We start from the raw sequence: 123,916 nt of genomic DNA, 5'->3' as shown, positions 1-123,916 counted from the left end.
TTGCCAATTTACATCAAGTTGTGTAAGGGGACTGAAACGTATGGACAGGGGGTATATTCACTTGGCTAACACAGACTGTCCCGAACTCGTAATAGAACTAATTTTGTTTGCCAATTTTACATCAAGTTGTGTAGAGGGACTGAAACGTATGGACAAGGGGTATATTCAGTATGCTATGCAACGTTACCAACGGAAACGCAACATCGTGTGAAATGTGCCACCCACCGTCGGTCCCGAAGGAACCCAATTAAGATTACCGCCATGAATTTATTCCTGATCATGATAATCGAAATCTAATATAAAATGTAATTTTTGGGATGGATGGTAGTTAGTGATGCTGTATCTGTGAAGTTTCGGTATCTGTAATCTGTATCACGCAATATCAACATGAGCAAAGCCCATCCACTAGAATTAAAGAAGTTTATGGATAAAAGATTGGATTTAAAGTTAAATGGTGGACGATTTGTTACGGGTATATTGCGAGGTTTCGATCCTTTTATGAATCTAGTCGTGTATGATGGAACAGAGCGTAGAAAAGATGGGATCACTGCACCTGTTGGAATGGCTGAATTGTGGTTGTTCGTGGAAATTCGATATTAATGTTGGAAGCATTGGAACGGATACAATGATTTTAAAGTGAACTAACCGTAAACGACAAAAGAACCCAATACCCCAATCCATGATTTGTGCATAGACTGCTATGGAACATCCAATCCATTTACCAAGCTTGTTTTTTAGTAAAAAAAAATTTGTCACTGTGTTATTTTTGCAATATAATTGAAGTAGGCCCACAACATCACCACTTTTCGTCAGCGAGTGTTCTTTAATCCATATATCTGATAGATATTGCCCGACGTCACATCGTGTTTTTGTTTTATTCTGTTTTTGGGGGACGGGCACGTACTTGTACGTATTTAACTTTTTTATTAAGTTATGCCCGTCCTCCAGGTCCTCTGTATTTTGTTTGTCCCTTTGTTGTTGTTTTGTGTTTTGTTTGTATCAGAGTGACCGAATAAAATTGATTGATTGATTGATCAATTAATCAAGTCGCGCGTCGAGCGATACGTTGAATCGTCTGTGTTCAGGGGTGGCTTACTTAATAGTAACGTCAACCATCCTCGTCTTTATGGGCTATTCCAAGTGACACTACAGGACAATTCCAGAAATTTTGCAAGTTGTTGGATGCAATATATTTTCAGCTACATGTTTTGTTTCATTGTCCAATCAGTTGCTTTATTGAATATGTAAAAAATTGCACAAAAGTTACACCCAAGACTTACTTAGTAGATAAAAAAAATATAGTAAAATATAGCGTGACACTACAGGACGGCAAATCCACCATGCACTAACAAGTACGTTGTGTTGTGCTGTAAATTTTTGCGATGGTACAGTAGGAGCCCATAATATTTTCTGGTGCAGTAGCTGAACTACCCCTCTATGTGTTGCTCAAGTTACTTAATGTAACACTATAAATCCATGCCAATAATGTGCATATTGTATGTGACACTACAGGACGTGACACTACATGACATTTTTCCACTTCGAAATAGCGGCCTCTATCATCTCTTAAAATTCTGGTAATAAATCGTTAAATAGGTGAAGAAATGTCCTACACCACTGCAAACATTTAAACTTTATTAACTTAAATCCAGTGCGTCAATTCCATATGAAATAACTGTACCACACAATCAAACACTTTGTGTCAGGAATCATCACGAAATATGTCAATTATACCAAAATTTCTACATTTCAGGCCATTTTTTATAAATCATCAAAAACCTGGGTGAAATTTTAAATTGTTCGATGAAATGGATTCAGTCCAATGAAATTCTAATGTCTTTTGATATCAGAAATAAGAAAAAATTACTTTCATTACACTTTTTAAAAAATTGATGGAATTCAACTTTTGCTTGGAATGGCCCTTATTCATTTAACGGTATACGGCAGCTTGCGGCAGTAGAGACACGAGTTAAATATCCTTTCGTCATAAATCGTGTACAGCTTAGTAGAACTGCATACATTCCAAAGGATCGGGGTCAAATAAAGTTAGTTGCATCAGCAGATTTCTCCAATTAAACTTTCATTTTCCAAAGAAAAGTGCGGCTGGCCGGATCCGTGGTTGGGTGGCCCTTTGGTATACAAATAAATCAGTTCATTCAACTTTAATATATGACTTAATTTTATATGACAAAATGATATTTTTTATTATAGTGTTCTTTGTGTATGATTCAAAACAGCAATACTACGAAGAACATTTTGTATGTGTCTTTATGTTTGCAGTATATATAGGCTTACCATACGTCCCGCTTTAGGCGGGACAGTCTCGCTTTTTAGCGTCTTATCCCGCCGTCCCGACAAGTCAGCCAAAAGTCCCGCTTTGGCGTTCAACCATCTATCATAATACACGAACAAGTTCTCGTTACTGTTGTTGCTGTGTAGCGCAACTCTAGCCTACTTACTGAAGGTGAATGAGTTATTTTGTTTGTTTCGTTGTTTTCCGCTAGCATTGTTAGCGAACGTATCACATGTAAGATCAATTCTAATTGGTCCTGTTCGGACGTTCACGTGAATGTGACATTGAACAACGTCATTTTGACGTTGTTATCTACAGAAAAGCATGCTTGGGCCAATAAGTAAATTCTCATTGCTTGAAAACGGCTGACTAATTCATTATTCTTTATTCCGTTTGCTGAACTTAGAAAAATAAAATCTAAATTCGGATCTTTGTATCATTAGCGTATATTACTTTCTATTTTTCGAACTGAACCCGATATTTAGACAGAGAATATGCGCATGAACTCTCGAAGACAATATGGTCAATGATGGCTGCCGGGATGGCTTTAAATGTAGGCCTACGTAGTAAAATCTGAAACTGTAAAGTTACAGGATCACAGCTAAGGGGTCGTGTCTTTGGAGGCGTCAAAAAAAATATGGTAACCCTAAGTATATATGATCTCTACTAACCATATAGCTTCACTAACAAGATTTTATAGATATACCAATGTAATCCATTAGTCCTGATATTTCAGCTTTTGTTTCCCGTGAAAAGCAACCATCTCTTTGTGGAATTTCCTTCCACCCAGCTGTTTCCTTGACAATGTTCAAAGACTGAATTTGAATTGTGTTGGGCCCCTGGTCAATCGCTATTAACGGACATATCAGTCATAAATATGTATATATACTGTATATATATTATATAGCTTTTAAAAATGACTCTCAACCTCAAGTATTTAATAGCTTTATATTACGAGGAGATTGTGACATAGATCTCTGCGACTTTTTACGAATAAAAATCTCGAGAACCACTGGTCTGCGCTAATGTTTCTTAATCAGTCAAGGTGGCGATAAATTTGATTATCACGTCGTGTGACGTTTCGTACTTCGTAAATATCTCGTTCACGAAAACATCGAAATAAGAATTGAGAAATGTGACAAGAGGCAAACAACAGATAATCTGCACCCCTGCCGTGTTTCCCTGAAAATAAGACAGGGTCTTATTTCTATTTTCTTTCGAAAAATAACACTAGGGCTTTTTTTCGTGGGATGTCATATATTTTCAATTATCAAAAAAAAATTTAAGAGTAGAGAAATACGAGATTTTCAAATATACAAAATATGAAAACCGATATTTATTTACTTATAAATAACACGTTTTTATTCAAAATAACTGCAAAACATAGACTATTATCAATCATTTAAAACGTGTAGGTGTGAGTTCTTGCTATCGTCTAGGTCAAAAAAATCACGTTATTGGACTAGGTCTTATTTTAAGGGGAGGGCTTATATTAATATCATTCTAAAAATTCAGGCTAGGTCTTATTTTCGGGGAAACACGGTATTACACTAAATTGACATACCTGTATTGTTATTTTAAACTAGACATTTCTCATTGGGTTATATTTCGCATTGTCTTTACATGTTAAAAACATTAAAATAATTCGAGAAACTATCCTTGTGAAATATTGTAACTACCGTACTACTAAGTGTTTTGCGTTGTTACAGAATTCTTTGTAGTTGCTGTCTACTTTTCAATTTTTCAGTTATTTGCTATCGTGACTTTTGCTTACTTAATAAAGAGCGGCGTGGGTGGAATTTGCAGAATACACTGTACTAGGTTGAAAGAAAGGGATTGTTATATTCTATCCTCGTTTTGAAAATTGCATAAAATGATATTAATATTCTCAGATAATGTGTATATATGTAAGTTTCAAATGTAGAACTATAAATCGAATATTTTCCTGCAAAATAAAACAAACACTTGGTTTTTCGATAAAACCACACGATTTTTTTAACTGCATCATAAAATTTACATAACCTTGACAACGAATGACACGCATTAATAATCGTAGTGCAAATTAGAATGACACTATAAGGTCAATTTGCCTAGACCGCGATGTCATATTATGTAAGCGGTAATGAGGCATATTTAGTTATATCGAATTAATCAAGCATAATTAGGTTTAGGTAGCGCGAAAGAAGAATTGGGACAATGAAGGCGATAACGAATTGATACTGAATAATAGCGCAAAATGCAGCGACGTTTTGGTCCACTCTTTGTCGAGAAGGTTTATCTTTATCTATGAGGTTTTTATTCGCTTGACCAGTCTTGTAGTGCGCAATAGATATGGTATCTAAACTAAAGACGTCATTCGCGCGCCATATATGGTTTATAGACTTCTTTTCAACAAGTTAGAGTAAACTAAGGGAATACCTCAGATGCAATCAAAATTCCGTTACGTCTCGCATAGTTCGTTGAAGTCTGAATGGTATGTCGTTCGAAGGAATGTGCAAAAAGGAGAGAGCGTCAACTTCAATGTTTTTGCATCCGTCGTAGTTATTAGGACCTTTGCGTATCAATGGGCAATTTGGATATAAATCATTTATCATTCTATACACATCAAATGTGGAATATTGCGTAGATTGTTTGAATACAGAAATATGACATATTGTAATCTTGTAGCGACAAGTAGTTATTCAATTGAGATCTTGTCCGCGTTTATGTGTGGGTAAGCGTGATGATGTGGTTGTTTGCATTGTCGCTGGGAAGGAAAGGTAAATACCCCGTGGTATAATAGAATGGATTATTACGTAGGAAAGTAACAATTACGTGATATGAGACTTTAATTTTTATTCGGAATTATGTGCCTCGGGGAAAGGTCGACTATTGTTTCCAGCAAAATTTATCTCGAGTATCATATTTGTTCAATTTAGATGTGCTATAGTGGTATATCCGTATTTTAATACAAACTGAAAGGTAGTGGATTACGTATATGTGACATTTAAAGTGGAGAAATTCAATTTGACCGTTCAGAAGCTACAAAGTTATAAGGTAATATTATCTGAACGTAGGTACTTTATAGATTTTTACAGCTATTTTATACATAAACTCATCAGTTTATGTTTGTATGTAGTATGTGATTGTATGATAGTCATAATATTGAGTTGGTATAACTCAATTATTTTTGAATTACAAGTATTGCTATTAACTGCTTCGTGCAGTCATGATTTGAGTTGAAGATGCTTCTGATAAAACTGCAAAAGTGAATCCAAATTGATAATTTGGTCACTTTTTTGATAGACTACAGTGAAAGCTTAAAGTTGTTATGAACTACCTATTGATTAAGCAATGTTAGTGCTCCAATGCTCCACTATGTGAAAATTTCAATTCGCATTCGACAAAATTGAAGTACTCAATCTGCACACGATAATCATTTCAAACTTTTGTAGTCAGGTAGAAAAATATTTATATATATATATACCATGTTGTGGGGTTATGGGATACAAATATTTATATATGCACCAAACTTTCATATTCTTACTTTGAATAATTAGTTTTGTAGTTTTGTATCACCAGGTAGTTCTACGGTCATAAAAATATCTAAACGCAATCAACAAAAGAAATTTTTGGAGTAGGGGATGTACGAATGGAACTATTTATATTATGAAAATATAAAAGTTACAATAGACAAAGTATGAATCTGTTATGTATAATACGATTCCCATTATGACCAACTGATCATTTTCTTGTGGGTATCTTTCAGACAAGCAAATGTTATTTGATTTACCAAATTGACATTAGATTGTGAATTGAAGTTGGACCCAAATTATTGGTAAATTCCCAATTGTCATTGTAGGTACAAGGTAAATGTGTGAATGGAACTGCATTTAAAACAAATAGAACAAGTAATTGATATGTAAGGTGAAACTTGTATCTCATATTTAATTATTCATCCAAAGACGGTAGTAATTTTGTCTATTTATTATGAACAAAGCTCTTGTCAAGCACATTCAACATATCATTCTTTTCTTGATGATCACACCAAGTATTTTATTACTGGTGATGCATTACTAGATGCATTATGGTCGAAACATTAATTTTAGCTTTTCTCATTGGAATAGACAGTACCCAAACTTGAGTTATCTATAACTTTTTTGCAACATGAATGACTAGATAATGGCGAGTAGGACACAGAATTGTTGGAAACATTTTTACCTAAAACAGTTCTATAATCAAACTAGGATTTAGTCCACTTATAGTATGTACTTAAGATAAGTAAACTTACACTTCAGCTATGTGCTCGAATATAATGAATTCTTTATTTTATTTGACAGTATGTTTCAAGGTGATATGGAACCACCACCTCCAGCAACGTTTGGTAAGTTAATAAAATAAACACTCTTCTGTTTGTGAAAGAATAATCCATCGCACCTCCTCTTACATTAATTGTATAACAATGACTTTTGAAAATATAAGTTGACATAGAGCATGTGTGTAATTATTAGGCTGATTCAATATGCTGTCACAGCAGGAACGTGTTGTAGATTAACACCATTTATAGAAGATATTTATATTTACCGAGTAAAGATAAAAGATGTATACAATGCATGCCTGTTAATCGCTAACTAGATGAGGTGGGCCTTAATTGGACACACAAGATATACGTAGTTCTCTGCTTATGTAGCAATTTTGTTAAAATGCTTGCACTGAAGTGTTTTAAACTGTTGAATAATTTATGCTGCATGCCTGAGTGCTGTATGTGCTTGTATTAAACCTACATTTCAGATGCCCTCTCATGCTGAAGTGGCGATGCTTGTTAATCTTGTGTGCTGACTAACAGGAGTACCCTGGACAGAAGCAGGGTGTGTGAATAGTCAGTTATGGTACAATATTCTTATCTTTTTGGTAATATTTTAAGAACTGTGCATGCTCAGTGTGTATTGTCAGACAATTATTGTCTTGTTTTGCTGTTATATTTTACCTATAGCAGTATTCATTGATGTTTGAAGTAAACTTCACCTTGTGCATCATTACCTTTCCTTTATCAGTGAAATTCTTAGAAGTTGAGACAGGAAAATACTATTTTTAGTCCAGAAATATGATGGATAAATTAACTTCTACTGTAACTTCTCAATTAGAGATAAAGTGTTTAATGTTAGAGCAGAACATAGACAATCATTGTATTGGGCATTGTATCACAGTTTGACTTATAATATTATTCGATTTGTGCAATGTGCATGTCACTAACATTTACCTTCATATATGTGGATAGATATGAATCAGTAGATATTATCATCTTCATATTTTGCTAATTATCATCAAGTTTAGTGTTGGTTTGGTATAGTTATATAAATCTTTGAATAAAATTTAAGACGATGTATACAATAAAAGTTGAATTGTAAGCATTCAAAATAAAAAAAAAACTACATAGAAGATGGATGCAAGAGAGTATCAGGAATTCATCCAACAACAGCGAGATGAACATCTGAACATATTAGAGTTTGTAAGTGTCATACAAGAAAAAGAAATACAAAACGCAGGGGTATATTTCAAACAAAAACCTGTCATTAATAAAGAAAAGCAAGTCTGTAGTGGTCCTGGCATTCTTCACCAACTTAACTCTCCGATTGAATCAGAAGATCCCTTCTCAGCAAGCTTTGATGAGATATTGGATATTGAAGAGAAGTCTATTTTATCTTCACCTGGCTTTTTGAATTCTGTATCTTCAACTGATATGCTACATGATGATATATTTGAAGATTTTTTATCTGCCAACAACAGTTATTTAGATGAGTCACAACTGGAGCGAGGGAAGAACGACCGGAATGAGTTAACTGCAGATTTATCACCCGAAGAAAAAAATGAAAAACTCGATAAAATAGAACTCAAGAACTCAACATCCGTTTCAGAACCTGGTGGAAGTATACCCGACTCCGGTTCTCAGCAGTTATATGAGTCAAGTAGTGATAACTTAAGTGCTAATGAGGGAGACTACACATTAGAGTCTTCTTCTTCCTTTATAGATGATAAAAATCTTGATGTATTCAATGCTGAGAATTCTGCTGCTGGAGTCGTAACATGCAATGAAGAAACTGATGATAGATTTCTAAATGAAGTTTCCAGTGAATATAAAACAGTTGTGAAAAGTGATAATTCAGTGTTTGTGCCAGCAAACCAAACAGGTCTGCAATCTAAATTATGGGATGAAGAAAAAAAGAATCAAATTTGTGACGACTCGAAGGATCAAGCAGTTGATTCTTCTGAAAATATATCTAATATTCAACTGGTTCCGCAGAGTCAAGACGGAAAAACAAAATCTTCAGATATTTTAAGAGAAAATGGGCTTCACAAAGTTTCAGATTGTCTTACTGATGAGAGAGTGCCTCCAGAAGACATTACAACATCGATTTCAGACTTGCTAAGTAGTTCAAATGACAACAATGCATGTGACAACGAAGAGAATATTTCATCTAATCAAGTTAAAGAACACCCAAACACTGGCCCAATTAAATCAAATGACAGCACAGCATTTGTACAGTCAACATCTACCATCAATGGTCAACAAGAACTTGTGCAATCTGGATCAGAGGTTATGGACAGAACTATCAATAGTCTAGAAAATCGTGATAAATTTCCTGAGATTGATGAAGATGTTATGTACAATTCAAAAGACAATGAAGAAATAAATAATGAAGTAATATCGAATTCAATTGTTCTAACAACAGATTGCTTTGAACTAGCCAGTCTAAAAGATGATGTAAAAACAAGCAACGATTCAAAAAAGATGGACAAAAACATTTCTGATACTATTAATGAGTCAGTTGAAGAAGACTATGATTTAGAGATAACGGAAAGGCAAGCTACAACAACTGAACATGCGCTGGCAAAGAATGTTAGAAAAGAGTCAAGTACATCTATGAAAAGTGCAAGAGAAATTTTTTTTCAGTCAATGAACTTGAACAGTGCCAATTCTGATACCAAATCTCATGTACCTGCAGATAATTGCCTGCCACAAAGTGAAATTTTAACTAAAAATGATATAAAAATTAAAACGGGGAAATTCGTTGCAACAGACGACTCTAGTGTTGTCACTGATCTGCATGAGAGCACTGGAGTAACTGAAGGAGTTCAGTCAATGAACTTGAACAGTGGCCATTCTGATACCAAATCGCATGTACCTGCAGATAATTGCCTGGCACAAAGTGAAATTTTAATTGAAAATGATATAAAAATTGAAACGGTGAAATCTGTCGCAACAGACGACTCTAGTGTTGTCACTGATCTGCATGAGAGCACTGGAGTAACTGAAGTGCCTACTTCACAAAGCCATTACAAGTATGACCAAGAGTTACCCTCGAGCCCTGATATTCTACATACTGTAAGCTCAAGAATAGACTCAAAAATTGAGTCTGCATCAACTGTAAATTCTGAAATTTTAAAAAATAAAGATGAGTCCAGATCTGAAGATAGATTAGAAAATAAAAATCCATCAAAGGTGTCTCATCACTCTACATCAACTTCTTTAAAATATCAATCAGTTACAGATGAAAAATTACATCAATTAACGAAATGGTCTATTGAGAAAAAAAAGTTCAGTGTACAAGACAATTTTAAACAAAAGCGAGCCCTATTTGAAGAGGGCATTGAGAAACAACAACCTGAAAGAGGAAAATTGAGTCAACCTTCTGGGAAGGCTTCCAATTCTAAATACATGAGCACTATTTCCAATTTCAAATTGACCGGAGGTCATCGAAGTGTTAGATCACCAACTACAAGACAAGGATATGGTCTATCTGGTGATAGACAAATTACAGAAAGAAAGATACAATCAACAGCCAGCAAAGAAAATATTCAAAGTAAATCGATATCTAGTCATGAATTGCCTCCCCCTGTTCCGTCAATGCCAATTAACTATGATGCAGATCAATCCATGTCATATAAAGAAACAGGTCAGTAAATATTATAATGTGGACATGTCATTTGTTTTATAATACCCCTGTATTTTTATTTGCTGTATCACTGTCCTCTGACAAAATGAAAACATTTTCCATTCAATTTAGAAGCCATCATAAAAATTTTATAGTACCATTATGGACAATGCCTTTAATGGCAGATAAAATATTTAAATAAAGAAAACATGGTCTATTCATGTCCACCCAAACAGAACACATATATAAGTTGTGTAGGATTTTAAATGCCACTAGACTTTGGTAGGGCAATTGAATTGGTGTGTTCAATTACATTTTTGCTGATTTATAAGAAAGTTAATTATCTTGCTGAAATAGTGCATTAATTGTACCGTAGCTCTATTCGACTCAGACAAAAAGTTTCAATGCAGCAGTGTAATTTTCAATATTATGGAAAAAAAAACAATGCAAACGTCGACTTTTGAAATGAGAAGGGAAAAAGAGTTAGACGATATTTTGCATGATTTACAAGATACAGTAAATAAAATGGAAAGAGATTGTTTTGATGACAATTCGAATATGAAGACTGATCTTCAATATAAAAACTACAAGGAATCTAATAACAATTACATATTGCAGACAAATAATTCTGGTAATTTTGAATGTAATTGTTTTCATGGAATCATGTATGACTAGTGCATAGTAAAATCTTAGGTGTAAAACTTGTAATGCATCAAAACCACACAATCTGGTGTATACTGTGTTGTTGCATGTCATCATCACCATAGTAACCATTATGATGTAGTATAAAAATCGTTACCAGTTGTATCAAATAGATAGTATTAACTATGCTTGTTGATACCTCAAGTAATTTTTGTAGTGCTCGGAAATTGGTTGTCATCCTCCAATTTATATTCTAAGGCAAATCTTTATTGGCGGATGATGCCATAGTCAAAAGTTCTGTAAAGAGGATGTTCATGTTATCACACATGATATTGTAATATAATTTATATTAATACGCTTCACAAATTTGTCAAGTTTTATTCATGATTAGTATTCATGACAATCTGTAATTCTGAATAAATTGTCATTATGCTGCATTGAGTGTTGCAATGAGTGAGCAATAATTGTCGTAAAAGGAAATCATGAACGTTATCATGAGCTAATTACATCCTGTGTCGTGCATGTTTTATGAAATAGCTGATTTGTGAGTATACAAAATAAACAGATACACAGCCATATGTCAGTAGAATCAGTTTAAATTGCACAGTTTTGGAGACATGTGAGTGACAAGTGATATTCAATACCCAGGCTGCAATTTCTGCGCCGTTTGACAGAGAGCAAAGTATGAAAGCTAAGTAAAGAGCGGGCTAATTAGTTTGAAGTATAATTGCCAACCATATTTACCATTTCTTGATGTATAATGGAACTTATGAGTTAATTAACGGTTATGGTATAGAAAAAAAGTAGAATATGAACACTGAGGAAAAGAAAAGTCGACGAACCTTTGCTGGTGAGTTTTGATCTGTTTGATAAAACCAGATATAATAGATGGGAGGAATAACAGTTTCATCTATTTTTATATTGGAACAGTTCTTAATTCACCAAAGCCGTTTTCACTCACTCCGCATAAACCAAGGATCAAATCTGTTCATTTCTCTGCGAATATTAATAGAAATAAACACAAAAATACAACGAGAAAAGACCAAAATGTTGCAGTTCAGAGTATATCACCAAAGGATTCATTTCTCAGCATCCGAGGTAATTCTGTGCGTGATATGCTAGTGCAGAAGCTTGAACCAAAACGAGTTGCTTTAGTTCATGAACCCATAATTCAAAAATTCGTGAGACATGGTCTAGCGAAGTCAGATGAAAGGATACTACATGACTCTAGTGATGAAGGATATGAAAGCCTGGCAGAACTAGCAAACTTTTTAAGTAGCATAAATATTGGAACAAACCCCAACAAAGTCAGTGATAATGATGAGGAACGTCCATATACTGATGATGATATTGAACAAGTGTTGGAATCCTCAGAACTGTGTTTTGAGAATTGTCACATAACATCAAATAAAAACGTGGATATCCAAGCAGTTTCAGATAAACCAAGTAAAGATAACCAAATTCATTAAATGATGTTATATTTGATAAATAATGGTGTGTTTTTAAAATGGTTCAATGTTGAGTTCAAGCTCACATATTTGAAATTTGCATGAAAGTATCATCTGAAAGGTGTTGCTTGATATTAATCATGAGTAATATCATTGCATGTGCATGCTTTATTTATAATTGTGGTCACTTATATCCATGCAGCTAGTTCGTGATTTATATCGTGCTTGTTTGGAACAACATCTTATTTTATAGTAGATAAACCTGGAGAAGAAGATTTTGTTTGCCCTCCTTTGCCACCTCCACCATCTGAAGAAGACTTAGCATCCTATTCAGTCGAATCTCCTCCACCTGACAATGTAAGTCACTTTTATATTTTTTGATACACTTACTTATGGGTAGTTAGTTGTTAGCTTGATGCATATGAAAAAACATAGGGAGTTAACAGTACATTTTAGTCAATTTCAAGTGTCAGGCTATAATTGCCCCATCTGAATTTCTAATATTTAAAGCCCATGATAATTATTAAACCCTTTTAGAATGTTTATGTTAAAATATTATTATATGTCCTTAATTGTGCAACACATCACTTCTTAGCATCACACTCCATGGCATTCAAAATACCTCTCTTTTAAATTCAAATGTTGACCAATATTATTTTAATTTCAGAGTGATTCTCCCACATCATTGATATCTCCGGCCTACAAAGCATCATCTAATTTTCGTAAGTAATGTATGATAATCATCGGAAATCCTCCAGTTCATTAAGTCACGTCACATATTAAGACATCGTCTTTTACCAGACCGAAAATTCTAATATATCATTGTATTAGAGATAATAAATCCAACATATTTTTGATTGTTTGCTCCTTAAAAATAGGCATACACACATAAATACATGAACATAATAATGTTGTAGGATCATATTTTCATAATATGTTTCGTAATTGAATTATGGCGTTTAGTTACTATCGACTGATACTTCAATTCGCACCTCTGGTACTATGGGACATATGACATTTAATCATTTAGCGGTGGCATATCTGACTGGTTATTGTCAATTCCCAGACGACTGTTTGAGTTGCTAATATGTTTGACGTCATGAATTCATTACTTCACACAATCTATCCAGTTGAACGCGTTAAGATAATGAAATTTTTTGAACATTGTATGTTACTTTGCATAAATTGGCTATGATTCAACAGCTATTACTATACATTTCCCTTGAGAATTTCGTAGGCAAAGAGTTTCAGCTAATGTTTTTATTTTCTCCTCAACTCAGTAAAGGTATGCCACTATCAAGTTTCATTCGTATTTATTAATGCAGGTGACAGTAGCCCACTTAACATATTTGCTTTTAGATTAGTTGAGGTATCTTCATATCAAATTTTATGTTTGTGTAGGTGTTTGGACTTCAGGTAACAATAGTAAGACAAATGGTGTCACAAAAGAAGACAAGTCAGATTTATTAAAGAACTCTGCACTGACTGGTTTTAGAAGTGTTGCAAGACCAGTATCAAAAGTAATAAAAAATTTTACATCTATATTAGGTATCATCAAAAATGTATGGTATTTTTCTCTGTTGAGGGTTATTGAAAATAAATTTAAGAAAAAGTCGATTTTAGTCATCGCAATGAAGAGTTCATTTTAAATCATTGATTAGTTATAATTCGTAGCTGAGCATATTTGATATATACAATGATGTCAGACAATAATGATGATTGATATTATGATTTAAGTTTTTTCTGTCTTATTATGTCATTTTACAAGTGAATTCCATTTCTTGGTTGGTATTTAACTATCTACAACAGTATAGCATGATGAAATTACTTTTTACTGTGGCCTAGTATGCTCTGTGAATTTTTAAAGTTATCAGAAGCATTTGAATAAACCTATTATGGTATAGTGATAGTTGCCTGTAACCTTATACAGTTTTATATATTCCCATTTCATACTTCTTTTAAATGTACTGTACAAAAATTGTCCATGGGTAAGAATAACTTTTCCAACTATGTATTCTATACTGACTCATGAATTTCAATTTCCTTCTCCCAAGTTCTTCATGAGTTATCACTTGCTAAAAGATACCTTTTGCTTTCTTTGTTCCTTTCTAGAATTCTATTTCAAACACGTATTCTACTCCTTGTTTATCTTCTTCTTTACTTCTTCTGAATGCTAACTGTAATAACAACAATATTCACAACATCAACGGATTAATTCCTACATGCTTGGATTCATCTTACGAAAGTTTGAAAAACATGCCACGGAATGACAACAACAGTGGGTTGGTCCACAAAACAACTGTGAATATAACTCTAGCAAATCACAATGATGGTTCTGTAAATAAAACGACCTCAGATTCAAAGAAATTGAATACCATTCCGAACACTATGAAGTCTGATTTGAATCACAAAACAAAACAGCATTGTAGGATGCAAAATGAGTTATTGAACACTTCACAATCAAGGACAATATCTCCTATCAATGGTCGTCAAGTTACACTTCTACGGGATACTCGGCACATCTTGATTGTATATTATTTTTCTTCTTTTTTCCATTTCTTCTATTTTCTATATATAGCAGATCGTTTTGTCCATTTTCATAAAATGAGTAAAAGTATAAAAGTTGGTTGTTATCAGCATTAAATTATTTTAAACTAGTGGCAACATCAGACAGAATAGTTTTTTACTCAAATGTTTATCTTTTTATATGATTCTTACAGAAATCTGGACAAGGCCCAGGAAAATCTACAACCACAACTCAATACACTTTACCAAATAAAGAATTTCCACAGACATCAGGTTGGTCCATATTTCAAAGTTTTAAGATAAAAGGGCAAATGCAAAAATTTAAAATCAATTTCACTTGAAAATTTCACTTGCTCCCGTTTTGTAATCACAAACTGACTGTTTGTAGATTGATAATTTAAGGAGAATCTTCCTCATTTTCCATGTTTCCACATAGTTCTTTGTTTGCCAGTAGTTTCAAGCCGGTTTTCCTGGAAGTTAGTTGCCAGCATCGACTAAGGATTCAATGTTTATAAGGCCAACTTTATGCTATTGTACATAACTAAATTTTTTAGAAAATGTCAGAGTTACATCAGAAAAAGATTTACCAGAAGGTGCTGTGTATGAAACCCGAACCATCGAAGGTAATTTTTATCCTGTTTTAATTTCTTAGTTTGGGAAATCTAGTTATGTCCAACTGGCAGCTAGTATTTGGAATGAATGGCAATTATAAGACAGCAACTATCTGTTGGTTGTTTTGCTCATAAACCACAGTGCAGTATCTTTTGTGTCAAATTAACTTTTTTGCTGGTTGGAAACAATAAACTTGACTTGACTAATTTAATATTTTTGGGTGAGCGAACACGTACCACTTCTTTTGACAACACCTTTCAATCAAAATCTGTATATTTCAAAACTTACTTTTAAGTTTTTTTTTTATTCTCCTGATTCTGTAATCAGTTTCATTTATTTTGTTTTTATCAACTTTTTTCATCTTTTATGCGGATTATGGATTCCAATTGAACTTATATGGTAAGCAAATTCCACTACTGCTAATTGGTAGAATTCACACTAAACAGTAACAAATACCTAATCCAAATTCTATTTTGCTACATTCAGGAAATATGCTTCACACTGACACTTACTATCCTGCACCAGGAGGAGAAAAAGTATTAGAGAGAACTAAAAAAACAACAATAATAAGGGCTGAGCATCACGGTGGAATAGGGCCCACTGATGAGCAAGGATTGCCTGTAGCATTGAGAAGTGTATGTTCTGTTTATGAGTTATCCATTCTTTTCCATTTTCACACATTCACTCCAAACAAAGCTCCGAACAATCAGCCATTGATATGCAAGAAGCTATTATATTTTGGAAGTACAATGGGTGAACAATGCCAAAACAAAAGAATTATTGTACTTCTAAAATATAGGATGTGAATGTTATTTTCGCCTTTTGAACGGAGGGACATTCTATTAGGTTTTGAAAAATGTTAATTTCAACCCTTTTTCAATATATCTAATTTTAACATAAGAGCATATTGACTGTGAGAATACCCCAATTTATAAAATTTTGAATGCTGAGGTTCGAGTTGTATGAAAAAACTTAAGATAACCCTCTTTATTATTAATTAACTAAACATGTGCCTCTTGCACAGAGGACATGCTATTAGGTTTTGAAAAATGGCAATTTTACAACTTTTTGACATTATTGTACTTCTAAAATATAGGATAGAATGTATAGGAGGACACATATTTACCATAATTCCTAGTATAGAGAAAACACTACCTAAATAATTTATTCTATTTAAAAAAAAAATATCACACATTTTATATTTGATTTCGTTTATTTTTTGAATTCTAGTTCATTTGGTTTTGAAATAGAATATATTGATCTTTTGTATTCTCTTGTATTGTATTTTTTTCTTTTAGCCATGCAATAAATAATATGATGATTAATATTAAAGATTATTAATATTAATATTTATTTTTAGACTGTAGAAAATCAAAAAGCATGGTATAAAAATATGTTCAAGCAGATTCATAAGTTTGAAAATGAAGGTTAGTATAACAAAATTATTCTTTATACAATGTATTCATATGCCTTTTGCTCTTAACAAGGCTCTGCACAAGCACAACTGCTAGGTAAGGAGATACTTTAGTTCTGAAAAACCAGAATCCTTCCAGTTCGACACTACCTACCCAATTTATTACACCATGGGTGAGGTGCTGGGCACGGTATTTAAACCCAAGATTTCAACTTGCAATGCAATCACAGTTAAGTTTAATACTTTAACTACTAGGCCACCAACTCATTACAAAAGTACAATTCAATAACTAACTTCAATGTCTCTATGAGAGGTAGCCACGATGTCCATCACTAGTAGTTAATACTTAAGAATTAATACAAATCAATTGCCGGTACTAGCAGAGCTGGATGCGGAGCCTGGAGCCGCTTCCATGAAACTGCCTTTGTACCGGGACCGAGAGTGATTTGTACGAAAGGTACAATGAAAGAATATTGGTCTTTTAAAATTTTTCATCATCAATGACTTATATTTTGTTTTTAACTATGAGATCATTTTTAATCTTTAGATAGTGAACAACGACATAATGATGCGGATCCACATGATGTCCAAGATGAAAGGTAGGCTTGTGTTGTTTTGATCTTTGCTTTATGTGTAGATTTCAATCTATTTGATTGACAGTACATTAAACAATTAACTGCACGGCCTGAAATTCTATTTCAAAACTAAAGTCTTATCCTTGCTATGCATATATTAAATTTATTTGATTGACAACGTATAAAGAATTAACGACCCACAGCCCGAACGTTTTTTTGAAAATTGGGTTTCACTCACTCAGTATTGCCAAAAGTACATTAATTTGTAGATGGTTCTTATCCTTGCTGTGCATACATTCTTAATTTTAAATTGTTCGATCCCCTGTACGTATTTATAGGATATATGCTGTTTCCAGTGTTTTAATATTCAGTATGATATACATTAATATTTTCAGTGGTATAATTGTATGCTGATCAATTTCTATTCTCATTTCAGGCCTGTTGTCTCCCAAGCTCCTACTTATAAACCAAAAAAGTTGGGTCGCATAACGGATTATGCACCCTCAGATCCATATATTGTAGAAAACAAGCCTGTGAGTAGTAATTACTTATATTGTAACTCAATTAGGTAATTATAATCAATTAATTATAAATAAATTATAATAATATTGACATTACTTGACAGAAAAAGAGCAATAGTGATTTTTCAATATGGCGTAAGACAGAATTAAAATCTTCAAATAAAACACCCTCATTAGTTCAAAAAAATGGCAATGAAAATACACTCAGCTTTGTAAGTACAAGCATTTTGTCACTGAATAGAGTTGCATGTTGCTGTTTGTCATGTTCGCATAGTTCAGTATAAGCAATTGACGAGCATATAATGAAACTTATTTGTTGAAAGTTTACAACAATCTTGCTTATGCTTATGGAATTGTAATAGAGTATCATTGTGATTATTCTCATGAAGGATTTGTAGTATCCCTTCAAAAGGATCACATAATTGATTAGTTTTTAACATTATTTTAATCAGCAACATGTTTTAGGAAACGCAATCTTTATCATAAGCTATATTTGGGTTTGAACGCAAGAAACATGCTATGGTGTGATGTCCTGAAAGTTGCATAATGATATGGCATATGCAGGACTCAGGAATGCCTTGCCTTAAACTAACCAAATATTGAATATACTCGAAATTTTTGAATACTCCAGAATGATGTAAATAAGTCTACAAAATTCATAAAGCTTGTTATAGCTAGGGCTGGGAATGGTTAACCGTTTAATCGGTTAACCGATTTTAGATGGTTAACGGTTGCGATTTATTTTAACCGTTAACTGACATCTCAGGTACAAATCATTTTTATAATGTACAATTTCTTCACAAATGATTACGTCATCGCAAATTTATCTCCTGTGGCGTTAAATTCAAAAGAATATCACTAACTGTATTGGTAAGGACTCAATAAATGTGAAAAATAATTGAAGTACCAAGATTGCTGATTATGAAAATTTGACAATGATAAATTCAGAATCAGTTTTCGGTCGAAATATATCTTTCACGATTTTATTGCAAAATCATATATTCAATGTCATCCAACAAGTGCACAGTTGATGCTGTTTTTCTTTATGATATGTTAGAGTGGGATTTACTCGTCGAAAACTGAAAATTTGTCATATAAATGACATTCAATAACGGATTCGGGTTTCACTAAAATACTTCCATATGCCCGAAGCACGCTGCATATCTCTTGCAGCAGAGAGATCATAAAACTATCTTCATTCGTGAATAATTTTGAGCGATATCGGGTAGAGATCACTCGAAATTGCTTTGTAACCATTGTGACGTAACAAGCTAAAATTATTACGTTAACTGTTTAATTTTACTTGGTTAACGATTAAAGTGTTTTCCCTGAAATTCCCAGCCCTAGTCATAGCTTTTGGCTAGTTATTTTTCTGACATTATGGATTTAATATGCTCTAAAACTCACAGGAATTCGTATTGACCGTTATCATTTCCAAAAATATTTATTTATATGTGAGTTTTAGCTCAAATTGGGAGATATGACACTAAATTGAACAATTCCAATCTGAGAATGAAAGCTCTCTACTACCATCTGACTGTGAAACTTATTTAACAAAAATCGGCTGGGGATACAGGAACACACTCCATGTTACCCTTTACTTAATTGTATTTAGGTCACATTATTCTTTTTAACACCTATGATTAAAGCATGATACGACACATAATGCACTGATGCCATGAAGCCATTAATAAACATATATATGCTAGCTTGTACTTGAAATATAAATAATATCAAATTTATTACAAAGTTCAAGTTGTATAAAAACACTTCAATAGTTTTGTTGTGTTATTGTTTTGATAGCATTTTAAATGTAAAAATGAACTCGAATTATGTAAAGTGGTTATTTGACGTAATTGTATAGTTTGTATATGTTTATTTCATCCAGTTGCTCTTGTATTAAGTGTTGTAAATGGGCTCTCAAATCTTTATTACTTCCTGAACTTGCTTTGCATTTGAATGCACCATATATCTGTTTTTCTCTTTCTCTTATATTTATTCAAAAGTTGTGTTCTGGTTGTTGTTCAATAGTTATACAGTTGATATTTTATTGTTAGATGGTATCTTGTCTGGAGTTGTTACATCTGTGAGATATTAGCCAGATAAGATAGTTTAATATTTATGTTTTGAATCATGAACTCTTGCAGAGAAATAATTGTCACCCCTTTTGTTAGTCTTCAGTAGATCATAAGATGTTTGCAGTGAAATGCATTGCATGGTATTCATAATGTTTTGCATTTTTTAACTAGTTTTGGAATTGTCATGAAATGGTGTTGTCGAATAAAATACTTCTGTATGTTCTGATAAATATGTATTAATAAAATAAACATAACGAAACCAATGAAATTGTCTTCAAATTTTTTTAAATATATTTTATTTACTTAATTTTGACGTTCCAAATTACAAAATAAAAACGTAAGTTTCCAAACTTCAAAACAAAAAATTCAAATTTATCTTGGAGATACGATTTCTTATTGATATTATTGAGAGATGTGACATTGTTTCAACTTATCCACGTTACACAAATGTTTCATTTATTCCAATAGAAGCGAAGTCCGAGTTTGGAGGATTTTATTCAGCAAGAATGGGATAATTATTTTGATGATATCTTCAAACCTAGTGCGGTGAGATTGAAGATGCGTTGATGTTGTAATAATCAGTTTGTTTGTATTTGTCAGTAGCAAATTATTTTAGAATCTCATGCAGAGTTGACAGTAATGCCCAAAATAAATAATATTCAGTGCCCAAATATTCAGTGAGTTAATTGTAACAATTCAGTTATTCGTATTATTGGAATGTTGTATATATTGACATGGTGAAAAAATCGTCAATTTTTTCTAGAATACCATTTTCATACTTGCTTCTGTTGTTGATGTCAGTTATATACGAAACAGTGAAAGTGTAAAATTTATTTGGTGAGGGTATCATTGAGTTAGCAAGTTTTTCTTTCATTTCTCTCACTTTCTCTTGTGTTGTCTTCTCTGTCAATCCTTTTTTCTTCTTCTTATCAATTATTCTCTCTCACTTTCCTCCTTCAAGCCCAAGCAATTCTGGCACACTGAAAACATGCAGGTAAGAAATTCAGCATAATCCAATAATCATTCGATTTTTTGGTTTTATGAATAATCAATGAAAGCGTTGTTCAAATTTATTTTATTAATATCTTTTAGATTGCATATATAGATTTTATGTTTTCAGGTTGAATAATTTTGTGTTTTTCTAATGGCCACTTAACAATAACATAATTACTGAAATGTTATGATGTTATGACTTTCACATTGTCTTAAAATCAAACATGAAAGATTTTCTGAAGTAAAGGCAATGGGAACTATCCCGTCATAATACATAATATGAGTTCCCCAGAGATCAGCATTGAGCTTACCCAATCAAATTGAGAGCTACTCACTAGAAAAACGAATAATAATAGCATATTTGATATTTCTTTTTTTAAAACATGTCATTATTTCAATTTTTCATTATTTTGTTATCAGGCAGAAAAGATTCCACCAGCGTCAACAAGGTATGATAATAGCAATATTGAAAATAGCAATTAAAACCTTAAACTAGGTAATTTTCGTATTTGCAACTTGAGATTTTGAAAATAAGCAATATATGCAATGAAGGTCACTGATGCAGTTCTTTGGTTTATACTTGATCTTGATTGATTGAACATGTTAAGTGATTCATCAATTTGGGCATGTTATTGATTAGCAAGTGTAAAATATAACACTTGTGCTTTGTGGCTCAGTTGCTATGAACTAGAAAAGATGGCTGGAAGAATTAAGTATGTTGATTTGTATGATTGGGTTAAAATATGAAGTCCAATAAACATGTTATATCCATGACATCATTTTGTTTCTTCTCTTAATTACGTTATAATGCTTTATGTTCCCCTGGGTATAGCTTACTGTGGTATACATAAAAATGCATTGTGTTATATATACCATATGTCAGAGTTGTGTTGTGGTGTAGAAAGAAAAATGAATGATGATAGCTATTCGTAAATTTAAAATTTAATTTCTTTTGAATTGGTATTTTTTTATACTTGGGAACACTCGATAAAATTCAGAATGAGGTATTTCCTGGACGCAGTATATAAAGCATGCGGTGATTTTAATAGCGACCAAATTGCAGCCAATATTGATCTGCATTTGGTATGAGAAATACACAGCATTGCATTGGTTATTCTAGCAGAGATAAGCAAGTGAAGAGAGTATTTCAAGATTTATTATCAATGTAGAGAATTTTTTTTTATATATTTTTATTGCAGTCACAAGCCTCATTGGCAAGATAAATCAGAAAAGAAATCGCAAAGTGTGGAATTGGTTCATGGAACAGGTTCGTTTTTATTTTTATTTATTTGAACTGATTCACAGCAGGATTTGCATTTGTAGGATTTTGTGAAATAATTTTTTTGATTGAAGTTAATAACTTGCTTTAAATTATGTCCTTGAAATCTGAATGCTAATAAAATATTTCATATATTTCTAAATTAGTAATGACATCATGGGTTAGCTGTTGCGTATATCGTGATTTAACTGTAAATGGATTAGTTTAAAAGGTTTCAAGATATCAAATAAAAGAGTGTAAATATTATAAATTAATATAGACTGAATTGTCAGAACTTAAAAATTATGAGGTCACATAATCGGACATAAATCCCTTCACCAAAAGTCCTATTTTGATCAGTAATATATTTCACTTTCCACAGACTACAGTTTGAAAGACAACTTCACTATGGCTGATCATGTTGTAATGGAACCAAAGCATGTTGTGACAATGCACCCTGTAAAGCAACAAAAGGTAATATTTTATAAATCAGGGATGACGGTTATTTCACTATTGCTGATCAAATGTGTCCAAATTCTGATCGAATGTAAATCTACAGAGAATTATGTGTAGCCTACATGTAAAAAATCAATTTTTAGGTGTGTGAACAATGAATATTATTCATTGAATATCATGCACTTGAACTTGATGTATATTTTGTAACTTCTGCAGCATAAATGTATGTTCATTTTTATAAGTAACATACAAGTTTTTTTTTTTGAAATGGGGCAATCTCTTTAATAACAGTATATGGTCTACAAATTGATTTTTGACAAAATTTAGGTTTGCCCACTTATCCGTGTAGCGCACCCCGTTCAAAATTCACTACCTATTTGTATGGAAGGATGGTTGTATTTTAAACATAGATCTTTTTGTTTTAGAAAGGTTTAAAAAATGGAAAATTTGAAAAGGGGACTAGCCAATGTATATATTACATGCTTACTTTTGAAATGAGCAATATTTACTGATTGATATGTAACAAAAGTATCGAATTATGATGTTATTTTTGTCTTTTCTTTACTCTGAATTCTCAGTCTATATCAAATATTTATCTTTAGTTTATAATTCTGTAATTTATTATAAATTTTGAATCATTCATTGCAGGAAGAAGAAATGTCACAGAAAAAGCGTCAACCGGCAAAAGCCAAGTTCAACTTTGTTGCACAAACAAATAAACAAATGACGTTAACAAAAGATCAAATTGTAATCATTACTCGTGATGTGAATAAAGATTGGTACGAGGGTCAAACTCCTGATGGAAAACATTCTGGGATGTTTCCAGTTTCGTATGTTGAGGTATTGATTCATTTATCTTTCACTCATTCAACCCGCATTGTATAAATAATTACTAGAAAAGGAGTTTTATATTAATCTCCATTGAGGGAAAGTGATATGTAATAAGAGAGTGTATGATTTACACAAACAATGTCTAACTGATCTAAAACATAAACAAGGAACCTGCTTGCTACCTGTAATAAACAACAGGATGTTGGGTGTGAAATATATAACTGGTTGAATGTTTTCAAAAACATTAAAATGGAATGTAACTATCAAGTAATACATGAACTATTTTACAAGGGCGAGGATTCCAGCAATCCTTATGCATAGAATCGTTACACAGCATATGAAAACCACACAACCTAATGATCAGCATATCAAGTGTTCTTTTTACACTGGACACATTGTATATTTGAACAATTTTTCTCTTTTTATTAATAAATATATTCAAATATTAACGTGAACATCAGTCAATCATAAAATTATATTGCCTTATATTGTGCTCATGGAATGATATTTGGTTCAGTTATTGGAAACTAAATATCCATTTGAAGGTGTAATTACATCAACCAATTTATCAAAATAAACATTTTTCATCAGATATTGAATCCTGCTGCTGCAAAACCACTTCGACGAGGTCGTGCCCGAGCAAAATTTGATTTTAAAGCAATGGACCCAAAACAATTGCCATTGAAAAAGGGAGATATTGTTGAGTTAATAGAGAAGGTTGATGCAAACTGGTAAGTAATTATTGCGTATCTCATTCTCACGCAATCTTTTATATATCCATATAATGAAAAGTCTTCATAATGTACAAAAAGTTGAAATGGTGAAAATTTATAAACTACAATACGATCAAAATTATTTTATCAATATTTGCATGAATACTTTAAACTTTGTTAATCTTCAACTAGAATACTCCAACATCCATAAGTAAATTTGTATTCAAAAATATAATTATACATTATATCCCTTTCAATGTTCAACTTTTAAATTAAAATAGACATATGTCAGTTATTAACGTGTTTTTTGAACTTTTTAAAATTGAATGCTTTTTCATGTTGTCTGATTATTGTTTTCATGAATTTTCATATTTCATGAGAATACTTCAATTACTCATTATATTGCATACCATGTTTATCTTATCGCGAGTAAATAACACAGATTAGTTGTTTCTGACAGTTGAATTGTAAAAACTATATGTTATGGCATCTCATTAGAATATATAGACTATTATTTGACTAAAATATTACAGTGGTACCACCGCACTACTAATTTTAGGTAGACTCCCAATATTGAACAAATTGAAAAATAGTTTTAGCAAAACGATGCGAAATAAGTTGCATTTATTTTCAACACTGTGTAGGTGGATGTTGTTAAATCACCACATATTCTTGTTACATGTTTCTAAAACTTTATAGGAAGTTTGTGGTTAATTATCTCATATTTAAAACACCAGGTACAAAGGTTGCATTGGTCAAAAATCTGGAATACTTCCATCAAATTATCTAGAGGTTGAGCGAGAACCAGAACAAAAACCGAAAGCTGCTGGCAGCAATAAAACTAATCAGTCATCAATAAGCACTAAACCCCAGAAATCAGCAACATACAATCATAGTGCAACTATGTCAAGTAGTAGTTCCAATAGTGGTGAGCCAGATGGTAAGTAGATTGTTTATACTAACTGGTATTGAATTATGAATATTATTTTGATATACTTTAGGAAGGCATCACACAGATAAAAAGTTGTTGCTCGGTTTCCTTTTTAGGATGGAATTATTTATATTTGAAACCTGCTTTATAAGTTAAATAATGTATATTTTTTGAATGCCTGATTCCTCTTATTTCCAATCATGTATTGTAATTTATTTCATCTACGATTTCTTAGAATTCTACTACAAAATTTTGCTTTCATTCAAAATGGAAACATTGATTCATATTTTTAAATATTGTGAGTGAATGAATGCTTGCAACGCTGCAAGTAAGAGAAAGGGTCGTTGAGTTGTTTTTCATTGGAAAGAATCAATAATTCAACTAGAAGAGATAGAAAGTCTAATGCTTTGACCACTAGGCCACCTAGCCCAGGAAAATAATATTTGTTACTGTCTTCCAAGGACACTTTTTAACACTTTATTGTGCCGTTTTCCAAGCATCACTGTAGTACATATTTTGTGTTCCAGACAAAGAAAAAATGTCAAAGGCATCCTTCCTTGCTAATGCTGTTGTAAAAAGTAGAGTTGGCTTGAATAAACCGCATGAAAGAAGAGGAGAATTTGATATTCCTGAACTTGATGATGAAGCCATGGGAATATCACACGGTGTAAATGGCAAGCATACATCGCAAGATTCATATGATACAACAATATCGACAACATCAAGTAGTTTGCATAGTGACTTAGGTCAGAATCTTCAAATAAGTAGCAAACCAGCTGATGTGACTTCGAGCATATCATCATCAACATCATCTCACAACGAATCAGCGAAAATTGAAGAATCATCCGCACAGAAAGATGTAAATGAAATTCTCGATGATGGTTTTCCAACTCAAGAGAAGCATGTTGCGTTGTATCCTTATATTCCACAGAATGAGGACGAACTTGAACTCAAGGGAGGAGATATTGTGCAAGTTGTTGAGAAGTGTGATGATGGATGGTTCGTCGGAACATGCGAGCGCACTGGTGCGTTTGGAACATTTCCTGGAAATTATGTTTATGCTGTAGAGTAAAAATAGCAGTGATTCTTTGATTTATTTTCTTTATTCGTCCTCATTCTGCCTACATATCTTGCAATGTAAATTACAATAACAGTTTGTGATGCCGCCAGTACTAAATACCAAAGTCGGACATATCTATTTAAATAAAGTAAGCAAGTAAATACATTTCACAGTTTTCGTTATGACTAACAATTAGAAAAATTTACTACAAAGTTAATACTGTAGCCCTCTAACATGATCGATTGCTGAAGATGCTATATACCAAATGTTCTGCAGCCTGTCCTTCTTTCCATTATTTTTGCATCAGAAAGGACTTTATTTTATAAGTAAATTAATATAATTTTGCATCCAACTAGTTTTGTACATAATAATTGTTTAAAGTCTAATAATATAAAGCACAACAAGTTTTGGAAATCGTCATTTGAATATCCTAAACAGAATTAAAACACTCAACCTCGTTCTAAATATTCATACATGTGATGGAAACCATGGAAATGTTGTTTTAGGTCTCTGCAAATTTTTATGAAAACATTCATGTGGGTTTAATCTGTCTCTGCTCATTTTCAACATGCAACAGTCGGAGTTGAAAACAAAAAAAAATATCAAAATAATATATTGAAAATATTTTTTATGTACGTTTTCCAATGAACAATTAATATTTGATACTAATTAAATGATTGAGTTTAGTGTTGGAATAAAAATTCCCTACCTAATCATAATCTGTAGTTTTTACACAATTATTTGCTATCTGTAATTAATTCTGATGGTATTCGTATTTTGATTTGTTCACATATGTCCCCGTGTCACTAAACTGAGAAATGTAACCTGAAGTTTTGCATTTTTGCTGCTTGTTTTGATTTGTGGGTAGTCAAGTATAAGACTTTGATGAAAGACTTCATTCATACAAAATTTTTCATATAATTGATTATGGAATCAGCAATATCATTTTTTCTAGCGTAGTGATGTGTTGGTATTTTTTAATAGAATGGTATTGTCTTACGGAGTAAATTTGACTTTTAATGAAGGATCAGTCGATGTATATGGTTGATGTATGCGTATTTGGAACTTGTTTCTACTAGTAAAAATTGTACAGGCGTTGAATGTGTCAGCTTGTTCACTGCTGTTGTTTTATGATTTTTTTCTTAATTTGCACTTTCTATAAATATATAAACAATCGTGATTTTCTGGTATTCTTTTTCTTCTTCTAACTTTCACTCAATGTATCATAAAATTAATTTGTATTGTTTAATTAATTGTCATTAGTAAATCATTGGTGAGATATTTACTGCATGCAATTCACTACTATATTATTATTAAACATTGTTGCTTTTGTCTTCTATCTATTTTTCGAATCTTATGAATGTCCAGGAATGGTTTTCGGGTCATTATTGTAAGGAAAAGAAAGAATTTCTCTGAAAGATTTTGAGTTAAAAATGACCATAGCTGTCCATTGTTAGGTATACTGGACTGTTTTGATGTTTAAAAAAAATGTGGTTCCTTGCGTTATAGAGAGTTTCAGATCATGTTACAGAATTTAATGATTTTCACTCATACTTTGTTGAATTTCGTTAAACATAAAATTAAACTGGAATAAGTAATAAATCTCAGCGTCGACAATGTATATGGCGTTATACTTATCTTGTATATTTCACCAGATAACATCTGTCGATTGTCACTAAGCAAACTCGGATGTATGTTTCGTTTCTTCACGATAAGAATAAATTTAATTTGCTTTGTGTAATTCTTATATAAACAACACCTAGTTTATGCGTGTCATCAAGAGCCCATACTTGATTGAATATAATAAACGCTCGCGGGTATTTCCGGATTCTCGTTATTCTAAATTGTAAGACGATATTTATTTGTCTACGTCTGAATAATCCAAGCATTTAGTTCAGGGCTTTCAAGAAGCAATTTCGTCAATAGGCCCGCAATTCAGTCAGCCAGTGAACACGATATCTGCGGAGTAGATGTTTAAATTCCTTTTAAGATCACACTTATGCTGAAAAAATCTAGGAATACTTGGTGGTACTGGTAACTTCTGAAGATGCTCCAACCACGATGATACATAAACTTCCCCGCGTTGTTTCGAGTAAGCAAATACTTGTGAACACTCTAAATAAAGTATTTAAATGTGTATTTTTCATCAAATATTTTTCTCGCGTGTCACCTGACGGTAATTCTCAGTGAAAGTCTGGCGAAACATGATAGGCATGACTTTGTTTAAAATATCAGTTGCGTTTTCACTTTGAAGCAATTCGATTGTGTAAACCTAACAATAACCCCTCAGTATCAAGGAACTTATTGAAATCTGATCGAAGGTATAACGGATAATATTATTGGCTTCATTTAAATATGCTTCGAAGTACAGATTTGCAACGAAACTTGTTGCCTGGTACGACCTAGGTAGGTCCTAGGGTGTTCTAGAGTTGCACCAACGCCGATGTTTTCTCGTCGCCTGATTTTTATAATTTTGTATTGCCCGGAAATGTTTGCGCAACCATGTCGGCAGGCCTAATCACTGAGGGGATTTAGGATTTTAGATTTTTGCAGTTACTATGTTTACAAGGTTGTGTATATACATATATATTAAATTTCGGAAGAAATTCATAGCTTAATGTGTTTTGGAGTATTAGGATTACACGAGCGTTGCTAAAATGTGTTATATCGTTGATAATCATTCAGACAGGACATTAAATCCCGCTTTTCGTCGCCCACATGAGTATTAAAAAACTGAGCACCCACACTTGGAACGTTTTTCTCGCAAGGTTACTTCCCCCCTGTGACTGTGGTAGCAATAAATTAATTGCTGATATAAGGTAAATCTGGCGACCGTACATTTGATCCCATGCATATATACGCGGGTTCAATCTTTATGCGGGTGCTAAAACCCACGGGTTAGGGTGAGTATGGGTTCAAATATCCGTAAAACGAAAAATTTTTCTTAGGTGCAATAGTATGCAGGTGCAATAGTCATGGGTTCAAATGTACGTGGGTTCAAATGTAATTGAACCGGTAAATCTAGGAATTTCTTTGGGCACAATGAAGTCAAGATACCTCGCCAAAAATGTAATGAGTATTTTCTTGTCTTGGTCATAGTAGCAACCAAACAACTAGTCATATCAGGCGTTTCGCTCAAGCAGGCGCATCACAATGTGTCACACACGGAAGTAGTTAAATTGTGACTTCATTGCTTTCAATGAGAATAAACAGGGCTAGGTTGTCTGTTCCCAAACAGCAAGTTCTGTGTGTATTCGAGTAGCTGCCGAAGGCGTTAAGCGCAGAGGACGGACACTCATAACTCATAAGTGTCAAATATTTACAACACTGAACTGGAATAATGGAGCTGCTCAAAGATGTAATAAAGAATTTTAACGGTAAATATCCTTTACGTTATAAATAATTTTATTAAAGATTATTTCAACGATGGATTTGAGGCAGATTCCAAAAACTTGAATGCAACTAAATGAGCGAGCAGATTACTGGACGTAGAATTCTTGAAACGTAATTCGAACCGAAAGTACATGAGAAAAGACCAAATTATCCCACCATATTAAAACACATAATTTGGTATAGCCTATATATTTATATAAATTGCTGTCATACGCAGTCAACTTTCTCGCATGGTTGCTTTGAAAATAAATATTTACCGTCTGATATGACTGATAAGTCATTTCAACCTGAAGAGGGGTTAGTGAGTAAATGTAGTGTAAATAGTATCAGATGTACCAGTATTCTGAATAATATGGATAAGGAACCTTCGTTCATTGAAATTAACAAATGATTTCCAACAATACCAACTGCATATATTTGTCTTGCCAAGTGTTATAGATCCCGAGTCTCGGCCCCATACAATATACACGGTGTTATTACAGTTAACAAAAATATGATCAAAGCCAAAATTGCTGAGAGACTTTATGGAATCTTGCTGCACACGTACACAAATATATTTCTGTAACGTTTCGTTTGACCGAGGTCAGACTTCTTCAGACAAGCATTTGAAGAAGTCTGACCTCGGTCAGACGAAACGTTACAGAAATATATCTGTGTTCGTGTGCAGCAAGACTCTTGAATTAAATAGAATAGCCATTTACACTCTTGCTACACCATCCTTGCGTAATACGCATACGGATCCACCTGCGCAAAGGCATATAGAGCAAGAAAATGTAGTTAGTTTTACGCAACCTCAACTGTTAGACTTTATGGATACCGTGTATGTCTCAGCACTGTTTGGTTGGTTCATATTTTGGGCAAAACATGTCAACGACTTCGGAGGAACGAGTCACAGCATGACTCGAAACTAAGTAACTAATAGGATTGTAAAGACTAAAGCTTAATAGCGTATCAAATTTTCATATTTCTGTTTTGTTGCATCGCTGTTGTTTGTGTGGGTGTTTGGTATTACATTTCTTATGTAGGGACGCCGTTGTCAAAACTTAAGGTATGGATCACATCACAGATAAACCACATGCTTAGGAAATTGCATTGACAGCCGATAAAAAGTTGGGACTGTGCTTTGACTGAATTCCGTTTTCTATTTACTAATTGACTATTTCGTTTTAGAGGCAATCACGTTTCTAGAAAAGCTGACAAAAATCGACAAGAAACAGAAAGCAGAAAAAGAAGCATTGGTTAATAAACTAAAACAAATAACTTTACGGTAAGCCAAGTTTATGAAGGAAAGGTATTTAAAATGAAAATGAAGTCTGAATCTGGAGGGCTGAAGTCGGCATTGAAGTTGGACCAAGGGATGATCCGTTAAGGCGAATTCCCAAGCTATCTGAGGTTGAAATTCTGAGTCGTAATTTCGGATTGCCTAGGCAGGGTGTTGAAGCCAAAGTTTTCTTATTACGAATTATAGACAGCTGAAGTCGATTTTTTGAATCCAGATCCAGAGATGATTTCATAAACGTCAGTTAAAACCTTCCGCCGACAACAAAGTTTCTGTTTAATCTGGTTACACTCGTGCAGCCAAATTTGTTCAATGACTACCCGATCTATTGGGTGCTGTTATAAAAAGTTCAATTGTAACAGAATTGTCAAATAATATAGCTGATTCAATTTCCTCAATTATGACTGTTCGAGAGTTTAAACTATCGTCTTCAATAAAAAATTTAATAACGGCTGAACACCCTGTTCGGGTCCAACAAAATTTGCCAAAGACACAATATGCACACATACATATAATACAAAAATATATATATACCTCAAAGGGAGATAAATATTTTTTTATTTAGGTGCGAGAAGAATATCAGAGGTGAGGAGGAAGAGGTATATGCTTATAATATTTTGGTCTTAATTAAACTATTCTTTTTCGAACTCTTTAAGACGTCAATTATTAATGAGATTTGGTAATGGTCTTGGCGATTGGGACTCCATTTCCCCCTCAAAATATAAATTAATTAAATATCCAACTAACATTCTAACATGCTTGGGCGTTGGATAAACTTGTCAATTGCTGTACAAATCGCAACGTACAGGTTTAAACGTTTTTCCATATGTCGTAGAATATCAACAGACCATACACACCAATATATTCTAAATCAAGTAATAATATTAATTGAAAATTATAGAATTATGACGATGTTGGAAGTAAAGCAGTTGTCGATGACGTATATGACGATGTACAAGCAAGTTATGACGATTTGGGAAACGTGCCGGGTAAGAAATATAAAGCGTAATATTGGTTACTTGTTTCTTACTACTTCTTCCAATATATTGTTCAGTCTTATCAATATATATGCAGTATTATGCTTCTGTTCAAATGTTGTATTCGGTTAATTTGGACGTTCTCGGTTAAGCATTGGAACAGATTTACGACCACACTTATAAGTTGATTCGGAATAATCAGTTTAGGTATTTCTCATCTTTACGTCTAAAGACTTTTTCGTTTTGAGATTTTGGAAGTAATGGTGAGAAAATTTCGAATATTGGCATTGCCAAGAAACAGTTGGAAAAATAGGTGAATTAAAAAATGCTATGTTTTGATTCACGAGAAAATATAATATGAAACATTTGAGTATGGACAAGTATAAAGTTTATCGAACACGGAGTGAACCTATGCATCCTTTGTTAAATTGTTGTTCGTATTCTTCTTGGCATTCCTTTCTTTTTGTGGTTATTGTTATTGTGAAACTACTGGACCAATTGCTTTGAAATTCTCAGTGGTTGAAGATTGCTGTCGCTAGAAGGCTGTTACTTTTATTTGTCACTACTTCGTTTTTGCCTTCGTGTCCTTATATTTGAGCACTGCTTTCTCGTTTAATAGGAAAAGGTGGAGCGCCTAGTGAAGGAGATGATGGCATTTACGACGATGCGGCAGGTGGTGACAAAATGTTTTAGCATATAAATACTAGGAATACCAGTAGATTCGAGAACAATCAACTTTCAATTGAGATAGAGCAGTATATCAAGGCCATAACGTTTTTATCTAGTATCCGAGGCAACATAATTTTTGCTTTTTAGTTGATAACTAGGTCCAGGTGATTGTTCTTTGTAGATGTTTTTTCTAAATCAAACTTGAATCTAATATATATTGCTTGCTATTCGATTGTTATGATCATGATATATACACACCAAGATTGAAATAGGATGACAAAAATGTATTCTTAATTATTCACAGGAGAAACGTATGACGATGTAGGACAGCAAAGGCAGATAGGTAAGCATGATTTGAAATTCCATTAATTATCTAACATATGGTCAGTTCAACGTTGGAATTGAAATTTTATTACATTAATTAGGAAATTAATATATATTTTCAGAACCTATTGCCTGCGAAAAAATAAGTAATCCAAAAGTTTCTGAATTACTGGAGCTCAAGAAAGACGGTGCATTGAAAAACATTTTGAAGAGCGCATGGCAAAAAAGATGGTGTGTTTTGAAAGGGAATATATTTTATCTGTATGAAAGTGCAACAGGTGAGAAGAAATAAAGTTAAGGTTTATCGAATGAGATGAATTCAATATATTTTAATGTTTTAATTCAAAGTTGAATTGTATGTTGTTGTACATCAATCGGCGCTCAACTTGGCTATGAAACACAATTTTCATCTTTAGTTCAGTCCGACTACAGAAGTATGTATGTACGACAGTAAGGGAAGTAATGATGTAAATTGTAGTCACCGATTAACGTCAGTATATTCAAATGTCCTAGTGGAATAATGATATTCGTTAAATTCCATTTTGGTTTGCTAGCATATATTGGTTTTGATGATAATAATTATTAATTAACAGATAAACAGCAAAAAGATGCCTTTGATGTAACTGGATACGTATTTCAAATCCGTGATGATATCACAAAGGAAGGAAAAAGAAAAGAACGTTGTTTTGAATTGAAGAATGATGAGAAATCATATGAGGTATGGCATGCGGATATTTCTAAAATTTGTGTACATTTTTGAAATTTTCATATTTATATAAGAATAGTCCACGAAGCGAACAATCGTGAGCAATGTCGAACATCTTGCTACAAAACTCTGCTGTTCTAATTGTTATTATCTGCACGTCAATGATTTTATTGGACACGTAGTGGACATAACAGTCGTTTCAAAATTTTGTTGTTATTGTTATTATTTGTCTCCGTCAACACGTTTTGAAGAAATTGCTTTTTTCTTCGAATACTGGACCAATTGCTTTGAAATATTCAGTGGTTGAAGATAAAAATTTTCCTTTCTTTCCCGCTATGACGTCATCGAAATTATGTGACTCTACGTGTCCATATATTTGAGCATAGCTCTCTTGTATTATTCAAAGTTTCTTCGTCCAATCTATTTAAACCAAGAGCGTATTATAGACATGGTTTCCTTTATGATTGTGTAAAGTTGTCAATATTATTACAACTGGAGTCTAGACATGGGCACACTACACCCGCGGGCCAAATAAGTATTTTTTTGTGTTGTACGGGCTGTTCACGTCATCTATATGACACGCCAATAATGATTACCCGTGAAACCTCTATTTGAGCGCCACCTCTAAAAGAAACCACTATAAGGGAAGAGTTGAAAAATAGAGCGCCCCCCTCTAAATGAACGCCACCGGTAAACGTGAACTTATTCAGCAACTTGATATTAATGCGAAAAGTATTGAAAATGACGAGCACCTCTTCAACAGCGACGCGTCACTTGATTTTTACCAGTGAATTTGTGATTACTTACCAGTAATCACCCTGTATTGGTATATTTTGCAAATTATCTGTATATATATATATATAAATGTGTTTAATGTTTTTTCCTTTCGTTAATAAATTTCATTTCAATTCTGACCAGCTAGTCAAAAAATAGAGCGCCAGCCTCTAATTGAACGTCACCTCTAATAGAACACCACTATAGAGGAAGAGTTGAAAAATAGAGCGCTATGGCGATGAAATTGAGGTTTTACGGTATGTTATTCTAATCGTTCATGAGCAATATCAATCAAAGAGTATTCATTTTACAGTTTTGCGCATCCGACAAAGAAAACATGATGAAGTGGCAAGCAATTTTGAAAGATAAAACAAAACGTGGATCAGGTCATTTATTTTTCGTAAATTATTTCGTCTCAATCACGCATAAAAATACTCACAGATGATCCGACCTCATACTTGTTAATTCCATTCCATTGGCAGCTTGATTGGGTTTTGGTTCCAAACGCAATCTCATAGTTAAAACAGTTTCCTCCTTTAAAGCAAGAATATATATACTATTAATGAATGAATGGTCTGGTTTGTACTGATGTACTCACAGATGATCCGACCTCATACTTGTTAATTCCATTCCATTGGCAGCTTGATTGGGTTTTGGTTCCAAACGCAATCTCATAGTTAAAACAGTTTCCTCCTTTAAAGCAAGAATATACTATTAATGAATGAATGGTCTGGTTTGTACTGATGTTTTCACCTATGCTGAGATATTGAAACGGTAAAATAGGTCTGTCACAACTAATTACACTTGAAGCTATTTTCAAGTTCTCCAATGTGTTTCTAAGAACTCACTCAAAACAAATACGCTCAAACTTATTTGTGCGCATAAACGTCTGCGAAAAACAATTTTTTTCTTCAAATATCAGCTTATATTGATCGACATTATCTTGAATTCTTGCTTAGAATATATACGCACTATGAACTAGTATTGATATTTATTTGGGATTATATTTGTCTTTAGTTTCGAACAGTTTGTCTGGGTCTGCCGGCGAGACATACGATGACGTGGGTACAGCTATGATCGGTTCAGCGGAAAACAATGAGTCATTGAAAAATAAAAAGAAGGGAATATCGTTCCCAAGTAAGATTGAAGTATCAATAAATCGCGACTTGCAGTTTGTATTGCTCCCGTTTATCAGTGGTCACGCTTCCATTTGATTTCTTATCTATGGCGTGCACTAGTTCGGATTTACTATATTGAAAAAATATCAGTCAACGATTTAGCGTTTAATTTAAGTTTTTCGTTCATAAATAACTTGAAAAGTTCGAAGTAGGTTCATCTCTTGTATGCACTAGTTCGTGTACTTGATATATTTGACACTTTTTAATGCCTTTTTAACGTATTTTCAATGAAATAGAATGGCCCAAGAAGTCTTCTAAATCTCCTTCAAAAGCAGCTGAAACTGCTGAAGAAGAAAATACATACGACGATACTGCCGCTCAAGATGCAGGAGATATTTATGAAGAAACTGGAGATGGTCACTACGATGACACTGGCAGAACGGGCGGCCAAAGCTATGACGACGTCGGTAGAATGGGCGGGGGAGAAAGCTATGATGATGTAGGCAGACTTCCTGGCGGCAAGACATACGACGACACAGGAATGGGTCTTCCAGCACCACCAATAATTGAGGAAGGCGGTGATTTTTACGAAGAATATGAAGGGGGTATGAGTTTGATTGACATAGTTTAATTGACTTTCTATAAAAATTTGAATTTTATATTGTTCTTGCAGAACCTGTCCGCTGTGTTGCTATATATTTTGTCTTCATACGACATTAATTTGTTATGGAGTCAAAGATGTAGTGATTTCTAGTGTAATAGCCACCATTTGAGAGGCTAAAAGTTTAAAAAAAAACGAAATAAAATGCGGCAGTTTTAAAATATTTGTCATGTAAACTTATACGAGTGCCCTTATGTTTGACAAAAGAATTTGAAATTAGTGATCGAGACATTCCCAATAGACGCCTGGTATTGTTCAAAAACTTATTTCTGCCAGTTGATCGTTGTAACATAACTGTATTGCCTATCTAACCAAAGTAGTAGGAACTGTTTTAGTTTTGAAATCAAAGTTTTCAGTCGACTACTGAAGAAATTGACATCCTGAATTACCTTGTAATCGGCTGAATAATACTCACCACCCACCTTTTTAGTAATAAATGTGAAACCGCCTCTTCATTCATATAGACGACTGAGGGCGACTCAACTGTATACACCAATTCCGCCAACACAGTTGCTGCGTGTGTTTGGCTGGCTGCTTGTGTTTCCGAGAAAATGGGCGCATCTGAAATTAGAACACTGAAAATGCAAAATGCCCGCCGAGGCTTAAAATATGCAAGTGGCCATCCATTTTAAAATATCCAATTGCGACGTTCTATTACCAGGCTTGTCCATGAGAAACGTCCCATGGGATGGGATAACACACATTTGTATAGTATATCCCATGAGACACGTGGGACACAAAAACGGTATGATTTTCGGGGAAATGATGGTGAAACATTTCGTTATGGACTTCTATTCCATATATTTGAGCATATCTCTCTTGTTAGTTATAAGGAACCAAATATATTCAGCATTAACAATATACTTCGTGAAGGGGCTGATGGACACATTTATAATAGTTATGAATATAAAGTTAACAAAGTCCTTAAATTTTGTTGTTTTGTATGTCTATTCGTACATGTAGTCCTGTTTAGTAGACGCTAAACCCAAATTTACCCTTTTTTTTATTGGATTTTATTCCAATGGGAATCCCATGGGATGGGATGGGACAAAAATATGTCCCATGGACATGCCTGCCTTTTACACTGTAGTTGAGATTTGGAATCTTTTATTGCTCAATGAAACATATTCGAATTTTTAGATAAGCAACAGCGATTGCCGCCTCCATCGCCATCACCTACCAACAAACGTCGTGTCAGCACAAAAGCTGATTTACCGCCTGTCCCAGCATCTCCGAAACCAGTGAGTTTTCTACAGCGATTTACTGTATATTATATAACCGATTAATTAATTATTTAATCTCTATGTTGCAAATTTTCCAATAATTTTCAGCCTGCTGGTTTTCCTACTCTTCCACCGAAGGACGAAACCGGTTCTGCAAGCGGCACGTTCATGCATCATAAACGCCCTGCGATGCCACTTCCTGGAGAACCAGTATCTTTTAATAGGGTATATCTTATTTCTACTTTTTCGTTATTAATTTCGTTATAAATTTCGTATCCAATGCATTATTTTTTTTATTTTTCCGTAATAGAGAGACTTACCGCCACCTCCAGTCGGCTTGTTTGATAATACCGGTGGATCTGTTTCATCGTTACCACCGCCTATTTCGGATGACGAATTTTCCGTTGATTCGCTTGATCCCTTTGGCGAAGATCAAGGTATGGTACAAATATAATTCAAGCACAAGAAGAAAGTAATGGTGGCTAAGAGACATTCCATCTCCAAGATAGATTAATCGCACAGGCATTATTTTTTTCAACAGAGGATTACGAGAACATGTATCAAGGAATGTGGGATTGCGATGCAGAAGAAAACAATGAATTAAAATTTAAGAGAGAAGAAATCGTTCATATTATATCACGGGTATGGTCGAACAATGAATTCGTGAACAAGTTTTTTTTATTGTCTTATTTCTTCTGTGTTGCGAGCTACAAGAATTGACAAAAACTTTCGTAGGTCATCGTTATACCACGTAGGCCTACATCCCTGATATATTTTGAATTCACTATGTTTTTGTCTCATACTGAAAATCAGTCGACTTCTGAGTTTCAAGACACAGTGTCGCACAAATCAAATTCAGCAACTGCTATAACCGCATTCATGTTTATTTCTTAACAACCAGTTTGATTTTGCATTCTACAGGAATATGAAGACTATGGATGGTGGACAGCAGAATCCGCTGATGGTGACATTGGTTTAGTGCCAGTATCGTACTTGATGAAGGCCTATGACATATAATAGTTTTATGAAAACTACGAAAACTTCAGCATATTTTAGTTTATAGTATTACTCGACATAAACATACTTTGTACAGATATGTTCCAAAATATGTTTCTAAAATTTCATTAGACAATAACTTTTTTATCTGGTTCCTGTTTTGATAAATTTGACTAAATTTAGTGTACTTTTAAATATTTTCCTTAAGTTTTCGAGAAGTGAATTCACGTTATTATGGAAACAGTGCAAAGGCTTCCCTTTTCATTCAGTTTATAGAATTTCATTATATCCACGATATATGTGGCTAAATTAACAGCAAACTATCTCTTCAATCCTATGCAAATTTCCCAGTAAGATATATATATATATCTTAATGTTATTTTTTAATTGTAGTTTTACTATGATGCAGGTTTTCTGAATGTCGAATTAATTATAATTATATATAATATACTGTAAATATAAAGGCTACAGTCGCCGTGGAGCTAGTGAAAATCAGGGGCCCTCGAAGTCCGCTCGTTCCACTCATATCGTCTATGATTATAATGAGCCACAAATATTAGTTGAAAATCAACATGGTACATGTTCTGACAATTCGCGGAATACTTCGACACATCTTCATATGACTTTCGGTAAATTTCTTCATATGGCTAGAATTTCGCCGACATTGCAGTAACCATTTTGGCCATTTGACCTTGGTATCCATATATTTAAGCGTGACTCTCCTGTTAGGTATAAATTCATTTACTCTGTTTGTACATACCTTTCAGCATACCGTTCGCACGGGTACATATATATATATACTGTATATATATTTCATGACGAAAATTATCTGCGAATGCTCTGAAAGTGGACCAAATCCCTCATATTTGTAAAATCCAACAATCTCTATTTCACATAAAATCATTTCAGTGTTGTTCATGAAATAAATTATTATACGGATTCGACATGTGATTTGAAACAGAAGCGGCTCAAACTTTAAAATTTAATCCGGGTCCAAATTGACACGGCTTAGGGTTCATGTTATTGTCAATGGTGGTAATATGCTCTTTGCTAGGGGTTTGTTCAAAAAATTGTTTTAAAATAATTGTTTTAAATCAAGTTTTTTTTGCCTGTTTTGTTCAAAATGACTGTACTATTTGATTTTTTTGTATTAAATAGGTTGAAGAAAAATGGATGTAAAAACTTGCCAAGCGCTTCTTATTTGCAATAAACCTTTCAAAACGCCACAAATATCGATAAAGGCTCATGCACACCTTATCAAGCTGTAGTTCAGTGGTTGGCGCAGTAAGACGCAACCGAGTAGCCATTACGTGAACGACCCTGCTGCGATGAAACCACGTTGCAAAAATTGAAATGCGATCGAATAAATGAGTTTGTATAACCTTGAAAAACCCACTTCAACCTTAAAAAACAAAGTATGCTAAGCATAAATTAACCGAACAGTATTAATCGTAACTTCATTTTATGAGAACAATGTCAATAAATGACCTCGAAATCCATATTATGGCGTCATAACATGTTAGTTGTGGCGTCTTTGCATCAGAGGACTCTTACAAATAACATAGGCTAGGTTAAGGTGTCTCATTGTTCATATCAGTAGATTACCGCCGATATAAGCATATTCTTCATTATCGCAACCCACTCGTTTTGCCGAAGGGCTGCACTTGATCGAATTGCTTTTGTACGAAGGAGGCTCGTGAGCTAATTTTCATGATTTTTCTTACTCAAAACGTCTCTCTGATGTCTCGGCTAAACATTCCGGGTAAAATCTTATGACTTTGGTGGAGATATAAGGTGGCGATAAATGTACGCAATAGTGGTAAAAGTCAAAATAAAAAGTTTTACTTTCATTTTTGAAATTATAATTCCGGCTGCGTGTGCAACTGCCAGAATGCAACGTTTTGGCGTAGTTTCGCGGCGATGCAAGGGGTATTTTAATAAAATTATACAGAAAAATGTTGATTTAAAACAAGCCCTTGTTTTAAAACACGATGTTTTTTTTTTAGAATCGATTAAAAACAAAACCCTACTCTTTGCAAACTAGGAAGAGCTTAAAAAAATAACTTCTTCTATTACGTTCTACTCTTTCTGAAATGTATAGTAACTCAGCGATTCATTTGATTTTGTAAACGATAAACTAGTGCGTATGCTTAGATTTTTGAGTAGTGCCCTCAACTCATATAATTTCGGACAACTCAGTTTTGTTACTAACTTTATTTAATTACAGCAAATGATACATTGTATCATAATACAATGTATCATGAACAGGAAGCAATGTGGATGATGTGTTTAAAGTCTGGTGAAGGTAGAACAAAAAATATGCGATAGAGTTATATCCACAGCCTTTCAAGGAAATACCAAATTTCGACCTGTTGATATATATATAGTTTTTAATAAGGTTGAATAAATCGAATATTCGACTATTTGAAAGCGAGACCGGCTTTGTCGTATTATTTGCCCTATAGCAAAATTGCGAACCGTTTCGAAAACGCAATGTCATTGTGTTATAGCTGTAAACGTGATATTGGTTATCAATTTATTTCTCACCGTGAGTTTCTTCAAACATTCTTGCAATGAAAATGCACTTTTTGAAATTTTACTTTGTACAAGTAAAGAAAAAGGAAACTAGTTTTGTGGAGTAGTATATTCTGTTCTACAGATCACGCGATGAATTAGCACGATATAAATAAAACTCATGACGTATTGGCAAACAATAATACCAAAACCATTTTTCGTAAAATCTATTTTTCTATATCATAAAATTGATCGCGCAGGACAATAACATTTCCGTGTGATATAAGACTATCGAAAAACAACTACGGATTTTAAAGCCGAAATTAGATTAAATGTTACAGAGCATATAGTCAACTTTGGTGATCGGTTTATATTCAATTTTAAGAAATGAACAAAATATATGTTTTTTTTTACCAAATACAAAAACCATGGAAAACAGGTTACATCTCTGAAATATTATTAATAAAACAAAAGGTATCCATACATATTAATAATATTTTCACCACTGGACACTGTATATTGGAATTTCAAACACAGTTGTTTACAAGAAAGGTCTTTTACGGAATGAGCTATGTTAATTATACAGAGATTTTTGTGTATACAATCATTTGAACCAAACCCAGACGCGTAACCAATGCTTCGCATTGCGTTTTCTCTGTCGATGACGACCGTCACCATGACTTGACATTCAAAGCAAGAAGGCGATTCTTTATGACGTCACTTTGTTGACTAGTGCGGAAAAACGTGAGGAGATACCAGGTAACATGCGGCTTTTAGGAATGTAATTTTATTTTAAATTGTTCGATTCAGCCTCAAGCAAGATCTTTTTCAATATATATATTCTGAAACTACTACTGCGACAACTATCGCATCAGAGATCACTGAAATTACTGGTACCGCGATTTTCAATTCTAATCCGTCAATTCGATTTTATTGTAAGAAAAATATCTCATGGGATCTTCGCTCTCTTCAGTTGGACTTTTCAGTATGAAAACGACGGTAGAACAACTCGTTGACAAGGAGATACAGGATAACCCAGCTATTGTGTTTTCCAAAACATGGTGTGGTTTCTCCAATATGGCGAAGAAAGCGTTTGAAGGTGAGTAGTATTTTTACGGAATTTGCCAAGACTTTCCGTAACTTCGATTTCTCAGCCTGAAATGGGACTTTGTTGTGCGAGGTGTTATCAGTGATTTCCCTACACCCCCCCTATAGGGGGTGAACACCCCCCCTAAAATTTCAAATACCCCCCCCTAATTTTGAGGTGCGATTCTACACTGAGGGGTTCTAAACCGCAGTCTGCGGGCCAATTACGGCCCGCGTGACGATTCAAAATGGCCCGCCGAACTTGAGTGAAATAGTTGAACCCTTCATGTGGTACCTTTTGAGTTTAGATACCGTCTATTGTTACATCATTATCACAGTTTAAGCATGTTTATTTCGTAACAATTGGATTATTCCGGTATCTTATGTATACGTATGGGTATTAGGATTACACACTGCAGTATTTTAGATATCAGTCGTATATTAAGAAAGCTTAAAGATGTCACAAAACGAAAACTAGGCACTGAAAACAGACGTTTTTTAGATGAATGACAGCGTGTTTATTTCTTTATTGAAAAGAATCAAACTTCAGCGATTTTTCAGCGAAAATTAGAAATGTGTAACAAAACAAGCCATAAGTAGCCATTCATACAATGCCAGCCAGATGAGCAAGTAACTTCATTAGTCACTATCAGTTGCAAATTACTTGTTGAAACGTAGTAGTATATATTTACGGTTGAAAGCCGTGCTTGTTATCTATTCCCCGGCAATTCTATCAGCTAAATATTATAATTATTGATTTCATTACATAACAAACTGCGATGCTAGGTGTATCTAAAATCAAGCTTAGAGCCTATTTTGGTGCCTATTTCTCAAAATTTTTTCAGGGCGCTTGAGCGCGCCCTGAACCCCAGTCGTGTCGTCCCGCACTTTTCCTCGCTCCCCTTTTCTGGCACTACAATTTCATTCTGCTGTGGATTTTGGCTCGCGTCAATCAACTTGGGGGGCCCGTTTCCATACCATTTTTAACAATACAAATAGCCCAGTTTTATCTCTAATAGCAAATTAATTACCACCCCCTAAATTTTGAAACACCCCCCCTAAAAAGAAAAGCTGGGGAACATACTGGGTGTTATAGTAATAAAGTCAACATAATCGACAGTTTGGCATATTTGTTTACATGATTCTTCATTTGGTATTGTTTTTATCCCAAAGGCATTTTGTATTGTATACATTTAGGTGTTTACGTGCTATGGCCGAAAATACGCGCGAGCAAATCCGTTTCCGCCACCAACTATCGTCGATTATGAAGAATGTAACAATTCTCAGACCATGATAATTTACTTACTTTCCGAAAGTCTTTCTCAAAAAAATGACTGATCAGTTAGACGCATTATAGTCACACATAACCATTTTTAATGGTAGAATCTGGCGGAATTGAGTCATAGAACGAATTCCACGTGAAAGCTGAAAATCCGGTGCTTGCGAGCTGGATTATTTTAATAATAGGGCAAACTGAACAACAAGGATATGATTCGACTTCGAACAGACGTCGGGCAGAGCGTTGCTTACCTTTTCAAGCAAATTATATGCAGACATGGTTATTTCAGTTTAAAAATAACTTCCAGGGTAGATCATAACTACTTTGTTAGTTATTCTTGTTCGCTTATACCGTAGCTGTTAAACACGGCAATTGTTCGGTTCAGGACATCCGTTACTGAAAAACAATTCGCGAATGCTGAAAATGCACAGCACATTTAATTATTACTTAAAATCCAATGTACCGCTATGGTAGTAATCAAAGTTGTATTCGAAATTTTAATATTACAGACATTGGCACCAAACCGAAAGTGATAGAATTGGACAAAAGAGACGACGGCCTAGAGATACAACGGTATTTGTCAACACTAACTGGAGCGAACACTGTGCCACGAGTTTTCGTCAAAGGAAAATGCATTGGAGGTGGTTCAGAAACGAAGTCAATGAAACTGTCTGGAAAGTTATCAAAGGTCCTTCAAGGAGAGGCATAGAATATTTTAATTTGAAAGAGTATCATTATTGCAATATTTTTCTATTTTTTTTTCAATATACCGGTATACAACATATTAATATTATTGAACTCGGCAGAACTGTCAATTTGTTTCCAAAGGCTTGTGTGATCGGATAGGATTGAGATAAGATTTCAATATTTATCCTGTGGGAGAGGAAAGGCAATATAACGGCTTTATCGTATGACGAACAACGACCTCACGTCTGGTTACCAGTACCGGTACATTTCGGGTACGAGAATGAGTTAGTCAGTTGACTATTATCGCAATCATCTAAGAATAACGTTAAAAACTTGACTTATATTTTTCCTCACAATATCATTCAGTTTTGAACAATTTTGTCTTGATAAACAGAAATCACATGATTGGTAGGTCACCCTGATGCACATACTGGAGCAATTTCCGTCGTTGTATTCATCCAATAGTTCTACTGATGACAGAGACTGATCAGCAGTCTGGACAATAATAGATTTTAAACGGTCCATGGTTAATGGGTGCTTCGGATGATCTTTACCTGTCGTATAATAAATTCATTTTAATTTTGAAGATAAGTATACCGACATTTATTGTCCATAACAGTGGCTCCCAACCGCTGATCTGCGAACCGGCGCAGCTTATTTGCAGGTCCATGAGAAATTCTGTTGTTTTGTTATTTTTTTCTGCCAGCGTAATCCCTTGGTTACCGAAAAGTTACGTTGCTTTAATAGGCGATTCGTCCTTCCGTCGTTAAATTGGGCGTTTGTCAAATACCTTGGCTGACAAGTAATCACACTTTCAAAGTTCTGATCAGTATAAGTATAACTTTTTTTCGACTCCATCTCTACGTTTCGAAAACGTTTTGTTACTTCTCGAAAGCGTCTAAAATTTAAGTCCATGCACATACATGTTTTGGACGACATCAATTAGGATAAAAATGAACATTGTTACACGAGTATTATCATATTTAGACAACGAGGTCATTTATTTATTAAATTGATGTTATCAGTCCACCGAGGTGAAACGGTTGGGAACCACTGGTCTATACCATATTTTAGGCTTCAAAGATGCAGTTCACACCAGTCAATAAAATTTTCAGAAAACTTAACAAGCTTGAGCAACTCTTGGTTATGAGATAAGGCCAGGTGACCAAGTACAAGAATTGATCACATTAATACCAAATTCTTTCACACTGAATGAAGACCAATATTTCATTTTTGTGAATAAACAAGTGTACATCAGGACATTTCAATTTTTGCTTGTGGTGAAATAAATGTTTTTTTTTTGAAAAAATTATAGAATAGACTCCCACAAATGAATGACTTACATCCAGATCTAATCTGTGGGACATGAATTTGCTGTTGTCAACAAAACTATGGTGGGGGAATATATAATAGTTGTCAAATAAACAACTTAAGGGAACATGTGAAATCTAAGAAATAGGTAATAAATGATTCTAATATCAAAGTAGAATAATAAAGAAAGAGAATTTTTACAACAGGAATCACCCACACATGCTAAACTGTTGAATCTGTAGGAATAAAATGTTGAAAAGTACGAGAAAACAATACTATCTTATCAACACTTTGTGATATTTTTATTGCAATTTGTCCCATTTTACTCAATTACAGTTGAAACTTTCGTTTAATGTTGACCGTACACACATATTATCTGTATAGAAACTCAGAATGTTGGCCAGAAAAACTCACAAAAAATACACTTACCTCCACTTCTGACCCAAAAACTTATGTCATGAACATATTTTGGTGGAAAGAGAGACTGCGGAACATAAACATCCCTTTGACTAAATGCATGCCAAAGTAATTTCCTAGTCTTCTCATCCAGTGACCACATTGCATTACTTGAGATACTGGGATTCAGTGATAACATGACTTTATCTATTTCAAGCAATATTATTGACAAACAGGTACTGTTCCTGTTGCAATGATCTAGTTTCAGTAAACAGTGTTGACCTATTATAGCTTGTTTTCCAGACGAAATATTGACACAAAGGGAGTTTTGTTCAAGAATTTCCAGACTTGATGTATCTGACAAACACTTGAACGGGATGGCTGAGGGCTTTATATTCAGTTCAATCTGATAATTGCTGTAAGATTCAAAAATGGCTTGGAAATTAGCAAGTAGCTCATCACAGTTGTTGGTTGCAACCAACATATCATATTGAATGCTCGATATTGAATCTATATCAGACATTTTCATCAGCGGAAATGACAGTGCATGGCAAACCGCACTAGCAAAACTGTCTTGCGTTATCTCTTTAAGAAGCGAAGGCAGTTGTAAGCCTATCACATTAGATTTTGCATTTTGTAAAGAGACACAGAGTTCTTTGTGATCTGAACCTGGGAGAACTATTTCTGAAATATTTTGCTTCTGCTGTAAATTTTGTACTATTTGCATTGCGAATTGGTACGGAGGTATAGTATCTGGTATGCGGTCCATAATCACCAAACGAGCTTTCAAGTTTGAGGAAAGATCGACATTCGAGTCTCCATTGCTGATGGATATCCAACCTGAAGAATAACGCTGCTTATCAATCTATTGCATCAATGTGAATAAAATAGTTGTAGTTTGAAGGGATTAATGGTCGATCTGAGTTTGAAACCATGAACAAAGTATGGATTTCAATACTGTGAGTGTGGAGACATTAATACTGCACAGGATAACACTAATTTCAACTACAATTAGTTATTACAAGTCTTAATTCCTCATAGCCAAGTACATAACAATTAAATTAGCAATTAATACAAATGAGAACCCATGACTGACGGTTGGTGAGGTTGGAACAAGATCTACCACTAAATGGATGCAAAAATAGAGTATATTTTTGTCTAAAAGTTGTTTGAAGAGATCGAAAGGTTTTTCACATTTAAAAAGAACTATGAAAAAATCTAGATAGTTTATTACCAGGCGACAAGGTGGGTGGGTCTTCCGCAAATCTAAACACATGAGACATTGCTCTTGCAGTATGGAATTCATTTCCAGCATTCCGTTTTCCTGTTGGCAAATATCCAGAAAAGGCATCACTGCCGAATGGTTGAACTTTCGTCAATATCAAATTTGCATATGCAGCCATCTCAACGATCTGTGATAGACCAAGTATTATGTTAAGTTTGAAAACTCAAAACTTATGCTGACCAAGTAACTTCAAAAATTACTGTAAATAGAGATGAAAAATATAACTAATATCTGAATAAATAGCAACAATTATGCATGAAGTAAGCATATATTAAAGAAATATATGTGGTACATACAATACTCAAAGATGGACTAAACTGAACAGTTTAAAATTCTGGATGTATCCTGGAATAATACTGAGTTTGAAATATATTCTGGATCAAGTGTCATGTTCAATTAGGAAATTTACACACATCATTGTATATTCATAGAGATTGGTGATTGTAGTGCAATCAGAACAAATTTTTATACTTTCCATGTGTTGCAATATTCCCGCTTCACAGAATCAGCTGGTGTACCACCTTGCCCAGCGCAGAGTGTCACCACAACAAATCCATTCGTGCCATTTAAAAGTGATTGAGCACTGATGAAAAAGTTTCTCAAGAGATCCCTGAATGTGAGGTTATGTCAATAACTAACATTAAAAATGCAATAAGATTTGCCCTGCAGATAATAATTCGAGGGAATTAACCTGAAATACAGTAAAACTGAAACAAGAGGACAAAAGCGTATATTTTCAATTTTACTATTCTGTGGCAGTGTAACGTTTTATTGCAATACTTTTGCTTCAAACAATGATTATATACCAGATTAAAAAGCAACAATTTTTTGTAATATTCAAAAAAAAATTCAAACATTCTACTTTTTGTCTTGAAACCCTGTAAATGTGGATTCATATCACAGAACATGTTGAATTGGTTTGCTTACATAACTGCTTAAAACATAATTTCACAGTTTTTCAAAATACGTTTCATTTATTTTTAGCTGCAATGAATACTTCTGATAAATAGTTGATGCTTGCTGTTTGACATAACAAGCAGGACATGAATATTCGAAATAAATAGAGAATACCTGTTATTTTTTATGCTAGCTTTTCTTCCTGTGTGTGGAAATTGAAAAATGATCAGTTCAAACTTTCTCAGACCAAGGTCTGCTAACTTCGTTGCATCAATGCAATCTAAAACGGTTGCTCCCATATCTTGAATGAATTGAATATTTTTTGATGTTTCAGTTTCACCATATTTCACGATACATTGCTGAAGAGACTCGTAACATGTTGCATAGAAATTTTTTGGATGAAGACATACATTTTGTTTCAATAAAGCAAAGCTAAATGAGAAATTTCCCTCCCCTACCAATAATACAGAATTGAATGTTTTACTTAAGATGAACATCGGATATTCTATAGGAAAACAAAAGTGGTATTTTAAATATGATGAAAATCTTAAACTTTACTATGCAAGCTTACAAAGTTACACAAAAATGAGAATGCGTATGAAATCAAAGTATAATTTGTGTATGTATTACAAATCAACTGTTAGGTGCTTATTACCAGCTTTGCAAATAATTTCAGTTATTTGAAAAAAGTCATCGTATTCTAAATTTGAAAAATAGTGATTTAACTGTCCCACATCATTGTTAATTAATTCTAATGACTTCACATTTTCATTGCAAATCCATGCAAAACTTATATGAAATGATGGATTTTTATAATACTCTTGAAGACGAAATCTAGTAAAAACAGTGTCAATTCTTTTTGATAATGCAATCAGAATTTCATTATAGTCGGAATGAATGGGAAAACTTAAAAAAGTTCTTGTGTTTTCATCATTCGTATAAACTTGTATTGAAGATAATATTCTTAGAGAGATTGATTTAAAATCCTTCAATCCAATTTTCAATTCTGAAAAAAATGGATCAATACAGTGATGAGGTAATGAAACTGTTCTTGACAAACTAATATGGAAATCATCGCATATTGTCCAGTCCGTTTTTAAGAAATTCAATGATTGTAAAACATGTGTTCTCAGTTTATCTTCGAGTGTAATAGGGATCTTGGCAAAAACGAAGGTTGCCCAATTTCCACGCTGATGTGGAAATGTTCGTTTACGGCCTTGGTGTAATTCTGGTGAGTCAACATGACTATGTTTCTCTGAAAACATCCTGCTAACACTAGACGGGAGTGGCAATAATTCACGCTTGTTTTCAGTAACCTTGTCAGTCTGATGTTGAAATTTCATATCATCTGACAGTTCTTCATGTTCACCATCACTATCCGAGCTTGTATCATAGGCAGAGAGAAGTTTTAAGGATCCCATTTTAGGTTTAAGTTATTTCTGAAAAATCATATTTTATATATATATATATTTAGCATATAGCTGTATAGTGGTGTCTGATAGTGGTGTAAGATATTATGTTAACATTAGTTAGGCTCAAGAATACATTACGGTGGTACCAGTACTAGCAGACTAGGGGTGACAAGTAATCTGGTGAAATGAAAACTTTCAAGTTTTAGCTCTGGCAGTCGACTTACAGACCTACCGTACTTAACATTCAAATTTTGATGACAGTTCTACAGCACTGTGATCAATTGGCAAAAATGAAACTGGTACGGTTCTGCAGCTTTGTCATTTGTTGTCTTATTTATCAGTCAGTCAGTGAGCAGTACAATATCATTATTACAGGGAGTCCTCGGGTTACAACGGTCGCGACTTACGATGTTTGGAGGTTACAAACGCGCACTCCATAACGCTGTTTCGAGGTTACGAACGCACTTTACGAACATATACAGATATAAAAGATAATACTGTACTGTAATATCTAAGCCTATAAACTGAATCATTGTGATCAGGAAAATCAGTGCTCTGGGCTCATTGGTTTTTGTTATTTACATCGTAAATGACGTGACCAATTGCGAACCATTACGATTATGAACGAATTATCACTAAGCTTCAGTCACATGGTACAGTACAGTTTTTTTTTACTTCTGACCTTTGTTATGGACTCAAAGCAAAAAAAGATGTTAAGATACTGTACAGTGTTTGCTTGTATTCATGTGATGTGGAATTGTTTTCTGTTTTTCCAATAAAGTTCTTATTTGCATTATTTGAACATTTTATTAGTGTACAGTGCCATACTTTATAATACAGTACGATGTGTATAGGGTAATTCATGCACTGTACCACTGTACAGTATAATGTTCAGACTTACACTGAAATTCGGATTACATCCAGTCTCAGGAACGGAACTACGTCGTAGGTCGAGGACTCCCTGTATTAAGAAGGATACAGTACTGCAGTATGCTAGTTCCGGTAGTGTTACTGAGCTATTTACGGACTACGGTACATCTTTAACCTTAAATTCATTTTTTTATGGTTCCAACAAAGTGAAATTTTCAATAATTAAATAATAAATAAGATAATAAATAAGGGACACATGTATGTACAGATAGGAAAATAAGTATATACATTACCGACAGCATCATCAATCACATGTATTCTCATTAAATTCTTTTTCACAGGCGCATCGGTTGAGAAGTCTTGTCAAGAATATTTTACGAAGCTAGACGCGTCTGGAGGGGTTTCCCCTCGAAGGCTAAGAAGCAGAAATTTTTTTTATGATAGAAAGTTTAAAGGTTAAGATAATGTGCCATGGTTGATAGTAAATTTATGATAGTAAATTGAACAAAGTGAAAATCAAAATCATTTTCAATTAAATCTCGTGTCTTTTTTTTAATTCCTCCTATATTACTTTCCCGTAATTTTCAATGCTGTGGTCATTATAGCTCCATATCTTTAAGAACACCTATAGAGGACTTGCACGGGTCACGTGACTTTGTTACTGGACGCAATGACATTAAACAACATGATGCGCAACTCCGGCATTTTTGTCCGAAGATCGTATTCGATAGCACGCTCCAATGCACATACTTGACGAGACGAAAACGAACGGATGTGTGCTGCTTTCAAGGCGTAGCACGAATGGTGTTCGTGCCTGCTTTGACAGTTGTTGTCGATTTTAATGATATTTTTGAAAGTTGGGGTAAAAAGAAATCGGTAAAAGGTAAGGTGAATACTATTGTTGTATATCACACCCGGGCATCGCACTGTTAAGTACATGTGGGAAAGCCAGCCTTTGTCAAATACTACGAAGTTATTAATTCAGTACGGTACGTAGTTGCCCATTTGCCGAAATTACATATTTACTTACTCCTTATGGTTTCAAATAGTTCATGCACCTCCAGTTAGATTTTTTTAATCAGTGAGGATATATACTCATTGTTGATTGCTGCTCATTGTAACATACTATTACGCATTCACTTTTATTTGCGTATTGAATCAAAGTGTTAACAAGTTCACCTAACATTTCACTCATACCGGTCTATATTGTATAGTCTGATTTCTCAAGTATTTGGAGCCACGAATGCTTGTAATTTTCTGACTAAACCCTTTTATTAGTTGGTTTATTTTCCAAAATTCAGTAAAATATTTTTTAAATAAAACATGAGTTATTGGATTTATTAGCTTTTCCATTCTGAATCATATAGACTGCTTTATTTATTCTTAACGAAAATTAATAAATCTCCTCTCTTTCTTCAGATGTGAAAGTTGTGGACAAACCTGTCTAAGCATTGTGAGACTCTTGCAGCACAAGAGGCAATAGCAGAAATAGTAAGTATATCAATCAAGAAATTAAGCCGACATAAAGCAAAACTTTCAACTATTCGTCTAATCTCAATTTCTTATTATTTATTCACAGGACAACTATAGCAGACGGGGAGATATCAGAAGTCTGGCGACATATCAGTGACAGTGTGATTCCAAGAAATATAATGCAATTGAAAATTGCAATAGAAAAACAACCTATGGAGGCATGCAAAGACATTTGACCCTCCGGTAGAGTTGTGTATGGCCCCCACATCCTGCAGGGCTTGAGGAAAATAACTAAAAATTCCAAAGCGTAAGATTGCATAAGCGGTCTTATTTGTAAAAAGGCACAAAACACGCCAGACATACTTAAAACAGCTTTGGAAATGAGGATTACGGGTACCTCACTGCACCTGTGTTATATTTGGTTCATCAACTTTTGGTAGTACTATAGAAGGAATTCCGGAAGGGGTATAATCATCATTCATGATAAAATACTATCATATATTTTTTGAACAACTTCAATCTAGACCAGGGATCTCAAACTCGCGGCCCCAGAGAACTTCCAGTGCGGCCCTCGAACGCTTAACAATAATTGTAATAGTATTTTGGAAGTTTTTTTTTTATCTAAATGTAATAGATTTTTCAAACCTTCTAAAGTGAAATTGATTATTCACACAGAAAACAATTTACTGAAAGTAGTTTTGGAATATTAATTTTTTTTGTCCACATTTTGACCCAATTAAGAATACACATCAAGCTAGCAAAAGAATACTTGAATAAAACACTTGAGTAATTAAATTAAACGCAAAGTACACGAAGAAGGTGGCATTTTCGAAGAAAATGGGAGTTGTAACATTTCTGCTCTTCACAAAATTCTGAAGCACATTGTTTAATTTGTCATATTTCCATCAATACAATCAAAAAACACAATAAGCTCAGCAGTCAATATGACAAATTCGAAGACCAACTTCGAACAGAAAATTTCCATGTGTTTGTATATTAATATAATTATACAACGACTTAGTTACTAAAAATCAATATCAATAATAATTCAAGCAATCCTATGCCACGCAATGTAGTGCGAAATGTCTTGTCTAAAAAATCTGTCATTTGTTTTTTTACTGATCTATACATGAAATGATAAAAGTAACTTTTTTGCATTACTGGAATTAATTAAACATTCGTAAAGATCCAGATAAACCCATGATCATGTGGCCTCGTTAGTTAGAGTTGGTACTATAAAATCATTTCAGACTGGCCTTAGTATGCTGGTGACACAAAAAAGATGCCAAACGCCAGGACGAATGTAATTATTAAAACATTGAGTTTATACTGTAGTATTTTTGTTAATTTTAGGTTCATATATTTGGATTAAGTTATTTTTAGTGTATGTATTATTCTTTCCTTATTCAAAGCTTGTTCAAAAATGATTTTGATGGTTGTACATAGAATTTTACGATTTTTTATAATAAATACTGTAACTTGCAAATGTTGCAATAATAGTGGAATGCAAATATTAATATGTAATTGCATTTGAAATTGAAGAAAATAATAAAACTTAATCCAACTGTTTAGTTGCATCACAATATATGTCACAAACTAAAACTATCTTAAAAATATCTTTTAAGTATACATTATCAAAAACTGTTTGCGGCTCTTTTTACAATTTTCAAAATGCAATGCGGCTCTCGAAAACCCATGAGTTTGACACCACTGATCTATTCTAGACGATTCAAGCATTGCTTTGGGAAATTATATCACTTCAATTAAATTGAAATAATCTCGCTATATTAAATACAAAATCGTTGCTATCATAAAGGTAAACCAATTCAGCCACTCGAAATATATTGGCCTTCACAAAGCAATGAGGCAAAATTGAGAGTTCATGAGCTATGAACATTTGTTCTTTTCTTTGTCTTGAACTTTCCATACTCCACAGCCCCTATTAATTTTTTTTAATTTTAATTACCATGTGATAGTCATACATATCTTTAACTTGTATTTTCTGTCATGATGTATTATCTCAATGTGCCAAACTATTAATTTGTGTGCATATTTTGCTTCCAGATGACATAAATGTATTGTCATGTTTATTACCTCAGCTTGGAGTATTGACAAGAAAAAGGTGCCAGTAAATTAGGTAAAAAAATTTTCAACTCATTGTTATAATCAGAATTCACAATCAATAGGAATTATAAACAGCCAACAATCAGTGAGAATTATATGCGAAATCCCTCAGAATAAATTTGTCTAAAATCGGAGGAAGGCAAAAAATATAGGTAGTTTCCATTCACACAAGCATTTCAAGAAGACTTGCTCGAGCCAAACTAAATGAGCATCGTCAGGTGATCGGTAAGGCTGCAAGTTGAATTCAGCCCTGCAACCTCCTGCATAGAAGATAATATTAATTAGTGGGCTATGAGCTAAATTCCTAAATTTAAACAAACCTATCTACGATGCATTATGTACCAGCAATGTTACCTACGATTAACTGAATATGTAATATGTCTAATAAATTCACCTACAAAAGCAAGTTCGATAGGTGCAAACTTTGTGTTATGGAATTGTATCGCAGCACAGTTTTGTATGACACCCTCTTTAAATGAAATTTCAATGATTAAGCGCAAACATTAAAATTACTAACTTTGAACTTTGTCATTATCTGCAAAATGTTCCACACAAATCTTTCCGCTATCGCGTTTGTAATCTTCTCTGATAAAAAAAAAACGTCTATGATGTCCAGAATTGCTCTTTACAGCTTGCCTGTTATTCCAGCTTTCCAAGTAAGCAAAACTTCTTAGATATAGAGATTATTTTGTTTCGTTACAGGCGCAAAAAGGCAGGTACTACACGTAAAAAAGACGCCGAGTAGCAAAAGCGAGCGGAAAACGGACGCGAAAGGCGACGAGAAATATGTGCATTGGAGCGTATCATGAAATACAATGTTTTGCCTGTAGTCTTATGGAGTGACGTCAGAGTTGCCTATCATGTTGTTTAATGTCATTGCTGGACGGCAATAAATCAAAAACGTCCATTTGGCTCCTGTCAGTTGCAAGACGAATTATACGTTACCGTTTTGTTTGGCTGTTGAAAATGGTTATTTCGTATTGTTCCGTATTCGTAAATGGATCTCAAGTTATATTCCATTGATTCCAAAAGATCCGGAACGTCGCGCAATGTGGATATCATCTATTGCCTATTGGCAGAACTGCTAATTGGTGTTGGTGTCAAGTCCAGAAGCCATCTCACTTGTGTTTCACTGTTTGCGGACAGCACTTCGTTGATGGTGAGTGATAATGTGGTTATAGTGTGCCGTTATCAATTTCTTCAAATATTAACAAGCTCCCTCATTTCAATGGAAAGCAGATGACAAACTACTGTTATCAGTGGGCCTACCTGCAGTTGCAGACTTGACTTGTGTAAGACAGTAAGGAATTAATGATCAATTGCTATAAGGTATTGTTTCCCTAATTAGCAGGTAATCTATTATTAAGTGTGAAAGATTGAATAGATAACTAAAGTTTAACACCATGGGGCCTGGAAAAAATACCCAGAATTCAATTGAATTTGCCATCTAGGAATACGCTCGCCAACGCATCTCTGATCACCCTGGTAGTTTCACAGGTTTCAATCCCATGCGGGGATAGTTATGTGCGAGAGGATTGCAGCTCTACTCCCACCGAGGTTCACATGACCGCTGATCGATTACGACCATTCCCCACCATCCAAGTCCATGCTTCTGAAAACAAATAACTGGCTCCGTGCTCCGTGCTCAAATAACGTGCTCAGATTCGACTGTTTTCAAGGTCTGAAGGCTCCAACAGCCTAATTTTATCGGTACACAAGAGAATTTTCAGTGTGGCATGCATGGGTCAGTTGGAGTCACTGACCTCAAGATATCTATAAGCAAGGATAAGATAACCTGGAAGTAACATTCCATAATTTAGAGTAAAAAATGTATCTGCCTCCACATCCCTTTCAAATGGAAGATATGATGCCTCGGGGGTAATTTCTATCAAATATTTTACAGTATTATGGTTCTAGTGAAAAGGGGTGTAGGCGGCTTCTTTTAAAGTGTGGTAGGTCTAGTCGAAAGACACATTAAATGTTTATGCCCTTTTTCCTGAAAATAAATTAAACGCTAATCATCATTTGACAGTGCCAAGTTTGTATATCAGATCAGTAATAAATTACCTGCTAACTAACAAAACAATCAGACAACACCTTCTGACCATTAATGAAGATTTCTTTCAATTTGAAACGCAACTATGCCTACCAATGTGAGTAGTTTTTAGGATAGAATTTATCTGTGGTTGGGGACAGATTGCAAGGTGCAACATCGTACGATTACCATTCTATGTCGGGATTAGTTAGCCAGTTATTTGTTTTGGAAGCATGGACTTGATGGTGGGGGATGTCGTAATCGACCAGCGGTCGTGTGAACCCCCCTCAGTGGGAGGAGAGCTGCAATCCCCTCGCACATAACTATCCCCGCATGGGATTGAAACCTGTGAAACTCCCAGGGGGATCAGAGATGCGGTGGCGAGCGTATTCTTAGATGGAGAATTCAAACTTTAGTTATCTATTCAACTTTTCACACTTACTAATAGATTACCTGCTAACTAGGGAAACAATACCTTATGGCAATTATTGATTAATACCTTACACGAGTCAAGTCTGCAGGTAGGCCTACGCCTAGGCCTACCAATAACAGTAGTTTGTCATCTGCTTTCCATTGAAATGAGGGAGCTTATGAATATTTAAAAAAATTGATAACGGCACATTATGACTCACCATCAACGAAGAGCTGTCGGCAAACAGTGAAACACAAGTGAGATGGCTTCTGGACTTGACACCAAGCAGTCTTGCCAATAGATGATATCCACATTGCGCGACGTTCCGGATCTTTTGAAAACAGTGGAATATAACTGAAGATCCGTTTCGTTGTCTATACTATACGCACAGCCAGCGGAACAATACGAAATAACCATTTTCAACAGCCAAACAAAACGGAAACGTATAATCCGACTTGCAACTGACAGGAGCCAAATGGACGTTTTTGTTTTATTGCCGTCCAGTAAACAAGGTCACGTGACCCGTACAAGTCCTCTATTCTATACAGTAACCTGAAAAGTTATGGATTTTAGTTCAATAACCACTCATAGCATGCTGTGTTGGTTTATTAGGTTTAATAACATTCAAACCCCATCTCAACTGCTGACTAATGATATTGAATGGGACTAGTTCTTGACCATCAAGTAGCAGTACACTATCCAGTAACACAGTACTGTAGTCTTGAGTTGTGTGACGCACTTCATTATACAATTATTAGGTAACTAGTTTTAACTATTAATATCGATTTTTTTTTAAATCATAAAAAAAGTTTTGCTCGGCTCCGAGAAAAGCTGCATCTGCTCGAAATATTGAGGTCTGTCTCTGCGTCTGATAACCTTTGCCTATTGGGACCGTACTTGGCTCTCATGTCATCATGGAAAATATCACCTGTAACTGTTTGTCTGTAGTTTTTAAATTTTTGACTTATGCTAGAAGTTCATGATTCCTTTGCAAAAAGAAAAAGAAGATTGAAATTCCTATTCATAATACTACGGCACACGCCTTACACTTTCTAATGAAATACAAGAGAGCTATGCTCAAATATATGGAGTCACATAATTTTGATGACGTCATAGCGAAAAAAAAAGTAATAGCCTTCTGGAGAAAATTTTTATCTTTAACCACTGGAAATTTCAAAGCAATTGGTCCAGTATTCGAAGAGAAAAGCGACTTTTTAAAAACGTGTCAAAGAACAACAACAACAACATAATATTGAAACGATCGTTATGTCCACTACGTGTCCAAAAAGCAGCCTCTACTGGCAAATCGGCCACGTGGCACTGGATATGTTCTAACAATGGTGCTTCCAACCTCATGGTATTTGCTTGGAGCTGGATACCTGTGACACAGAAATATCACATAGGAAATTGATTTATTGCGATGTGAATATATTTAGAGTAGCGGTTGTTTAAATAACTTTGCCACTCAACTCCCACAATTGATTGAATATTGTTAACATATTGAATTGATAAAATGAGCTGACACTGACTAAATGACCGGTGTGAACACGGAACTTGACTTAAACCAGGGGTCGGCAAACTCCGGCCCGCGACGCTTCACTGAATTAGATTGACAAAACAGCTGCATTGACGAATATTATTCTTCACGCGAAAGAAGTTGTTTCGAGACACTAAATTATATTATAACCTAACAAGTATATAACTCGTTTAATGAGCCTATAATTGATTATAATTAAACAAATGGCAACAAAACGTGAAAAAGTTGATGCTGAGTGCAAATGGTTTAACGACGCAGAAAATATTCAAATGATCACTCTTTGCGCACTGCTTGAAATTTAACTGAAATCTGTGTGAAAAAATGTGATTCATTGACCATTCCTTCAGTTTTTACCTTTTTAAAAATATGTGCGGCCCGCCAATAACTTGCAACCTTTAATTTTGGCCCGCGAGCAACAAAAGTTTGCCGACCCCTGACTTAAACGAATTTAAACAAAATTCCTATAATCGTAAGAATATATACGAGATGCTGCAAAGGTAAACGCCGAGACCAAGCTTATATGTTTGGGTGAGTCCGGTTCTGTTGCTGTGTTGCTTCAGTAAGTCGTATGATGATCCGGAACAAACCAGTATCTCAACAAGATAGCTATGCCCAAATATATGGACACGTAGAGTCACATGATTTTGATGACGTCATAGCAAAAAAAAAAGTAACAGCCTTCTGGAGAAAATTTTTTATCTTTAATCACTGAAAATTTCAAAGCAATTGGTCCAGTATTCAAAGAGAAAGGCAATTTCTTCAAAACGTGTTGACGGAGACAAATAATAACAATAACAACAAAATTTCGAAACGATCGAGATGTTCACTACGTGTCCATTAATGTTCATTGTCATGAACAAGTGTTATCATATAAATAGTGCAAATTAGCTTTGCACAATAAACTCAGCGTAAAGGCGGCGCTTGGCTTATACTATATTATTTTATTTATTTATTTAATAATCATGGTTGTGTCTTGGAGATTTTTTTACCTAGACAGCTGTAACAAATTTTCCCAGTTTCTCGGTTAGATTGTGATCCTAATGCAATTAGGGCAATCCATGACATGGAAACAATGCTTCTTTTTATAAAATATTAGCCTTAATAAAATAGTACTTTTATACATTATTTTCTTTTGGCAAAAAATGCAATCATGACAGGTTTTGTTGAAATGCTTTTTCATTAAGTTTATTTTTCCCTTAATTCTTACCACATTCGGCTTCAATTTTATAAATAAAACCTAAGAATACCTAAGAATTTGACACACGAACTGAAGTATTTCACCAAAATCTGTATGGTTCACAATTTTGCTGATATAGATATATTCTATCAAAGACTCTACTAGCACCTTTGAGTGACGCATACCATATAGCAGGGTGGTCCAAGGTTGTGGGCTCAGTTCAGTGCCTATCACATCATTCAACTTCGCTAGTTGCTTCAGCTAGCCATCATACTAGTCAATTCAGTCACAGTGGTGATATATACCAACAATATGTCAAACGATTTTTCTGATTCATTTTATGAGAAGCAATTTAAAATACGATATTTTGATTACTCTTCGAATGCGGCGCGGGCCACAGATGATGAAGCGGCGGGCCACATGTGGCCCGCGGGCCTGGGTTTGGACCACTCTGCCATATATAGCACAAGAACCGCAAATTTATCTCTTATACTTCGCCCATTCATACTATATGGTCTCACCACTCAATAACGCTGTATTTGCGCCTAAATTTTGATTTCATTGTTATGTATATGTTTATTTGGTGTTGTGTTGTCTCTATTTATATATATTGTCTTGTCTTATAAACTCCCCTGTATAAACAGTTTTGTATACATTGTATACATTGTATACATTGTTTGCTGTCCAAGTTTGCAGATATAGTTGACTAGTGTTAAATAATATCATAGCCTATAATGGACCCTCTAAAAATGGAATGTTGAATTATCTGGTGTTGAATTCGTCAAATGAACTATAACATCTGTTCACAACATCAATCTGACTGTCTGTGGATTCAAGGAAGGACAATATGCCATATTCAAGATCAAGCGATGCCCCTCCTGAACCCCCGAAACGTAAAAGTCCAACTGAACGTCAAGCAGCATGTACTTCTTCAGCATCCAACTTAACAGAACACAATATATCCAATTTAGTCTCCATACTTGAGAGCACAATTCTAAAGACACTGCGCCTGGAAATACCGGCTATAATTGAACAGCACATTGAAAAATTAGCTCTGGATCTCTCTTCAACCACCCCGACCAGCATTGGAATCCAGGAATCTCTATCATCTCTGGATGAATCTATAAAACAAATGAAAACTCAGTTATCCTCGATCAATGTCATTAAAGATGAGGTTGGAGAAATAAAGACAAGCCAAGAATTCATTGCCAGAAAGTTTGACGAACTCAATGCCAATTATGACAAACTGAGCACCATCACAGTTAAAAACACCCGAAGAATTCGTCAACTTGAAAGTATTGTGGAAGAACTAGAAGAAGAAATAGATATCCTTACTGAACGCCAATACGACCAGGAGCGTAGGTCAAGGCTGGATAATTTAGAATTTCACAATATACCCTACTCGCGTGATGAAGATTGTGAAAAATTAATTATGAAGGTAGCAGCACGAATAAATGTACCGCTGCAATCATCTGACATATCAAACTGTCACCGGATGTCAAAAGAAAACAACAAAAAGCCTTCACCAATTATTGTTAAATTTGTACGCAGAAAAACAAGGCATCAAATTCTAAAAAATCGTCGCCAACTGAGATCGGCCAATTTTCATGAAGATTTTCAGCATTTTACAAGATCTACTAGAATATTCATCATAGAAAACCTTAATGACAATAACAAGGACTTATTTTTTAAAGCAAGAGATCTTAAAAAAGAATGTGGATATAAATATCTATGGACACATAATGGAAAAGTTTTAATAAAAAAGAACGAAATGACAACTACCATCCCCATCAATAACGAAGATGACCTTTCTCTCATCAAGTAGGTCTATTGATTATAAATATTCATACATTGTATAGTCAAAATAATTTTATGTATTACCCAAACATATATCAAAAATACCGGCCATTTATTTCCAGCCTGGAGAAAATATCTCTTACATTTCATACATGGCTTTAGCAAACGACCCTCAATTAGCTTATTCCTGTGACATTGAAACGTGCAATAATGTAGGAGTTGTTGATTTAAATTCTTCTCAATCAGTGTCAGACTTTTGTATTTTCCATGTGAACATTCGATCCCTGCAAAAAAATATTGATAAATTAACAACCCTATTATCTAATTTCTCATCCCCTCCACAAATAATTGCGATAAGCGAATCAAAGTTATCGTGTAACCCTGTTTCCAACACTAATATTGATGGGTATAGCTTTATACACATGCCATCCATCACAAAAGCAGGTGGTGTTGGTGCTTATATTCGAAACGATCTCATCTATAATGAAATTTCAGATTACAATCTCAATCACTCCAACTGTGAAAATATATGGTTTGAAATAAGTTTGGCCAACGCAGTCAATAAGATAATTGTTGGTGTTATATATAGGCATCCTCGTAATAATATTCCAAGCTTTACTAATGCATTTGAAGCATCTCTTGCTAAATTGGCAAAGAAACAGTTTTTGATACTAGGAGATTTTAACATTAACTTACTTACATTGTCAACTAATGCCCAAATTGCAAATTATGCCGATATGTTAATTTCTCACAATGCCAAGTCATTAATCACTAAGCCTACTAGAGTGAGCAGTACATCATCAACACTTATAGATCACATTTATACTAATATTTCAAATTTTAGAATCAAATCTCATGTAGTTCTCTCAGACATAACAGACCATTTTCCTGTTATGTGTTGCCTCAGTGGCATAAAACCAGCCCATACAAATTATGTCAAAATAGCAAGGGACATGTCAAAATTCTCGATCGATTGCTTTCGCACAGATACACAAGTAATTTTTCATAATTATATTGCTAGAAACAATTTGAGTTCCCAAAACTTTGATGGTGTTTTCAGCGAATTTGTAAAATCTTTTGTTCACCTGATTGATCGCCACGCCCCGCTTCGACCACTCTCACGTCGTCAAAAAAGGCTACGATCAAAACCATGGCTAACCAAAGGTCTGCTTGCTTCTATTCGCCACAAAAATAAGATGTTTGAATCCCACTTTTTGAAAGGGAACACTTCCGAACGCTCCTATTTCAAAAAGTATAGAAATGTTTTGATTAGAGCCATAGATGATTCAAAACAAACCTATTATCAAAACCTTATTGCTAAAAACAAAGGTAATCCTAGGTCAACATGGCAAACAGTTAACGAAATCACTCATGTAAAAAATAAATCTAATCAAAAAGTTAACGAGATCGATATTGAAAATGGCTCTATAATTAGAGATGAACTTTTGATTGCTACAGAATTTAATAAGTATTTTTCTACAATTGGGTCTAGCCTTTCAGGCAAGTTTTCCACTGAACAGGATAGCTTTAAACAATTTCTTCACAATTGTATAAACCAGTCCATCTTCATGAGCCCAGCGACTACAAATGAATTGATAATAGAAATACATAATTTGAAAGACAGGAAGGCAGTTGGTCCAGACAACATACCAGCACGTTTCCTTAAATTAGTTGCTGATCTCATTGCACCATGTTTGGCTGAATTCTTCAATTGCTCACTTTTGTTTGGAATCTTCCCTGCATGTCTCAAAATTGCCCGAGTGATCCCTCTTTTCAAATCTGGCAATAAAAAATGTATGTCAAATTACAGACCAATTTCAATTCTTTCATCAATAAGTAAAATATTTGAGCGTTTGATTCATAAGCGACTCAATGCTTTTTTTACGAAACATGATGTAATAAATAAATCACAGTTTGGCTTCCAAAATAATCTATCTACATCACATGCTATCTTAGACACAATATCATATATCTACGATAAACTAGAGAGGAAGGAGTTTGTCAGTGCAACATTCCTAGATCTAAGGAAGGCCTTCGATACCGTAAATCATAACATCCTGATTTACAAGTTGAGACATTTCGGTATCAGGGGTACAGCAAACAAACTCATTTCTAGTTATTTAAGTAATAGATCACAATATGTTCAAGTTGGGTCGTGTCGTTCCTCTCCCTTACCAGTGACTCACGGAGTTCCTCAAGGTAGTTGCTTGGGTCCTCTTCTATTTCTAGTCTATGTAAATGACATAACTTGTTGTTCCTCCTTCTTTACCAAATTGTTTGCTGATGATACCAATCTTCTCGACAGCGACAAATCTTGTGCAGTTCTTCAGTTGAGAGTAAATTCTGAAATTGCGAAAGTATCAAATTGGATGCGGTCTAATAAACTAACACTGAACATTGGCAAATCAAAAACTATGTTAATATCTCCACACCAGTGCAAATCTAAAAATGAAACAGTAATACAAATTGATGACAAAGAACTTGAAAATGTCCATTCTTATAAATATCTTGGCATATATTTAGATAGTAAAATGAATATTTTCCGCCCAACCTATATGCCACGAATACTGCAGAACCCATAATTATTCTGCACTACTCTAATAGCCACTAACAATCGCTTTCAACATAAAAATCCGTTAAATACGGTATTGATTCTCGCAGCCAGAAGCCCGTTGCTGGGCACGCCATATTGGTTTACTGTGTATGCTTAGTCAGCATTATTTCGCAATTCTTTGTTGTCATTGAGGCATATCCTTCTTACAGATGTCGCTGTTAAGTCATATAATACGATGTGATCATTGTAGTTTTTCGGTGTTTATTTCGATTTTATTTTGTTCTTACTCTGTATGATCGAGTTTAATTAGGTAAATATCTAATACTCCATAGTTATTATGACATCCTGTATTTTATTTTTCAAACTTTGTTGTTCCTTTTTGTGATTGAGGCTAATTAAGTGAATGTTTAGGTAACTTTTCGTGGTCATTGTGGCATTCTTTTTGTTGTCCCTTTTATATATATGATTGTGTCGAATTTAGTGACTATTTAATATTGAGTTGTTCGGTTGCTATATTTGCTGCTTCAATGCAGCTACAAGGTGTCGCTGACTGGATGACTCTTTGAGTCTTTCGCGATCCCTCGTCTATTGCAACAAGCCGATATCTGTCTTCGTAATTTGTTATATGTCTTTTTTTATTTTTTCATATCGTATATTGGTTTTGCATGACGAAAATAAAATCTGAATCTGAATCTATACTCCACACTTACCACTTTCACCACACCAAACGACCCATTGCCCCACCTTGCACAACTGTCTATATAAGGGACCATATTATACATATTTAATCTAATGTTTTTTGTTTTATATTTGTCAAAAAGGGTGCGTGCCGCACATTTGTGTGCCCAGCACGGTCTTGTGCATGCATCCTATCTTAAATAATAATATTTGTTCATTTATTTATTTATCACTATTACGAGACGAATAAACATACATACATTGTCTTGCTGAATTATCTACTGATGCATTAGGCCTGTTGTCTGATTTCACTTCTCTCTGTCCTTGCATCTTCATGTTGGAAGTATGACAAAATCACTCTTTTTCCGTTTTTTTTTTGTTCTCATATAATTTCCTAAAGTTGTTTCAACCTCAGGCTATCATTTTTCGATTATTCTCGCTGGTTCCCATGTAACATCTCTTGTTCTCAGACGTATAAACTAGTTATTATTATACCCTTATTGCATATATGGCATTGCCCTTCGATCATAGGAATTTTTATGCGTGTTTAGAAGACCCTAATATTTATTCGATGGCCTTCCTGATTTCAATATTTCATAAGAAACCGGCACGCTAGATCTCAATCTTTTCGATAACAAAAATCTTGCAGGTGTGCTGGTGTGCATTTAATCCTCCAACCTGAGTAATTCGATATGCTGCCAGTGTCAAATATGGGTCTTCGACTTTCTTCGAAATATTTTTCATGCATTTGCAAATTGCTTGAAATATTAGTTCTCAAGAAGAAGTAGGCTATTTGCGAAATATAGGAATTTTCCTGGTACATAACTCACATTATTATCTCATTACAAATCTTTGTAATCTTATGAATTGGGTTCTTTAGCATACTCTTCAAATGTTTTTGATATATATGATTCAACATCAATTGAATTCATTCACACACATATATAAATATCCATGGAATCCCTCAGATCCAAATATAATAGCCAGTGTTGATATTTCAATGCATACGTTTGAATACAATATATACCATTTTGCTAAGGTGGAGTTCTCGATGCAAGTGCTATTAGTCGATCTTTCAAAAAATCAAATCGCATTTGGTTTTGCTTGTTATAAAAAATACCCAGAAGAATCTTTTGACATATTGTTACATCACTAATGTCAACAAATTGACTAGTGATACGGCTAGCTGAGGCAACTACGTCAGCAATATTAAATAATTTGCTAGACTAGTCTAAAATACCAACGACTAACATAACACGACTAAGGGCCAAACAATATGATTTGTGCCGTTTTTTTTTGCAACCAGCCTAAACAGTATTACAAAAAAATGCTGCGTATATGTCAATAAATTTAGTAATTACCCTTATGTATCTAAAATTTGGTAAAATTCAGTAATCAATCAATCTGCAGTAATTTGTGAGGTATTTTGTAAACATGAGTTTGAAAAGAAGACTGGTCATGGGAGGGAAAATACCACAATGCTTGCTTGATATGTCTGCAAGTTGTGTCGGTGACAATCTAAAACTCTTTATGGCAATTTCTCCGTTATGAAGAGTTTGAAATCTTACACTAAATGTAGATATAGTAAGATTTTGGCACGTTTTAGTGAGTTTTTTGGTGGTTTATTGCATGTTTTAGCTTGATAAGTGACAAATAATTGTCATTGTGTTTCGACAATAAAAGTGTTTGTTTTTAATTGCACTGTTTACCTATTCCTGGAACTATTGTGGCCCTCGAACAATACAAAAATAATAGTGTGGCACCCGAGAACGACAACCTTGAACCATTCTAGTCTATACCAGGGCTACTCGACTGGCAGACCGCGGTCCGAATCCGGACCTTTCGACCATTTGAATAGACCTTTGACCCCCGAAAAATTTGACCCTCTTCCTACTTTCCCATTGCAAAATTTCCGTGGGTATTTTAAAAGTGCTTTTGCGAGTTGGCGCCTGTAAAATGGGATATGTGTTTCAAACCATCATCATGTTTCATCGCTTACAACAATCTGATTTTCAAAAGAACCGGTAAAGAATTTTAGCCTAGTCTATCACAGCTATTTCTACACTAATTTTTTATTACTGCGATTAAATTAAAACTTCTAGGAAGACAGAGTAATCATTGAATTATCTGATTTACATTTTAGTTTCCGAAACACAACGGAAAACTAACGAATATAGTTCGAAAACGCGAAAACGGGGTAATGTTTACGACCGCGCTTGAAAATCTGTCTGAGGGAGAAAAGTGTCTGTGCGGATGCGAAAAGGGAGCATTGTTACGTCACTTTTTGCATCTTTCTGATTGGCCAATGTCACGAAGTAAAGAAGTCGATGTTCGGGGAAAGGTTTCTTTGGACCGCGTATGCTTGTTTATTTTGGCAGCATAAGCATCGTTTGGTAGTTTTACATGATTTTAATACAATTTAAATACACAGCTATACAGTTTGTCGTACTGGTATTAACATGCGACATTTGTGTCGATATTTGCGAGCCATCATTTGACGTTTCGTTTATTTGATGAAAAAAATATTCTGTACCGTAATGTCCGGACCCCAGTAATTTTGAAGTTTTCTAAACGGACCTTTAGTGACATCACCACATAGGGCTCACGCAGTGGTACTTCAGTACGGCATTGGCACCTGTGCGGTATCGGTACTGCAGTATGGGCGCTGTCATTTTTATGTGACGGCAAGTTTCAGCATTCTGTCATTAAATATTCTTTCACTGCAGCGACCTGTTGCGGTTGACAATTATGCAGTTACTGAGTTACAAGCGACGACAGCCTGCTGGGCTAATGTCAGTACCGGTACCGGTACGGTACCCGGTACCGGTACGGTATGTTGGCGATGTACCGTATGCCTGGGCGAACCGGTACGGTACCGGTACCGTTGTCTGGTTGTGGACTTGAATAGCCAGCTCTCTGTCTGTGCCGGTACGGTACAAGGGATGTTCTATAAATTATGTAGATTGGAAGTTATAACAAAATTATAGGCTATTACTCGTAGTTGTAATCTACTGCTGTACTGGCAGACTAGATTTTTTTCTCTTGTTGCAGTGTTGAAGGTATTACAGTATTGAGATATAGACTAGTCTAGAATAACAGTATAGCACTTCACTATGCCTCAGTTTCAAAAAAACACTGCCTGATGTTCAGCAATGTTTTTACTCAAAGCTAGGCAAGGTTAGATTTACTATTTTTACTTTTCAGATAGTCTATCTTAATTTTTCCCACAATTAAAAAGATTTTTTTATATTTATTCGATTTCTTAGATCGAGGTCTGATGTTGGAAGTAAATTGGATTCAAATAAAAAATGTTTATGCTATGAAGTTCAAGTTCTACAGTTCATCAATTGAGTGCAATCAATTCATGACAGTAATGCTCTAATGTAACTAACTTATATGCTCTGATAGTTAAGTTAAAGTAGTGGTATTCTCAAAACCAATGTCAAATTACATACAATTCGTTTTTATTTATAGTACTTCAATCTTAAATATGTACCGGTATTTGTCCTTTTTCAAATTGTGTGCTTGGCATTTCATAATTTAGAGGATGTGGAATATCTGAATATGATTCAGTATTTTACTGTTATACCGATATATACTTACTTCACTGTCAATTCTGAGTCTTTTTGAAACCACGATCACATATCCATATGAGATTTGTAGAATACAGGAATGCCAGACAATTGCATAGTGCGTATTTATAGATTTCAAATAATAATTTCTAAGTTTTTGTTGAAGTATTCCAAAAATCTTCTATGGCTGTATGGAGGAAGTGTTGATAGGTCACAGCTTATTGCATAGAAATCAATTACATTTTTATCTCATTAAAAACTTGACACCTATCAGTCTGAGTCATCTAAGATATGTACAATAGAGTTTTCTCACACCTTAGTATCTATTATCAACCATTGATCTATGTTTATTATCAAGGAATTTACAGCTACAGCCTGGGAATGTTTGTAGTTTGAGGACTTCAAAATCTTTTAGATGGTTGATTCCTCGTGTTGTGCAAGTATATTGTGTCAGTGTCTAGCGAAGTTTACTGGATGCTTTTTCTAGGTATACAGATGCAGTAAAGATATCGTCCAATTAATTTACCAGTCAGTGAAGCACTTATTTTTACTTATATCAGTGTATTGTTAATGTCATTCTTTATTTGATAAAGTTATTTGATATGATTAAATAATAACTTCCACAAAGTTTCCCCCATACAACTTGATAGTAATATTTGTCGGCAGTGCACTTTTGCAGCTTAAACAATGCCATTTCTCAATATAATTATTTTTTCGAGATGTTTGTGGTTTGCGAACAAGCCTTTGAAATGAGTGAAATTTTTATATCATAAAGACATGAAGTACACAAATTGTGTTAGTTTTTCTGTGCCAGATACTCCTTTAAAATTAATAGTTGTTAATTCAAAATTTGGCGTAATCATTTTGTCACGATATATGGCATTAGTTACATTTTGTGGCTGTATGTCGAGGCTATATTATAGTAACCTGTGCTATGGTTGTGATTGAAAAGTTGTATTCTATATATATCTTCAAGCTTACAACGAATACCCCGCGATGAGAATACACGTTAAAATACGATCTACTAATATTGCAATCTTCTATGTTTCTTTTGCATTCTTAGTGAACTTAAGTGGGTAATTTGGTATGAAATCATAAGTTTCAGTATACCCAATTAAGACTGAAAAAGGAGGGAATCGAAAAGGATTTTTTGGCCAATTAGGACTTTTTGTGACATCTAATGAGCAGAATGAATGATAATTCGAAAGGCACAGCTTTTACTGATGTCTATGAATTGAAAGAAGATTTGGGAAAGTAAGTAATTCGGGACTCTGTTATTGTAGGAAATGATATAGGCCTATTCTAATACATATGTCAAGAATAATTTATATATAAATCTTGACTTTCCCAATATGATGGGAATGGAAATATATGACAGCCAAATTGCATACATTGTGACCTAACAATTATATTCAAAAAATATTATTCATTGAGTCCTGCTCATTCAACTTCATCAATGACAAAAATTGGATATTGTATTAAATTCAATTCAACACTTTTCATTTGTAGTAAATTTAATGTTTTCTATCTTTTCAATTAATACAGAGGAGCATTCAGTATCGTGAGAAGATGTGTACAAAGACAAACTGGTGCAGACTACGCTGCTAAAATAATAAATACAAGGAAGTTGAGCCCACGAGGTATACTTACTTTATGATGAAACATTTCCTCAGTATCTTTCTTTACATTCAATCAACTATGCATCTGGATATGAAAAACTAAATATTATTTTGAATGAATCTCTAGTTTTGCATGATAATTAAGCTACAAAAAGATTTCTGTAGAACTTTATATTGATCCAAGATAAGGAGCGTAATATTATAGAAACATATTTCAAGCATCATCAACCACAAAAAATGTGGAAAAATTCAAAAATTAATTTTCTGTTATAGTTTTATTACCATATACATGAAAGGTTTGTCGATATCTAAAAAATTATATCCTAATAAACTCTCCAAAGCAGTGTTGCATATTAAGTGCCACTACTGCTCAATTATTGAAATTCTTTGTTATTTCCTTTTCATGAATGAATGTTTTTAAAACCTTAGGGAAGTTGTTTTTCTGTTATTCAATAGACCACGAAATGAAATGCCAAATGCCAATCATCGTCAAAATACTGTTCTAAATTTAGACCTTGTCGCATAGTTATCAGACTGCATGCTTCCATATCATAGTCTCATTAAAGGCTGTATTGCTTGGTTTGCTTAGTCATTTTACATCAGAGTTTATCTGTATGTTTGTAATGTTTTTTCTATATTCGATTTGATTTTTATTATTATTAATCAATTGTTTTACACCACTCAGTTGTAAAATTTAGATAAGATTTCAAATAATGCAGCAGAAAAATCTTACTATTATTCTATGCTCTATTGGGATATTTTCTGTTTCTATGAGCTGAATGTGCAAAAATTGACAAGGTATGGGCGTGTCCGTTACCTTATCGGTTTTGCGTGAGCTGGATGGTGAAGTACGGCAAGGCGTGGGGTTATTTGCTAAGCATTTATTCTTCAAACAATGTAGTTTACAAATTCCTTTATCATTTGAGCCAGTATAAAACTTTGGCATTTGTATTTCTCATCCTTTATAAAATACATACTTAAGAATAAGTTCCTATAAAGTCTTCTCAATTTACAAAGTTATTCATCATACAGACATACTATTTAGTTGACATATTGAATAATAAGGTGATATTGTTTATAATACCAGTAAACAGTCATTAGTTACATGCAGCTTTTATGAACATTAGAGCTTAAAATAGATAATTTTAAATTCGCACTCAAATTCTTAACTTAATGCTTTTGCATATTAGTACTAACATGACATCATGGTTCATAAATATCCCTTACTTGATTGACACTCAAAGCCCATATTCTATTATTGCCAATATGATATCTACAAAGATTTCATTATCTTTGCAAAGGTTTGTAAGAAGAATTCTAGTTTTACAGTCCATAATTACGTCTCTAGGTTTTCACAAATCATTAATGAACAGACTTATTGTTGTCAATATTACCTTTCAATGCTGTTTAAACGAGACCATCTGTCATGTTTTTTCTTACAATGCTTACAACAAATTGTCATTCTCTAACTTGATGTACTGGCTGTCAATATTTTAAACATGATGTGTCAGATATTATTCTGTAATTCCTTTACATATCTCTTAATAATATGGACATGCAAATTAGCATCATTGATTTTGTACGACTGTATTAAATTTATGTGCTTGTGACAGTTTTTTTGAAAATACAAAATAGATTTATGTTCAGTATATGAATATTTACTGGTATAATATATATAAAATACAAGATACAGAATTTATACCATCTAATTTGTAATACATATAATAATACATATCAATAATACATAATACATATCAATTGCTGACAATGGTTCTAATACCCGAAGCAAATCATTTTGGGGGTTTGGGCTTGAGTGAATTGAATATTTCAGATGCCCTAGATTTCATTTATCTGTTTAATATCAAAAACTTGATCTTGGGTTGTGTATTTAAATAATGCTGGAATTTTTGAACAATTTACATTAGATGTGAAATTCTCTATAAAGGAAGTTGAAGTATCTTTATGGATTTATTGTCAATTAAATTTTTGATTGCCCCTGTGCTTGATCAAAGTCCAAATGGAAAATGCCAGTCTCTGATTTTTGATATTTCTTATGGACGATAGATGCAGTGTTTAATTTTAGCTCTGTAAAGAAATATTATCTTGAGACCCCTGGACTTTGCAAATTATAGCTTCTTTTATCATAAATTATTCATAACTATTAAGAAGCGAAGAAGAGGAAAATGGTGACAGTATGACCTAAAATCGAATTGGTCTAATAACATAATGGTCTTTTCTTTTATCTCTGAGAACCAAATAAAAAGCCCTTCTCATAAATTGTGTGTCATTTGCACTTTTTCATTTATATTGGTAATTAGAGTTGATCTGTTCACCTTTAGTATGCGATTTAGTGGTTTTTATCGTTACCTTAATTTGAGGGCGTAGGTAAGAGTTATCGGGTATATTATTTCTCTATTTATTTTTTGTCACAACTAACAATTCATGAAGATGGTGCTCCGTATCTCACTACATCTTCGCATATTCAATTAAAGACTGGTAAAGATTGTGGTTCATTTTACTAATGTTAATTTACAGGATATTCTCTTTGATAAATCTTTGTTTTGACATCATTTTATCTTATTTCAGATCTGCAAAAGTTAGAAAGAGAAGCGAAAATATGCAGACTCTTAAAACACCCAAACATAGGTAGGTGCCTTGTTTCATTATTTATATGAATGCTAGCATATTTTGCAATATTTCGTTGTGAAATGCATCATGAATTATAATTTATTAATACAGGCTATAAGTGGAAGGCAATAGTTTAGTCTAATTCAATATCTTTTATTGCTTGCAATTGCAACAAGAAATTTTATTGAATTTAGAAAATGAAACATTTTTTGCGGTGAACATTAAATATTCCCAATGCAACTTATTACTTTGATGACACTTCAAAGTTTCAAGACTGAAGTTTATTAAAATATGTAACGACTTCATAAAATTCAGGAAGAATATTTTATTCAATCTTTTATATTTTTATACTAATATCATCTATAGATTATACTTGGTTTTTTAAAATTTCTTATGATTTTTGATTAGGATAATGATGACTCAGTTTTATTGTAAGACCACACACTCACTCCTTTTATAATACACTTCAGTTTCAGGGATTACATTTCCTTTTTGTGCCTTTCATTGGTTTGTCTTGTTTGATGTTTTAGATACATCCTTATTGGTTATTGTCAATGACTACTTGTTTTCATTATCTTTTGTCCATGACACGTTTTTTGAATCCAGTTCTTAGCTATCGATGGGAAAATTATCCACAGCTAATTACGAACATACTGATTTAATTTTGAACAATAGCTAAATTAGAAGGGGTTACGTTACGAATTGTGAACGTGAGACGTGAGTCGTGCTATATTGGATTTTTATCTATGCTATATTATTTATTCACATTGGTAGGGATATAGTTGTGTGTAGGTGTGGCCAATTCTGTACTTTAGATAATTTGAACCGATTTTAAATAATATAAGTATCAAAACAAAGTTTTTGTTAATTATCGTACTATCATATATATTCTATACTTGGCCTTCCCAAAAGTCCTTCTGTTTCAAGGTTGTTTCAAATAAATCTTTACATCCCATGTTTGAAACAAAATAAAGAAAAATCCTAATCTGATGATGTAATTAAAATACAATCCATTCTTGGGCACCTACTTGCATAGGAATCACCATTATGGGATCTACTTTATTATTCCATTTTTATCTTATTTGTATCATCACTAGCAGATACAGGAACACCTGTACATTTGCTGTCTGTGGTTTCCACCATATGTTGAATTAGTTCACTAAACACAAGTAGCCAGAAAATCTTGGCAAGCAATCTAATACCGAATAGATAATATTTGATAATCGCGGTTTCTAGTGGCACATTGGTTAAAAAATTGTTCGGTTCATGTCGATGTATGTGTTGAATTAACATTCAAAACGGTGGTTTCAACGCGTAGAGGACCTTAGATTTAACTATACCTTGCAACATAATAGCAATGTTTTTGGAGTGTGTCCAACCGTCGGTGATTTACGGCGATACGTAACTGATTGACGTTGCATGTCGCTCCGCTTTACTCGCATAACATCGCCCTTGCTGCGGCATTGCGTTGCAAATATTTTAGTTAACGCAATTCGTACGCAGTGTGCACAACCGTCACCAACCACACAATTGATTTCATAATTTCCTTGAAAGTAACGAAATCTTTTGCACGTGTTATGTGGAGGTTCTTGTATTAATAATTTCTCAAAAACATATTACACCTTACTCAAAGTAAGGTTAGATGTGCGCAATAGGAAAAGGGCGACATTCTGTGTGACACTTTCGGCGTGGGCGGAAATCAACGGAAATTATCACGTTCCCTTATTTTGTATTCATAATATATTCTTAATCATTTTCAAATTAAAATACAATGTACTTATCGTGCGGCCGCTTGTTGTAATTTTACAGTATTACATATCGAAAACCAAAATATGACAACACATAATAGAAATGAAACCTATATTTATGTATACCGAGCATGGCCTCTGGATGGTTGACGCTACCTATTAAATTAAATGATAATAACAAATGTTTCGATCAAAATAAAATCGACATTATTGATCGTTGCGTCCTCAAACTGCCGGAAGCGATTATAGCATTGTCAATATTTCCGTGATATCACGTCACATGATTAACTTTCGACATGTGTTGATTGAAACTGGAAATTGTAATTTGCCGACGTTTCGGAAATTTGCATTTAATATCGAAGTTTTAAGATGTTTAGGACAGATTTTATCGAATTCTATACCTCGTATCTTACCTACGAAATCGGAAGCGACAGCTGTCCGGCGCAGACGTCGCTGTAGGCGCCGACGATACCACGGGTGTTTAACGCCTTGGCTTATATCTTCACTCCTAATAAACAGCATGATCATTACAAAGCGACATGGCACCTGGAAAGCCGGCAACTAAAACGCTCCTTGTGTCGCCTGTTGATTTCCGCTTTTATCTAATCTAACATGAATGTGATAGGCAACCTAACCAACAAGGGCCAAAATGGATAGGTATTTTTTGACACAGTGTTTTCTTTATATATGGATCCTTTAAATCAAAATTGTGAAATTGGAATTCTAAAACAACTATTAATAATGAACTGACTGTAATTGGTATACGATTATGTTGGCTTAAAATATTGTAATATGAGATTACATTGGGAAAAACAGTAGTAATATTACCTGTTGGCAAACCAAATTTAGTATTTGTATGTATTTTATTGGTTCTTTTTTCAACATAAAGCTACAGTCCTAGTTCATCTGTTAGTAATGTCTAGCAGAATAAATTCAATCTACTTTCTAATTTTCAACATCACATTCAGGAGCAATAATTATGCTTTATCATTTCAGTTCGGCTATATGCAAGCATCTCAGAGGAAACGTGCCATTATCTTGTTTTTGACCTGTGAGTACTGTTATTTTTTCATCAAGAAGATGTGAAATTTTTTTATTTTCACTCCGGTAAAATATGAAAAAACTTATCAATTGTGTTGCTGTCTCTCATGATAACTGAAGTTGGAATGAATGAGACTTACTTACACCATTGAATTTTCTGAATTATCTATCAGTTTTATCACAAATATGGTCACAGTATTTCTTGCCTACCTAACTTTGAGGTGACAGTCAACTTATATACCTTATTACATTATTACATACCTGTTTGGAATAGGCCTAGTTGTTTGATTTTAATATTTTTTTTAAATTCAAATTACCGACAAATACTTTTTTCGATACTCCTGAAGTATGCGCACCAAGATGTCGCACAACCTGAACCCTAACCTGTTACACAACCTGAGTTCAGGTTGTGTGCCATCTTGGTGCGCATACTTCAGGAGGTCCCCTATTTCTTTTGCTGGGATTAGCTCATTAGCATTAGTGGTGGTAGCGGTACCACTACAATTTGAAACATTCATAGATTAGAATCACCTCCTTTGGTTGATTTTGATAAATTTCCAAAATTCACAACTGTTTATTGAATAGTGAAAATAACATGAACTCTTTCAATGAAATAGTAAGTATATTTGTGTATACTTCTTCAACACGATACAAGATATAATTTAATCAAATAGCGATTAAGTTATATCTTGTATTGTTTTGAAGAAGTTAGACCATGATCTAACGAAAGCTCACAAATAATATACTTACCGGTACTATTTCGTTGAAAGAGATCATGTTATTTTCACTCATCACTTAAATACTATCCCGTTCGAGCATCCTTGTGGCGAGTACCACACGCGGATCCGAAGTTGAAAGTAAACAAGGAGAAAAGGACCACGAATGTCCAAGTTCCTCTGTTTATTGAATGATTGGAAATTTTTGTTTTCATATGCTTACAGAGTCACAGGAGGAGAATTATTCGAAGATATTGTAGCGAGAGAATACTACAGTGAAGCAGATGCCAGGTATATTTCAATATTATTGTTTGTATCATTGACTATCTCATCGTAATTGTAATTTCAATTCAAATTTTTTTTTATCATTGTAGAAATTTTTTAACGGTCATTCTTGTATTCCGTAATTTAACGAATATGGTTCCAATTATTGCAATTTGATCAGCATACAGCAGAGACATGGTTTGAAAGTATTTTACAATAGGTTTGTCTCCTATTTTCCCATACCAATCCTACTAAACAACCACTGGTTTCACAAAATGCAAGAGCTGATAATATTAAGTTTTATTATTATTAGTTTTTTGGCGACTCGTTGAAGTTTATCATGTTTGGTTTTTGGTGAAGCAGTAGGGTTTTATTCTCCCAAGCCAGCCTGCTCACCTTGTCTGTCATAAGTTAAAGCGTCTCCTTTTAATCTGATTAGCAATTATCACATTTCGTATGTCACTTCTGATATAAATATACTGCGGTGATGTCCAATATGCCGATAGAATTTAATTAAGTTAACTTAATATTGATTAATATAATGAATGATATACTAGTCTGGTTGACAGGTTGTTATCCAAATATATTTTTACATAACATTACTTATTATATGTTATGTTGTGATGGGGAAAATATTGTTTATCATTTATTAGCAACAAATATTTCTTGTATTCAGGACACAAAGTTTTTTTTTTGTGCAATTTTGGATCGAGCCCATACAGGTTCATGTAACATATATTCAAACAATGTGATATAGATATATCTATATGGACTATCACTTCTTAATCAGCAAAATCAATTTTGCAATCAACTACACAGCAAAATAACGAGTAGCCTATATATATATGTTTTTTTTATTATTATTTGGGGTCGAATGGTCGCAATTTCAATCACTGATAACCTTATTCACAGTCGTTGTATACAACAAATAATTGAAAGCATTAACCACTGCCATCAGAACAGCATTGTGCACAGAGACGTTAAGGTAATCATGATTGGTGGGTAGACTGATGCTTAGAAGAAATGAAGCATGGTGGAACATTTGTGCACTCACTTAGTAACAGCTTGCAGTGGAGTTTTTCACTTTTCCTTATTTGTTTGTAGTTTCTTGAGTTTCGGTGGCTTTTATTTTTTTCAGGATTTATTAACAAAAATAGTTTTACAGCATGGTTCATTTTTTGAACAGCTAGCAACTTGGAATTCACTAAGACTGCTATACATAGAGTATAAATACATCTGATTAAAAGACACTCAAACCGCATTTTTCTGATTATTTTTGATATGGAAACATTTATATTGTCAGAGGTTGCACAAATCAAAAACAAAGCTAGGAATATTTAAAAAGGAATGGTCCTAGTGTTCTGTGTGAATTCTGGCATGATTTTGGAACGCCCATTCAATATCCATTATTAGCAAGTAAATTAATATCTAAAGTTCTTACCCTAATATAAATTTGCAAAATTACTTGTTCATGAAATTTTTAAGCAATGAGCTTCCCTTAGGGCTCAGTACCTATTAGAATGCGAAAGAAGTCTATTCCAATTGCTCTGCTAGATTTTAATATAAATTAGCTTGTTTCAGTCATTGTAGAATCAGCGGCATAATAAGAGCGTTCATATTACAAAAATCTAGACAAAATCCATCTTTGTTTCACAGCTGATAAAATTGTAGTCTCTGCACCTGACACACTGTGAACATCCATAAACATTTTTGGCAAGGTTTAAATATTTTTTCTCATCAGCAAATCATGTCAAGCTGTGGTGAATAAATGATCATGAATTTACCATAATTAGCATCCCTATATTTTCTATACATAAAAGAGAGAATCATAAAAATACTTCTTTTAAAATACATTCCGGTAGGTTATTTGCAAACGCGAGAAATATTCCACACTATTAGTCAAGAAGGCTAAAAATTTAAAATTAAGTAGTAAATACTCAAAAACAGTATTTTATGACAAATGATTAAACAGAGTAATATTAAAGTTGTTCATTATTAATGAACTTGGATTGGTACATAAGTATACATCTCATGCCTTGTCACAAATAATATCAAAAAATTCAGCATATGAGCTGAGTTTTAATGGTCATGACTCATGAGTCCAAAACATTCTGCCACATGCCTGGTAAATTGGGCACTCAATTTGTTGACGTTATAAGTATTTCGTGCAATAAGTTCAATAGCGATTTTCTCCAACCTAAATTTTATACTGATGTATTAGGTTCAAAAGTGTTTTTGCAATTTTAAGTGACATGGTGTTGAGGATTTGAAAACTTGTAGAACATTAGTTTTCCATTAAACAGTGCTTATCATGCCATATACATCATGTTTTAAACCCTGCTTTAGATGCTTAGTAGTGTAACATTAAAGCGGTTTAATAGTTGCACAAAATATTTCAAGCATGGCTCTTTTATTTACTCGTAACATACATTTGTTTGACTATTTTTTCTTTTTTGTTTTTTATTTTCGCATGCTTTTGCTTCCTGTAGTCATTGCATCCAGCAGATTTTGGAGGCTGTTGTACACTGTCACCAAATGGGAGTAGTGCATCGTGATTTGAAGGTACGCGCCATTGAAAATGATGTTTTTATGTGCAATTCCACAATCAGGCACATTGTACAATGTTTGGGGCTGAGCCATTGACCGCAGACAGAAGGTCATTGATAATCAATATCAATAAATATTATTTACATTCCAACGAACAAGTCAACATATAATTCGGTTTATGGATAGGATACATTCTCCTAAAATATGTCAAACATTGTGGTCAATCATTCATTTTTCATAAACACTTAAATTGTTTTTGTTGAAAGTCTTTGTCAATGGTGTCACTTATTTCGATTTAATCATGTTAGAATTTCTTTTCAAATTTTCCAAACAATTGAAACCTTCTTCTAGGATGAAACGATTGAATATAATATATGGCGACTGGCGAGACCGAATTCTCATTTGAACTGCTTTTGGAACACATTTTGATATAAAACTAGCATTGTCATGGTTGCAATAGCATTGTTGCCTTTGAAAACATCGATGGCTCAGCCCTGACTTGTGTTGTAGAACTTTTCAGTTGTGTATGTGTATTGGTTGGTTTGAAGTTTTGGAATGTTCGTCGCAGTAGAATGCAGAGCTGCTTTATTTTGGTAAATGATTCTAGTTTAATAACTTCCCTTGTGATCTCCATCAGTCTAATACTTATCTGATGCGGTCATCGAGTAATAATGTTCATCATATGTTATTTCTGTTTATTTTTTGAACAATCCTAACAAAGTTGCAGCTAAAAATTGCAATGGTTTCTGTAATTATATCGAAGTGTTTAAAAATCAAATTTTTGTTTTGAATTTGTGATCTATGTATTCATTGGTGAAAAGGTGCTTGGTGATTTCCTTATGTAACTCTCAACAAAGCATGTTTTTGTAACAAATTTATGGTGAATAAATTTATGGTGTTGGATGAAAATATTTCTATTCTGTAGCTTTTTTTTTATTTGCAAATGTAAATTTTGAACTTAATGCTTTTTTATAACAGCCGGAAAATCTTCTACTGGCCAGCAAACAAAAAGGCGCCATTGTTAAACTAGCAGATTTTGGTTTAGCAATTGAAGTCTCAGGCAATCACAGGTCTTGGTTCGGTAAGTACGTGTAGGATTTGTATGCATCAAGGCACATACACTTATTTTATTTCCAAATACCGGTGAATATATTTTTACTCTATTCTTGCATGGATTGAGGTTAATCCATACCTGAATGAGTCAAAATTTATATCTGTCCATGCTTGACTCGTTATTTTTGAATTACGGGTAGCTAAGGGATGTGATACAGGTATTGACTCTGAGCAAACATTTGCTCATATTATATACCAGTACGCTGTCTACCCTTTTGCTGTTACAAAACGCTATGTAGCTTGTACATGTTTCAAATATCAGTTTTTTATTACATTTCATTGCACTGATGACAAATTCTTTCATTAATACAATGTGGCTGATCAATTTTATTATTTCATCATTTAGTATTTGTTGTTTATTTTGACGAAATATTCTGTTTACGTCATAATTTTATCAATATTTCAGTTCATTATGCATATTATAGGTTTTTAAACTAGGGGGTTTCAATGTGTCTATTTAACGATATTTCATGGATCTTTATTCTATTCAATTTTGAAAATAAAAAAAAATGTCAAAACTGTGACTTTCTGAAATATTTGTTTAAACTAAGTATGAAATTTGTGGATATTAGTGATTTGAAGAATAAAAAAACCTTTATGCTCTTTGTAATTCTGGTACAGACATTTGAATACTAGATAGCTCGTTATTTTTCGAAATGTTGTTTTTGAAAAAAATTGTCATCCAAACTTGCCAGGGGCCGCCTAGTTAAGTTGTAGCCAATTGAAATGGTTACAATGTCTTTAACCATTTCCTGAGTAAACCACAGCATAATTCTGGTATTTCTATCTATGCTTTCCGGTGGAATGTTTGCTATTTAGATTTAGTTGAGCAATATTTGTTTGACATGTTGTCAGTACTTAAATGATTTTGGAAAAACCTTGGAAATTATCATAGTATTTTTCCATGGCTTACATAGATATTTCACATTTTTAATTCTAATTGATAATTTTTCTTTCACAAGGAAATATTGATTGATTTCAAAGTTAGAAACAAAATTTGGAATATTTTGTTAGTTTTTTTTGTATCATTCCTTGTTGCACAATACCCAGTTTTAGCGTTTCTGTATTGAAATTACAATCATTTTCAATTTAAATAAGTATTGAACCTGGTGCTTTTTTATTCCATTTTTGCTCAAATATATTCTAACAGGTCTTTCTTTAGTTTTCATTTGGTCTCACTCTCCATATTATGAAACAGGTTTCATTCACTCCAATGCACTTGAATACCGCACCGGCAAATATATTCTCAAGATAATTAATATTTTATGCACAAAACACGTACTAATGGCTTGCTCTTCCAATTGCAAATTGCATCATGGGTAGGGTATGATGAAATTTTCAACCACAAACCTGAAGCTGATTGATTTGTTAATTAAGAATACGTCTAAAACTTCTTTGCTCTTCAGTCATTTTATTTACGCTTGACAAATTTTTTCTAATAAAAGGTATATCTGGCAAATATCTCATGAATATTTGATTCTGTCTCTTTCCACTTTGATGACTTTTGCAACAGTTTGTTATTATTGAACCCATTTGGGATGGTACATAATTTATACATTAAAGAAAAGTCACTTCGTTCATTTTTGAATGCAAGATATGTTGAAAATTGATTTTGCTTATTTTTTATTGCCTGTCTGTTACAAAATCAAATAATATTTGCAAGAATTGCTTGCAGATTGTCGTAAAACTGCGATGAAGAGTTTTATAATTTGTTAAATCGCCATTTAAAAATCGTTTCAGGTTTTGCTGGTACTCCCGGTTATCTATCACCTGAAGTTTTACGTAAAGATAATTATGGGAAACCTGTGGATATGTGGGCGTGTGGTAAGTGTAGACAGCAATTCATTTTTGTTTCATCTTGTTTTAATACAGAACTTTTCTTATATATTGTTTCGTATCCATCCAAGTAAAAATAAGTGCTGCAATTTGCTCATGCACTTGTAGTTTTTTTATGAATACAATTATTCGTGATTTGGATTCGAACATCCACGGAAAATTCAAAGTATATGCAAAATTGTAAAAATTTCTTTTAAAATAATAGTCACACTGTTCTAAACACAGGTGTAATTCTTTATATCCTTCTCGTCGGCTATCCACCGTTTTGGGATGACGATCAAAGTAGATTATATCAACAGATCAAAGCAGCAGCTTACGATGTAAGTCTCAATCTCTTTTGACTTTGCCTTTTCAAAGTGTGGATATATAATAGAATATCAAAAAATTTGAATGGCATCCTTCTAGACTACATTGTAGTAGTCTATTTGTTCGCCGTATAGTTTTTTAAATATGGAGTTGATAAAAATAGTCTGTTATTAACAATTATTGAACTTGTGGTTCAATTCTCACATACTTTATAAGATAAATGAAATTTACCGTAATAAAACAAAAGTGTATGAAGCAGTTAAATATATTACATTGTCTGAAAAATTTACTTTATGAAATATTTTCGCATGAGCAATTTTATTAAGTATTATTTTTGGGCACGTATTTTACGCAAAGTCTGAATGAATAAACATTGTTGTACATTATCATGTGAGCCATTATTTCCTGTTTCGGACGAATAAGTATTAATGGCATATTTGAAAAACATTTGTGGCTTTACGTACCTATTTACAGACTGTTATGTACTTGAAAAGAATTTACGAACGTATGTGTTCAATGAAGGCATGTCGAGTGTATCAACACCATATAATTTAGACTACTGTTGCATTCAAATTTATGTCGAGTGCTGAAAATTTTTTTTTTATTCAATTATTATGTAGACATGCTTTTTATGAGACACTAAAATTATCGTTTTATAATATTCAGTAGTTGGAAAATACACATTTGCTTTTTTGCTGCATTAATTCCATTGGTGCATTTACAAATGGAACACAACGGAAGACTCATCATATCTTCTGTTTAAAAAATAATGGATATTAGATAGTTATTAGTCGTGGATTTCAGTCTTGGATATATATCATATTTATTCACATATAAATATGTTCATCCTAAATTCCTTAATGCATCATTCCACTGGGAGCAAATCATCCTACCTTATGATAAATTATGCAAAGAAATTTAAAATTGGCTATTGATTCTCTAATATTTGGTGTAATTTATTCAAGGTAAAAATCAGCAAATATTGACAGCATTGTCTATTTATTGCATTGACTGGTTATTATTGGTGATATGGAATTTGTGTATGAGTGACAGATGTTTTAAGATCTTCTGTTGTTTTATAATCAACACATACATTGGTATTATGATGTCACAATATTAGAATTGATTTGAAGTTGAAGATATCTTGATTGGTTTTCACTAGAACTGGATAATTACTATATTAAGTTCTATGTAAAATCTACCATTTGTTATTTTCATTATTTATATTTTTTCCAGTTTCCTTCACCTGAATGGGACACAGTTACCAAGGAAGCAAAAGATTTAATCAACAAATTGTTGACTGTTAATCAAAATAGTAGGATCACTGCTCCAGAAGCTTTGAAACATCCATGGATAAGTGTAAGTTAATTGAAGATTTTTCTTCCTCGTGCATCTGTAATTAGCCTGAGAGAGGTTTGGCAATGGTCACTGCGGATTGAGTGATTTTACCCCCTTTTCTGTCTTTTTTATTGATGTAATTGCAATTTTAAATTTTCCCAAGTATGAGATTATTTGTAAATGGAGATTCATGAATTCTTTAATTAGTTCTCTATTTACAAGCATTCATTTCAATATGCCCTCATGACCTATTATGGAATGCTATGAAATAGTTTGATGGTTGTTCTTATTTAAATTAGTTGTTTTCAAACCCTCATTCATTCACAGTATTTTAGATGGTAACATTGCTATTATCAATGTAGTAAAGAATTTTGGCAATATGATGTAATAGCGGAGAATAGGTCAATCATTTGTCATACATCTTGTTTATCATTTTGTTGTTTTCTTGACTTTAATCGGGTTTGCTGCAACAGCATATATTCAAATTACCATGCTATTTTCTGAAGTACAAACAAATAAATGATATTTCTATTTATATGTTTCAATTTCATCTTTACTTTCGAATGCTTTTAAGGATCCCATTTCGAATATACTTTATTTTGACTAATTTTTGTCATCAATGCTTTGAATGGAAAGTGTATGCTGAAAATAGTTACTGCACTCTGAGAAATTCCATGCAGAGAGCTGCAGGAATGCACAATGCATTATTCATGGCATCTGTCTCTCTATGCGTCTTACATTTTTTGTCATTTTGCCCAAACCTGCAGCCCTTCTCGACCTTGGAGATAATGGGTGTCAATTACTTTCTCCAATGTTACATTGGCCTGAGATAATTTATGTTTGAGTCCATTATATTAGTGGGCTTTAATTTAACAAGAAAAGATGTCAACATCTGCCTGCTCTTTTGCACTTTAATGCTCCAGCCAGTCAAAAAATTTGTTAAAATAACCTCGTTCATTTGAATTTTAAAGTAATGATAACTAACGGCTGGCTGTTAATCTGAAGAATTCTAATTAATGAATCTTGATGATATGCCTAGACGAGATTACGTCTTGATTTTCAATATCAGATTTGAGATTAGTGTGAAATTACAGTAATAGAGGATTTTTTTCATGTTGGATTCGGTAGTTAGAAGTCTTCAAGTTTGGTTTTAATCACCCCATGGAAGTCGTAGTTCATCCACTCAGTTATCATGTATTTTCGAACAAATACTTTGAAATTATGTTTCTGCCTTAATAAGATAAATACATTTGGATAAATTCAGATTTTCATTTTTTTTTTCAAATTTTTGCATCTAGTTATGCACTTAACAAAACACTAACAAAAGTCCAATATTTTTTTGTGTCATTACTTAAGTCTGTGATATAAGGTCAAATGTGGCTTTTGTTTAATGAAGCCCGAACCTACCCTGGCCCTCAGGTAATACCTTGACATTTTACTGCATTTAAAGGATCAGCTTAAGTGTTTTTTCCTGCCATCTCTAGGTGAAATGCTGTCAGTTTGAATACCTACAATAGTACCTTGATCCATAATGTGCTCTTTGGCTTTTTAAATTATGAATGAACATGAATATTTTATCTGACGTTAGGATGAATAGTTATGAAAAAGTCTTCCTGTGAAAAAAATTCATAAAATGCTGCGCACTTAAGACTCAACATAATTTAGTATTGTCACTTGTCAGGATGATTATCACATCACTGGCCAAGATATAATTCCAGGGTAAACATTGTTTCATATCTTTGTACTTTATAATTGATTGAGAGATGAAATTGTATTTATCCTAATTAACTTGAATTGCTGCAAAATCTTGGTTGAATTTTCAAATTTTGTTTTTAATAACAGACAATTATTTTTTATTTAAAACGTCTTATTAGAATCCCCCCATTTTCACCATGTTAATTCTGCTTTCGCTTTCCTAGGGACCTACTCAATTTTTCTTTAATACAACCAAATTCTGGTAAACACTTTTTGAATATTTTTTTTGTCAAAATATTACAGCTTTTTATCTTCTTTATTTAACATAATCCTTTTTTCATGTAAATCTTTTGGTTCATTTTGGTTCTCATTTGCTCATGATGACCCAATTTGAGATCAAATGTTCATGGGTTTTATTGAAATTGTCTTTCACTTTTATACATTTTCTGGATTGCTTTCATTTTTCAAGATAATTGGATAACGAGCCAAATGGTTATGGATTAGTTTTGAGGTAATTTGCATACTCCAAGGAGAACGCAAAATTGACATTATTTGCTAAACACATGAGAGTACTATACACAACCAAACATGTACAGTCAATAAAATACATCCCTGAAGTGTGGTTTGAAAAGATCCTTTAATCCTTTCTCGTTAGAAAGCAATTTGTGCAGTTATACATTCTTCTTTATTATTTGGTCTAATTTGGAAATTGAAATTCCTCTGAAATTTTATTTTTAATTATTTTTCCTGCATCACCCTGTATCTTTTTTCATAAGAATCTTTCATCTTTTTATCAGTTTTGTGTTATAATCTGTTCTAATTCTTTCACAGCAAAGGGACAATATTGCCTCACATATTCACCGTCAAGACACTGTTGATTGTCTCAAGAAATTCAATGCACGACGGAAGCTAAAGGTGACATCTACTTTCAAGTTATATTTTCATTTCCTGCAGCATTTATATATTTATGAAATAAATTGAAATACCTGTCCATTTTAATAAACTTTCAATAATTTTTTTTCGAAATCTTTTGTTCAACCATAATTAATTCAGTTTTTTCTAAGTTCAACTAGAATATGTGATATTTCTGAACCAATAGGTAATAGTTTTAAAATATACTTTCACGTAAAAGTTTTTTAATTAAGTTTTGTTGGAACTTAGTTCTTTGTATACATCCTTGTTACAACAGTAAAGTTCAGAAAAAACATTCAGCATTGAGATATTTTTGTGAAGTGATGGATTCTATGTTTTGTTCGATTTTTATGAAATATACACCAGATTTTACGAAGAAAACTCAAAAACTTTCCCACTGATAGATTTGGTATTTTAGTCAGATTTCAAACAATTATATAATGTCTCATGTTCAATTATCCATCAACTATCAACCTATGAGTAATCATCAGCATATCCGCTTTTCAAAATAATTTCAATGTATCGCATAACTTCCTGAAAATATTACAGGGAAGTACTTGGTTCAAACAGATGACAAACCTCATTTTTTTCAATAAAATAAATGGTGTCAGCCCATGTCAAGTGTTGTAATTTTTATCAGTGGCCCATTCCCAATTCGAGTCAAAATATGTATTATATTCATACTGAATAGTGAATAAATTGTTTGGTATCAATGTGTCTAAGGATAAAATTTTACTAAATTCTTCCAAATTATCAAGTATCTCAATTTAACCATAGCATTAAATATGATTTTTCATTTTTTTATATCTTGTTAACTATTCGTCCTGTTTATCTTATATCGGCACCAATAGAAATCTATCTATATCTGCAATAAGATTTTATTATGGTTTTATTGCATGTTTGCTAAACCATTTTTCTTGTTTCAGGGTGCTATCATTACAACTATGATTGCCACAAGAAATTTTTCAACAGGTAAGAGTTTTATTATCTCTGCTGTGATTGAAAAGCTAACCAAATTTTTATTTGGCAAATTTACCCAAAAATTCCATGCATTTTACCGATAGCTTGCAACAAGAGAATTACCTTGAAAAGTATTTTAAATTAAGCTTTATTTTTTATTACTTGCAGTACTTTTTATTTCAGCAGAAGGTAATCATGAATATTTTGATCTTATTTTTGTCTAGCGCAAAATCGATAATTTGTAGCTATAATTACCATGTTTAAATTTTTGAATTTATTTATAAGACGGATTATAGGCTAAAATCCAAAATCGATAACGATTTCATCGGTTAAAATTCTGCTCAGTTCAAGCGTGGGCCAGGAATAAATAAGGATTTTATCGACCGTCCACGCTTGGTAATTCAAAAGATTAGTAACGGCCAATTTTATATGGGCATATGTTTATGTTATCATGCATCGGGGATTCAATTATTACTTGGATTTAAATCGATCAGCCTTTCAAATGAATTAGAAGTCATCGCAGAATCGTTGGACTTTGGTTACGATATTGACAATTGTCATAAAACACCACGATTTCTATTTCCTGATATTTGAAGCCAATCTACAACCGTGAATCGGTGTTCGTTGCAAGAGTTACATGGACAAGATTTATTATTCATCATAAAATTGAAAATTAGTAAAGGATCGCTTTGGACGCAGGTTGTAACGGTCGTTCCCGTATTGTACCGCATTCAGATCTGGAATTTTCACTTCAGAATTAGAAAATTATTATTTCACTCAACGAATCAGCCCCTATTGAACAAGATGAATGAAAATGGAATCGCGATTTCTCAAACGCGAGGGCACTACAATTTCAATCGCGCTTTTCCTTACGAGAGATAGGACATCGCATCATTGCACGCGTTTTACCACACCCCCTTCTTGCTAATACTCATTCATTAAAATGTCTTCTATGCTGGTCGTTAATACCACAAGATTTAATCATGAATAGACGAACATAGTGTCGGCTTGACCGCAACAGACTTTAATGCGCATTGAATCACATTCCTTAAAGCTTGCAGTTGCCACAAGCGTTTTGAGTAACGTTGTCGACAAACTCGACTGCTCCTTTGCTTGAATGACTGTCTTCTTGAAAAGAGTTTCATATTGTTAACACTGGCCCCTACTTTTTATCGTAGCCAATGCACTAATTTCTATCGTTCTATCATTTTGTCTTATTTATCCGTGTTATTTTTTGTTTGTAAACGTCCGAGCAATGAAACTGACATTGTGTTTTGATCGCGCTTTCTGGTATGATTATTAATTTTAAATCAGCGGAATTAAGACAATAAAATTTGCCCATAAATGGCTTTTCAATCACGAGTTGTGCAGAAATAATCGCTCCTTTTTCATGTATGATTAAAGCTATATAACTTATGGATGCTTTTTCCGAGCATAACTTCCTTGTTTCATGAATATTTCCGCGAGTTCGTCTTCCTTGTTTATATCCGTAACAATATCTAATCATCAATTTAACCGTAACGCAACAATTGAACTTTAGCTTTTAGATCCGTATTATTTCACCGAATCAGATAGTTATGCAGACTTATAAACATCCATTTACGTGGCTTTGTGGGTTTCTAGGTGCCTAGTTCGCTGAATCGCGAAAAATAATCTATGAAAGAAAGCATGACACTACTGAAAAGGAAGGGTTTCTTGTGTTTAAGGAGGTTGGAAAATTGTGGACATCATCCGTCGCGTTATTACATAATTTCAACTAGCTCCAAATTCATATCTATTTTATTCCGGGCCTTTTTCCAACGTCTAAACGCAATCGTCCAATAATCTTTGCATAGGATTATGTCAAGGAAAAATGTTTCAAATTAATCCTATTATGCTTGATTTGTTTTCTAATCAACAGACTTCATTCATCCTTGCCGAAAATGCAGAATAAAATACTTGTCAATTAGCATAATCGATGAGATTTTTAATCAATTATTTTCCCAGGACCTATTAATAACGGCGCCAGGGAAAAGAGAATAAAGAGAATAGGATTCACTGGTCATAAAAATTCCTAATTTCCTTCTATGTATGATAAGCTTTGGTTCAACTTACTAATCAAATATAAGTTTAAAGCATAAACAAACTTCTGAGAAATTTACTGGATTTTGAAAACATCAAATTGTTGAGCGATGTTTTCCATCGATTTCTAACGCGAGCATCACGATTCTCTATATACACGTTCATCTTCACTGAAAACAATAATTCCGGCGCTAAGTTTGTTTGCCTACTTTACATCAAGTTGTGTAAACCTATGGACGGGGTATATTCACTTGGCCAACACAGACAGTCCCCGAACTCGTAATAGAACTAAAACAGGACAAAATCGGATAAAAATTATGGCCTAACCCTAACCTGGTACACATACTACGGGAGTACCGTAATTCATATTATAGGATTTTTTCAATTTGGATGTAATTATATAGTCTGTGTAGCCAACACTTGTAGATGACTAGCTACGCAATTGCTGAAATTGTCTCATTTTTTACTGGTTGACTGGGATCATACAACTTATACCTGTATTTAGATTTATTCGAATCCAATTGAGCACTTTTTCATCACATAATAAAATTTAACTTGTTTATTTTAAGCCAAAAATACTCAATTCTGCGCATTTTTGTTTTAAATTTTCCCTGGGGAAATGTTAAAATTGTCTCTCAAGTTCAAACGCTCGTCCGTTGGGAGCGACTTAGTACAAAACTTACTTGACGTCATTTGCGGAAGATTTTTCTTAGCTTTTGTTGAGAGATCGAAGTTTGCATTGGCTTTAGTCGATGCCATCACTTTGCTTAGTGTGACTTGTAGATAAATCGACTCGCAAAATAAATATTGGCACTCTTTCGTCTATTGCCTGTGCCCACCAAAGACGGAATGCGGTCTCTTCAAAAGGAAGTGTCTGGAATCACATTATGCGTATTTTTATACAGGATCATACCATGCTCGCCCAGAGGAAACTGATAAACAAGTTAAATTTAGTCTTGCATCGCTGTGTGATTAATTGACTCTTGAAGGACGATGGGAACATTTTTCAAATCGAAGTTGTTTGCGCATAATGGATACGAACCTTATCCAATCGCTACGTTTTGACACTGAATTGTGACTGTATCTGCGTTGGTGCATCGTCTAGCGGCCAATTTTTAAGACTCTTCATTCTTCAGATGTTGATCTGTTGCATTCATGCGATCGCAGTAAATAATGGATTAGTTCTTTACGACACGCAGACCTTTCTAAACGAAAGGTTGAAGTATCACAATTATCCCGCCTACAATCTAGCAATCTAATATTCGTATCGGTGTTAAGTATTTGGCTTATTTTTAATATTTCTACATGGTGTCATCTTAGTATCGATAAGCGAATCGCACACAGTATCGCCTCGATTTCATCACCGTTGTGTGTTTTTAATATTTGCTTAATACTTTCGAGATTTCCCGTATGGTTAGACACTCAACATGGATTGGAATTTGTTGGGAGAATATACCGCGGAGAATATTCGATACTATAATATGGCTGTTTGTCATCCATCGGGCTTGTTGGCAGAAGGGGACCCTTGTACATAAATCTTTGATGCAATCTCAGGTTCGGAAAACATGGAAATGATCTTTAATGAAAGTGCCACTAAAAGCGGTCATTCAGAAAATCATCACAACGGCGTAGGTTTTTCGACGACCTAGTTAAACTGGAAACAGCTTTGGTCTTCAATTAAATATTACTTAGATGTTTTAATAACTTTAAAAGTTATTTGAAAAATATTAATTTTAATTTATTTTGTATTAAGCCCGTGAATTAGGTACTCCCGTGGTGGGTATACCAGGTTAGGGTTAGGCCATAATTTTATTCCGATTTTTCCTATTTTAGTTCTATTACGTGTTCGGGGACTGTCTGTGTAAGCCACGTGATATACCCTCTGCCCATAGGTTAAAGGGACTGACCTTTATACGACTTGATGTAAAGTAGGCGAACGAAATTAGTTACCTCCTCCATATTGGTACACGCACTTCTGCAGCGCCGTGAAATATAGTTCGGAAGGGGTCGACATTGTTTATGATTATCCTCACTACCGTTAATGGTTGGGCAAATTACTTTGTGGTGCATTCTTCGGTACTGTATAAAGCATTTTTGAATCGAGGTCCAGACAGTTTCGTAATATCCAAACATAACATGAAGTAAGTTTATTGAACTTCAGAAAGATGCGGACGTGATATCTTACGTGTCGACGAACGATTCGTACCATGGCCTTCCCATGAGATGGGAATATACATAAAAGTACATGCAGTCTCGAGTGAATTGTCATATAACAAAACGAGCTTGTCATGCATGAAACGAAAATAAATCTAGCCTATTTCGAGTCTGTGAGTAGGATCCCAAGTCTGACAAGGCCATAGCAGATTTAATTTGCGTCTGTAAACGGCTGTCATCGCTCGTTTCTTTATCACACTGGTATGTCAGTAAAACCCTTTGCCTACTAATAACTCGGTCTTTAGTGAGGAAATTGATATTCCTTATGCACCGAAGTGATCAAAGGGTTAATTTTATGCATTTACATTCCACGCCTGCTTAATTGTAGAAGCGTCAAATGCTGTTGCTTATTATTAACGTCATCAGCGGTCTTAGCCGTTTTGTTATTTTGTACGGATAGCCTATCTTCTATTGTTAACTTGACTGTTGGAAACCGAAGTGCCGAGAATGTTGTATTGCAAAATAGTATAGAATATAGATAATAATTCTAATTTAGGAAGCTTATTAGTTGTTTTATAGCGCAGAAGTTCAATCATAATCAAAGATATATATATGTATTTTCAAACGAAAAGTCTCAAACTTACGCACTGAACGTTATTAGTTAGAGGTCGATCAGATATATTTGTAAAATATCCCGAAGTAAATAATGGCAGCCGTATCCGATTTAAGTGTTTAATATTATTATTTAAGTGTCTAAAGAATATTATCAGTAAGCGAAAGAGGTATCGTCAACTGCAGATGAAAAAAAATTATACTATATTGCCCGTGTTTTACGAATAATATTTGTAGCTTGTAGGACTGATTTTTATTCGATAATTAATAGATTTGCTCATCATCAAATACCTGATCTTGCCAACTATAGATCGCACATCTTTCTTTATTGCCCTTGTTCTTCTGGTATTTTAAAATAGGTTTAGTTGAATAGTACTGTATTGAGGTTGCCTTACATAGTTTTACATAAACTTGTTAAACATGTTAAACAGTAATCATATATATTAATATATATATAATATTTTTTTGGTAATGTAACTTAAGGCTAAATAGTATTCTTCAGTCAAAAATAATGATAAGTCGTGGTATCATTTCATATCTCTTCAATGTATTGATATGACCCTTCTCGAAAATCTACTTGTTCTTGAACTTGCCACAAAAGATATTCCTCTTCTTCAATTTCTTGTTGTCCTTGTATTTCTACGAGTATCCTGGGTCGTAGGTTAGCAGTTCTATTCATATGATTACTAATTTACCTATATCAAATTTTGTGTTAAGAGATTATCAAGGTTTGGCTCTTAGTTGAGGCATGTCGTTCCTCATTTTCAGTATTGCTCGAATCTTGTTTATAAATCTACTGAAGGAAGGCTTTTTTGTGTTACTGGCTAAATCACCTCCATAATAACTCATGTGTATATGTGTTTTGCTCTAGACCAGGGGTGTGTAACATTTTTTCGGTTATGGCCTGCGGGCCGCCTGTTGCACACCCCTGGTCTAGCTAGACATACCCCACTCCAGTATGCAGTATTGGTGTTAAGCACAAGATAGAAGATTATTTGCACAGAGATCTATAATCAACATGGCCTTCCCATGCGCTCATGTTTCTCTCCTCCCAAATGAGCTACGAAACAGAATTGTAACATTTTAGAATATTCAGCTGATTTTTTTTACTTTCAGGTCGCAGTTTATTGGGCAAAAGTAACAAAGATAACAACACCAAGGTAAGAACTTTTTTCACACTTTGTACTCATTACCCGTGTGCTGAGTGCTGACTTAATTATTTTCAAATTTTATAATGAAAAAAAATCATTAAACACATGATTGCATAGTGAGAGATTTTTCATTGAATGGTTTACTTGACTAAATTATTTCTATTTTGAGTGTTGGCACTGATTTGAGGAAATCTTTTATTAAAACACTTTTTAAACATTCATCACCAAGCTCAATCAAATGTGTTTGCTGATTATAATCGAGGATGAAATTCTAATTAGCTTGTGTGAACGATCTTTAATAATTAACGATGTTATGAACATGTACACTACTGAAAACGCATTTTACATTAGATTAGAGTAATTGCATCATTCTCTTATTGTAGCTGTAGAATAATAATATTATGCCAATCTAGAGTATAGTAGGCAATATGCTATTTCTACTGATAGATTTCTGTTTTTCTTCCAGTATCACCCAATACATGAGTATTGTAGTTGTATTGGTAGTCTTGATTTCCTTCACTTATTACTAAGATATTCAGCAATGATCTTGATAGTACAAGCCTTCAAAATTCATTTAAAAAGTTCCTTTTTTTCTGGACTATTATCTCAATTTGACCTAAATATGCATAAATATGTTGTTAAAAACTAAGTCAATTTAAATCTGAAGCAGCAGTTTCCATTTTGTAATTCCCAAACACTATGCAAGCTCCCCAATAATCAAATTGTTTGAATGTTCTTGTCCTTACCATCCAGGTTTTATTTCGATTGCCAATTTAATTTATAAAAAAAACTGGCATTCACCTGGCTGACAATTTTCAATTTATATTATGGGTAGAAATGTTCATTGTTTCATTTTTCTATATTTATTAGTCAAATAATAATACGCTCTCCCCAGCCAGGCACATACCACCTCATGGTTTAGTAGTGTTTCGTTGCATGGAATGCATTGCGATTTACGCTTGAGACAAGCAGCGCGCTCGTTAATGTAGATGCTGCATTATACCTTGCTTAAATTATTAGCAATCAGTCAGTCATTATCTGCAACAAGATTTTTTCATTTATTGTGCCTTTGTATAATGAGACCTCATAATTTGTCTGTTCTCCGGACACTAATACAATATATACTTTATCACAGTGACGTGTCCGGTTTGTTGTGCTTTCATATTCACTGTATTATCGTGGTGTTTGTACACGGTGCATGTTTTCTCTACGTACCCAGCCATATGAATATATATAAGTTCAGGAGATTTTGATAGCTTATTGCCCGGAAGTGTTTGTATGTTTGTTTATGTTCACATAAGTATAGACCACACATGTATGTATCTGTTGCTCTCGATCGGCAATTTTTTTTATGATTATTGCAATATGCCGTTGTGAATCTAAGAGACGCACGATTTGTGTAAAACACAAGGGTTTTTAAAGTCAAACCAAAATCTATACGCTATATATTCAAGTACTGTCCCATTCTCTTGCCGATTCAAAGATGACGTCAATTTTTGTTTATCTCTAAGAATCTGCGATTTCAAGGCTTTCCCGTATTTTTCTTTTCGAGCTGAAAAGTTACAAATTATTTAGTTAAATTATGATAAATTAAAAATGAGGAGAAAGTAAAATTATTAAAGATAATTTACATAAGCTTTTATTCTTGCTAGGTCAGGCACCCAGTATATTGAATTATCAGTTAATCTAGTTCAGGGTTTAATTTACTGCTTCACAGTTTGCGAATACTAGAAATTGAAAATAAAAGAAACGAAATTGCTAGGACAGATAACAAATCTTCAGCAAAAAAATTGCTGGTATTTTTCTGGTCAACAAGCAAGACTCATTAATACCAGATATTACTAACCCTATTTCATTCTAGTGAAAATAATTCTAGAATATTCATCTTTACGTCCTTTATTAATCTTTTTTTTTCGATCCTTTGTATTCATTTCATTCAATCTGTAGTTTTGTTCCCCCAATTTTACGATAGCGTACCCACGTTTCTTCTGTCTCAAAAACTCAGCCACTTTGTGGTATTTGCCTGCGTTGGGGAATGGCGCAGTTGGTTACAAGATTTATGTATCGCACTCGCTTATGTTTGATTTTTTTTTCTTTTTGGTTGTCTCGGTGTTATAGCTTCCCAACAAAAGGAAGAGGTCGCGATCCCAATCCTTTGAATCGGTGAGCTACCTCTGGCAGAGTATTTTTTCTTGTTTATATTCACATTTTGCAGTTTATTGTTTTAGATTAGGCTAGGTTATTTCATTATTATTAATTGAAATACTAACCCAACAATATGGCCCTGTTACGGAGCAGAAATTTTTGAAAATTTGGTAATCGGGAAATACATGGATTTTCTTGTTATATCATTATCAACAATTCCAGAACTTTTACCAATAACTTTATGTAGTTGAAATTATTTTTTTTTTCCTTTTCATTGTAAGTTAGAAAATATATCTAATTCTGTGACAACGCAAGCAATTGTTATCGTCACATTCATATTCAGAAATGCCTTTTGGTTATTGCAGTAATGCGATATTATTAGCCTTTATAAAATGCCACATAAGTAGAAATGGGACAGTGCTTGATTCATGCTATTAACGTTCTTCAAAATGAAAATATTGTATGCGCATGCCAAGTAGTGTATTCTTATGAAAACTTATTCCGTGTGGTATGAGGGATGATTTTTAATGGTGTTTTGAACGATGAAAGTTGTGTCTTGAAAATGGCGTTATTAGTCAGGTTGATGTTTTCCTAGCACGGCTCACGAGAAGAACGCGTGGATGGTTTTTATTTTTGATCCATGCAGAAAGTAGAATTTATAATTAATAATAACAGTAATAAAATAGTTTTTTCAAAAGTTGCATGTTGCTCAATCCTGATCGTTTGAACCGAATATCCGGTCAAATACGTATTCTATAACCTTATCAAGCATTTCTGTCTTGTACTTTCGGTCACATCAAAATTGACAAAAATGCATCGATGTTATGCAAAAAACCTTTTTGAAGTTATGTTCACTTTTTCTTGCGATGCTGAACATCCGTCCGGATTGACCTCATCTTTTTACGCTTGCGTGCGTTAACTGGTGCGTAGAAATAGCGATGTGCACGGACGTAATAAGATTTCATCTGTTTGACTAATCCGGAATTTGAACCAATTTTACATAATATCTAATGTTTTCTAAATAATATTCTTTGCTAAAAAATAGTATCACTCCTTCATATGCTATAGAAATCCAGTTGTTGAAACCGAGTGTGTCATTATCATCCGTAGACGTAAATTGTAGTTCATACAACGCATGCTAACTATGCAAATTAGTTTCATTGCACCTACTGATGAAGCACATTTTTGTAGAAGGATTCGTCAGCCGGAGATTCTACCTCAAGTCCGTCTGCCCCGAAAAATCCGTCTACATCCTCGAGCGAGGATTCTGGTAGCCCTCAAATGAAGTCAACGGGAAACGCAAAATCGATGGGTTTATCTGGTCTGGTACAGGCTCTCAAACCTACCGGGGCTGCGAAATCCCAATCGGTGCTAAAAACGTCAACGGGGACCATTATCAAAGCAGCCTCCAAAAAGGTACTTTTGCACCGCATCTGAGCTGAGTTTTAAGCACGTATACATTCGCCGACTTGCGGTTGTTATCATAGCATTAGCGTAGTTTTATACCCGCGATTTGGCGCATGAAACACTTTTAGTTGCTGTTCATTTTTTCTGCCTGAAAAGCTAGCTAGTCATGGAGCTTGTTTTCAGTTGGTTCAATTTTTCAATGCACGGTGTTTCGAATAGTAACTACTTGTCATTTTTCAATCCACGATTCTTGTTAATATACGGATTTCAGTTGCATCATTCACCGCTCACATCTAAAAACTGAGCGTTAGGTATTCCAGCCAATGACCATTATTTTTGCCGTAAAGTATTGGTGTGGCAAATTTCACCGTTATAACAGCTTGGGTTTGCTTTTTCCGTCATATTTCTTCAACTTTGATTGTCGGGTTCATTACGCAATATATCGCAAAACATCACAACGAAACGTAGCAGACTAGTTTCTCATGCTCTTGCAGTTTGTATTTGTAATACCTGGTGACATTAACGATATATGAGCGCAAGTTGAATGTGAATAACATTCAATAGTTATCTTTAAAAGCGAAATAGGTCAACAGGTGTATTTCCGTTCGTTTTCGATATAAAACAGACATTGATTTCCTGTTTTTGTGAGGCGAGTTTTGTTAATTTGGTGTCAATGAAAGTGTTTGTTTTGTGCATGTTGTTTATTTGTAAAATTGTATGATCATTGTGGGGTGTCTAACGTGTGTGTTTAAAGTATGCCGTGATTTTTACCTATTTAGTTTGTATTACATTTCCATGTTATATTTTTGTTTTCTTTTACGCGAATCTGGGCCAAAATTAGATAGGAATTTAAGTTCCACCTCTATTTTTCGAATTGAGAGCGTATATAGTGCATGCTTGGCTGCGATTAGTGATATTCCTGTGGTCAATTGATGACTGCGTAGTTTAACTAATATGTTTTTCATTTCATTCTCTCGTTTCGCTTCTCCATGCATCACTCTCTTCTCAACTGTCGCATCACTCCAAATTGTTTTCTTCTCGACACCAAGGAACCGCAGGCGCAGGTTACGGTGGTAAGGGCCGACACTGCCCAAGCCAACCAAAAGGTAAAACCAGACATCGAATATCACGGGGCCGCACCCTTCACCTGCGTTCGGTTAATTGACATTTTCCTTTTTTATGAATAAGAAAGTTCCGATATGAATTAGCACTAATAATACATTTTCGATTTTGCCTAATCTACCTTAATTGAAACTCTAGTAATATAATAGGGAAGAGGCATGGTTTGCACTTCTCAACTAACGAATAAATCATGCATTTATTATCACGACACTGTGCATGGCGAACTAGTTTAACGCGGGCTATGTCCGAAACACGCGAAGCATGCGGCCTCGTGAAACGACATATACAACCATTCGGGATTGGAGTGGAATGGAAAACAATATATATTTCATGACATATTCAATTAATGAAGACTTATTTTTGGCTCGCTTTCGATATCCATATGCTATATAACTTAGGGGTCTGTGCCTTACATGTGCTCTACTTTTCCGTCTGTGAAACTAACGTTCTTTCATTTTGTACGATTTATCTGTGGTTCTACTGTAAACCTTCAAAAATTTTGCATAATTAAATCATATATAAAGGATCGAGTATGATTTGGCCCGCTCGTACATGCTGTGTTTTGGAATCACCCCTATCAATTTCCAGTCACAAATGATAGACAATTATTAGGCTGTCACTGGATTCATCACATCAACGTTGCTATATTGCCTAACTGTTTTTTATAATGCGCGAATGACTGCAATGGTTCAACAGAACTGATAAATTACTCCATTTAATTTAAATTGATTTTCCATTCACCAATCCGCAGGTGTTAGGAGAACACACTTTCGTTGCAGTTGCAACTCGCACCCACAGTAGTACATCTTATACTGCTAGCCTTTATTTCTCGTAACTGTATTTATTTGACTAAATTCCATTCATTTTGCATGTTGCGTTGTCATTATATTTTAATTAATTCAATTTGAAACAATTTTTGAATTCGAGATCAGTTTCGTTAATTTGATCATTTAATTTTGCATTACACACTGAGATAAATGTGTTCCTTTAGATTTTACTGCTGAAACAAGTTCATTTTGACGTGTTGCGATTCAAAAACAGATCAGAGAAGAATTATATTCGCGCTGTGTGATCTCATTAATGACTCAAATATTTTCTGGCATTAACAGCGTTTTCCTGTTCTACGTTTTTCAAACCATATCGATTCGCAATAAATCAACACTAACCAGACTATTTCTGTGGCATTTTAAGTGATGGCCTGTTTCCATTTGACATCTCCGACCATCATAATTATTTTCAGCCCCATAGCATATTACGTTTTAATTAGATTCGTGGTTTTTAAAGTATATGCATCAACCATCTAACCTCACAAGGCTGTTATTATGTCCATAACGCATGACGGTCATTTTCAGTAATAGTATATATTAGTCGCCCAGTCATACTAACTCATGTAGCATTTTACTCGCTGACTAGACAAGCTTCAATTGATGGCTTTTTATTGCTCCTCCGAGCATGAATATATAAACTTATTTTGCATGTTAATGTAGGGCTCTGGAGAAAGTGGTTCAACTGTTGACGACGAAGAAACTAGGGGTAAGATTTAATTTAAAATGTAATATATCGAAAATTACCGTTTTTAAATTGGAAGAATGATTGCCGATTGCTGAACTTTTTGGCATACAAAACAGCTAACTGTTTTTAATCACTCTTTCCATGTAGGCGAAATCTGGACTCCAATGTTTTAGCAGAGTGGTTTTAATTGATAGAATGACAAATCTCCTGTATCACCAATCCTCTTGGACTAATTCTTCTCAAATATTTTCCTCTACGCAGCAAAGAAAGCTGAGATTATTCGATTAACAGAACAAATACTTCAGGCAAAATCAGACTGCGATTTCGAAGCTTATTGCAAACTGGTTTCTCCTGACATGTCATGTTTCGAACCAGAAACACAAGGAAACCTAGTTCGTGGAATAGATTTTCACAAGTTTTTCTTTGATAACAGTAAGTTGTATTTACGGTAGTAGTTTTAGTGAGTGATTCGAATTTGCATATCAAAAAAGGTTTGTCACAACTGTTACTAACTCAAGACAATAACCTTAATTAAAGTATAATAATAAACTCTTATGTTGAACAAAAAATATTCCGCATTTGAAACTGGAGTAGTTGGATACATCGGATTGGAGATTGATTGAATGTCTTTTATCAATGGATCGGCCGTTGTGAAAGATTGTTTTGTATTATATCTAGTGCATTTCAGGTTATGCACTTGAATGAATTCTGTAAGCGATGTGTAGTGTATCAATGATTCCTCCACTGTCCGCTGCGCTCTAGTGTCTCGCAAAATAATTACCTTTCCCTCGCGAAATATCAATGCTTTTCTTAAAAAATCACTTTTCATTTGCCCACGTTTGAAACATAAGATGATCAATAATCGATGAAAAATTATGACCAGGAGGAGAGTACGACTGGTGGGGGTGATATTGGGCATTCAACCAGCCAGGCTATGATTGTTCATGTGCACGAAAACATTTTCACGGCTGCATAGATCATAAAACTTTCCGCGCGCGAAATTTAACGTTAATGAAGTCAAATTTTCTCATCAAGACACCCCTGATTTGTATCACACATTTGTTTTCTTCTAGATTCAGCGAAGTCTGGCAAAACAAATAACACTACAATGCTGAATCCTATCGTTACTTTGATGGGAGATGATGGAGCGTGCGTCGCCTACATTAACTTAACTCAATATGTCTCAAGGTAAGCTTCCTAGTTTCTCTTTAGTGTGATAGTTGAAAGGTAATTGTTTCAACCAATTTCAAAATTTTACCATATTTGTGTTTCAATTCTTTATTCGCTTTCTGGAACTTGAACACTTTTATCATATATGTTATTGCATTGGTCCTTCCTATCACATTCTTCATATAGGTGTAATCGTAACTGCCCTAACACTCAAAGCGGTTTTCTCTGTGACAGACCAATAGCCCTCTCCAGAGGAATTTATTTAAATGGGGGTTGGTCCATATAATCATCCCTGTTACTAACTTTCAAGTAGTCTATAACACGCATCGTAATTTTTAGCTCTTACGAGAACTTCGTAAACTTTGAGATTACAATCTTTCTACTGTTTGATAACTGTTTCACACGAGGTAGGAGAGGAATAAAGTAATAAACGCAAGTTATAAATTTCAGCAACAATCAAGTCATGGTGAAGCAAGTCGAGGAAACGAGAGTGTGGCAGAGAGCTAACGGAGCTTGGCGAATGGTTCACTTCCATCGTTCCGAACGACCTGATCGACGCCGTAGTTTGGACACGTAACGTGAATGTCGTTTTCGTATTTTTCCCCGCGCTTTAGACGATGGACTTGATCTTCTGCTTTAGAACGAGACGCAGATTGTGCAACGGTTTCACCCACAATATTTGCACTTCGCGTCTTGTAACTCGAAAAGTCCATCGCATTGTGCTCGCGATCATAACGTGCGTTATTTTTATTATATGAAACTCAAACAACAACATCGATGACGTCATCAACAGAATCAAGAGCACTTGACACTTTCTTTATATTATATGTGCAGCATACTGAAACGTCGTCGTATATTGTTTTTTTCTTTAATTTTTGTGCATATGAAGCGAATTAACGCAACTGACAACAAATATATTATGGGCTAGACGTTGGGAAAATTGCCTCATGCGTGGTGATTTTCTGCTTCGATAAATGTTTTTCTATTTTTATTTCCATACTCTCAAATCTCTGCAGTTTGAATGTACAATCTTGGCGGAGAAAAAATTTAGTAGTCAATTGGTTTATAAAAAGGTTTTAGTATTTCAATTTATGAAATGATTTTATGTTCAGTATAAGCTTTTATTTTAACTAAATATATCCATAAATGCGACTTAGAATTATAATGCATTCAACATCATGAGATTGAACATGGTTTGCAATCTCGAACATTTTATAATTTATTTAAAAAAATATGTTCAAATCGTCTTCATACTTTTCTACGGAAATCGTGATAAAAACGTTTGTGACATTGCGCTTTATCAAGTGGTGAAACTAATTCTTCACATCTTGTATCAAGTTACTTTTATAAAGGCACAAAGACATAATTCAAATTCGATCTGGCTTTCAGTCCTGGATAGTAATATATCCTTGGCAGCGATTTGCTAGGTCCGAATCATGCCTGGATGCTACTGTTTTGATTAAAAAAAATCTGTTTTGACATTTGAGACCTGATCTAGAATGATCATTGGTACCATCGTCTCGTGAAGTATTCGTTATTGCATGAATAATGTTTTTGTTGTTTCCCTACTTTGTACCTGTGTATCGCGGTATTTATTGTCGGACAAATTACTATAGTTAGTGCTTTCAAAGCAGCTAGATTTTTCAAAAACAACAGAATGTTAATAATTTTATAATAGCATATATATCAGTCGTAATTGAAGTTAGTGTGAACCAAATTTCGAGTCTAAATATTTTGGGAATTCGTTCGCCATTTCAATGTATACATCTAATATGTTCGTTTCTTGTTAATAAGTATAGAGCATCGATTCCTAAATATGTATCTTTTCATGTATCTCTTATTCCTAATTCGCGTTCATATCGTAATCATGCAAAATAGTAAGTATATATTGGTTTGAAGAATAAACGCGCTCAAAGTCGGTTATTTTTTGTTTTGTTTGAATTTCTTAATGGTTTTACCACGTTTTTTTTGTAATTGTAGATGAAAATGAGTAATAAATTTGTGAGCAAAAGTCGTTTTTTCGACTGCCACACCAACTATTGCTTACTATGTGCGTCCGAGCCACAAGCTTCAGATTTGACAGGCTTGTGTAAAAATTGAGATGGGGCTGCGACCATTCGTAATTCAAAAAGATCATCTTCGATTTTAGTCTAGTCCTAACAGTATGCATATGTTTGGCGAAAATTCGCCTGAACCTGCATTTATGATCCTGACGAGCAGTGATTTTCAACATTTTTTATGCACGTCACACTTTTTATATCCTAAATAGCTTGTGGAACACCAATTAAGAATTTTAGGTTTTTCGGAAATACAATATCAGATTAACTAATACCTATCTCGACTCCTGCCTTGATCAATTTTAACATAGAAAGGAAGTAGTGAAAAGACAAACAAGCTTACGACTCGAATATATAGAAGATCTAATAAATGTACGAATGAGAGATTCCAAATGAAGTTGTAAAGTGCTGAAATGTCAATGATAATTTTCACGCTGCAATTAGCTAGAAAGTAGCGATGACATCTAATGCAATATCTGGGCATGTTTGGCGAGAAGCGCTAATGAACTCATCTTGAGTCAAAGATGAACTTCGATTTCTAATTTGTTCAATTTGTTATCACACATAAATATATATATCAATTAAGTGAATTTTGATTTCTACTTGGTTCATTTTTTATCATAAATAAATATATTAATCAGAATAAACTGAGAAAAAAACAAATTGACGCGGGACACTTGAATGTCCTTTACAGACCAACAGTGTTCCTCAGAACACCAGTTGACAATCACTGCTGTAGAGCAGGGATCACCAAACTTTTTTGGCCGAGGGCCAGGTATGACTCAAACTGTGTTGAAAACGTGCCGGACAAATATTTTTGTCAATTCAATATATACAAGAAATTCACAAAAGTTAGGAAATCCACTCTTTATTCAACAATATAAAGTCGACATTTCCGAAGTCTTGAATATTAAATTCTATATCGCAAAATATAGATCAAAACATCAAATATACAAGATTTCTAGAAAACTATCATGGGGTTAGCTGTCAGCAAAACAACTGCTGTCATGAATATCCGCATGTAAGTAGTACAAAAGTTAATGTGACTTGTGAAATTGAAGTTTTGGTTTCTGGCTACTGCACCCAACCCTTCAAATGTGCATCAGTCAGCCTTGTCCCATGTACTAATTTCATAAATATACTTCATGATATACATCAGGGATGGCGAACCACTGACCCACCGCGTTTTATTTGTGACCCGCCAAGCGGAGGCACGAATGAAATAAAAAAAATGCTTACATATCAGTGACAAAAAATGATAAAACCGGCTTTAAATTAATCTAACAATTATTAAACTATTATAATGAACCGTCAGTTGTACAGTCAGGGAGGGCTGCGATCGCTCATGTTCAAAATGTTGATTTCGGGCCGGTATGGTGATTTTCAAAACCCCTAATCCTGTACGCATGTATGCACCGCTGTGTACCGTTATTCAGCAATTGGGCCTGACATCGTTTATGACATAACAATGCAATTGATCCGTTTATTTTTCGCAACGCCTGTCTTTTTTGGAAGTGCATCTGCAGACTGTTTTAGATGTTATACGAGAACTAGATGCTACTTTGCATTTTATTAGTTTCTCGCCTACTATGCCGTTGTGAAAACAAAAACTTTCAGACTTGAAATAAAAATCTACCGAGTGCCATAAAAAGTCCCTGATAGAAGTGCTGCATAAGTAAAGCCCAAAACTTCACCAACACCAGCTTATAAGATGTGTTTCAGAAGTTTCTTATAGATACAAACGTGAATTAAATATCTGTGACCCACTCTTTTCTGTTCCGCGATAAAATTATAGTTTTTGACCCATTCATTGAAAAAGGTTCGCCATTCCTGATATACATCATTTTGGAAAACCTTTGCTCACAGCCATACGTGGTTCCAAAAACTGATGTCATGCCTGCAGAAATATTCTTCAACTTTGAAACCTCATCATCAGGTAAGCAACGATATAATTCAATAAGTTTTCCTTCTCTATAGTATGTTTCACTTTTAACAGTGTGTTCGCTTGTAGATCTATTACCTCGCGAAAACGAGGTATTGTTTACAACCACGACTGGAAATTTGTCCGAGTGACAAAATTGTCTGAGCGGATGCGGAAAGGCCCATTGTTATATCACTTTTTGCATCTTGCCGATTGGCCAATGTTACGAAATAAACAAGGAAGCTGATGCTCGAGAAAACATCCCTTGGAGAAAGAATTTGTCATTTTATCGTGTTATTTCGGGCCAGATGAAAGGACGCCAAGAGCCGATTCTGGCCCGTGGGCCGTAGTTTGATGACCCCTGCTGTAGGGTGATGAATATATATGTAAGTTTTCATTCAAATAATCATCCCACCAAGGATATCAAAATTTGGCACACCCGAAAAGGCTTTGAGGTAGAAGTCATTTTGCAGGGTTATAATTACAAGCTCAATCTGCCCAGCGTCCAGGATAAACGTTGCTCAACAATGCTTGATATGTTCACGAAAGGATTAGAAATGGATGCAAGCATGGGTCAAGCAGACCTAATATGTGTGATGTCATATTTGTAAACGGTATTAAATAACCCGTATTACTGGTGTCGCGTATATTTAAGGCTACAATAAATATATTTATCGTTACAATAATTATAATATTGTCATTTCCGGTTCGCATGCAAGTGCAATTTAAACAAGTATAATATTTATAGATGAAGCTTACTGATAATTGCTGTTATTTGAGCTAATTTTTAAATAGACCTGCGGGCCTGCGTTTAAACCAGTTCTTTCAAGAGACACCTAGCGTGAAAACCATGTTAGTGGCGTTGACAGGACAGATGAAGAGATTGCTGCTTTAACTTTACCACATGCCCCGAAACGACTTTGCAGCAATATTGATATGGATCACGCAGAAAAAAGCAAAAAACGAACGGAAGACTTTATTAGGCAGTATGATAAGAAGTATTTGGATCTAGGTTCCACTATTGCTCGCATCCGCGAAAAAGTACCGCTTCCCATATGCCTGGCCTGCGCCAAAAAATTTTCGGACATCCTGTAGTATGCGCACCAAGATGGCGCACAACCGGAACCCAGGTTGTGTACCAGGTTAGGGTTCAGGTTATGCGACATCTTGGTGCGCATACTTAAGAGTACCAATTTTTCAAACGACGCAATAGAACACGCAAAGCCACATTTTCACTCGCAGCATAGCAACCTCATTGGAAAGCCTCTTGCGTATTTCATTGTACTATTGTCGTGATTGCATTCATTTGATTACGTTTTGTGTTCATCACATTTTTGGTTAATTTTGAAGGTCCGTCGGAAGCTCCAAATTGAGATGCTTACCGTGTCCAAATTGCGATCAGGACTCACAAGAAGACATGTGAACGAATTAAACTTTTTAAATTGCAATAAATTTTCGCTATGGCAGTCAAATTTTAACTTACAGTGGACATATAGATCGTTTTGTTATTATGTTGTTGCTAGAATTCATTTTCTTGTTCTTGTGATGAAAAATATATTTTCTCATTACCTACTGTACCAATTGCTTTGAAATTTTCAGTGGTTAAAAACTGTATTTTTCACTAGAGGGCTATTACGTTTACGTATTTCAAAAATTTCTGTGGGCTATAAGCGATACATTTTTGTGTGTGATTTGGTCTACTGTGACAGATCGAATATCCATACTACTTGGTTTGGGCTTTCGCGTCCATATATATATTTGAATATCGCTCTGGTGTTTGATTTCATATGGTATTGTTTAAGTGGGTATTTTTTCTCGGTAAGCTATGTCGAGATTCGAAATCGAGAATCGGAATTGAAAATTTAGGAATCGGATAAGAATCGAATACTTGTAAGTAATCATACTTGGCATCTTTATTTACTACAAAACAAGCGCCGTACAGCAGCACTTGTTACCCATAAATCCGTGTGGAGACAATAATGAAGATATATATATATATAACAAATTCTGTAAAATAACAAATTCTGTAAAATAACAATTTCTGTAAAATATTTGTTTTTGATACTTATTTCGTTTTTCGCGATTAGGCGCTTAGTTTGCATGTTTTTATACCTATCATTTTGATTCAAAATATTCAAAAGTACTGGTAGAATTAAAATTTATTAAACTCTTCAAACGACAGCTTGACCACTGAGTTATTTGACCTATATATGAATATTAGAAACTGACAAATAGCTATAGCAAAGACACGAAAATGGGATAGTGTATGCTACCCTAAACATTTTCTGCAACAGTGGAAAACGTTTTCTTCACTACGTCGTCAGCACGCCCTTAGACCAAACTCATGGACCAATGTCAATAGCTAGTTCGTGTGGTTGTCGTTTTTTGGAGTTCCTTTTGGTGAGGTAAGGATAGTGCCATTTTGAATGCTACCGATTTTCGTTAGCTTAAGAGTTTCTTCTGCGATGGATAAATGTTTCAATGGACGGACTTACAGCTCATTTTATATTTATGTTATTATTGTTGTTGGAATTCTTGTTGTTGTGCAAAATCGCTTGACTCTTCAAATACTTGACTACTGTAATTGCTTTGAAATTTGGTTTGCTGTTTCAAATGATATTTTTCAATGGTTGAAGTTTGTATTTTTCACTAGAAGACTATTACTTTTATTTATTTCAAATTCAATTCTGTTGGATTCGTTTTTTTGTTTGCGATGTACCCTAAATATTGACACTATACTTCTTTATTCCGGTCACATGACAGAGTACACTACAGATGAACCACCGGTAGTCAATTACTCTGAAGTTTCTTTGTTCGTCTGTCCTCTTGTTGTAGAAGAATATACAGGAAAAAATACCAAATATTCGCTGTAAGCTTGCTTGCCTATCAATCCACATTCGCGAAGCTGCTTGCGCTTCAATGCCTCATGTGAAGGCTTCAGGATCACCAATTGTTTATCTGCTATTTATCCGCAGAGCAAAATTTTGGTGATGATCGACTGCTTTAATCATGTTCAAGTTGTTTTCAAGATAGGAAATCTCGCTTCAATATACCAAAACATTGTTCAATTTCTGGCCTTGTGGTGTAGTGCAATGGGTATTACATCTTCTATCATTCGCGGATCAGGCGCATAGAATCAGTGTCATTAAATAAGATTTTCTGTCATACTGATTATCTACAAATAAAAATCTGTCATACCATCCTCCGTCATGCACAAACTGATATGAAGAATGCCGATTATGTACTGATATCAACCATAACTTTTATCGAAATTGTGTTGGCATCGCGAATGGCTCAAACTTTGGCTAAGAAGAAACCTTTTCTATTTCTGAAGACTTCAGCTTAACTTCCACTTGAGGAGAAATCTTGATACAGTGATACGGGCAAACCTAGGATACCGGTGCCGTGGCACTTTTCGTTTCTTTGGGGCAGGTAGGATAGAATTTACATATTTATTCCGGGGGAGATGAAAGCGGATAAGACGACCCAATCTTATGGTGAACCACGGCCTCGCGTCCGGTTATCGGTGCATGGGATTAGTTGGCCAGTTATTTGTTTCAGATGGACATCTGGCGGTCTTAAGGACCAGAGGTTACGTGAACAACCTTACCCGAAATAAAAATATCTTTTAAGACTTTTTCAAAATTTATGAAAACATCAAGTTATCGATATCGACAAATTCACGTAAAATGTGATATTACTAGAGTTATGCTCTTATTTAATAAATACATATCAAAATCTAATTTGCAAAAATAAAACGATCACCATGCTATATATACTATTAAAAATATAGGATAAAAAATGCCGTTGTCCTTTATGAGGTTCAGTGGACATAAATGGGTTATGAAATCATACAACTAAAACGTTTCAATATTTCGGTTATACATTAATTTAAAAATATAATAAAGTGCAACGTTTGAACCTTGTTAATTCCTGGTTATCGATTCAGTTATCTTATATTTGGGGATCCAAAGGTGAATCTCTCTGAATTCAGAACAAATCGAAAGTCAACCTCCTCACGTTAAAACTAATGTTTTCCCAATTAAGGTTACTGCTACACCGGCAGCCTGTTGAAACATTGTTTTTAATAGTATTTCAACCAGGGATTTTGTTCTGAGCGACATGGTATAAAATAGATTTAAGGGCCAAAGGACACATTTCAGAACGGAAATTAGTGATAAAAACGTTGAATGGGACTTTATTCTTACAATGAAACAAAATGGCTCTATATTTTAGGCAGTTGAAGGACTTAATATTTCAAAACAGTACGTCAATTGGTAGAATATGCTCAATATAATAAACAAACATAATAAAAATAAGTTTAAAGATGTTTTCTATAAATAAATAAATTAACAACCATGCAAAAAATGATGTTACAGCAATCATCATCCACATACTCAGTTGCTACCGCGTTATTGGTTGATGGCAATAGTTATATTTTAATACGTGAGGGCTACACATTTTGCTTCGTGCAATTTTACAAAATATTACTACTATGGTTGCTCGGTCATTTATAGGAAGAAACTTATAAGGTGTCGACCAGCAGATAATTTTATGTAATTTGTGAATTTTTAGATGTGATGAAGGTGAGAGGTAATTCCGAGGATGGGCTGTTTGGGTTGGACGTGAGTGGAATTCCCTGAGATTTTAAAGCAATGTCCAACTTCGGCCGCAACGTTTTACGAAACATTAACACGCGCATCAGTCGTTTACACAGTGACTTAAAATTTGATTGAAACTCCTTGCTTCTTCCATTGTAAATAAAAAAGTTCCACAGGCTGTTCGATAATAAGCAAATCGTGCCTACAGATACAAATGATTTTATATTTATAAATTTCTTTTCGTCAAATGTAACCGGGTCTCCAGGCCATACGTCTTCCATTGTGAGATGACAAAATATAACAACGGTTGCAGGAACAACACAAATAGTGAATACTCCTACCATAATAGCTAAAGTTTTTATGAGACGACTTTCGTCTTCGTTCAATTGAGTTTTTCGTTTATTCTTTTTGAACAAAATAATCATTGCAATATTTGTACTCCAAAGTATTACGAGTGGGACGCCCAAAAGAACCGCATACAAAATTAGGCTAATTTCGCTATGCATTACTACGATCATCGATGCCAGAGGCAAAAGATATAAATCTTTTACAATAAATGGAAGAATCGAGTAAAGTATTGCACAAATCCAAACAGCCGCTACTGCTATTTTTGCTGTAAGAATGGCTCGAAATTTATCATAAGAAAGTGGTCGATATACTACAAGTAGTCTATCAATGCTTGCCATCATTAACGAATATATTGATACGGAGATCGACAACGAAGTAAAGAACCCAGACAAGCCTATGGAAGTATCAGAATAAGCTTCGCTCGTTATTTTCGTGTGCAGCTTATGTACTCCGTCAACTTTTCGTGGTAATAAAAATGTTCGCCTCATTGTTTCTATCATCGAAGGTATCACGAGGACTCCAACTATCAAATCCGCCACCGCAATTGATATTTTATAAATTTTCTGACTATTCATTTGATTGCTTTTGCTTGATAGAAATACGATCAGCACAGTAGTGTTGGCCAGTATTATTGCACAACCGAGCGAGCCTGCAACGACCATCAAGATGTACAGGTTCACGATGCATCTGCAAAAAGTATGTGTTTGTCGAATGTTTATTGCCCGACCCTATTGTGTAACTTTTTAGTAGGTTAATACAATTACGACAGCCTCAAATAACCATATCTTGTTGTAATTATGTAAAATAATTAAATTTTAGCTTTAACATATTGAATTGATTGTTGGTACAAACATCACGAACGGTTTTCAACTTTCTTAGGAAGATCCAAATTTTACCACGATATACATAAACTATTGAGTCAACTAATGTTCTAAACTTGGTATAGAAGGTTACTTGGAACAAATTGCAAGGTATACTACTTACTCACCGACTGGGCATACACCACGAAATTGATACCGTATAAGTTGTCAATGCGTAAGATGGAATCGCACACCAAACAATTCCACAGAAAGGCATATGTATTTCTTTCAATTCAACGTATTTTTGTACTGCTGAATTGTCGGCAAAAGGCAATGATGCTTGAAAACAAGGATCGAGAAGTTCATCTTTGGAATACTTTTGTTCTTTGACATATACGTATGGAATACGGTTGAAAGCATCTCCAGTAGTTAGATTTCTATCAACCATTCTTTGCAATGAATGTCCAGTTTTATTAGTCATCCATTGATATCCACAGGTATCAATAAAAGCTGTTTTATTACAAAAACGTAGATACAACAGACTTGTATATTGACTGAAATTAAAAGTTTGTTTGATACACTCTTGCTGAAACTGCGGACAATCACGCGAATTAAGAACTTTTAGCAAGTCTCCCAATCTGTCATCTTTTTGGTCAGTATGCATAAGCAACAAATATTTTGAATAGAAGAACTTGCACCAATCGTTGTTTCTTTTTTCTATTGCATCACCAAACTTTCCTAACACCATCAGTAATAAGAATATATTACAAAAATTGAAGCAGACTTGTCTCATTTTGTTAATAATTATTAGTTCCTTACATTTTACTGTAAAAACAATAGTATAAGATAAATGGGGTAATTAATTTAGTTGACTATAAATATATTGGCTAGAATAGTCAAATACAGTACATATCGACATTCTTGGCTTGAACTCGCGTGCAATGTGACTTATTAGTAATACACAATTCATGACATACAGAACTTATTGCTCTTTTCTTCTTGCCATACTGTTCTAAGATATTTCACTGAAAAATACACACAAAGAGCTTATAATACAATATAACGCCGATGCGATGACACAAATAAAAGGTTGTTTTGATATATACATAAGTATCTTTTATCCATTAAATGCTCCTTCTGGGCATATTGTGTACAAAGGGTAAATAAAGTTATAAATATTTTGCTAAATCTTGCTTTCGAAGAAATGAACTTTGATGCTGATTTATAAGCTGTTACTATAGTATAAAATAGTCTACAGTTAGTATATTTTAAGTAATAATAATGACCATGCACCGAATAATCTGTTTTCAAATAGACTGTAACGAGGCATTTCAGACATATTTCACAAACTTGAAAAATAGTTTTGATTCAAAATAATTAATTATTTTTAATCTACATTACACTCGGGGATGTAATATCTCGATGTGAATACTAATTTACTTTATCAGAAGAAATATTTAAATACTAAGCTCGGCTCATTGTCTCATAACATATTACCACAATAAAATGCGCATACGCCAAATCTATTCTGCGGCCATCCTCTATTCAAATTCTGTAATATACAGATTGAATATATCAGCAAGCAGCTAGTTTCACTAAGCGAAAGAAAATGTGCACCACAAAGGCAAAGCAATCTCGGCCAATCCATTCATCTGATTAGGACTTTCACATTTGTATTATGTAAGTCACGATCACGAACTTGAGATAGTTAAATTAACAATGTATACAGGAAAAGCAGTAAATGTAAAGAATTTTCAGGTATATTTGTGGCAAATACGAACAATTCCAAATCACTTATTATCACAGTACACAAGTTGTTTACAACACCAGGTAACATGCTCATCTACGGACCACACATCACCCACTTTTCACCAATTTTTACGTAAATTAATAGCCTCCACGTTACATATTGCAAAGGCTTGTATTTTTCAAATGAAGAAAAAAATATGGTTTCGTCAATAAACGGGATATAACTTTTAATAACAACCCTAAAATGTAATTTGAAATCGATATTGGTATAAGCAACACTAAATTCTTTACAACCGACTAAATTTTCAAATATTTAAAGTAGCTTTTTAGCTGTTTAAACATGTAATTAAGATATTATGTAGCGTTATATACAAATATAGACATATGAAAAAATGAATTCATCACAACCTTATCATTAATATGACAGCAAAGAATTTTGTTCCAAATGAATGGTATAAACTTCGTTCGCGCTTTTGACCCTTTCGGGTATTTTTTGGTAAGATTATCTGATAATACGATATATGTCACAGTAAAGTTATGCTGCTGAAATAGAAAGATTTAAAAAGATAACGATCAAACAACTCAAATTTCACTCTCATAATTAGAAAATCTGACCGTTATAATAAAAACCTGCTGCTTAGTGGAACGGAATTGCTTCACTTTTATTCCGAAATTCTCTATCTTATTGCCGTCAGCCCAATTGATTCCGATAAACAATAAGTATGCTTTTTAAAGTCTTTAACCTTTCTGTGGCATACCTAAACGTTCAGCCTGCTTAACCGTTTAAACTCTAAAGTCACAGGCCTCGTATCTTTACATGCGCCTAATATGTACTGTATCACAAGCATTCTTTGATGAACCAACAAACCGGATAGCTTCGTATCATGTTACAAAGCACACTGATATAAAATACGATATACTAAAATAAAAATCATGGTTATTATCAATAGTAATCTTGTAGCCATCGCGGGACGTATTAAAGGTTACGGCACCTTTTTCTCTGTGAGTACTGAACGAGAGTACAGTTATGAGAGATGCTTGCATGTATTCCTTTATGTTGTAACTTTAACATGTAGCTTCCCGAAACGATATCATCGAGGAATGCTTACGAATTCGAAACATGAAAAAACATTTACAAACAAACAACGGAAGTATGACGTCAAACTGCATCTTGTTCATGGAAAAACCTATTCTAGTTTGACGTATTCTAATGGTATTTTGCATTGGGACCCTCAAGCTTCAACGCCCAAAAGTCACCATAGTTTTATATAAAATTATCATTAATAGGCTTTTTGAAAAGGGTCTGAAACAGATTTGTCTTAGAATAAAAAATTAGTCGAAATGTGCAGGCTTGAAATTTAAATTGGACCGCACGAGTATTGGTACAGTACAATATTTCCGTTTCGAGATTTTTTTGCTTGTCAAAGTTTTGTTTTTAACTTCGTAATTTTTTGTCGAAATTTATTCAATGGTATATCAATTTACGATGAAAGTCTAGCATAGAAACCCAATAAAAATTTTTGAACACCGAATGCAACTAATACAATAAAAGTGTTGAGGCAAGCTTTCACCACAACAATTACTTTTGTCTGGCTTGCGAGAAAAGGTGGGATATTTTTGTGTTGTCACACGTCAGAGCTTGCTATATGCTGGGCGGACATAAAATCTATAGGTGTCGAATAATATCATATCATCAAATGGTCCAGTTGCGATTTCCGGGTATACAAAATAGATCGTTTTTATATCACATTGGAGTCAAATCACGAATTGCACTTGTCTTTTTATTCATAGGTAAGAATTATTGAGAGGCTTCGTGCAATTTACGTCGGCTTAACCGTGCCCAGTTGTTAGTTCATATTTAGTTTTTCGGGTCTCACATCAACATATATATTGTGCGGATGACGTACGTAAATTACGCATTTACTTGCCAACACAATGTAAGCGAATCATAAAAAGAGAATAAGATTAGAAATCTAACATGAAGTGTTTGGCAGCAGTGGCGATGGATTTCAAAGGACATCATAGCCTTTCAGGCTCAAAAACCTTCGAGATGGGCGCGTATAAAATGGTAATTCAGTGCAAATTCTTTTAAGACCCAACTAAACACTCAAACAAACCACCAAAACACGAAAACAAATTGGATCAATGGGTACCTTTTAAACATGGTCAAATTGCTTGAGATGGAAATAACTTGATTGCAAGATAAAATACGCCAAAACGTTTCCATTCAGTCTGAAGATTTTTAGTTTTGAAAAAGTGATTCTGCACACAACGCATGAACACAATGAATTAATTAAAATTTAAAATAAATAAATTAAAAATTCAATGCTCAAATACATGGGCACGGAGCGCAAATGTCATGTGTTCCTGTGACATAAATTACAACAACAAAAATTTAGGTGAAATATTCAGTTCCATTAAGAGTCAAAGGAAACTTGAAAATAAAATGTAGCAAAACGATCCATTGGCGCACTCCGCGTCCAATAAAGGGTTTCAAAAATTGATACACAGAAAACCTCGTACTGTAAAAGTTCCCAAACTAGTATAACGCAGCTCGACCACAGATATGAAGCTACTTTCATTTACATCATAGAATTACAATTCAACATTGAATATTACAATAGTATAAAATAAAATATTGACACACATATCTCTTTCTCTGGTAATAAAACATGACCTGATGACTACTTGCCCCTAACTGACTGCGTTGAATTTACATTCTCGGAACTACAGTAACCGTATTCTGAAAAAGCAAACAATTTTGAGCTTTTGTTGTTTCGTATGCAATATCAAGTGAGAATTAAGAGAACCTCAAGAATAGATTAACATCTCAGCTACAAAAGCATAATAACAAATCTGAACCAGCGGCGGCTCATTTTATGCATAACAACAATAAACTACTTATATTCGAAATGTTGTGATAAGGACCGAGGCGCCTATGAATATTTCAATACCTTTAGATGGAAAAATTGCCGGATTAGGGTCTATACGACAAACAGCAATATAGTTAACCTTAATATATAAGTATACTGTGTACACCGGTGGTTCTCCAACTTTTACTGACCGCGTACTGTATTTACTCTGGTCGCGCGTACCACCGAAAAAGCCCCTTTTTATCGTGGGGAACAATGGCACAAGATACGCGCTATGGGAGTATTTCATAATGTGGTACTACATCCTTTGTGACCTAATTCGCAAGACGGACGAAAACATGCGCATCTCGATTCGTTCATGGACAATAGCAGGCGAGGGCGATCTCTAAACACAGGACTGGTCCGTAGAACGTTTCTCCGACCCTTGACCCCAGAAAATTTTTTCCTATACTTTACTATTGCAAAAAAAAAAATACTTATTTTGAGAGTGTTTTGATGTGTTTGCGTTTACAAGCTGGTTTACGTGTTCGAAAACCCTCATTTTCATTAAATTTAATCAACAATGTGCCGTTTACAGGCACTGATAACTTAGTTTATACTAGTCTCATTTTTGGTTACAGCAACTAAATTAATGCTCCTCTGAAGACATAATGACATTTAAGATATTTAATTCATAACTATTTTTTTGAAACACAACTGAAAACTGACAAATACCACGCAAAACTACAAAAACGAAGCAATGTTTACTTTACAATCATACTTGAATATCTGTCTGAGCGACAGCAGTGTTTGAGCGGCTGCAGAAATTGCAATTGTTACGTCATTGTTGACTTTTTGCTGATTGCCTATGGTTACGGAAATAAACAAGGAAATTGATGCCCTGGGAAATAATGAATACCAGCGACTGAAGAGTCGAAGAAGATAACTCAAATACCATACTGGCGTAGCAGATATTTGAATAGATATAGGTCGATAGATAATGAAAATGCTTGTTTCGAAAACAAAAAAGATTGTAACAAGATCTAAACTTCCTTTATCAATATTGTTGACGATTTTCACAGTTCCAGTTTCACAGAATGACGTAACTTTGAAAGAACGATTTTAAATATTCATAACAACACGTCTAAAGTGTTTTATTAATTTTTACGCAAACAAAAAGGTGTTTATGGCAAAGTGTTCCCTACAAATATGTTCGAACGATTTAACATTATAATTCATTTTCTTTACGAAAACCAATATCAAGACGAAGTCACTGTGGCGCCCTCCGCATGAAACTTTTTCGGTAAACGTTTAACATTTAAAATTCTAGAACATTCTTGGTTAATTTTCTTACCTGTTCATTCCGAGGAGACTATATGAATGAAGAGATATCAAGTGAAAGACCTCAGTCGTAACAAACGATCTTTTTTGCGCACACCTGTTGCCAATTGGCAAAACCTCTTTAGGCGATATAACACGTGACAAAGTAACTTCTGATTACTGGAGCGTGAAGCGATATTGAAATATGACACTTGTAGTTTTGTTTCAAGCAACGAAATCACAACGGCCTGTAAACGAACTCATCACCAAAATTCGTATTTATATTTGTAATTGTACACAAAAAAGGCTAAAATATTTATATATCACTTGGCCATGGATGCCGTGATCCAAATTGAATTCTTTATTTTTTATTCGTAATCTCAAGTCAAGTCAAGTTTATTTTTTCCAACCAGTAAAAAAGTTAAGTTTTACACAAAATACGAAAAGAAAATCACACATTTCAACTGGGGAAGTGAAGCCGCGAGGAACCAAAGTTTGTTATCGGGCAGCGACACCCAAGGATCTATTCTAATTGAAAGGTAGAGAAGATTAGTTTTAGTCGGGAGTATGTCTTTTATACTCCCGATTAATTAACTAATATATTTAACGGTAGATAAATATTTGGGACTATATTAGAAAGCCATCAGACCATATTAAATGTAATCACGCATACATACGAAAATTTGCTAAATAAATGTACATTGAGTTTTTGCCAATTTCCTTCGACGTTTTGATTTCGAGATTAAACAAAAGCACATGGATTAATACAACACGTGGAAATTAAAAATTTTCAACTACTTTTGAATAGTTTTTGCCTGTCCTGCCTGACTTCAACGTCGGCATCTCGCTTCATCTGACTTCAGCATCTCGCTTTTACATAATATCTGAAGCTGGGCAAGATGGTTCTGATAAATATTTCAATGAGAAACTCTTCAGCGCACTCAATCGTGACCATTGCACCCTGAGCTCTGCATTGTTGTCGTTTCATATGCCTTCGTTGACGTATTGTAACTTTAAACTTGCTGCTATAAGAATTGTCTTCCATCTGTTGACTAATCTGTTAGTTGTTGCCTAGTTTACTATACTTAGTCATACATTAGACTCCTAGAATCTGGACTCCGATATAAAGAAATATATTAATTAGAAGTTATACGTGTTCAATTAATAATCCTGTTAATTTGATATAACAGCCAAACAATCTTTCAAGATTTTATTGCTCCGTTTAAATGAACATACGATAACTCAACAGTCAAAGTGTAAAGAATATAAGAAAGGACATAAGGTATAAAGTGATTCCCTAAATTGAATTGTTGCGTGTTGTTTCGCCCCCCCTCCCCCTATCTTTCTTCCTATTTTGGGTTAAGTTATTCTATTTAAGGGCTTTCGGGATTTCTCCGTTTTGGGGATAAATTTTCTATCTTTATTTATTACTTTTTCGAAAAGAAGGTTTATTTTCGACCAATTTTTTTTCGAGAAACTAGTTCGTTTCGTGGTTGATGGGAGTAATTTTGGTTGAGCAAGATTAATATTAGTTCCGGTTTATACCATCGGCGCAGTAATTAAGGTCAAATGTATTGTAAATATATTGTAAAATAGGTGGAATGATTCCACTGTCTTAAGAATATGAGATCATCGTTTTATGCAGGTGGAAAAATATCCATGTTTCTCCAAGGATTAAAGTCCACAGTCAAAAATTAATTCGTTGCATATTCGATGATTTTGCAAGGTAACAATTGAAAATTTGTTACAGTAAGTAAAGCTGGACCGCGTGTTGACGGTACTGGAGTCTGTGACTCGCGTAGCCAGTTTTGCGTTCATCTACTGTCAGGATACGAATGCAACATATATATGATTAGGAGGGGTAAGTGTAGCGTCTCGCCTCTATCTTAAAGGTCCTTAACTTACTAATCTCGTTTGGTCCACCCAACCATGCAACTAGCATGTGACTGTTAACTGGTGGATTTCAGAAGTAGAGTCATGAAATAGCATGAAAGGAAGAATATTCAATGGGAAATAGACACCAACGTAATTAAGAGGGCCTCTATTGGCAGGGCCGAGAGGTGATGACCAAGTTCCCTGTACTACATCGCAAAAGAGATCTTTCCTTATGCTCATTGCCGTATAATCACGCCCAAAATCCTCGTACGACTTGGATGAAGTTTCCACGATGATAAGACCGGACAATGTTTGATACAACTGTGAATGGAAGCATTGAAAGATCCTCAAGCTTGTGTAGCGTGCCGTTCAATTAAAAAATCTTGCAAGGCTTCTATCTTCTAATATGATCTATTGTCAATCTTCTCAATATTGACTTCAATTTTAACTTATTTTCAACTTATTCACTTCAACTTCAACTTATTTTGATCAATTTAATAATTATCAATCTGAAAACTTAACACAACCAACTACGCCAATAAAATTAACAGGACAGAAAAGGTACAATGAAAATTACGAACACAAGGCAAGAAAACAATGTATACAATTAAAACATCCGAAAACTGAGGACAAACCCTGAACTCAAGAACAACTTGAAAGTCGGCAGAAAAAAACTAAAATCTGGTACATTATGACTACTAACTGATCATTTGCAGGCGCTCCCGAAGTATGTGAACCAAAATGGCGGACACCCGAAACCCGGATAACATGAACCATAAAACGCAAGCCTGACACACTAATGATCAGGAAAAATACAAGCCCATCAGCTCACTAACAAAACTGTAAACATAAAATTGCGATATTCACGAAATAGCAAGTTGGAAAAAGGTTATCAATATATTAACATGGATTATTTACGAAAAAACGAGAAGAAGGAGTATCAAGAAGGAGTGTTTCAGGAAGACCCGTATAGGTGTATAGAGTTCCTGAAAAAACATCGACTACTCACAAAGCAAATGAATTGCCCGCACTGTAAATGGGATATGCTAAAAAAAAATTAGAAACCGTGAATAGACAGATTACAGGTGAAGGTGCAAAAAGATAGATTGCAGATTCATGGTTACAATTACAATCCGGAAGAAATTTATTTTTGAGGGAAGTAAAGCTAATTTTGGGGAATCTAGTATTGTTGATTCACTATTTGGCAAACTAATTCGATCAAGAAAGAATCTCAAATTAGACTGGGATAATATAAAAAGCGATTTAGAGCTATGAATGGAGTATCTAGAGTAGACAAATGGTCCCAGGGTACTTGGATGAATAGAACAACATCGACAGACAACGGAACAAGCCAGAAGAGACGTCGGGAAACCGGTGACAGCGGAACGGTTACGACACAACCAGAAACAGGAAGTTTGAGCGAGATAAATTTGGCAGACGTTGAAGAAATTACGTATGAGGGTTGATTGGATGAAAATTTTTAATATACGTTTAGTAAACGTACGCCAGAACAGGTAGAGGAAATGGTCTCCAAAGAAGTGGAGATAATATGCATGAAAATGCTTCATTGTTCCTAGAATTACAAAAAAGAGTAAGTCAATACAGAGATTTGTTGCCGAGTGAACGTAGTGAGTATAGTAGGTATGGGTCTACCATAGACCCTACGAACCCAGATTGTAATTCCAATTTGGTAACCATTCTAAAATTTTCGGATGATAATAGTCATAGCATTGAAATCGCCTTTGATAAGGTGTGTCACCCAACATTATAAACAATATACGAAGTATATGTTTGACTGCCTTCCGTTTATATGTGGCAAAGTTGAAGCCGGATATTAGAGAGCTGGGCAAGCCGTCGAATAAAAGTGGGATAAAAAACACTGACTGATGTTGAACCTTAGCGTAAAACTGACAAACTGGTGGAATTAATAATAGTATCAACTGGAAAATACACAAACAGAGCACCTCATGTAACGGAACAATGGGAAACATTTCTAATAGTCTAGGAACACACGACCCGACTTTCATTAGTTTTAGAGTTTTTTCTACAATGGTTAATGTTGGATTATTGGACAATCGGTGGACATACAGCTCGTTTTGTTATTATGTTGTTGTTGTGAAAAATCGCTTGACTCTTCAAATACTTGACTACAGTAGTTGCTTTGAAATTGAGTTTGATGCTTGAAATGATGTTTTTCAGTGGTTAATGATTGTAACCTACTATAACACTATAATATACTTCTTTATTTCGGTCACCGGACAGAGTACAGTATAGATTAGGGTTGCTAATTGCTATACGCCATATTTTTCCCTGACATGTCCGGGATTTTAGTGGTCAAATTTGGGTCAGGGAAAAATATTACAAAGTGCTTAAATGTCAGGGATTTTCGAATACGGTGAATCACTGCCTCAAATCTTCGAGTTTTCAGATATTGCGCATCCACGAAATCCTATTTTTTCAGAGATATGTCACATTCTAGCATTTTTGTGCAACACGGATTGCACTCCCTTTACCTGAAATTTATTCCGTGCCAGCGTTTAGTCACTAGTGCTAAAGATTAAGCAACAATTTTGCTCCTTTCGTTTTGTTCTGCATTTATTTTATTCTAACGAGAAAGCGACGGCAGGATACAACGTGAATTTAAACCATAAAACTGTACAGCATAAGTGTTTTGGTTGCGAAATTGATCAATGTTGCTCATTAAACTTTTGTCAGCGATTTTGTCTTTCTAGATATGGTAACCCTAGTAAGATGAACCACCGTTAGTCAATTAATGTGAAGTTTCCTGCGAGTTTCTTTGTTCGCTCTCTTGTTGTTGATCAATATACAGGAAAAATACCAAATGTTCGCTGCAAGCTTGCTTCCCTGTCCATCGACATTCGCGAAGCTGCTTGCGCTTTATTACCTCATGTAAAGGTTTCAGGGTCACCCATTGTTTATCTGCTATTGAGTTGAAGATAAACCTTGTCCCGATCAACAGTTGCCTTCAAAATACTGCTGTATTATTATTACATCACAAAAAGCATCTCCTGCACTTGTTGAAACAGTATTTCTTTGATACAAATTCGATTAGTCTATACATGTGCCTTTGTCTTAGAGTTAGACAAATGTTGCCGGTTTATTTATCCGGTACGGCGAAATTTTGCATGTGATCAACTGCATTAATCATGGTCAGGGTTATTCCAACCTAGGAAATCTCGCTTCAATATACAAAAACATTGTTCAATTTTTGGCCTTGTGGTATAGTGCAATGGGTTTTCACTTTCTGTCTTTCGCATAGAATTAGTATCATAAAATGAGATTTTCTGCCATACCTATTATCTTCAAATAAAAAGCGATTACACACTCCTCCGTCGTGCACAAACTGATATGGAAAATGCCGATTATGGTGTCATATAGTGATAACAACCATAGCTCTTATCAAAATCGTGTTGGCATCGCGAATGACTCAAACCTTTTCTATTTATGAAGACTTCAGTTTAACCTCCACTTGAGGGGAAAATCTTGATAGTGATACGGGTACAACCAATTAAAGCTATGATACCAGTGAAGTGGCACTTTTTGTTGATTGGGGGGCAGGTAAGATAGATTTTACCTATTTATCCCGGGGGAGATGAAAGCGGTTAAGACGACTCAATCATATGGCGAACCATAACATCTCGTCCGGTTACCAGTCCATGTCGGGTATGAAATTGGTTGGCCAGTTATTTGTTTCAGATGAACTTCTGGCGGCTTTAACCGAACAGAGGTTTCGTGGACTACCCTAAATAAAAAGTGCGATCGATTGGATAAAGTTTTAAAAATATTGTAAACGCTACACATTTCGCTATGCTGGCCTATTCCGGTTAAATCACCATTTTCCCAGGTTAAATCAAAAAAGCTATCTATTTGAATATTACCAAAAAGCTCATTCACCCATCTTTGTGCCTTTTTGAAATTTATGAAAAAGGTCAATTTACCGATCTCGACAAATTCACGTGAAATGTGATGGCATTAAAGCTATGCTTTTATTAAATAAATAAATACAAAATCCTATTTGCATAAATAAAACGATCATAATGCTATATATAATATACTATTAAAAATATAGAATAGGATAAAAAATGCCGTTGTCCTTTATGAGGTTCAGTGGACATAAATAGGTTATGAAATCAAACAACTAAAACGTTTTAATATTTTGGTTATACATTGATTTAAAATCTAAAAATTTGCAACGTTTGTACCCTGCTAATCGACTTAGTCGAGGTATCTTACTCGGGGATCCAAAAGTAAATCTCTTTGAATTCAGACCAAATCGGAAGTCAACCTCTTTACGTTTAAACTAAAGTTTTCCCTAATTAAGATTACTGCTACACCGGCAGCCTGTTGAAACATTGTTTTCAATAGTATTTCAACCAAGGATTTTGTTCTGAGCATGGTATAAAATAGATTTAAGGGCCGAAGGACACATTTCAGAACGGAAATTTGTAATAAAAACGTTAAATGGGACCATGTTATGTATTTTAAGCAGTTAAAGGATTTGACCAACTGAGAATTTTACGTAATTTGTGAATCTTTAGATGTGATGCAGGTGAGGGGTATTTCCGAGGATGGACTGTTTGGGTTATACGTGAGTGGAATTTCTTGAGATTTTGAAGCAATGATCAACTTCGGCCGCAACGTTTTACGAAACATCAACACGCGCATCAGTCGTTTACACAGTGACTTAAGATTTGATTGAAACTCTTCGCTTCTTCCATTGTATATAAAAAAGTTCCAGAGGCTGTTTGATAATATGACAATAGTTCCCACGGATACAGATGATTTGATATTCATAAACTTCTTTTCGTCAAATGTAACCGGGTCTCCAGGCCATACGTCTCCCATCGCGAGATGACAAAATATAACAATGGTTGCAGGAACAACACAAATAGTGAATACTCCTACCATGATAGCTAGAGTTTTTATGAGATGACTTTCGTCATCGTTCAATTGAGTTTTTTGTTCATTCTTTTTGAACAAAATAAACATTGCAATATTTGTACTCCAAAGTATTACGAGTGGGACGCCCAGAAGAACCGCATACAAAATTGGGCTATTTTCGCCTTGCATTACTACGATCATCGATGCCAGAGGCAAAAGATATATTTCTTTCACGATAAACGGAAGAATCGAGTAAAGTAATGCACAAATCCAAACAACCGCTACTGCTATTTTTGCTGTAAAAATGGCTCGAAATTTCTCATAAGAAAGTGGTCGATATACTACAAGTAGTCTATCAATGCTTGCCATCATTAACGAATATATTGATACCGAGATTGACAACGAAGTAAAGAACCCAGACAAGCTTATGAAAGTATCAGAATAAGCTTCGCTCGTTATTTTCGTGTGCAGCTTATGTACTCCGTCAACTTTTCGTGGTAATAATGTTCGCCTCATTGTTTCTACCATCGAAGGTATCACGAGGACTCCAACTATCAAATCCGCCACCGCAATTGATATTTTATAAATTTTCTGACTATTTATTTGATTGCTTTTGCTTGATAAAAATACGATCAGCACCGTAGTGTTCGCCAGTGTTATTGCACAACTGAGTAACCCTGCAACGACCATCAGGGTGTAGAGGATCACGATGCATCTGTAAAAAGTATGTGTTTGTAAGCCCAATGTGTAATTTTTTAGTAGACTAATACAATCATGACAGCCTCAAACAATCTTGTTGTAATTATGTAAAATAACCAAATTTTAACATTAACTTATTGCATTGATTGTTAGTACAAACATCACGAACGGTTTCCAACTTTCTTAGTAAGATCTAAATTTTACCACGGTACACATAAACTATTGAGTCGACTAATGTTCTAAACTTGGTATAAAAAGTTATACTTGAAAAAATTTACAAATTATACTACTTACTCACCGACTGGGCATACACCACGAAATCGATACTTTATAAGTTGTCAATGCGTAAGATGGAATCGCACACCAAACAATTCCACAGAAAGGCATATGTATTTCTCTCAATTCGAAGTATTTTTGTTCTGCTGAATTGTCGGCAAAGGGCAGTGATGATTGGAAACAAGGATCAAGAAGTTCGTCTTTAGAATACTTTTGTTCTTCGAAGTATACGCCGGGAATACGTTTGATAGAGTCTCCAGTAGTTGAATTTCTATCAACGATTCTTTGCAGTATTGAATGTCCAGTTTGATTAATCATCCATTGATTTCCACAGGTATCAATAAAAGCTGTTTTATTACAAAAACGTAGATACAACAGACTTGTATATTTACTGAAATTAAAAGTTTGTTTGATACACTCTTGCTGAAACTGCGGACAATCACGCGATTTAAGAACTTTTAGCAAGTCTCCCAATCTGTCATCTTTTTGGTCAGTTTCCATAAGCAACAAATATTTCGAATAGAAGAACTTGCACCAATCTTTGTTTCTTTCCTCTATTGCATCAGCAAACTTTCCGAACACCATCAGTAATAAGAATATATTACAAAAATTGAAGCAGACTTGTCTCATTTTGTTAGTAATAGTTAGTATCTTACATTTTTCTGTAAAAACAATAGTATAAGATAAACGGGGTAATCATTTTAATTCAGTTGGCTGCAACTAAATTGGCTAGTACAGTCAAATACAGTACATCTCGACATGCTTGGTTTGAGCTCGCGTGCGTTGTGACTTATGAGCAATACAGAATTTATAACATACGGAATATCTTGCTCTTCTCTTCTCACCATACTATTATTAGATATTTCACTGGAAAATACTCGCAGATACGTTGCTCAATACGAGCGCAATACGTTGAATATAACACCGATAAGATGACACTAATAAAAGGTTGTTTTGATACATAAGTATCTTTTATCCA

At 34.2% G+C, this 123,916-nt stretch overlaps 7 protein-coding genes, 1 long non-coding RNA gene and 1 pseudogene across 24 annotated transcripts in view; 5 read left to right on the top strand and 4 right to left on the bottom strand.

Moving 5' to 3' along the window:
* Positions 1 to 7,218: 7,218 nt before the first annotated feature.
* LOC120346901 (uncharacterized) lies at positions 7,219 to 27,607 on the top strand. Of its 8 annotated transcripts, none has more exons than XM_039416690.2 (22): positions 7,219 to 10,227; positions 10,583 to 10,837; positions 12,553 to 12,653; positions 12,964 to 13,018; positions 13,698 to 13,816; positions 14,409 to 14,825; positions 15,017 to 15,095; positions 15,377 to 15,445; positions 15,921 to 16,069; positions 16,795 to 16,861; positions 17,396 to 17,447; positions 17,860 to 17,956; positions 18,049 to 18,156; positions 20,491 to 20,568; positions 20,984 to 21,016; positions 21,436 to 21,464; positions 22,215 to 22,282; positions 22,656 to 22,747; positions 23,378 to 23,569; positions 24,152 to 24,291; positions 25,011 to 25,213; positions 25,732 to 27,607. In XM_039416690.2, exons 1-22 carry the CDS (start codon positions 7,713 to 7,715, stop codon positions 26,274 to 26,276), a joined length of 5,463 nt encoding a protein of 1,820 aa, XP_039272624.2. In that variant the 5' UTR covers positions 7,219 to 7,712; the 3' UTR covers positions 26,277 to 27,607. The 8 variants fall into 8 exon arrangements, with proteins under 8 accessions (XP_039272624.2, XP_039272623.2, XP_039272626.2 ...); XM_039416689.2 differs by having other exon boundaries at positions 12,550 to 12,653; XM_039416692.2 differs by lacking the exon at positions 18,049 to 18,156 and having other exon boundaries at positions 12,550 to 12,653.
* A 1,647-nt stretch (positions 27,608 to 29,254) lies between these two features.
* LOC120347478 (uncharacterized) lies at positions 29,255 to 38,850 on the top strand. Of its 2 annotated transcripts, none has more exons than XM_078117690.1 (16): positions 29,255 to 29,641; positions 30,828 to 30,924; positions 31,502 to 31,535; positions 31,838 to 31,925; positions 32,533 to 32,589; positions 32,890 to 32,925; positions 33,029 to 33,184; positions 33,500 to 33,624; positions 34,700 to 34,772; positions 35,404 to 35,523; positions 35,801 to 36,109; positions 37,306 to 37,406; positions 37,497 to 37,613; positions 37,699 to 37,825; positions 37,930 to 38,030; positions 38,310 to 38,850. In XM_078117690.1, exons 1-16 carry the CDS (start codon positions 29,605 to 29,607, stop codon positions 38,403 to 38,405), a joined length of 1,674 nt encoding a protein of 557 aa, XP_077973816.1. In that variant the 5' UTR covers positions 29,255 to 29,604; the 3' UTR covers positions 38,406 to 38,850. The 2 variants fall into 2 exon arrangements, with proteins under 2 accessions (XP_077973816.1, XP_039273410.2); XM_039417476.2 differs by having other exon boundaries at positions 29,258 to 29,641; positions 32,533 to 32,586; positions 32,887 to 32,925.
* Positions 38,851 to 41,689: 2,839 nt separating this feature from the next.
* On the top strand, positions 41,690 to 43,972 carry LOC120347647 (uncharacterized; annotated as a pseudogene). Its single transcript, XR_013478834.1, has 2 exons — positions 41,690 to 41,997; positions 43,773 to 43,972. The product of XR_013478834.1 is annotated as an uncharacterized LOC120347647 (transcript).
* LOC120347645 (ferredoxin-fold anticodon-binding domain-containing protein 1-like) lies at positions 43,336 to 48,336 on the bottom strand. Its single transcript, XM_078117689.1, has 5 exons — positions 48,014 to 48,336; positions 47,414 to 47,552; positions 46,892 to 47,069; positions 45,691 to 46,497; positions 43,336 to 44,504 (listed from the first exon to the last, which is right to left on the bottom strand). Exons 1-5 carry the CDS (start codon positions 48,334 to 48,336, stop codon positions 44,260 to 44,262), a joined length of 1,692 nt encoding a protein of 563 aa, XP_077973815.1. The 3' UTR covers positions 43,336 to 44,259.
* A 6-nt stretch (positions 48,337 to 48,342) lies between these two features.
* LOC120347646 (U6 snRNA phosphodiesterase 1-like) lies at positions 48,343 to 50,545 on the bottom strand. Its single transcript, XM_039417694.2, has 2 exons — positions 50,415 to 50,545; positions 48,343 to 49,278 (listed from the first exon to the last, which is right to left on the bottom strand). The coding sequence occupies exon 2, from the start codon at positions 49,258 to 49,260 to the stop codon at positions 48,466 to 48,468; it is 795 nt and encodes a 264-aa protein (XP_039273628.2). The 5' UTR covers positions 49,261 to 49,278; positions 50,415 to 50,545; the 3' UTR covers positions 48,343 to 48,465.
* A 252-nt stretch (positions 50,546 to 50,797) lies between these two features.
* Positions 50,798 to 53,437, top strand: LOC144429696 (uncharacterized). The gene is made up of 3 exons (XR_013478996.1): positions 50,798 to 51,004; positions 51,541 to 51,612; positions 51,701 to 53,437. It is a non-coding gene; the product is annotated as an uncharacterized LOC144429696 (long non-coding RNA).
* Positions 53,438 to 68,547: 15,110 nt separating this feature from the next.
* LOC120347288 (calcium/calmodulin-dependent protein kinase type II delta chain-like) lies at positions 68,548 to 101,576 on the top strand. Of its 7 annotated transcripts, none has more exons than XM_078117701.1 (20): positions 68,548 to 68,734; positions 69,026 to 69,120; positions 71,686 to 71,745; positions 74,472 to 74,526; positions 75,458 to 75,523; positions 77,986 to 78,058; positions 79,022 to 79,124; positions 80,897 to 80,980; positions 81,218 to 81,312; positions 82,535 to 82,657; positions 85,163 to 85,246; positions 86,170 to 86,215; positions 92,147 to 92,190; positions 94,300 to 94,344; positions 95,518 to 95,742; positions 96,783 to 96,839; positions 98,343 to 98,388; positions 98,629 to 98,799; positions 99,441 to 99,555; positions 99,988 to 101,576. In XM_078117701.1, exons 1-20 carry the CDS (start codon positions 68,661 to 68,663, stop codon positions 100,112 to 100,114), a joined length of 1,788 nt encoding a protein of 595 aa, XP_077973827.1. In that variant the 5' UTR covers positions 68,548 to 68,660; the 3' UTR covers positions 100,115 to 101,576. The 7 variants fall into 7 exon arrangements, with proteins under 7 accessions (XP_077973827.1, XP_077973826.1, XP_039273126.1 ...); XM_078117700.1 differs by lacking the exon at positions 77,986 to 78,058 and adding an exon at positions 76,409 to 76,481; XM_039417192.2 differs by lacking the exons at positions 77,986 to 78,058; positions 94,300 to 94,344 and adding an exon at positions 76,409 to 76,481.
* Positions 101,577 to 107,193: 5,617 nt separating this feature from the next.
* On the bottom strand, positions 107,194 to 110,085 carry LOC120347679 (uncharacterized). The gene is made up of 2 exons (XM_039417743.2): positions 109,453 to 110,085; positions 107,194 to 109,151 (listed from the first exon to the last, which is right to left on the bottom strand). The coding sequence occupies exons 1-2, from the start codon at positions 110,055 to 110,057 to the stop codon at positions 108,068 to 108,070; spliced, it is 1,689 nt and encodes a 562-aa protein (XP_039273677.2). The 5' UTR covers positions 110,058 to 110,085; the 3' UTR covers positions 107,194 to 108,067.
* Positions 110,086 to 121,043: 10,958 nt separating this feature from the next.
* Positions 121,044 to 123,916, bottom strand: part of LOC120346933 (uncharacterized) — an 11,023-nt gene continuing 8,150 nt past the window's right edge. For both annotated transcript variants that reach the window (XM_039416725.2, XM_039416724.2), the window contains exons 2-3: positions 122,960 to 123,599; positions 121,044 to 122,677 (exon numbers count right to left, since the gene is read on the bottom strand). In XM_039416725.2, the coding sequence (XP_039272659.2) occupies positions 121,597 to 122,677; positions 122,960 to 123,567 (1,689 nt within the window). In that variant the 5' untranslated portion in view covers positions 123,568 to 123,599 and the 3' untranslated portion in view covers positions 121,044 to 121,596. The remainder of the gene's footprint in view (positions 122,678 to 122,959; positions 123,600 to 123,916) is intronic.

The sequence above is a fragment of the Styela clava genome, chromosome 11, assembly GCF_964204865.1.
Source record: "Styela clava chromosome 11, kaStyClav1.hap1.2, whole genome shotgun sequence".
NCBI classification, from domain to species: Eukaryota; Metazoa; Chordata; class Ascidiacea; order Stolidobranchia; family Styelidae; genus Styela; species Styela clava.
This window is presented reverse-complemented; position numbering and strand designations above follow the sequence as displayed.

Coding starts and splice junctions, on each gene's coding strand:
- LOC120346901 (XM_039416689.2), top strand. CDS start 7,713: ATGGATGCAAGAGAGTATCAGGAATTCATCCAACAACAGCGAGATGAA. Junction 14,826..15,016: donor ATACTCGGCACATCTTGATT/GTATATTATTTT, acceptor TGATTCTTACAG/AAATCTGGACAAGGCCCAGG. Junction 21,017..21,435: donor GGCACACTGAAAACATGCAG/GTAAGAAATTCA, acceptor TTTTGTTATCAG/GCAGAAAAGATTCCACCAGC.
- LOC120347478 (XM_078117690.1), top strand. CDS start 29,605: ATGGAGCTGCTCAAAGATGTAATAAAGAATTTTAACG. Junction 30,925..31,501: donor CTAAAACAAATAACTTTACG/GTAAGCCAAGTT, acceptor TTTTTTATTTAG/GTGCGAGAAGAATATCAGAG. Junction 37,407..37,496: donor TCCCAGCATCTCCGAAACCA/GTGAGTTTTCTA, acceptor AATAATTTTCAG/CCTGCTGGTTTTCCTACTCT.
- LOC120347645 (XM_078117689.1), bottom strand. CDS start 48,336: ATGTTCATCTTAAGTAAAACATTCAATTCTGTATTATTGGTAGGGGAG. Junction 47,553..48,013: donor GCTAGCATAAAAAATAACAG/GTATTCTCTATT, acceptor CCTCACATTCAG/GGATCTCTTGAGAAACTTTT. Junction 47,070..47,413: donor AATATTGCAACACATGGAAA/GTATAAAAATTT, acceptor GGTCTATCACAG/ATCGTTGAGATGGCTGCATA.
- LOC120347646 (XM_039417694.2), bottom strand. CDS start 49,260: ATGGGATCCTTAAAACTTCTCTCTGCCTATGATACAAGCTCGGATAGT.
- LOC120347288 (XM_078117701.1), top strand. CDS start 68,661: ATGAGCAGAATGAATGATAATTCGAAAGGCACAGCTTTTACTGATGTC. Junction 68,735..69,025: donor TTGAAAGAAGATTTGGGAAA/GTAAGTAATTCG, acceptor CAATTAATACAG/AGGAGCATTCAGTATCGTGA. Junction 96,840..98,342: donor CTGCCCAAGCCAACCAAAAG/GTAAAACCAGAC, acceptor ATGTTAATGTAG/GGCTCTGGAGAAAGTGGTTC.
- LOC120347679 (XM_039417743.2), bottom strand. CDS start 110,057: ATGAGACAAGTCTGCTTCAATTTTTGTAATATATTCTTATTACTGATG. Junction 109,152..109,452: donor TCGTGGTGTATGCCCAGTCG/GTGAGTAAGTAG, acceptor TACTTTTTGCAG/ATGCATCGTGAACCTGTACA.